The sequence below is a fragment of the Urocitellus parryii genome, chromosome 4 (assembly GCF_045843805.1).
Source record: "Urocitellus parryii isolate mUroPar1 chromosome 4, mUroPar1.hap1, whole genome shotgun sequence".
Lineage (NCBI taxonomy): Eukaryota > Metazoa > Chordata > Mammalia > Rodentia > Sciuridae > Urocitellus > Urocitellus parryii.
The window spans coordinates 84,584,965-84,729,143 of NC_135534.1; the positions used below are offsets into that span (position 1 = coordinate 84,584,965).

The 144,179-nt window shown below is 36.8% G+C and overlaps 1 protein-coding gene across 1 annotated transcript; it reads right to left on the bottom strand.

Moving 5' to 3' along the window:
* Positions 1 to 31,456: 31,456 nt before the first annotated feature.
* On the bottom strand, positions 31,457 to 95,786 carry Sesn3 (sestrin 3). The gene is made up of 10 exons (XM_026396090.2): positions 95,465 to 95,786; positions 61,311 to 61,376; positions 58,375 to 58,572; positions 56,609 to 56,791; positions 52,674 to 52,910; positions 51,162 to 51,336; positions 44,930 to 45,048; positions 43,962 to 44,152; positions 41,214 to 41,358; positions 31,457 to 39,458 (listed from the first exon to the last, which is right to left on the bottom strand). The coding sequence occupies exons 1-10, from the start codon at positions 95,540 to 95,542 to the stop codon at positions 39,372 to 39,374; spliced, it is 1,479 nt and encodes a 492-aa protein (XP_026251875.1). The 5' UTR covers positions 95,543 to 95,786; the 3' UTR covers positions 31,457 to 39,371.
* Between the last annotated feature and the right edge of the window lie 48,393 nt (positions 95,787 to 144,179).

The window sequence follows — 144,179 nt, forward strand, 5'->3', positions numbered from 1 at the left end:
ATCCACTGGGTTAGTTCTATGATTTGTAGATCATTACAGTTGCCCTGGGCTGGGTGGTTTGGGAAAGCCTTCCTAGTTTGTAGATTAGAGCAGCAAGGAATGGCTCCACAACAACTTGTCTTAATGAAAAAGTGTGTAAAATGTTCAAATCCATCACTCTCATGTCCAGTGGCTAGGTCTGGCTGCCTGAAACCTGGGGCTACTTTTTGGCCTTTCATAAAACAGAAGCAACCTCCACCCTTGACAACTATTCATCTACTCCCGAAGTCCTGACGCCTTCTTCACTGTCATTTCAAAACTGCCTTTCATTCATGTTGATGATATTTACCTAAAGACATTAGTTGAAGGGCTCGCATATGTAGAAACAGTGTGACTTAATCCATTCAAGCGATGTCAGTATAACCTTGGGCATGATGAGAAGCTGACATCAGATGTTCAGGTTTCATAGCTAAGACAGCATACTGTCCATCCACAATCCTTGGAGTTAGAGGAGAAATACTCCCAGGCCCAGTTCTTCCTACAATGCCAGACAAAGCTGACCGATGTCACTGACCTGGGACCATGGTAGTCAGGAACTCCAATTGGAGGCTGCTCCTTTTTGCCAAAACTCTTTCTACTCAGCCCAGGGACATAAAAAGATTCTGTTCCAAGTTTCACCCTGCCTCTTACTACTTTGAAAAAGTCAATCTCTCTTTGCTTTCATTTCCTCAGCTATAAAATTGAGATACCAAGATTATCTCTACTTACTGCAGCAAGGTTATTGTGAGGATCAAATTAAAAAAAATGGATGTGATTATGATTTATAAATAGAAAGGCATTATTATTTACCTAGATTATGCCAATGTTTAGTAGAAAGGAAATGGAAAGGCATAGACTAGGTTGGTAGGAAACTGGATGAGCCTCATGGGTCTGCAGGCGCCTAAGGAGTCCCTTCATTGCACAGTCTCTAGAAAACTGGACTTGCCGGGGTAATAACAATCAGAATGATATTAATAATAACAACAACAATGGCTACAATGTATTAAGCACTTATGTTCTAGACATTGTACAGAAGTGAACATCTATTTTACTGAGTTTACAAAGTAAGGCATTGAGGCATCCCCTGGCATGAAACACCCCTTGTTGCAGTCAGGTGTTCAACTCCCGGCCTCTCTGAGTATTCCAGTCCCCATTTGAGTTGTTCAATCTCAGAAGACTGTGAAGAGTTGTTTCCAGGAAAGTGAAGATTGAATAATGCTCATCACAAGTGTTGTGCAGATCCTGAAAATACTGCATCTGGATGCCCTCTGAGAGAGGATTTGCCCAGGTAGCCTCAGGGGGGTTTATAGCCTTAGCAGTTTGACAGAAAAACAGTCTGGGAAAACTGTACGGTTTCTTGTTGAGACTGTTCCCAGGAGAAATCTAATCTTCCTGTGAGAATGACCAGAACTTTGGCTCAGGTGGCAGCCTGAACTGCTTCCTGAAGCTCCTCTTGCTCACTTCAGCCTTGAGGCAGTTCAACCAACTGCCCAGAACCTGTCAGCTGAGCATACCCATATGTTGTTCTGCAGAGAGAGAATTGAGTTGGATGAGGCAGCCGTCCTTGAGGAACCTGTGATCAGGTCCCTCTGGTGAGTCAGTTTGTTTATTGTCCCTGCCTTTTAGCTTGCTTACTCTCCCATTCCCAGAACAATGCAACCCCAGAGAATTGTGCATTTATGACTAGTTAGTTCATTATGTGGTGAGAAGTGAGAGGATATATGAAAAGTGCTTAGTTCATGACTGGATACATTAAAAGTGCTTCCTAAATAGCTGATGTCATGCCAGCAGTTATTGGTGACCATCACCCTCCTTCCTGACTCCACTGGCAGGCTGTCCATGCAGGATGTGAAGTCCAGCTGCAGATCTCTGATACTGTCATGAATGCTCACATCCCATAGCCCTTGGAGAAGAGTTGCACACTGCTCCAGCTCCAAGCTGTTGGGTTGGACAAAGAAGACAAGGAAGGTGATCTGATCACCAACACACATTTCTCTCTAGTGCATTTACAAAAGGATTGAATCTCAGAATTACTCATGCTGAGAAATTAGATATTGTAGGTATTGTCTCTAAATGATAATATTATGCAAGGACATGGCATTATTATTTTCACAAGGCAAAGGGAAAACAGTTTTCCATGTTAGCTGAGGTTGAGTCTTGTGAAAAGAGCACAGAAGTGATCAACCATTAAACAATGAGAAATATGTCCATCTTCACTGAGGGAGACAGCGTTTGCATACAATGAAAACGTAACTGATCAATGAAATGAAACTCAGGATCTATCTGGATTTTTCTAATTACTAAAAAAAGCAGACCTTATACCTGTAATCTATTTTATCCCTGACTTTCATCAGACAAATACTCTCTATCTCGAACCAGTAGCATAATCAATCACTTGGACAATGTCCAAACACCTAGGGTTAGTTGGATGTAGGAAAATACTGCAAACATGGCTAAACTTAATCCCACTAATTAAATGGCTTGAATAAAATTATAGAGATCTCCTAAGGGCCTAAGTAAATGATTTCCCAAAGCTGTGAGGTTCTGAGTGGACCTGCTGCTCTGACCTCAAAGCTTTGACCTGGGACCTGAGAAGCTGACTGGAGCTTTTGATGTGGTTTCTCCTCCCTGCCCATTAAAGCATAGAAGCCTGACATGCTGCTGTTCTGATGGCTACTCTGCTGCCCTCAGCAATGTTGCATCTGAAGTATCGCTTGTCACTAGTGCTAATGAGTACTTTGGATCCAGTAACACATATCCCTAAAAGCAGCAGAAGCTCAGCATGGGATGAAGGTTGTGGACCACCATGTGAGCTGATGTTGATGTGAACTGCCTCTAAGCTGGCAAAGGAGGAAGCAGAAGATGATGGGGACTTGCCTGTGGGTTATAAAATGGGTGGGACACAGATGGACTTTCAGATCAAGGCCAATAGAAGAAAGAATGGAGGCCTGTCCTTCCACAGGCATTCTCCCCAGGGCTCTGTGGATCCCTCTTTCTCTGGGAAGGCTGTCATGGTTTCCCAGGAGTGCTCAGCAAAGCACCTCAGAGCCATCTTCTTGCAAAAGGTGGATCACAATCCTCTAGACACATGTTAATCCCAATGGGCTCCTAACTGTTTAAAAGCAGTGCAAAGTATGGGAACACATCAGCTCTTTACAGATGCACCTCTCCCTCAGAAAGCTGATCATGGCTTCCCGGGTCCACTGGACCTTCTCAAACTCTCTAGATACATCTTGAATTAGAAGGACTCCTTAGACACCTCCTTATGACCCAAGAGAACCTGTCATGATTTCTCAGTTTAGCTTCCAACATCTAACACTTTTCTAGTGAGATACTAGAAAGAGCCTCCAGCAAGTCTTTAAAGCAATGGAAGGGCGCCCGATGCCCTCATTAGTCACTCCCAAAGGAAAGCAAAGATAATTTGGACTGTCTTTGCCAATGCAAAATGAGCAAGCAAAATCCCATTATGGAGATAAGACTACCTTCAGCATGACTTCAAAGGCTCTTCCCCAGCCTTAGGAAATTTCAGATAAGCTCTTCATCTAGGATTCATACTTTGGACTCTACTTACCACCAGAGAGCAGGTCTCTGACTCAGACCCATCTCTTTGAGGAAACTACTTAGGTCATGGAGCTCTGATTCTGAAAATAGAAGACCAACTCTTTTGATTCTAGTCTGATCCCTCTCTAAGTGGGTCAAGTTCCTGGAAATAAGGCTGATCTCAAGCCTTCTGGGGCCCAGACTTAATAGGTAGAGAGAACCTTGGAAGCTTAAGTGAGACAAAAGAAAAAAATGTCAAAACCATATTTTTAATATAAATCTAGTCATATAAGGAACTTGGAATACGATTTTTTGGAGCAAAAGAGAAAAGCAGAGAAGTAGAGAAGTCTGTCCAGTGGGGAAAGGAGCTGGACCAGAACCAGTCAGAACAACAGAGTGTAGCGATGCAGAAGCCACTGGCACCGGGCTGCTATGCTGTTGAACACCTGGATGGAATGCTCAGAGAACTAGTGAGGAGGAGAGAGGGAGATCATGTGATTGAATATGTTAAGAAGAATAAGCCTAAGGAGAAGAGGGATATGAAGGTAAGGCCTCCTTGCAGTGGCCTGGCACCTCCTTCCAACAGACTCAATATCTGGCTGACCTATCACCAGGATGGAGTAAAAAGATCCAGTGTATTTGAGCCAAAGCATTTTGTAGACTTGCAGGCAAGAAGAAATGGAAGAAAATGCTGGAGTGTTGACTTTGGGTATGGTCATAGAGGGTTAGGCATTCAGCTGCCACATCTGCCTTGTCTAATAATTGGGGTTCACCCAGACCAGCAGCATCTTGTTGGTCTTTGATGCTAGAAGAATTTGGAGCTGGAATTTCTACCTGAATTTCTCAGCTATTCCAATATAAAGGAAATACTGATTTTTCAGTAATCTTAGGACATCTAGAATTTGTTATGCTTACGATTTTTCTTTTACTTTTAAAAATAATCAAATATCCACATTTATCAGAAAAGCAAAAAGTCCCTGAACTTGTACTTCCAGCATTAAGAAGAGGGTAGATGTGAGACCACACTGGGAGAGAGGATTGTTTTCCTCCCTAGAGAGCAACCAGCAGCACAGACTGCATCTCTGGCAGTTGGCCGCAAAGACCATTGACATCAACAAGTTTTTATGGTTTATGAACAATAACTTGGGTTTCATACAAATGCAAGTTTATAAACACAATACCAAATTTGGCTCAGATAGAAGCCAAAATAACTGCAGCCCAGCTAGTACTGAACAAGGTCAAGGTGGAGAAGGAGAAGTGAATGAAAATCAGCTCTTTTAGGCTATAAAATAACCAAGCAGAGAAATTTAGAGACAAAGTGCAGAGCTTACTTTTCTTCCAGATAGGTCATTTAGAGATTTCTATGGGTACCAGGTACTGCCATTGCTTTGTATATGCATAGAAAAAGAGAATTGAACCCCTGAATTGGTGCTAAGAGTACCCACTAATGGCCACAGAGTCCTACAAGATCATCATCTTGAAGGTGTGGATCAGAGAGGCTGATGAGGAGTTTTGGTCATGCTGGAACAGTTTTCCTCCAGTTCCATTTAAGAGGTAGGAGCTACTGCCGGATTTCCTGGTGTGAAGCAGCTCCACTCCTACTCATAAATAGTTTCCCCCCTTGGCCAGCACTGCCCTGAATTTTACCTTCATCTTGGCAGGTGGTCCTGTACTCTCAGGCCCCTGGCCAATTCTGTTGCTTTTTCAGTTCTCGAGGTCTATTTCTGACACCAGGAATTTACCACCAAGTTCTGAGGTCTACTTTTTTTTGGGGGGGGTGGGGGGTACCAGGCATTGGACCCCTGAGCCACATCCCCACCCATATTTTGTATTTTATTTAGAGACAGGGTCTCACTGAGTTGTTTAGTGCTTAGCTTTTGCTGAGGCTGACTTTGAACCTGCGATCCTCCTGTCTCGGCCTTACAAGCTGCTGGGATTACTTGAGGTCTACTCTTCGCTCCTGGGGTTCACCCTCCATCGGCTGGTGTTCACATCCTGGTCCAGGAGTCCATCCACCAACCACTGCAGTGCTCCTTAGACCACACAGGTCCTTAGCTTCTGGAATTCACTGCAACCTCTTAGATTTCCACCTACCCAAGAGTGCATACCAATTCTCATCTCCCCAGTGAGGAGTTCTGGAACTTCAGAGGCCCCCACTTAACCTCTACAGCAGTTCCTGGAAACATTCCTCCCTCTTCCAAACAAAAAGCTCTGTCCTTTCCCCGCCAAGTTTCTTTGTTTGTTTTCTAATTTTCCATACTTTCTTCCATAGAAAAGCTTTGTTGATTTTCTACAGGGGACTTCTTTATCTCTAGAAGTGAACAAATAAATTCTCCCTCCTCCTTCATGGTACGACTATATGGTAACAATGAAAATGATAACAAATTGCTTAATGAAAAAGCCCTGTACTGTTTCATATAAACTATCATCACAGGCACCCGGAGAAACATGAACAGAAAAAAACAAGAGAGAAAATTTTCAAATAAGAAGGGCATTAAAAAGGAAAAGAGATCTGACTTGTAGTTAAAGGAAAACTATAGAACAATGAAACAAACTTCTGTTGATTGGTGTGAACTTAGACTGCTGGCAGCACCTTGTGAGTGATGGCTGGAACTCCTTAGTGGTCAGTTAGGCTGAGAATAAAGGGTCCATTCAGATGGCTCCTCCCTCTGCTCTGGGGTAACATCCTCTGTTTCTCAAAAGAAGCAAAGAACTTTCTCAAATGTAACACAGAGTTTAGGATTATCACTGAAAGTTAAAATTCTAACCCCTATTTTTGTGTGAAACTCATGGTCTGTGAATCAATTTTAAAGATAATTTTAAGAAACTATAAAACAAGGCTCTGTGTGGGAAACAGTGATAGCCCATAAATTGTAGCAGCTGTTAACTCTTGGCTGTAATGAACTCAAAGTGAACTCTTCAGGGTTTTTTAAAAAGCTGGTTTCACCTGCCTTTTAAAAACCCCAGCCTATTAAAAACTTAAGTAGAGTCAGCTGGGAAACTCGAGAAACAAGCTTCTGCTGTTAATTTTCCTTGATGTCATTGTTTGAAATAAAGTTGAATTAAAGGAATCTCTAGCATTTTTCTGAACCCATATATATCAGAGTGCATTTTTGTGTTTGTGTGTGTGTGTGTGTGTGTGTGATAGTCTTTCTTTTTCTTGTCCTTTTCCTTCTTCTTGTTTTGTTTGAGTTGTTCTAGGTGCTGAGGGGCTTGGTGAATGAATTAACAATGATGAATTAACAAGACCTGGGAAGAGCTCTGAGGACACCAGAAACTGGTTGGCACTTGAGCAGAGATGAATAAATAGGTGACTTCAGGATATGGAGCAAGTAGCCCCAGAACTGTCACTCAAAATTCAGGTTAATACACAGGAAATATATCAGTAGTCTTCAGAGCACAGATAAGTTGAATAATCACAGCTGGCCCAAAGTAAAATGACTCACTCCATTCCATGCTAGGGAAGTGTCTCTCTTCTCCGCATTCCTCTCTTGTTGCACATATAACTCTGTGCAGTAGCTGGCCATATGTTTGCCTTGGCACTTGCCTGTATCTTACTCATTTTTGTATTCCACTTCTTGGCATTGCCATCTGCCATACTTCCTGGCACAGAACAGATATTGGTAAATAGTTGTGGGATTAAAGAAATAGTCAAGGAGGAATGTCATCACTGGGTGCAAGATTAAACTAGAAGAGCTCCAAAATTTTTTCCTACCTGGAGATTCTATAATTATAATAAAGATCTGACATGAGGCAGGTGTCCATTAAATATTGACTAGAAGATGCTTCATTTGAGGGATTTTATACCTGTATTTTATTTTCTCCTCATAAAAATAGTTTACTTTTTTCAACAAGGGTAGTAATCATTTACAGAGTACTTTATTAATTAATTTGCATTTATTATCTCATTTAATTTTCACAACAACCCTAGGAGATGGCAGGGTTTTTTCTTTTCTTTTTCTTTCTTTCTTTTTTTTTTTTTTTTTTTTTTGTACTGGGAATTGAACTCAGGAGCACTTTATCCCCAAGCCACATACCCAGCCCTATTTTGTATTTTATTTAGAGACAGGGTCTCACTGAGTTGCTTAGCACCTCAGTTTTTTTTTTCCTGAGGCTGGCTCTGAACTGGCAATCCTCCTGCCTCAGCCATCTGAGCTGCTAGGATTGCAGGTGTGCACCACCGTGACCAGTGGAGATGGTGTTTTGGTTTGTATAACAAACCACCCTATAACTTAATGGCTCAAAAACAGTTTGTTGTCTGTCTTGGTTTGAGCCCATGTGCTCATCTGGATCATTTATTTGGGGTCTTGTGGTATTACAGTTAGATGTTGGCTGAGGTCATAGTCATCTGAAGGCAATAGGGGTTTGATGTTCAAGAGGGCTCACTTGCTTGGCTGGCAATTGATGCTGGCTGTCGATCAGCACGATTAACCACAGCACTTACACATGGTGTCACTGAGTGCTTAGAATTCTCAGAGCATGGTAGCTAGGTTACAGGAAGTAATGTCCTAAAAGACCCAGACAAGGTCACTTACTTTGCCTTGGAAGACCCAGAACATTATTTCTGCCACATACCAATGGTCAAGCAAGTCACTGGGGCTAGCCCAGACACAAGGGGGGCAGAACTGGACTCCATCTATTGGTGGAGAAATAGCAAGTTTATTTCTGAAGAGCAGCTGAGATGGGAAAAATTCTAAAGGCATTTATGGAAAATGCCATCTGCCACAAGTATCAATATCTCTACAGGTGAGAAAAATTCAAAATGACTTAGCTATGTTATATGGTTAATTTGCTTACTTTATGTAGGAGGATTGTATTCTAAAACTTTGATAGCAAAGGAATCACCCTTTCCAAAGGTGCAACATTTTCAAGAATGTAAAAACCATAAATTATGGTAAAAATTGTGAAGTAGATATATAAATTTTAGTAGCACTGATCATGTTCAAGAAATATTACTGAAGGAGGAACCAGCACTGCTTCAGTGGACCAGGTACTTATATACTACATGTAAACTTGTTTAATCCTCACAAAAATCTTTTACCCCAGATGAAAATTGGTACTTAGAAGAATTAAGTAACTTGCATCAAATCACATAGCCACTAAGCAACAGAGCTTGGATTTGAACCAAGCCTGTCTCAGTCCAGTCTGTGCACTTTACACCTAGTTCTTTGTTGCTGGTGGGGATTCCTGGGAATCACTCTGAAATGAGATTAACATTAGGAGAAGTTAGTAGAAGTTTACAGAGTGCTTAGGGGTAAGTAACATCTGTGGGCAGGAAAAAGACACCAGTATGTTGTAGGAGCCTCCTGGCTATTAAGACAGTGAACTGTGATGCAGTCAAACAAAGTACTCAGGAGACTTTTGAAAGCTCTGAAGCTGGGGCAGCCCTTCAGAGTTGTCCCATGGCAAGTGCCACAGCAAATGCTTGCTGAATAAACAAGTGCATCAAGTGGCTGCTGGAAGTTGATTATAAAGGGATACGGCATTACAGAAAAGAGGCACCATGACATGAAAAGCAGCCAGTCATAGCCCTGGCCAAGGACGGTCTTTCCTGCTGGAGACTAAAATAGTCAGAGCCCTAACTCCCAGACAATCTTCAAAAGGTGAAGTCAGGTCTCTCAGTCCTAATAACTAAGATAAGTGCTACAACTGCCTCCTTGCAACAGGCCCAAGGAGTCCTCTGCACAGGCTGGTTCATTTTTAATGTGTTGAATTCCAACATGGGCACCAAGTTGAATCAACTTACAGTATCGAATTTGTTTACTCTCAGATTCCAAATGGTGACCAGACACCCAATGACTTCCAAAAAGTAAATAATTCAGGAGCTATTCACTCATAGAGGTAGGTGGTAGGAGCCTGCTGGCTATTAAGACAGTACCAACCAATCACTGAAGTTATCTTCAAAAGGTCGAGTCCCAAGTAAGTGGAATAAAAGAAAGGAGACAAACCTTTCCCAGACCCCATTCTTCACATCTGTGCCTGATCCCCCTTACCTTCAGCCTCTGGAGAATAGGAGGAAGCATAGCAGATTTAGAAATCAACAGGGAAGCAGGAAAAATGAAAAAAACGAATGGAAATGGAACTAATTTGTTGAATATGTGGTGGCTCACTTAATCCTTATTACAACTCTATGAATTGCTGTGATTGCAAGTTTTCCAGGAAACTGAGATTCAAAAGGACTTATGGAAATCCCATGGGTATGGGAAGAAACAGGGAAGGGAAGAAAAATGGTTGAAAGGCGATGAGTTGGGGGCACATTGGTCAAGAAAGTGGACAATTTTTAAGATATTGCTATAACACCATGCCCCAGAATGTGGGAAACCCAGAGGGAAATGAGCACCTGGACACTCAGCCCTCATTCTACCCTCCTATTCTCCTCTAAATATTTCCAGATCCTGCATGAGGTGTCTAAAGACCTTTGACAGGCAATCTTTCCAGGGGTTTCTAGATAACATGATCACAAAAGTCATTCCTGCCTTCATTTCTAATAGAATTTCAGCACTGAGATGAACATTTACTGAGCACTTCTTATACATCATGAACTTACATATTTCTGTTTTTGTGGAAGATGAATCTGAAGGTCAGAGAGGAAAAGTATATGGTCCTAAATCACGCAGTATCAGAACCACTGATTTAAACCAGGTTGTAGCCTACATACTTCTCACTTGCTCCTCAGGCCTCAAGGCTACTGAGGTCTATGAGCCCCATAGACACTGCTCTGGCCTTGCTTTTGGTTGACCTGAACATTCAAAGCCAAACAGGAATTACAAATTCTGCTCAATTGCTGAGTTAGCCGGTACTGGGAATTTAGTTTCTATTTACTTGTGTGTGTATGTGGTTGTTAGTACCCATATGTCATGCAGGCCTCCTTCACATTAACTTCCCTGTATTGAGCCATTTCACAAGCAGTAGAAGCCCACAGGCATAACAAATAGGAGCAGCGCAGGAAAAGAGAGAAGAGAGAGAAGAATTTTGTTACATGAAGCTGTGAGTCCAAGTATCCCAAATTACCAACACCCTCATGCTGATATTCCTTCAAGAAGTAATTCAGTCACTTCTTGGTTATTTCAGAACCAGCATCTACTGCCCTGAGCCCTAAGCAGTCATGCTTGCACTGGGACCACCTCTTGCCTATATGGATATTTATAGATGTTAATAGTTCCTCAAAGTTGGTACCATTATTCGTAGCACCCCTAAATTTCTGCAGGACAGATGGGAATGCCTGGACCTTCTCAAGTCCTGGCAGTAGGGCAGAAAGATTTGCCAGAGCATTGACAGAAGGCAGGTAAGCCAGACCCTGAAAGAAAGGGACCATTCTACAAGCACATCCCTTCCAATCTGAGCATGGAGGAAAAGGGTATATGGGATCTGGCCCCAAAACACTCCAACTGTGATCCCAAGTGCTACCAAGCAACCAAGTTGGTGGGTGACACATTGGCTGGGAAGATGCTATTTACCGTGGCACATGGTAGAACTGGAGCCAAGAAATGCCAGCTACAGCTTTTGGAGGGGTAGTGGTGTTGGGAGGGTGGATTGGGGACAATGATGGGTTGGAGACAATGTCTAAATGTGTCAACTTTGAATGGTGGAAAATGTCTGTCTATCTATCTATCTGTCTATCTATCTATCATCTTCTCCAATTCAGACAGTGCTGGGTTTGTAACCCCCTCTGTCAATCACTGATTGCAGGACCTTGCACAAGATACATAATGTAACATAATGTAAATGAGGGCCTGTCCCTTCTGGGAGGGCTATCAGGAAGGATTTGAGTGCTGGCACAAAATCAAAGTGCAGAAGTTCATCTCTTCTCTTCCCCTCCCTCAGGGGGTTAGAAAGAGAGACCTCAAAGAAGAGCGCAGCTTGTGGCTATCTTTGGAATCCTCTAGTGGGAAGGAGTCCCAGCACTGGAGGGGCGGGACCAGCCACTGCAGAATTGAGGACAAAAGAACATTGTTTCTGGGGGCCATGCTGCCGGATTGGGCGTGGGCGTTTGAGAGAAGTCCTTCATCTTGGCCCCCATGACCAATCCCAAACAATAGTTTTATCAAAATTCAAGAAAGCAGGAAAGTGTCAGCAACTGTACCACCCCCCTCCGCCCCCTGCCCTGGGTAGTGGGGAGAAAGCAGCTCTTTTTCCTGGTCTGGATGGAGTCAGCCGCACCTGTGGTGTGGATTGTTGTGTGGAGTTGGGAGGACTTCAGGAAGGCTGCCAGGTGGCAGCACCGCCCATTCCTCTTTAACTACACCTCCGAGCCTCTCTTAATTTGCTTCCTCTGTGCCAAATGCAGATTCTGATACTTAGGATGCAGAGGTCAGAAATGAAAGGAGGATGAAAGAAATACCATAAGAGACCTGGCACAGAGCAGGCCCGCCTCAAATGCAAGCTCTCCTCCTCGTTTTTCCCTGAATCCCACGCCCAGCACGGGGAGTGAGTGGATGCTCAGTTCCAAAAGTTAAGCTAGCAATCCTGTTATTGCAACAGCGTGGGGTGGGGATGAATATATATCGTGTCCATCTACAAAGAAACCTGGTAACTCCTTTGACAAACTACTCTGGGGTTCCCCGATGGGGGCGGTGCAAGACAGATTCTCAGCTTGGATACTAGCCACTGCCTCTTGGGTCCTCAGCGGGTGCCTGGGCCTCTCTTTTAGGGCTCAGGCCCCAGAGCTCAGGGAAGGGGATGTTGAAACCTGGTGAGAGAATCAAGGTTTTCCACTAGGTTTCGTGGGGGTCGGGGCTTCCAGCAGCTGGCCCTGGGCTGGCAAGGGCTGCTTATCAAACGGAAGTGACCCTCACCTCTGTTCTGACACCTACGCCGCCCCCACGCCCCCCCCCCCCACATCTCTGGTGACTCTTGCTGCAGTGAAGACAGACTAAAAAGTAGACAGAGGTCCCTTCCTGCTGGGTGGGTCTTTGTTCATCCTCCAGATGGGAGGCTTAGAGAATAGAGGGAAACCTTGAATCTGTCCAGAAAAAGAGATCTTTATCTAACTCGTCTCTCTCATTATCCTGTGGGGCTCTGGACCTGCTGAAGACTCTAGTGGGTCAGATCCTATCTGGAGGCCTCTGGGTTGGTTCACTCTCTCCTGTCCCTACTGGGGCAAGCGTTTGGGTAGGTCCAGGTAGAGCCAGGTAGCAGCAGATCTCAGAGGCCTCGCTCTGTGATTCTGCCTGCAGAAATGGTCCCCTCTCTAGAGGCAGTGGGAGGAGAGGGGACCCAGAGCAGAAGAAGTTGCGGGAAGACAGCCCACTCAGAGTAGAGCTAGTCAGATGTAGAGCTAGTCAGATGAATTCAAGGTGCTCTAACAGCCTGTTGCCGTATCTCAAGGTAGCCAGCTCTGAGCTCCACAGGGCCCTCCTTGCCTAGAGGCATGCCCCCTTTGTTGACGCATTATAATCAATGTTATAAATTTATTTTTGATGACAAATCATCATCTGTTAATAAATGTAATCAGGTTACAGTTTAGGCTACTGTCTTGGCACACAGGTCTTTCTCTGCACTCTTCCTCTTGGAGCTCATTTCCTAGCTTCACCTGCAGAGGGCAACCTTATTCCAAGTTCTTGAGCATCTCTTCTCTCCCTACCTAACTGGTGCAGTGGCACTCAAGGATCTTCCAGATGTCAGGCATTTCCTTCTCAGGGTTTCTCTCTCTTCCGGGTCTTAGGCATTGGATATACTTCAGTAAACCTAGTAGGTTGGGCTTCTCCTACACCCACATGAAGGTTTAGGGGAGAAAGTACTGCACTTTCTGTCTCTGCAGAGCCAGTGTGAATGGAACTGGCTCTGTGGAGGTGATGTTCTTTCTTTTATCCCTTCTCCTGAAAACTGTTGTTTTAAGAAGCTGAAGAGTATGCATCATAAAGAAGTGAGCCATGAGGGCTGGGATTATGGCTCAGTGGCAGAGTGCTTGCCTCATACATGTGAGGCACTGGGTTTCATGCTCAGCACCACATAAAAATAAACAAAGATATTGTGTCCATATATAACTAAAATAATACATATTTTTAAAAGAAGTGAGTTATGAAAAAACAGTGTGTGTGTGTGTGTGTGTATGTGTGTGTGTGTTGTGTGTGCATATGGAGCACCTCTGAGCCTAGCACACTTTTGTAGTTTTCTTAATGGAACTCTGGGTTTGCAGCTGTAAGAACTAGTTGGAATTCTAGCTCTTCCATATGAATTTTCCCTTTAGTTTCCTCTTATAGTAGTACATCCTTTTCATAGCAATTGAATGCTTATATAATCATTTTATCATTTAATATATATTTATGGAGTACCTACTATGTGCCATTAAGTTAACCTTTAATTGTCTAAGCAGACACAAGTCTGGAGAGGGCTGGACAGGAAATAGAAAAGTGAGGTTGACAGGGTACAAACAGACTAAAAACCATGGGACTGGAGCAACTATTTAGAGAATGAGCAGAGACAGAAGAGTCTAAGCCTGGAGCCCTGGGACCTCTTCTGCTGGACCACAATTCACATGATCCTCTCTCATTCACAGCTACATCTCAGTACCTGCTCAGAGAACATTAAATGAACAAATCCAACTTCTCTAACTTGTACTTTTGTTACATGAAAAATGAATATCAACATGATCCCTTATAAGGTTGCTGTCAGAAGTTAAATGAGGTAATGAAACTGAAAATGCCTTATAAATAGTAGGCACTTGGTATGTTTCTAAAATATTGATTGCATTATCTCATTCTCTGCTCCCTTTTTTATACCTCAAACTTATTTGAACTATATGGTTTATGTTACTTGATTATATCTCCATGGTTTCTGATGCGTGCATGGAAAACACTGTTATTCTCGTATTATAGGTGAGAAAAGTAGGCTCAGTGAGGTAAAAATAACTTCTTGAAGGTGCATATCTAATGGTATACCAGTGACTAGCCTACATGAGCATATCTGTCAGGCATCATGTTAACGATTGATTTTGCTTGTGTTATCTTGTGACAACACTCTTTGGTGGTGGGCATTATTATCAGCACTTGCAAATGAAGCAATCAAAGCTTAGGGAGGTTGGTTTACTCAGCCAAGGTTCTACAGTGGGTGGGTGGCAGAGCCTGGCTCATGAAGCATACATAGCTCCTCATCCCGACCTCATAGCTTCTCTTCTTCATTCTCCTGCTGGACTCCTGCCAGGACTGGGCCTCATTTTTTGTCTTGAAGCTGGCATTTTTTTTTCTCTCCTCACACTTCCTTTCTATCAAGCCTACTGCAGGGTCTAAAAATTCAGTCACCTCTTGAGAACTTTCTGGAGCAAACTAGGTCAAAACATTTTGGATTGATGTTCCTTCCCTCTGGCATGCTCTTTCCTTTCTTCTCTGCTTGGCTAGCTCCTGTGTATTTTACTACATCCTGGTAAACTTCTATGTGTCTTTCCAAATCCAATTCATATGTCAATTCATATGTGAAGCCTCCCCTGACAGCTTAGTTCACATGACACTTTGTACCTCTACAACAAGAAAAGGACCATTTTCTATGGATTTGACAGATGCCCCTGTACAACTGTGATATCTCCTAGGAAAGGTTTTTTTTTTTTACTGTTTTCATGTCTTTGTATCAACTATGGTATTAAGTGACTTGCTCAAAGTCACTCAACTGATTAAATACTGAAGTCTGAGCTTCACAGAGGTAAGGAGATTGTATCTTATGAAATTTCCTGATAATTGGTGAAGCCCAGAGACTTCAAGCTCCAATTTCCTCCTTTTTCCTCTGCCAACCAGGGCCCTGGAACCCTCCCTAAAATGATCCAGCAGGTGGCAATAGAGGCCAAGGAAGATGAAGAATTCTGTGGGGACCTCCAGGATGGGGTATGAGAGGATGAGCTCCATAAGGGCAGGGTCAAGGTGACTTAAAAAATTCAGGAAAGAGTGGAGTATTTTATGCATCTATCGTTTGTAACTGAAAAGAAACTGTTTAGATGTTTTAGTGTGAGCACTGGTCTTTAAGTCAACATGAGGAAAAGAAAAGGCAGTCAACAGAAAAGGAGAGCAAGTAGTGAAATGCCTCATCTGTGGATAGAAAAGCTACTGAATGTCCTAAATCACTGACTTAGAAAGTAGTAGGAGTCTATCTTAGGTCCCACTGTATCTCTTGTCTGCAGAGCACAGAGGAAATAAGGTTAAGATATTGGTGCATTAGGTTGAACCTGGTGGGGTTTATTCTTGGGCTGATGGCTGCTTGGAGGGTTAGAACTTCTAGCTTACTGTGGGGCTTTATCCCCAACTCTGTCCTAATAGATAGTTTTTTTAGTGAAGCTCACTAAAAAAAAAATAGTGGAAAGGTCAGTGCATCTGCCAAGGACAGGAAGCTCTGAGTACTTGCAGTTGCCCATGCAGAAGTACATGGAATTGTACAAGGTCAAGCCCTGTGAGTCTGTGGGGAAATGGAAAAAGGTAGCATATGTTCAAAATAATTGGATAAGGCTAGCAAATAAGAGGCATGACTTAGGAGTGTGAGAAAAAGAATGGGGTTGGGCTTTTATTACAAGCACTAACCTCTGTAAGGCATTTTTTATCAACTCTTTATTCCTCACAACATACCAGTGGTGGTCATGGGGAAACCGTTCCCTAATTTGTGAATTGCACCTCTGTAATTCCGGAGTTACTTCTCTGTTTTTGCTAATAACTTGCATGTTCTGCTCATTCTTTTCCTTCAGAACATCTCTCCCATACAAAAGCTATCCCCGCATTAGAGGAGTGCACCCCTCTTGTTCTGTAGCTACTGCACATTCTCTTCATTTGATCTTACCCTAACTTTCCTCCCATTCAGTTATTTTATGTCACATGAATTGAGTTGCCAGATTTAGCAAAAAACAAAAACAGCATGCTCAGTTAAATTCAAATTTAGGAAAACAACAAGTTTTATAGTATGAGACATATTTATGTTGAAAATTATCTGTTGCTTTTACAAAATTTAAATTTTACTGGGTATCCTGTATTTTACATGGTAGCCCTGTATATCAGTAACTGTTCTGAGATATTTCCATCATGCTAAAAATATCCAGTAGTTTCTTGTCACTTATAGGGCTAGGGCCACATAATCAAATTCTTACAAGTAGGTAACATAAGTGTGTGGATTGGGTGATCAATAGGAAAAGTGGGCCAAAAGGTAAATTGGAAATTGAAGAGCAGATGTTTCCCCAGCCAGAAATCCAAATTTAGATTTCAAAAATAAATAATTAATGTAATGAAAGCAAACACACATTTGCACTTGCACACATGCTGTGGCTTCTAGTCTGAAGCCTGGGCTAAGCCAAACAACATGGTCTGGAATAAGAGGCCCCAGGTTGGACTTTCTGCTCTTGACACTTGCTGTGTCCCAACATGTGCCCTGTCCTCCCCTGCTCTCATTCTTCCTCCACTGTCTAATCATGGCCCAGTTCACTATGGACATCTTCCCACCAGGCCAATCTCACTGCTCCTCAGATCCACAGTGGTATTTCCCTTCCTGTAGTCTATCTCTAGATGCCACATCATTTTTCTTTCCAATGGTCCTAAGAGAAGACAAGAAATGACATTGAGAGGCTCCTACCATGTGTTAAATGGGATTGTATGTGAGTTATACTATACTGTGCCAAGTCCTCTGTGCAGATCTTTGCTTATTTTTGTCCCTTCTCTTCTTAGTGATTTGGCGAATTACTCATATACCTTTAAATGCCATAGTGAGTGTTGCTATAAAACACATGCTCAATGTGTACTTAACCAGCAGGTCCAAGAACGTACAGATGCATGAACTCAGTAACTGCAGACTGAAAGCAAATCACAGGCCCGTGCTTCCCCCACCCCCACACTTCCTCACCACACCTCTGTCACCTCCCAGATAGATCTTCCTTCCAAGCATTTTTCAAGGCTGAGGATTTAGCCCAAGTTTAAGCTTTGCCTTAAATAATCTATTTTTTACAGAAGTGAGTGGAACCTGAATTTGGAAGATGGTTCTTTTTTTTTGACCTGTCTTGCTGGGTAGATTTGCTTTATTAGAAAATTAGAAATAGCACCTACAAAGCCCTCCTCTGGTGCATGTAGAACTAAGCTAGATGTTGAGCTTTAAAAAGAATGTCTTTTAATCTTGGCAAATCCCACCTTTTATTTCTAAGGAAGAAAATGCCCAAGGAACACAGATGACTTGGGGATCATTTGTACCTAGGCCTGATTCACTGTTGATGGGGAGTCAGAATCCTATAAATACAGAGATTACACACTAGCTGGGACGGAAGAAACAAGTACTGACCAGGCAACCTTCAGTTTTGATAACTCCAAAGATTTTTAAAATATCATACCCCTCTTCTGATTCCTTGACCTGCCCAGCTATACTCTGGCTGAGATGTGGTGGGTGGGGCTGGGATGCTGGCTCTGGGTCTGGTTTGTAGCCAGCTGTGCCTTCAAAGAATCCTTCTTCAAGACTCCAACTTCAGATTCTACAGCTGCTTCAATGAGCTATGAGTCCAGGGACAGACCTTCTAAAAGTCCTGTTGCTTTTGAACTCTGTTATTCATAAGGTCTCTTTCTTGGGAAAAGGTGTCATAACAAATGCATGTCTCTATTTTACCATTGGTCTCCAAACTTATCCAAGGGAAAAATGTGTGTGTGTGTGTGTGTGTGTGTGTGTGTAGTTTAATTGAATAAACTAGAAGTTCTTTATTATTCCTTAACTTCAAAGATACTACACTAGGCTCCTTGGACAGGACTACAGAGCAGTATTTCCCAATCGGAAATTATGACCAGAAACATGCATAGACCATTTGAGGGACTTTTACTGAATTAGTGGTTTTCCTTAATTATCTAGTTAGTGTTTGGGAGGAGAGGAGGTTGAGTGTGCTTGTGTGCCAGGTGCTGGCAGTGCTGCAAGCTGGAGATGTAGAAATGGGTAAAATATAATCCCTGGCTCTCCCCACCTGGTGGGGGAGATAGAGTCAGCATCCTGTGGACAGGAGTAAGCAGTTTGGTACAGGGATTAGGAGCTCTTGTCTGGAGTCAGAGGGCGTGGTTTGTGCACTGGCTGTGCCACTTATGGGCTGTGTGGCATTGAACGGATTACTTAACTTCTCTTTGCCTTCTGTTTTGCATCCTAAAATGGTGTTAATTTTAAAACCCACGTTACAAGGTTCTTGTGATGATTTAGTGAGTTAACGTATTAAGCACAGAATTTGGCACTTGCAAGTGTTTATCACTATCATTAAGGAGGTGTGGAGGAAGTGTGTGGGGGCACAGAGTAGGTGCAACTGGCTGCTTGGATGAGGCAAAGGAGGCTTCAAAGAGGAAGTGACCTTTGATTTGTACTCTGAAAGATGAGTAGGAGTAGACATGGGTGATATGAGGGAATCCAGGCACTGGGTGTGCATTCAAAGGCAGAGGGGAGGGATGGCTATCAGGAGTGACAGAGAGGCCCATATGGCTGTAGCCAGGGACATGGACTTGGCTGCAGAAGGGGAGTGAAAGCTTAAACTTGGAATCTGGCAGGGTGATTTCAGGTAGATTGGGAATGACTTTGTGCCTTCTCACAATATTTAAGGCTGCTGCCTTAAAACAGTGCTTCCCATTTGCTAAGTATATAAGAATTATACTGTTTACTCTTTAAGAAATAAAATAAAGGAACCTAATAAAGCAGCCTGACATGGACTACATACCATAGAATAAATACCAAACCTTAGGCTGGGGTATATTTCAGGAAATCTGGGTAGAAAACTCTCTGGCTGTATCCCCAAGGTTCAGGCCCCCCCAAAAAATCGCCATGGCAACCCCAGCTAGTATTTCTCTGGAGTCTACTTGGCTATGTGAGTGTTACCCAACAGTTTCTAGGTCACTTTGCTTTAACTAAGGCATCATTCCCTTAGGGGCCAGTCACAGACCAGGTTGAGCAGCTCTTCAGGCCTCAGAGAAGTGTCCAAACACCCTCCAACTGGACCAGGGTCTGTGATACCTCCTCTCCAACCCCCTCATGGGCTGAGCTTTTTTTTTTGCCTGAGTGGATTCTGCAGCAACTCTCCCCTTGCTTCAAGAGACATTCACTGGTCAAAGCATTTAGTCCACATATCTCCTGAACCTCCTGGAAGGTTTTGGGAAGGGAAGATCAAGGCCCCAGTAGGAAAGCAAACACAGGCGGTTCCTCCTGGAATTCCCCTTTCATAAACACTTCCCAGTTATTGTGTATTGGTGTCTTCAAGCCAGAGTTTAAGAAATCACATGGGCCCCCTGGGGCAGCTGTCCCTAATTAACATCCCAGTGCAGATTGGCTGATCTGCAGAGAGCTCTTTCCTGACTCACAATTTATTCTTATTCCTTGACTTTCCCTTTGCTCCAATTTATAGTTATTATAATTTTGTGGTTTTCTTACTTACTGTCTACTGACTTCACACCTTTCCCTGACCGTAAGCTCTATGCAGGCAGGGGCCACATGTATTTTATTTCCTGCTGTAGACAGCTCTGAAGGCAGGCTGGCATGTGTCTTTTCTCTGCATCATTTAGCAATTTCATTTTAGTCTTTTCACTGGTTCAGGGCATCCTCCGCCTCCTGACCTTTAAGTAGAGTCCCTCAAGACTGGCTCTTAGGTTACTTTCATCTCTCACTCTTTAGCCATTTCACCCATGTATAGAGCTTTAATTAGTCTACTTGACAAATCTGTATTTCTTAAATGCATCTCAGATTCGCAGCTACTAAGGCAACACACATTATCTTCTCACTAGAACTTGGAGTCTTTCCAGTGGGTTCTCTGAGTAAACAGTTTCACCAGACAGCAAAATGGGCAAGCCAAAAACTTAGGAGTCATCCTGATACCTCTGCAGTGTTTATCCTCCCCCAAGTCAATTACTCAGACACAGATCTTTTTTTACCTCTTATACATCTCTCAAACCCAACTACTTCTCCCTATCTCTGTACTAACCACCCCTTTACCTGATTGGCTTACAACATAACTTCTTGCTTTATTCTGGTCCCCCCACCCCATGGTCCAGTCAGAGTGTCCTTGAAATGCAAATCTGATCATGTCACTATCATTACAGGGCATCTCCTCACCCCACCCCTGGGTGCACTCATGATTTAAAAGTCTTCTACAGCTTCCATTGCTCTTATGATAAAATCCAACATCTTTGCATGGACATTAAAGCCCTGAATAGTCTAAACCATACTGAATTGGAAGACATATGCTTTGGTGAATCTCCTGTGATTCCCCCAGCCTTTGGCCTTTGTGTGCCTATGTGTTGGGGGCCAGTGTCCCTTCAACATGGCTCCACCTGATTACCTTCCAGGCCAAGGGTAGCCTCTCTTGGCCAACAGAAGGCTCAAACATCCTTGCTATGCCAAATGTTGGAGGGACAGTGGTTCTTGCTGCAGTGCTATTTTGAACAGGACCTGCCACTATGGGCAGCTTGTGCCACAGTTTGGCCTGTGTGCTTTCTTTTAGATTGAAGTTTTCCCCAATCCCTTGACCTTGACCCACTCTTTTTGACCTCTTACCCTCTCATTCATACCCTGTACATATTGGGGACATTAGCTCAGCTTCAGTCTACAGAGGTTTCTTCTGTAAGGGAAGACTCTGAAAGGCACCCCCAACCCTGGATGGAAGCAGGGGAGACCTCAGTGCTGCCGCACTCTGGCCAGGTGGGGCAGCCATGTTTCTCAATCCCTTTGCTGCCATTAAGTAGTGAGAGTACTTACTTTCGTGCTCAGAAGCCCCTTGGCTGTCTTGGCCTTGCCCTTCACTAAGTCTTGGTTTAGCAGGAGAGTATTCCTGCCTCATCTCATCAAAGCCAGCAATGAATGGATTAATGAAGAAGATGCAGTTTATCACAGTGTTGTGACTTCAGAGGGGCAGCCTATGCACCTTGAAAGGGGTATAGATTGATACAGTCTTTCTGGAAAGTGATACAGAAGTATGTATCAAGAGCATTAAATGTGTTTTTGCCTTTTTGTTGAGAAATTCCATTTTAGGTATCTTCATTACAGAAGCAGTGTCTAGTAGAGTCTTGTAATGGAGTTTATTTTCACCATGGGGAATGCATCTTTGATGTTGCTTCTTTTGGTTTCTATTTGATTTGCTGTTTTAATGACATTTAAAACTTCTTCACTTTCACAGTTATATATGGAGCATAGAGGGGAGGTGCAGGCAGTCAAGGTGAATTTAAAGCCATGTAACTCTGGATCATCTCATCTGAGAGATGATTCCCAAAAGACATAGGGTTCCCAAAAGGTGACTAGCATGGTGCTCAGTGTGTAATACTTGTGGGGGAGCTAGTAGAAAGGAAACTGTGTGAGTCCTGCACCTCCCATTCTGATTCAGTGAGTCACAGTGGTTTTCAGGAATTTCTGCTTTTAACAAGCTTTCCTCATTTTGATTCTCAGATAGAAGGTCTGATAGTCACTATCTACCATAGTCCATTTAGGTTTTAAGGAATTCCCCTAGATCCTACTTCATTGAATATTGTGTGTCACCTGGGATCTATGCATTCACAAACTGTCTGCAATATCAGAGAAGGATTCTAGCATTCTTACCACAAAGTTAAGGGAGAAGTGTAATTATAAATTGTCAACAACAACAAAAATAATATAACCCATATACCAGACTCATCAGTGCACACAATGCATATAGATATAGAGAAATCTAGAACAACAGCAGTATGCACAAGTATTCTGCTCACTAGCAAGCAGGGGCACTTGATTTTTTTCTTCTAAGGGTCCTAGGAAATGGGTTTATTTCTCTTTCACCTTCCCAGCATTCCTGAGACTTCACCATAAGGAAATGGATGGTCTTAGAAAGAGCTGAAAATATTTTTGTATCTGTCTAAATCCAACTGTCTGTTCTCCATTTTGCCTGCAGGTTAGTTTGATAAGCTAGAGCTGCAAGTCTTTCTACTGTTAGGAATATGTTTATTTGATGGGATGAATAACATAATTTTTCCCAGTGGTTTTTAAAAAATTTTAAAAATGTGCTGTTCGTTAGAATCACCAGGAGAGCTTCTAAAAACCACATGTCCTAGATATACCTCAGAGGAAGTACATCAGAATCTCAAGGTGGGTGTAAGTTCTCAGTGTCAGTATTTTTAAAGTCCTCAGCTAGTTCTAGATGCAGCAAGTTTGGCAGCTATTAATTTGGCCTGAAGTCCATTTGAGGTAGCAATAAAAGTACAGCAGATCCTTTGCTGAAAAGTCAGGATAAAAAGATCACTTTTCTTTGTGTCCTATACCCATTTATGATTTCATGATGACTTGGGTGTCTTGATGTGCCTGCTTGTCTTCTGTGCTTTTTTCTGGTTCGCTTTTTTTCCTCTTCACACCCTTCCATTATCACTGTGTGTACCTGTATTGAAGTTTTATTATATTTAGGACTGGAAAACTCTCTCTATGATCTACCATTTTCCCTCAAAGCCTGATCATGTATCCCCCAGTTACCCAGGATGCTTTTTAAAAGCAGAGGATCCTATACTCACCAAATCAGAATTTCTGCAGGTACTTCTGTATATCTGGATTTTTTGATAAGTTCCTTAGTGTTTTAGTCAGTGTTGTTCAGAGAGGAAGAACTGATAGTGTGTGTAGAGAGATATGAAGGATCTGTTAGAATAATTATCTCACTTGAATATAGAAGTTCAGAAGTTCTATGATTGGCCATCTGTGGAGGGGTCTGCTGGTGGTACTCCCAGTGTCCAAGTCCAGAGAACTTGGAGTTGTGATGTTCCAGGATAGAAGAAAAAGGGTAGCCCATCTCCAGAAGATAGAGCAAGAATTCTTCCTTCTTTTACATTTTTGTCTTATGAGGACTCTCAGCTGATTGGATGGTACCCACCATAATGAAAGTGGATCTTCTTCATTTAAATGCTAATCAACTTAAATGCTAATCAATCTCAAGAAACACCCTCAGAGACACACATGGGGTAGCCCAATCATTCTAATCAAATAACAAACCACCTGGATTTACCTTTCAGCAGAAGAGACTAGGGCTTAGTGCCCACTGAAGCATTGTGAATAATTCATGCTTTACCAGCTATCTGGGCAACATTTAATCCTACCACATTGACACCCCAAAGCACCATCATACTATTGATACTTACATTCTAATGTTTCAGTATTTATACTCTAAACTCAACAGTATGAAAACACTGATATGTAGAGACAAAAACATTGAGGATGAAGATCTATGAAGAAGCTTAATAGGGCTGTGATATATTTTAACCATGCAAAGATGGACATTCTGAGGACATGGGAAAACAAGGGCCTGATCATTAGGTTACTAACTATATTGTCTCTGATTTAAGACTATTCAAGGCTGCTCCTCTTGCTAGACTGTGATATAAGGAAGAAATTTCCCAATCTAGATTCTTTAGATGAAGTGTCGGCCACCTCCATCATTTACATTAAATCAGTTATCTATTGCTACAGCAATACAATATGGTCTACAACCAGAAACCCCCAGTAGAGCGTGAGTTTTGCTCATGTAGTGAGTTTGTGGGTCGGCTGGGTGTTTTAGCTGATTAGCACAGGGCACCTTCATGAGTCTTGCAGTCAGTTGTATGTAGGCTGGTTGACTTTACTGGTCTTGAATGGGCTTTCTCATATGTCTGAGATCTTGGACAGAACATCTAGGATAACTCAGTTACTCAAGGTGGCAAATTCTCTAGTGGATTTACTTAGATATGTCAGAGGTGTGTGTGTGTGTGTGTGTGTGTGTGTGTGTGTGTGAGAGAGAGAGAGAGAGAGAGAGAGAGAACGTGCAAACAAGCTATTTTAGAACCTAGATCTGAAACTTGTAAAATGCTACTTCTTCTGTATTTTATTGGCCAACTCAAGTCATAGGATGAGCCCAGATTCCAGGGAGTGAGAAAGAGAATACCTCTTGGCAAGAGAAGTTGTAAAGTCATATTCCATGGGTGTGGATGCAGGAAGGACAATGATTAAAGCTATTTATGCAAACAATCATTGGGGTTATTTATTAAAACCATCAACTGCATCTATTAAAATTTATCTATTTTCTGAAGGCTGCCATATTGGTCCTGAGCGTCAAAAGAGTTTATATGCATATGCACGAGAAGGTAAAGTTGTATGTCAACTTAGAGTAAGAATCTTAAACTTTCCCAATAATAGGCTTGTGTATATCACCAAGTGGGATGTTAAAAAGTAATCCGGAAAATTTTCAAGATATTCAGGAAATTCCCCTGTGCCTAAAGAAGGAATTGTGGCTACCTTGCAGATCTTGTTTGATTGCTGTCCTGAAATTCTTATCAGACTCTAATTATCAAGGAAATGCTATTCTTTCAAAATGGGACACATAATTGTATGAAAGACTCATTTAAATGACTTTCATAAATCTGTCTCAATCTGGATTTTACCTCCTTTTTAAAAAAGAATTAAAAAAGTTTAACCCATAATCTTTTAGACCCTACAATCTGTCCAAATCACACTTTCTAAATTTATCTTCTGATGTAAAATCCCACACATATCCTCTCAATATCAAACGGTGGGTTTCTGTTCCTTCTGCCCCTTCTACCTACAATGTAATAGTCCAGAGTCTCTTCACATCTAAATCTTAGTAATCCTGTAAGTACTTGTTTAAATATTACTTGTTTTGAAAGCCTTCACTAAAAACAACAAAGATGCACCATTTTCCTCTTTATGTGGAATAAAGGAAAAAGTATAGCAATGAAAGTCAGACAGACCTGAGAACAGTTCTGCCATTCACTTATTGCTTGACCTTAAACAAAGTGCTTAATTTTGCTAAGCTTATTTTTCTTAACTTTCCAAAGTGGGAATAATACTCACTTCCATAGTGATTATAATAAAATACTCTATTTAAACTTTCTAACGTTTAGCAGGTTCTTGATAAGTGAGGGCTGTTTTATTTTTTTTTTTAATCCTGTGTACAAACCATTATCTTATTATTTTCTGTGGTATATGATACTTATCTCTCCTACCTGTACTTCCTCATTCTTAAGGACGAGGGTTATGTATGTCCTCTTTCTTATTACTGTCCTCTGCATTTTATAGATGAGGCAACTGAGGAGCCACAAGATTAAGTAACTTGTTCAAGGCCAGATAGTTAGCAAATGTAGACTTGAGATTTGAATTTATTCTAGGCTCTGTTTTTTAACCCCCTACCCTTTACTGCTTTGTGTTAGTCTGAGGTCCCTGGCAAATGAAACCCAAGATCCAGGTTTATTTGGAGCCAAAGGGACAAGAGTGGAGGACAAGGGAGTGAAACTGGAATATGAAAGGAATGAAAATCTTAAGAATTGGACTGCTTTTCCATCCCACCAGGCCCTCTGAGTTCAAACTGTAGTTTAGGGGATGAAAGAAAATAGTACTGTCATGGGATAATAAGTGTTAACTGCCTGTACTTTCAGTTGTGCATGCTTGGTGGAAAGACAGTACCCTCTGACATCCTACCACATGCAGGAAAGCCCAAGGCAGGAACCAGAAGTAAGCAATTCAGGGACATAAGAACTGTACCTGTGACAATATGACCTAAGCTGATGGGAGCTGGTTGCCACAGTACTGGTACAGGAGGTAGAAATGGGCCATGGTGACTGGTAAGTGGCACACAGAAGGTATGTGCTACATGCATCTTAGCTAGTAAAGAAGAGAGTCAATGTGTGTAGAAAAGTACTGTAGCCACTTTTCTTGAATTTCAACATTGATGTGAAAATGACAGAACTGTTTAATTTTATGTTAGGAGTAGTCTAGTGAAAGAGGGAGCATTAAGAATTCTTGCCTCAAAAATTCAGAGTTTCATGGAAAATTTGATATTGATCTATAGTTTTCGTCATTTATTGTGCTCTTGTCAGGTTTTGGTAACAGTAACTCTGGCTCCATGCAATGAGTTTGGAAGGGTTCCCTTCCTTCTGATTCTATGGAACAGTGTGAAAAGCATTGGTACTAATTCCTCTAAAGAAGTTTGGTAAAATTTAGCAGTGAAGCCATGTGACTCTGGGCTTTTTTTTTTTCCTTAGGTAGATTTTTTATTGCTGATTCAATATCATTACTTGTTATTGATGTACTCAGGTTTTTTTGCATCATCTTGGTGGTTCAGTTTTGGTAGATCAAATATATTTAGAAATTTTTCCACTTTTTCTACATTTTCTAACTGGTTAGCAAATAGTTTTCCAAGGTAATCCTTTGTGATCCTTTGAATTTCTTTGTTATCAGTGGTAATATCTCACTTCTCACCTGTAATTTTATTTTATTTTTTTTTGTTTTGTTTTTGGTTGATCTAGTTAAAGGTTTATCCATTTTTTGACCTTTTCAAAGAAACAATTCTGTTTCATTGATCTGTTATATTATTTTTTAGATGATTTCATTTCTTCATGCTTTCATCTTTATTATTTCTTTTCTTCTATTTTAAGGTATAGTTCTTTTCTAAGACTTTGATATGCATCATTACATTGTTTATTTGAGGTCTATTTTTTTTTATGTAGGCACTAGTTGCTATAAACTTATTTTATTATTGCTTTTTCTGTATCCCAAGGGTTTGTTGTCTTTCCATTTCCATTCGTTTTGAGGAATTTTTAAATTTCTCTCTTCCTTAATAACCTACTGTTCACTCAAAAGTGTGTTGTTTAGTATCCATCTGTTTATATAATTTCTAAAGTTGTTTTTGCTTTTGGTTTCTAGTTTCATTCTATTGTGCTCAGAAATTATACAAGATATGATTTTATCTCTTTAAAAATTTCTTTGAGACATTTTGTGGCCTAATAAATGATCTACAATAGAGAAAGTTCCATGCACTGATTTATGTGTATTCTGTAGTTGATGGGTGGAATGTTCTGTAAATGTTAAGTCCATTTGATCTATTGTGTAGTTTAACTGTGAGTTTCTTTGTTGATTTTTGTCTGGATGATCTACCCATTGGTGGGAGTGGAATACCAAAATCTCCCTCTATTATTGTGTTGAAACTTGTCTTTCCTTTTAGGTCTAGGAGTGCTTGTTTTATAAAACTGGATGCTCTGACATTAGGTAAATACAAATTTATAATTATTGGAGCTTCTTGATAGATTGATCCCCTGATTATTATATAGTGACCTTCTTTTCTGTTCTGTTTTTGTCTTAAAGTCCATTTTGTCAGATATAACTATAGCCATATCTTCTTGTTTTCAGATTCCATTCTCTTGGAATATCATTTTCCATCCTTTCCCTGTCAGCCTATATATGTCCTTACTGATTATGTGAATTTCTTTTAGGCAGGATATTTTTTAATAAATCCATTCAGCTGGCTTATGTCTTTAAATTTTATCATTAATGAAAAGTATGAAAATGCCTATTATGCTGATTATCTTCTAGTTGTTTTGAATATTTTTTATTCCTCTTTTATTCATTTTTTGTGGTTTGATGATTTATGGCATTGATAATATTTATTTTCTATTTGTCATTTGTGTATCTATTCTTTTAGGGTGATATATACTTTTATATGCTAGCATGATGATAGCTATCTTTCCTCAAATTCTGGATGCATAACTCCCTTAAGTATCTTTTGTGACACTGGCCAGGTGGTTATGAATACACGTAGTTTTTGCTTATCTTTGAAGGTGTTTATTTCTTCTTCAATTCTGAATAGCTTTGTTGGATATAATAATATGAATGTTGGTTGATAGTATTTTCTTTTAGGACTTGAACTACATCATTCCATGCCCTCACAGTATATAGGATTTCTTCTGAGAAATCTTCTATTAGTGCAATGGAATTGCCCTTAGTGAGTAGGCAATTTTGCAGATTTTAAAATTCTTTGTCCTGTACTTTGGAAAGTTTGACTATAATATATCATGAGGAGGATCTTTTCTGAACATGTCTATTTGGGGTTCTATAAGCCTTGTGTACTTGAATGTTCATGTCTTTCCCAAGATTAGAGAAGTTTTCTGTTATTTCATTGAATATATTTTCTATACCCTCAATCTTTATTTCCTCTCCTTCAGGTATAGCCAATGATGCAGACATTTGATCTTTTAATGGTGTCCCAAAGAGCTTATATTTTCTCTATTTTTATATTCTATCTGAATGTGATATTTTGAAAGACCTTGAGTTCCATTCTTTCTTCTGTGTCATCTATTATGTTCTTGAGGCTTTTAATTGAATTTTTATCTGACTTAAGTTTTCCATTATTAAGATTTCTGAAAAAAATTTAATCTCTATTCTCTTTGATGAATTTCTCATCTATGTGCTGCATTGTCTTCCTAATTTCATTTAAGTGATCTGTATTAACTTGGATGTCATTGAGCTTTTTAAAAATCATTCTTTTGAATTCATTTTTTATACATTTTGATATCTTTAGAATATGTTACTACAGAGTTATGATCTTTAAAAGGTGTTATATTGTCATATTTTTTCATATTTCTGTGTTTCTATGTTGAGATTTGTGCATCTAATGGAATGAATGGTTCTATCACTTATGAAATATACTTCCTAATGACTTTCTCCTAAAGATGTGTCTTGGGTATCAGTTTGTTGTGTAATGTTGAGTTTATTTACAGCTGTATTCCATAGTGTATTCTCCCAGTACCTTCTTTGGCTGTGATTAGTGAGTTTGACACAGTGTACACCATATTGGAGTCAGAGAGATCCACTATCTCTATGGGTCAGCCAGTTGTTTGGACACTGTAGCTGTGAAGGCAGAGAGGCTGTAGACAACAGTGTGTGGAATGCACAATGGGAGTTGTCAATAGACAATTGAGTGACGAGAGTTTCCTCAGGCACTGTTGATGTTGGCTCTGTTGCTTGGGAAGGTCTCTGGTACTGGGTTAAGCACTTATCCTGATTTGACACTAGTGTAGATCCAGGTGTTTCCTGGGAAGAGGTGGCTGATGGTATCACAATGTTCCCTCTGTGGCATTTACACTCATTCTTCTCTATGGTGCATGATCAGACAAGGGGTGAATGATGCAGGGGATCCATCATACAACAGCAAAATTGTATTATTATTCTCTGTTGCTACTGTGAACTTGCTTCCCCAGGATCAGGACTTCAGGACTCCTCCTTCCATTATGTGCATACTTGGGGATGGGGCTTTTCTTTCCCATATTATCCAAACCATAGTGTCCACCAAGGATCAAGTAGTTCTATCACTTATGATAGTGTGGGTCAGGGAAAATAGAACCCAGTGAAATTCCTCTCAGCCGAGGCACTTACAGGAGTGGACAGGAGCAGAACACAGCTGGTGCCCATCAAATTTTCTTTCTGGACCTTCTTAGGCTGCATGCCAAGGTACAGATTAATGGCCTGTGGCTTTTCTCCCCATGATTTTTTTCAGTTGTAGTACCCATTAGGGTTAGTGCAAGAATGGATCACATCTAAAACTGAGCAAAATTCCCCTTGGCAGAGGTACTAGGGGAGTGAGTGGGAAAAGAACATGGCCAGCACCAGGCAAATTATCTCTAGACACTCTCAGGCTTTGTGCCCTGGGAGTGTGGCAATGGTTGCCACCTCCCACCCCCCTTTGATTTTCTTAGTAGTAGTACCTGGCACGGATCAAGTGGGAGTGGGTCATGTCTGGAGCCAGGCAAAATTCCTCTCAGTTGAGTGAGAGTGGAATGTGGCCAAACAGGGCAAGGTATCTCTCCAGTCTTCCTAGACTGTTCCCTGGGGCAGGCTATAGCTGGAACTGTAGTGGTGTTGCTCCATCACACCTCTCTGTATGGGCAGAACAAACAGTAGAACCTTAGTTCTTTCTCTGCCTTTTTAGTGACAGGCACCCATGCATAACTCTGGGAGAGAAGTGGCAGGAACCGTGGGGCAACTGCCCACTGTCCTGGCACTGTATGAAACCATAGGCAACTGGTCATACCCCTGGTCTTAGAGGCAGGTTTCTGATCCCCCAGTTCTTGAGGGCAGCACCTACTACTCCCATGTGTCACAACTCCCAAGTAGCACTCCACTGAGCCAGCTATCAGTTGAGTCACTGCTGTAGAAGGTCTGAGGGATCCCAGAGGTGGGAATATGAAGTAGCTGATGCCTGGAGCAGTCCAAATTCAGACAATAGGTTCTTTCTTAAGATGCCTCCTGGTTCCAGCCCTCTGGAAGTTCTATGGGAGTTGAAAGTGAATTCCTATTTTAGTCAGATGACTGTGAAGATTTCAGGCATTCTGTGTATTTAGGCTGTAAGTCTGTAAAGACCATGAAACTTCCTAATAGCTAAGATTGCCACTATCTCTGCTGTTAGAGGTTGCTAGGACTCTTTTTATCTTTGCCCCTCCTGAGGGGAGACTTCCCTTCCCTTCTGCTGTAGAAATAGGTAGTAGGTGATGGAATATTTTGTTTTTCTAGGCTCCTGTCCCAGGTTTCTGGATTTTACAAGATTTCCATTCTTCTACTGTTGAATTCCAGTGTTCTCTCAAGGTCATGGACCTCCCCAGGTCATCCACCTGTTTGGTTTTTCTTTGTTAAGAAGCAGGGGTGCTGGGTGCATCTATTCAAACCACCTTCTGACTCTACATAATTAATATATAAAGGAAACAATAATTAGTTTTTGAACTATAATAGTTCACTAATGCAATATCTAGTGATTTTTTAAAATGTCATAAGAAACCGGGCGTAGTGGTGCACACCTGTAATTCCAGCCACTGGGGAGGCTGAGACAGGAGAATATTGAGTTCAAAGCCAGACTCAGCAACTGCAAGGTGCTAAGCAACTCAGTGAGACTCTATCTCTGAGTAAAACACAAAATAGGGCTGAGATGTGGCTCAGTGGTTGAGTGCCCCCAAATTCAATCCCTTGAACCCCCCCCCAAAAAAAAAGAAAGAAAGAAAAAAAGAAAGAAATGTCATAAGAAAAGTGTGGGTCAAGGAAAATAATGAGTCCTACAATTCTGATGTCTTTCAGAAGGCATGTTTCAATGATCAAGGAGAAACAAACCTAGGTGAAAATGCTACTTTAATAATATAAATAAAGAAAGAAAATAATTGGGTTCAGTTTTGCCAATTTTATTGAACCAATAAAATTCCTACTAATAACAATGAAATAAATTTCTGCAAGTATAAATGTGATACAGTTTAACAAAACCCATTGTTCTGTACCTATAAATAGATTTTCAAAATGTCATAAAAAGTGCAGTTATGAATTGTTAACATGTTAATACACAATTCCTTTATTTCAAATGTGTTTGTCTTGACTCACTAACAGTTCCTTCCACATCTGTTCAAATAATATTACCCATCCCTCCAAAAACACAAAATAAAAAAACAAAAAGAGGCATTAAAGCACTAGAATATTATAAACTGACCCATTCAGGTCAGCTTTAGTCAGAATTGTAAAATCAGCAACATAAAAAAAATAAAACCTAGTTATACATACAAAAAGCTTTCATGGGTTCTAAAATCTCCTTAACTGCTGACTCATGTGGCATTTAAGAGTTGAAAAGGCTTATATGGTTAACTACCTTAGACTATATCTACAGCAGGGTCTGGTTTGTCAGAACAAGTTTAAAGTGGCTGTTTTATTAAATTTTCTATTTTCAGAATTGAAACTATAAATATAAGACTGCCATTTGACACTGAAACTTGCGTGAATCCTAAACTGCATCAATGATCTATTTGATAAAAGCTTATTCTAATTTAAATCCTTATAGAGTAAGAGACTGATATATATATGTGTATATATATATATATATTAGCAGTCTTAAAGATCATATCATCCGCCTTAACATTAGTCCAAAGTCACGTGCTTCGTAGAAAAAAAAAATTACAGTGACAAAGCACAGGACTACAAAGGCAAAACATCACAGCTTTTGATTACACTGAATAAAAAGTACCAAGGAACGCAAAGGATAATTCTGTATTAATACTGATGAATTAAAGAACTATAATAGACGTTTCACAGCATGCTACATATATCGCTCACAACTTAAGGATAAAATGATGCCTATAATTGAAAAGTCAAGAAGTTGGCAATCTGATTTCATGTGCAATTCAGCTACAAAGTCTTAATATATACATTCATTATGTAGCTGCCTTGCAAAATCAGGATTAATAAAAAGAGTTTTCAAGTTCAAATTCTATTTCATAAGTTAAAGGATACATCCAGTTCTTCCATGACCAGGAAAGTTGTTTTCAGGTTTGAAGGAACTAATTCAAGTGGCAAGGCCACGTTCCAAGGTGACCTGACAGGGTTCTTGTTTACCTTGCTCAGACTGTGTGTGGATGTGTATATTCTATAAGCACTGAGAAGATGCCAAACTGGCTTATGATTTGCTTTCACTGTCTATCTTATTTTGGGTTAAAAGAGTTAATGTGAAGAGAAAGAGGGAGGGAAAAATTGTACTTTCTCTCCAGAGAAGACATATGAATGCAAAGGAAATATTTGCACTAGAAATAGAGTTTGGATCACTTTCCTTGGCGAACAAGGGTACCGTTTAACTCAGTTTTTATTTTAGAGAACCAGTAAAATTCATAAAGGAGAAAATAGTTTCTCAACTTTACAAAGGAAAATCCTTGGCCACCTAACTGATATATTTCCTTTATCCTATCTTTTGATTCTTATCAGAGTTGGGAGATCCAGTTGAAAATGGTGAAGACTGATTAAGAAAGAAATGTGTAATTAGTTTTATTCTATATCATAATGTATACACTTAATGATTTGGGATCCATGAAGAATATTTGAACATTAAAGACTGGAGATCCTCTCTCCTTCTTTAATAGTCTTTCTGTAGAAATTATACATTCATTTTTTTAAGAGGCTAACTTGAGGGGTGCAAGAAAATAGACTGTTTTTAGCAAAATTTTACATACCAAAATTATATTTTATCATATTTAAGACTTACTAATGCTTGATGATGTCCCACGACTATAACATGGAGTCTTTGTTCTAAAGGCTATTTTATGTTATGCACTGCATTATTTCAGAGTGTTCCACAAACACTCAAAAGAACTAGGTACTCTATTTTTCCCCCCTATATATTTTTTTATTTTTCAGTTCTGTACTTCATGGTGGTACAGTCATAGTTAGGTTAAAGCTAGAATGAACATTTTATGACACATGATTTAACAACTCTATCAGTCTCCGAGTTGTACTAGGTCACCAGTTCACTCCTGGGTCCTTAGGGCATTTATTGGACACTGCTTCCAGGTTGGGCTATTTATGATTGAGATGGAAAACATCAAATACCACAAGAGAACATAATAATCTACACTTTCAAATAGGGTTCATCTTCAGATGAGATAAGCATCTGTAAATACACATTCCCCATGTTAGAAACTTGTTTCCTATATGTTAGAAACACATATTTTATAGTGTGAGCCATACTGAATGTACATCAAGTAGAGGAGAATTTTCAGTTTCCTCCTCTCTGCATTTCTTCTTTTTTAAATTATATTATGAGAATTTGTATTTTCCCTCTCTCTGCATTTCCTCTTTTTTAAATGACAGGAATGGGGGATAGGATTAACATAACCCAGCAAGTCCTGGTCAAACCCTCATGTGTCCAGTCTTGTGGGATTTTATCTACATTAAATCAAATGGTCTTCTGTGTTCCACTCAGACTGTATAAATACCTCTTTTCATCTGTCCTTTTATGACAAATGTGTCAAGGCCCAAACACCACCAATAAAACAAATGTCTGAAAAACCACCCTATTTGTATGCCAGAAATTTCCTGTTCCACTAAAGGGTTACAGGTCAGTCTGGATTGCTAGATAATTTTAACTTTACATTCAAATAACTTGGTCTAACATCAGTATTCATTATCTAATATAGATCCAAGTTTAGGATGGCAATTCAATCACTTTAAAATCCTGCTAAATGCTAAATTCTGCATGGTAGAAATAGTTCAATTTCTGTATCATGTATAAATATAAAGATTCCTACTCTGATAGAAGGCAAAAGTCTTTTATGATTTATTTAAAATATGGAAGTAGTATTACTGAACAACAGAGAGTGAACCCATGAAAAGGTTGGATACTCTAAATTTATAGGCTCTTTGGGGATGAGGTAGAGGAGAGCAAGATATTTTGGCAGCTGGGAAAAGGGTAGAAACAGTACGGGGTGGACAGGATTACACTTGATGCTGCATAACATCTGGTAGGGCATCTAGGGCAAAAGTTGGCCCAAGTATATATAGATGGATGGATGAGGGATTTAGAGGGAACTGAGACACAGCCATTTTCTTAATGAATGAAGAAAAGTAACTCAGAAAAGTAAATGCTGGTGACTATCAGCAGGTGGCTGGTGATGTTTGGTTTGGATTGTGAAAGGCATTCAGACCAAGAAAGGCTGAGGAAAGGGGAGCAGAGTGCATGTACAGAGGTTGAGGCACTTGGAGGATGAGAAAGCAGGCAGGAAAGGGTGGGCTTAGCAGGTAGGAGCTCCATGTGGGAAATGTTTCCTTTGTATTAGGTACACAACACTGAGGACAGCCACAGTGTCAGCTTTATATTCCATGTGATCTTTGAAAGCGATTCATTCCTCACAGGGTTCTGCCTCGACATATACCTCTACCTCATAATCTACTTTGCCCCGGCTATTTTTGTTCTAGGTATCACCTGAGCAGATACTGCTGACTATGCCAAATTAGCACTGAAGTAAGCTCCACATACAGTGGGCATTTAAATTCTGTTGACTGAGATAAATACATTCAGGTTACAGTACTGCTTTGAGGAAAGACTTCTTAATTTGATTCTCAGTCTCCACACGGGTATATTAGGGAAACACAGTTTAGGATGATGGCCACCTAGAATGGGTTCTGATTATACAAATTACATAATTTCAAACTCAATCGGGGGTGTGTGGCTCAGCAACAGAGTGCTTGCCTAGCCATATATGAGGTCCTGGGTTCAATCCCCAGCATCACAAAAACAAAAAAACAAAAATCCAAGATCAAAACCTTTAATCTAGGGCTAGGGAAGTAGCTTCATGATAGGATACTTGTCTAGCATGTGCAAGTCAATGGTTCAATCCCCAGTAATAAAAAAAATGTTTAAAAAAGCAGAAAACTTGATTTGAACAGGGAGCAGAGTAATCACATGTCTTTCAGTTTGGTGTTAAACTATGCTATTTGTACAGCATTACTATTGTGTGCTTTTTACTCCATGTAAGACCATTTCTTTGCATTTAAGATGAACAAGACCTATGAGATAAAAAGAATAATTTAAACTCTTGCTTTTTAGAAAAATTATATAGAATTCTTTTTAAAGCAATATAACACAAAACAAAAAGCCTCGTATGCACTGAAATTTGTGATTTTCCCTGATGAATTGTCTTTAGTGTTTAAAAAGAATCTCACCATATTTGCATGCACTCTCCACTAAAAATGGTGAACTATTTTAAGTTCAGATCTTTGTTTGCTGATAAATTTATTTTGCTGCGGCACAGAAATCTAAGATTTTCATTAAAAAACTTCATAATGTGGGAAAGGAAAAAGATGCCCTACTAATATTAATTAGATTTTAGATGTATTTAAAGTCTTTAGGAGACATTAAAGCACAAATAAAATAGGGGCTCTGGTTCAAATTTTATATGATATTTTAAATAAACTTTACATTTGAGTTTTCTGTTCTAAAAACAGCCCTGTGTTGCTCTGCCATTATTTGGGTTTAAAACCATAATTAAAAGCCAAGGAATTGTCCCAGATTCCATGTTTGCCAACTTTGATTTAAAGAGTAGCCCATATGGGACAAATTCTTCCTGAGATTGAGACAATATACTTAGTTCATAAAGGTGAAGCAGTCCCATCTCTAAAACACATTTCCCTTTTATTGTCACAAGCCCACCTGAGGAAACCTAACCTGAAGGTTCTGAGGCACATGCCTGGACCTTTCCATAGTCAAGGGGTTAAAGAACAGGTTTAATTTCACATGGGTGGACGAGGGGGGCATTTTAATATTTCCTAAGGTGATCTGAAAAATTAAGAGTTACCATCAAAGCTGGAAAACTTGGAATTCCAAAGTAGATATATACTCAAGCACAAATGAGTGGATTATTAGACTGATTTTAACATAATAAGCATGTAATTAAAGAATTCACATTCATATGTGCTTTTTTTCACATATATTTGCACATTTAAGTTTGGCACAATGTGAGCCCAAGGTGTAGATTAGCATAGCAGATAATCACTTCGTTATACCAATTGAACCAGATATCTCTTTTTAAAAATATCACATTTTTAATATAAAAACTACACTATAAATTACTACATAGTAAATTCAATACTTTGAAAAAATACCACCCTGCAAAACCGCATCAGAATTTCAAGTTTGCACTGGATAAAGAGAGTGGACAGCAAACTCCTGGTCAGATGGGAGCCAAGCCTGGAATGCTGTGCATGCTGCATCCTAACAGGTGCTTTGGCACCTTCACTAGTCAGTTCCTCTAGGCTGGTTCATTGAGGTTTATTAATATATTATCTTATTTATGTTTATAGTTCCAAGTCAACTTATTTTCCTGATTATTAATAAGACAGATCGATGTTGAGCTAAAAAGAAACTTTGCTAGGAAAAAGATCTATTAAAGGCACTAATATTTCTATAACCCAACCTCTAACTACTTATATTTCTGGGGAAAAAGTAAAAAGGAAAAATTAAGTGGCCATTTTAGTTATTTAAACTTTGTTTCCCCTTTTGGTCTAAAGCTCATCTGGTGTCCTGTGAGAATTTCTCTTTCTATTCAATACATAAAAATCATTTTTCTTCCTGTAATACAATTCACCTGCACAAAAATATAGGGCTATTATTTGAAAAGATTCTAAAAAGAAAACAAACACAAGAATAAAAGATATCCTCAACTTGAAAATCCTAAGGTAAGGGAAATCTAATGAACATTTATGCTGCCATCTGTGTTTTGCCATTCTCCTAAATACTTTCCTTGCAGCTAATATGTATCTATATAATTTGATATTGAAGAAAATCAACATATGGTATATGCAATAAACAAAACACAAGAGATCTGGTGTGAGTTCTTTGAATAGTCTCTTGAAATAAACCACCCTGTCTTCAAAAATATTAGTAACTTTTTTCCTCACATGGAAGATTTCAAATAAGATCTTGGAATCCAAAAATGCAAACTATCTTATATGTTAACAGGTGTATAGTCATCTTTGTTTTCTTATCTGGAACAAAAGCTAAAGCAAAGCAACTTAATGTACTGTACCAGAGAAGGATGGCAAATGGAATGGGAAAGTGATTTAACAAAACACTACCCCATGATCCTTTCGTGAGAGAAAAAAGTAGGTCCTATCTAATAAGTAAGTATATATAAACTGAAATCTTTGTGGGAAATATAACGGAAAATTTTAGCTATATTATTTACTATTAAAAATGAACATGTTTTTTTAAAAACTAATATGTATGTGTAAAATTCAAGTCACCCTTAATTAACCAAAAAGTGTTTAAGCAGTGCAGTTGTGTCCTACTGGATAGTTGTAAGCATCTCTTTAGGCACTTCACTGGTTCATTAACATAATACAAATTAAAGCTATAAACACATAATGTTGTGCTCTCTGAAGATAGTCTAATAAGCAACATAAACCAATGCAAAAATGTGACTTTTTGGCTGCTTATTCCTCCCCTATGACTTGACATCTTTTTTTAACCAGTTGTCCAAAGAGATTTTTTCTGGGGAAGAGAAATGCTTTGGCATTATGAAAAGAACATTTTGAACCCCAGTAAGGTAAAATTGAAAAAAGCCTAGTTCAATAAAGAAATTTACACAAAATTTCTTTATGGCCCTGTTTAAAAGGACACTTCTGCAGTGACTTAATAGGGGGAAGTTGAGTATTTCTTAGAACATATTGCACTCATTTTTTGTTGTTGTTTAATCACATTAATGCATAGAAACACAATTTTTAACCTTTGAATAATAATATGTTTAATCTATTATAGGAAGAAAATCATGGAAACAATTTCTAAAAGCCTAATTGGAAAAATATAGGCATGTAACCTTCTTTTGCATACCATAATATAGAAAAAACTATAAGAAAGGAAAATGTGCAAAGAAAATTTTTGGTCAGTCTTGTGTGGGTACAGTTTTATATGTGCCAACTGAAAGAACTGTGAGCAGCACTGTGAGCACTGATTATTTAAGGTGACTGAGAAGTACTGTCAGTGATAGGAAGGATTGTGCATAATTCTGCTTTTCATATATACATCTGATATGGAAAACTGAAAATTCCGGTTTAGAAGAGAAAGAAAATTGCTAAATTTGGCATTTCAGTAGCATGCGATAGAATTCATCATGATTAACTTCACATTAAATTATGGACAATGGCTGTATCACATTTCACGTTATCGCCAATAGCAGGAAAAAAAAAAACCAAACCCCAAAACAAACAAACAAATAAACAAAAACACAGTGCCTGACAAATAATTTCCTGGGGACACAAATTTGTGTCCATTGAGCAGCTTGGTTCAACAGCGCATGCTTTTCCTCCACCAGACTTAGGACACAACATGAAAATTTTAGAATGGCCAGAGGAGGTCATTCTTTGCTGAATTCCAATATCTGAAAAAAATTAGCTTGACCAGATTGTAAGCGCTTTTCCTTATTTAAAAAAATGAGGGGCAAAGAAAAATGTATACGTACACACAAACCCCTAAGCATTGAAGTTAAGCATTAACAAACCAGGTTCATGATTTATGATCAGTATCCAAAAATCCAATTATAAACAATGCAAAGTAGTGCTCCTCAGTATTATTTTTGCAATTGTTAGTAATGTTAAGCATCAAGAAAAATAAAACACATCATTGCACATTACAGCCGGAAAAAGAAAAACAACATCAACAACAACAACAAAAAAACCCAACGACTAATCTTTGACACTAGAGAATTGGATAATTTTTGATGCTATATCACAAATAGTTTCTGATGTAAATCATATGTGAAAAGGTCTTTACACACATGCCATTCTCCCTGGTCAATGGTTCAGGTCAAATGCCGAGTTATAGCCCGAAGGGCATAAAGCAGTTCAGCTTGCATCCTTGCTTCCATTAAAAGTAGATTTACGTGAACCTGGAAAGGAAAATGTTATCAGGTTAGTGAACATAATACCCAAAGGGAAAATCTTTAAGGTTTTTCCCACATATCACATTTACAAACATTCTTTATGTGTATAGAGATTATATACAAACATACATGCTTGGGTATATCTATACATATACAAATGTAACATTCAAATGTGTATTTATAAAGATAGTTCTGCAAGTAGTAAAAACAACCCATAATGTCTATAAAATTCTATAATCTTGTTAAGACTATACATTATGTAAAGCCAATTAACCTTTTCAATTACAAAACTAATTTTTATAAATTATAATTTTCCTACAAATTATACTTCCAAGTCATAAAATTTGACATGACTAAAAATTAACCCTACATTTTTCACATCATTTATATATATATATATAATGTGTATACATATTATATATGCATATATATATATGTTTATACACACACACACACACACACACGAACACACACACACCATGAAAAGCTCTTTCAAAATTTTACTAGTATTTACTTTTAAAGTGAAACTCTGATGCTGGACACTTTTTCTATGTAGTGTCTGTTATTTATTAGCTATGCATAGTTTCCTTAGAGTCTTTCAGGTAAAATTGTGAAAAGCACTTCTTTTAGGAATACTTCTCAGCTGACAGTTAAAATGAATACATGCAAGTTTTCAAAATGTACTATAAGGAAATATAATGTTTTGATATCTTTCTACCAGTTGAATATATTGTTGGATATAGTTTCCTGATTAGTAAAGAAAATTTCTAGATAGAATCTAGAAAAGGAGAAAAAGCTATTGCAAACATATAAACAGGGCATAAAGATCCATCAAGAGATGCTGAAGATAAAATGGGCAATTACCTGAGTATGACTGGCTTTAAGACTTCAAAAAAATCTGTCAGATACTGAGGTTATAACATTTCTTTGCCAAGGTCATAACAGCTAATTAGTGTCTGTTGGAACCCTAGAAATATTTCTTATTCTCAAGTGTAGATATAAATGAGACTCTTGGATTTAAGGATTAAAAGGCCTAATACTTAAAGCTAGCTTTTTATATTTTAATGTTGGTTAAAAATCCTTAACATTTATTAGGTTTTAATTTAAATATGATTCCTATATATTTCCTGCAAAAAATATTCTTATATAATAATATATTTGTCTAAAAGGTCCTATATTATATTATCAAAATACCAGATTATATGGGCTGGGATGTAGCTCAGTGGTAGAGTGCTTGCCTAGCATGTGTGAGGCACTGGGTTCGATTCTCAGCACTGCATATAAATAAATAAAAAATAAATAAGGGTCTATCTATAACTTAAATACCAGTTATTAAATTGAGATGATAAACTATTGTTCTAATAATTCTTGTGGCTAGCTAAAGAATCTTTAAATGGATATGCTTCTGAGTCAAGATACAATTATACCACTAAAACTTATTAGTAGGTTTGGTTTTTATTGAAAGTTAGAATGGTAGATAGTTTCTCATATTTTAAAGACATTAAAGACACTATCTGAAAGATACACTCTATCACAGACTGATGCTAAAATTTACTTTAGACACTATGATAGACAAAGCATACAACTAAAATTTAGTTAATAGTCAATAACTCTGAATTTAAAAACATAAAATGCTAGATAATTCCACTTTAATTTCAAAAGCACAAATTTATTAGTACAGCACTTGCGTCATTTTTCATAATCATTACTTATTATACTGAATATCTGTCTATGGTATAATGCTTTGTCATGAAACTTTACCTTTTCTGAGTGTTTGAACTGCCGCCAGTAACTATCATACATGCGCTTTGTAGTTCTCTCAGGATAGCAGGTTACTGTCTTAATGTAAACCTTCAGGCTTCGTTCAAGTAATTGGTTAACTTCCCCATAGTCATAATCATCATACCTATGAGCAACAGGACAACACTTTATTATGATACAATTAAAATTTTTAATTTCTAATGTTGTAGAAAGATTGTCTAATAACTATATACCACTAAGCTCATTAATTAATTAATTTAACAAATATTTGCCGAGTGACTTCTATATGCCCTGCACCTTTCTAGGTACTGGGGATTCGCTGATGAACATAGAAAAAAATCAATCCCTGATCTCATTGACTTTAAATTCTATATGGAGAAAAAAATTTAAAAGATAAAGCATGTAGTATACAGATGGTGATAACTGCTAGGCAGAGAAAATGAAATCTGTGGTCTAGGAGGAAAGAAGTTATGATTTTAAATAGGGTGGGCAGGATGGCTTCTCTGAGAGATTGACATTTGAACAAATACCATAAGGTGGAGAAGGAACAAGCATAAAGGCCCTAAGGCTGGAGTCAAGTGTTTCAAGGATGACAGAGTCATCATGTATCTAATATGCTGCTGAACAATCAGATAAATAATAATTGCAGACTGACCACGGGAAGTAGCTAGCAGAAGTTATTGGTAACCTCAATAAGCACAGTTTTGTAGGCATGGTAGGAGAAAAAGCCTAACTGTGTAAGTTCAAGAGAGAATGGGATATGAGAAAATGGTGACAGTAAATGCAATTTTTTTTCAAAGAAATCTGCTATGCATAGGAGTAGAAAAATGAGGTAGCAGCCAGAAGGAAAAGGAGGATGAAAGAATTTTCTTTAGTGATGGGAGAAATAATAGCATGTTCCATACTGCTGGAAAAAATACCGGAAAGTAAAGCTGACTATGTGGGAGAGAGGAGGGAGAAGTGAGGCAGAGATCTTCAGAAGTGAGAGGATGTGGGAGTTTGCGTCTAAGTGCACAGCAGCATAGACAGGTCATCCACAGAAACAGAAGAGAGAGAGCAGAAAGAATAGGCACAGGCACAGATAGGAGGGGGTCTGTGGTCCTGGAAGCTTTTGCAATTTATCTCCTATATTTTTAACTCCAAAGTATTGCTTTAAATAAATGATATCTTGATGATTTCATAAAAACTTTATTCAGTAGCATCCAATGGATTAAATATGATTACAACATTTGTTACTTATTGCCTTGTATACTATCAATATTTATTGGACTTAAATTTTATTAGTGTTTATTTTTCTTAACTGTGTAACTATAATGTGTGTGTGTGTATGTATGTTTTATATAACATCAATAATCACTGGAGATAGAATTAAGACTAAATTTGAGAATCCTTCCTGGAAAATGGATTAGTTAAAAAAAAGTATATTGTGCCCCTTTATATATTACATATGGTTTATATACACATATTATGTGTGTATATGTATACATTATACACACTATATGTATATATATACACTATACTCTTCCACATAATAGTGTACATTATATATACACTATAGTATACTTTTATATGTGTGTGTGTGTATAGATATATGATATATGTTTAAACATAGATAATTCTTTGATAATTTATTGTTCAGATAGTCAATGGACAAATAGCATAATTATTATATACCATCATAATGCAGGATGAGAATCCCTGCTCCAAAATGACTGGGATCAGAAATGTTCCAGAGTTCTAAGTTTTTTAGATGTTGGTATACTTGCATAGACTTTATCAAACATTCCTAATCAGAAAATCTGAAATCTCAATTTCTCTAAAACCCCCCAAATTTTAATAAGATAAAAAGTTTAGGATTTTAAAGTATTTTGATGTCAAATTTTCAGATTTAGGATGCTCAACCCGTAGTGGTTTTCTTTTGTTTGTTTGTTTACATAGACTGTTTCATTATTAGTTGATTAATAGGAAAATTTTGTGATCCTTTAGCTAAAATTACAGAAAATACTCTGCCTAACAAATTGAATTCTAATTTCATTCCATAAAGGCTTTCACATAATATATAAGATACACTATACAGTCAAGTTAAATGTATTCATAACTGCAAATTTTTTTCTGCAAATCTATTCCATAAAAAGCCTTCCAAACTCAGCCCCAAAAAGCACTTCTCCAAAAAAGAGCTTTCTTGATTAGCCCATTCAATCTCCTTCCCTCATTTACTCACTATCATCTCAATGTTAATTTCCTAAACTTAGAAGCCTTAATTTATATTGACTGATATGTTTCATTTCAGTATTCTTATGTAAGCTTACATAAGCTTTATGAGGACAAAATCTATTCTAGTTTTGCTTATGCCCCAATTACCATTCCTTCAAAAATAAATTTAAAAAAACAGAATTTACTACAGTGATCTAAAGAGACACAATACACATTTTTTAAAAAAACTAATCTATTTTCCAGGAAGGATTCTCAACTTTAGTCTGATTCTATCCTATCCCAGTGATTACTGATGCTGTTTCTCCTTTCCTCAGTAAATTCTTCCTGCTGCCTTATATGTACATCATTGTTAAGATTTGCAACACTTAAATGAAGAAAAATGCTCTCTATAAAACAGAATTTTTTTTAAAGTCAGAAGTTCACATATATTATTCTCTCCCCAGAATCCTATAATTACAAAGAGGGATATAAATAAGACTCATGTCAGAATTTTCACTTAAAAATAGTATAAAACTGTATGCACATAGAACATACCTGATTCCAAACATACAGTGAACGTAGTTAAATAAAGCTCTGCGCAGTGTGGTTGTGTCAACATCCTCATGGGTGGCCATAGTGTTATAGGTGAGATTGTAGACCATTCTAAACTTCTCATCAAGAAGATGTCCAATGTCTGAATAAAGTCTGTTCACCAGGGAGAACCCATGATTTTCCCAGGTGTAGTCCTAAGTGCACAAAATGTATCCAATATGTTTTTATTGAATTAAACTACTGAAGCTAGTAAGTGAGCATACTTCTAATTCAGTTCTAGGTTTGCAGCTTCACTATGGCTTTAACAAGAATCCTTCACAATGGTTTGCAGATTGGAGTGCCAGAATGTTTGCCCAGTGTTTGTCATGTTTAGTAATGAACTCTGGCCACCTCTGATGATCAGGTACCATGCACACTATACCTGAATCTGAAAGGAACCTCGAAGATCTTGGAATATCCCTGTCACCAAACTGTTACATGGACTGTTAGCATAGAAATCATCTAAAATAGGCATAAAAGAATCTGTGTAATTCAAATCTACACTCTCTTTAGGACTCACCTAACTATAGTTGGCTACATTTTCAGAAGTGGAAGGGTGCCCTTAAGCCCATGCCTGCTGGTATATGATCTTATTACAAAATACCTTTTTACATATAAACATGACCATACCATTTGGTTTCCTCCCTGCTTCCTTTGGAAAAACACATGAACAATGTACAACTACCATGTAATAATGAAAGTAACTAAATAAAGCAGATAGTTTCCTTTTGCCTTCTTAGGGGGAAATGCTAAAATAACTATTCACTTATTGGGATACCAAATTAGATGAGACTGAAAAGGAGGATAAATGCCAAGATTTATAGATACTATCAAATGACCAATTTATTTTGAAGTCAATTTATTTATATTTTAACAGTTAATAGTTAAAATGGCAGTTAAAGTGGCTACTCTGAATTAAAGACATCTTATACCTGAGCTCGGAATGTTGGCAAATGTTCTTCTCCTCGTCTCGCAAAGTCTTCATACCCAAAACCAGGGTCTTCAATGTATCGCGAGACATCAGATGTTACAATCATGTCATCTTCAAAATCTAGAGAAAATAATGAACAATCCAGTTCATAAGGATATTGTACCTGGATAAGATAATAAAACCGAACCCCATTTTCCACTACTTTTTAGCTTTATCATTAATTTATTAACAATAATTAATTAACATTAATCAATGTTGATTAATTAACACTAATTAATTAATTAACAATATTGACTATGTGGCTTAAATTAATATTCAAAACTTCAGCAGCAGATATTTTTTATAATTTCATTTCTAAATTCTGGGAATTAAATTTAACTCTAGTTATCCAGGCAAAAAATTGACTAAATTTAAAAAGTCTAAACAATAGTAGCAAAAGACTAATACACTAATTTTACTAATTTAGAAATGGAAGATAGGATGGGCCTGTGAATATAAAGTTTAAACATCCTTTTGTTCTCTCCAGGTGATAAAGGGGATGTGACGAAGGAGAGGAGATGAAGGTACAAGACCATTTTAGATTTAAGATAAACTGTGCTTAAATTACATATTGTTTCATCTTGACCTATTCACAGTAAAAATCAGTTCAATAAAGTTTGTTTTTAGCTTACAATGTGGTATGTTATAAGGAAAAGGGTCAGGAAAGCAGCTCCAGGGAGGGGAGAGTGGACTTTTGAATGACACTATCACTCTTTTTATTCAACTGGGTGCTAAACAGGAGGGTTCAGTTTGTGAACATTCATTGAGCTTTACACGCAATGTGTGTTCATTTTTCTGAGCACATGAAAATAGAAACATACATGTGAAGTAAACAACTTGCTAATAAGACTGTGAGTAGACTAGTACCAAACTGGCAGTCAGGAAGATAGAAAGACAATAATAACATTTTAAGACAGGTGACAACTACATAGTTGATGATATTAAAAATTTACCACTGGAAAAATTTAAATGTTCAATGCATATTAATTTAGCTTGAAGATAATCATCTTCTAATTCACTGTTTTTTTAATATTTATTTTTCAGTTTTCGGTGGACACAACATCTTTATTTTATGTGGTCTGAGGATGGAACCCATCGCCCCACGCATGCCAGGCGAGCATGTTACCACTTGAGCCACATCCCCAGTTCCTAATTCACTGTTTTTTTTTTTTTACTTTAGTCTGTATTTTTAATTACTTTTTCCTGATTTCAACCATTAAAATGGAATGCATGAGCTTCATTTTCTTCTTTTTGCTCTAGAAAATAAATATATATTTCCCAAAATTAAAGAAAAAATTAGCTCCTATGTAAGCATATTTTCTTAACTAGTATTTTAATTAATATTAAATATTTTTCGTATTTAATAAGTAATAAATTTTAAATACAGTTAATAAAAAGTTTTGAAGCATAGTAAAAACAAAGTTTTGAAGCATAGTAAAAACTATAATTCTTATCTAGTCAAAATTTGGGGAAGTTTAAAAAATAAGTGCAATTATAGTAATTCTTCTGAAACATTGTTAGACTAATGAATAGGACACTTCATTATGTTTAATATTTGCTATTTCACAACAATCCCAACAATAAGTATTCTTTCTTTCTAAGTTTTTACCTTTCTTTAGGTTGCTGTCATAGAATTATTGGAGTTCTTTTTTTTTTTTTCCTCTAAGGAATGAACCCAGGAGCTCTTTACCCCTCTGGACTATATCCCCAGTCCTCTTTACTCTTTATTTTGAGATAAGGATTCACAAAGTTGCTGAGGCTTGGCCTTGACCTTACAATTTTCCTGTCTCAGCCTCCCAAATTTCTGGGATTACAGGTGTGCACCACCACCATGCCCAGCCAGTGTGCTTCATAATAGTAGGAAAGGCTATTCAACTTAACAAGATATATCTTGTTAAAAAGGACTTATAATCAGCACACTATGGTGACATGACCCCATCCATGTTTATAGCTAAGCTATGAAACCAACTTAGGTGTCTGCATTTCAACAGATAAATGGATTAAAACTTTTTTTGGCATATATACACAATGGAGTACTGCTCAGTCATAAAGAAGAAGGACATTATGGCATTTGCTGGTGAATGGATGGAACTGGAGACTATCATGCTAAGTGAAATAAGCCAATCCCAAAAAACCAAAGGTCGAATGTTTCTCTGACATGTGGATACTAACACATGGGGGGCAGGGGGGGAATAGAAGATTACTGGATTAAACAAAAGGGAATGAAGAAAGGGGAATGATGAAAGGGAGGGGCCTGTGAATAGAAAAGACAGTAGAATGACTTGGACATAACTTTCCTATGTTCACATATGAATACACAACCAGTATCAAACTCCACAATCATGTACAACTACAAGAATGAGAAGTTATACTCCATGTATGTATAATATGTCAAAATACAGTCTATGTCTGTAAATCTCAAAAGGACAAATAAAAAATTTAATCCCCAAAAATTCTCATTAAAATAAGAATTTTAAAACTTCTTTATTACACATAAAGAGAATAAACTTTGTTGAGTAATAACTAGAATGCCAGTTATTATGCTATACTCTTAATATCTATTTTTGCTTCATTAATACAAAAACAAATGTCAACTAAAGAAATGAATAAATTTATTCATAATAAACTTACTATAAGTTATTAATACTCCTGTCAATACTAAATGTCAGTGAGAAATTCAATGTGAATTAGTATATGATGATGTGGAAAAGTAGTTTAATGTCTAAACATTAAACTACTTAAATTGACCTGAAGTTTTTAAGTGGCTTTCAGTTCTCTAAAAAGAAATTTTAGGCTTATTCCTACCCCAAACCCATAACCACTTTGTATTCTCCTTGTGCTTCAGCACTCTATTAAAATGAATAGAAACACTACCAATAGCATTTTCAATGCATTATCTCTTAATGTAAAAGTCTCTTATTTTTCCAAGTAAATTTCATAATTGCATTTTTTTTTATTTCTATAAGGAATGACATTGGGATTTTAATTGGAATCACATTGAATCTGTATAGTGCTTTGGGTAGTATGGCCATTTTGACAGTATTAATTTTGGCTATCCAAAAGCATGGAGATCTTTTCATCTTCTAAGGCCTTCTTCAATTTCTTTAGTGTTCTGTAGCCTTCATTGTAGAGATCTTTCACCTATTTTGTTGATTCCCAAGTATTTTTTAAGGCCATTTTAAATGGGATTAGTTTTCCTAATTTCTCTTTAGCAGATTCATCACTGATGTATAGAAATGTATTTGATTTATGGGTACTGATTTTATATCCTGCTACTTTGCTGAATTAATTCTAGAAGTTTTCTGGTGGAGTTTTTTGGATCCTCTAAGTATAGAATCATGTCATTAGCAAATAATGATAGTTTCAGTTCTTTTTTTCCTATGTGTATCCCTTTAATTTCTTTCATCTGTCTAATTGCTCTGGCTAAAGTTTCAAGGACTATGTTGAATAGAAGTGGTGAAAGAGGGCATCCCTGTTTTGTTAGCTATTCTTCTCACAAATCATACATGCATCCCTGTTTTGTTAGAGGGAATGCTTCCAATTTTTTGCCATTTAGAATGATGTTGGCCTTGGGTAAGCTCTAGTTATCTTAAAGAAGTTCTTAAAAACTAATGTCTGAAAGCAAACAGATATTACTAATCTTAATAAGAATGTTTACATTTTAAAATACTGGCTTATTAGAAGGTTCATCCCAACTTCATTATTTTCCTTTGTCTCTGCTTGTTCTCCCTGGATTTCTATAATCAACTTTGATTTTAGCCCTGAGTTACATGCTGATAATTTCCAAAAATTCTCATGAAGGTTGTAACCCTCTCCTCATCTCCTGTGCTATTTCAAGTGCAGTTTACAGACTGGTAGCACTGACATCACTCCCGGGCTTCGTGGAAATGTGGTCTCTTGGGCCACCCAGACTGACTGAAAACATCTGCATCCCAAAGATACCTAGTGACTCTTGAGCACACTGCAGTTGAAGAAACACTGCTGGATGCCTCTAGAGTGGATGTTTTACAAACATGTCAGGTCAAAATGTCCAAACATGAAAGCTTACATGCTCAAGATTAGAAAGGCCATTATGATAAGGCTGATATCTACCTAACCAACTTCCTCTTCTTACTGCCTACCTCATGATTTATGTCCTAAAAATATAAAAGTACTGTTCCCATATGCTGCATCCTGTTTCCTTATCATCATGCCTTTCCTCAGGTCTGGATGTTTTTGACCTCAGGAGTCCTCTTGTGCCCCTGCCACACTCAGCCACTGCTTGGCTTCCTCACATTCAACTCCCTAAGACATCTAAGAGTCAAAAGAACTACTACTCTTTCTCCTCTAGGTTCCCATCAGTCCATACCCTTTCCCTACCATGTTTGGGTTCATCGCTCTCTTCTATGCCCAGATTTTTCACATTCTACTGTGTATTATAATTATTTCTCCTTTTCTCACTAGCATAAAAGTTCCCTGAGGCAGGAATCATGTCTTATTTAGTCTTAAAACCTTAGTTCCTACCATAGCACTGAGACTATGTTGGGTACTCAACAAATAAATATTAAACCAAAACAATAGGTTTCTTTTTTTTTGGATTTCCTGTTAAATAAATGTCTGATTTACAGTTATAGTGGCCTTCAATGGAGTAAATGAATTAAAATGGCTATCCAATAGGGTAGATAAAAATCTTTCATGAAAAAAGATCATTAGTGTTTTGGGTTTTTTTTCAACACTAGGGAACGAATCCAGGAATACTCTACTCGTGAACATTTTTTTTAGGGGTAATCATGAAAAGGGTTCTTGTTCTTTCTGTAAACTTTTCAAAGTTATAGATCAATGCTATTTTTGGCAGTAAAAAGTTAAAGCCAGAACAATTCTCCAAAATTAAGATTGACAAGCCTAGCCTTAACACAGTAATTTCTATTTTAAAAAGAAATGTTATGAAGAATGATGACTTCTAAGAGTTTCAGCTTTGGGTTGAGAGTTTATGGTATTTTAATAAAATTTACTATGTGGTGTTCAATATCCTTTGGAGTTAAAATTGAAAAGTTTCCTTTCTATTTCAAAGTCTCATAGAGTATTAGAAAAAGTGCATTTTTAAGACAGGAATTCTAGCTTTCAATACAAAATGAATATTTTTTCAATACAAAGTGCATTTTTAAGACAGGAATTCTAGCTTTCAATACAAAACGAATATTTTTTCAATACAAAGTGCATTTTTAAGACAGGAATTCTAGCTTTCAATACAAAATGAATTCTTCCAAATTCAATATAAGACAATGACCTAAAAAATACATTTTTTAAAAATTCCAAAGAATGCAAGTATAATGTAATTTTAGAACTAATCCGGAAAAGTAACTGAGAGAATGATCCTCCCCCACATATGCCACCCACAAAAATGGCAATGAATTGTTAAAACTTTACCTATTAAAACAGAATTTCACTTACTTTTTAAGTCACAAAAGTACAATGAATTAAATATTCCTATCTAACTTTATAAATGATTGTTTTGCTTTAAATAATAGTTTATCCAAGATAGAATGCAGACAACAAGCCTAGAAGTTTGTCCCACTGAAATCTGAAATATAGTCCCAATACTTCATGGTAAGATTTTTGTTAAGGATGTATTTACAAAGGTGACACTATAAGATTATAATGGAGCTGATTGCCTTTTGATGTAGTTATGGCAATATTGGAGTGCACTTCTGACGTTTGTGGTGATGCTGATGTAAACAAATCCAGTGTACTGCCAGTCATATAAAAGTATAGCAAATACACAATTATGTATGGGTTATGTTTTTTGTTACTTTTAAGTATACTCCTACTTGTAAAAAGAACTTACTACAAAACAGTATGCCATGTTATGCTGGTAGTAACCTCATACATCTCATGTTTACTGTTATGTCTTGTTTGCATTAAGAGGCCATCTCAAGGGACTGACCTACACCACCTAGGTTTACGTAGGTATACTCTACAATGTTCCCTCAATGCATTTATCAGAACATATTGTCATTCTAAAGTGATACATAACTATACATTCAAAGATGCACCGCCTAAAAGGGCAAATAATAGGCAAAGTAGAAGAGCAAAACTAAATTAAAGGAAGATGGTAACAGTTATTTTTACATACTCATATGAAAAATACTAAAGATCATTCAGTAAGGTTCTACAAACAACTAAAAATCAAAGACAGTGGTGGTGGGGAGAAGCACCTGAATGAGGAAATGAATGAAAAGTATCTCCAGAGACCACAAAAAGACTTTCTTTCTTCTCCTTCTCAAATCGCGTGGTCATTTCTTCCTGAGATGCCTCTTCATCTTCCCTTTCTTCTTGAAGCCTTTTCATCCTTTCCATTAAGGCTTCTAGCTCACTTAGAGAATCCACAATCTAGAACCACATAAGATAATGTCAGATGCTATTAATATGAAAAATTGTTCTGGTAAACATCTTCATCTTCCAGTCACTCTATTATGTGTAGTGGGTCAGGCACACTTATTAAGATTGTAGGAGAGATGTTTGTCAAATTATAAGTAATTACAATTAGATACATTTTTAAAAATGTGTCTAGAATTGGAAAATATGTAGTGACAGAATATAGATAAGTAGTTGCCAGGGGCCCAGAATTAGGGAAGGATGGGGCAGAGGAGAGAAATGGGATATGACTACTAATGATTATGGAATTGCTTTTTTGTTTTTTTGTTTGTTCTAATTAGTTACACATGACAGCAGAATGCATTTTGATTTACTGTACATAAATGGAGCACAACTTTTCATTTCTCTGGCTGTACATGATGTAGAATCGCACCATATGAGTAGCCATACATTTTCCTAGGGTAATGATGTTCATCTCATTCTACCTGCCCCCATGACCCCTCCCCTTCCTTCCCTCCCCTGGAATTTCTTTTTTATGTTATAGTAATATTCTAAAATTTATTATGGTGATGGATGTACAACTCTGATCACACTAAGCACTACTGGATTACTTTAAATAGGTGAAATGGATGATATATGAATTATTTTTTTATTAAAATTATTTTTAAAAAGTCATAAGTGAGTTTTTCACTAACTACAAAGAGAATCACATGACGGATTCAGTTAAAAAGTTTACAAGTACATATATACATGTGCATATAGATATATATTTTTAAATGTAGAATTATAGCATTTGGTGTATATGAAATTATATAATTTATTGAAAAATGAGGCATCCTTAAATTTTCTACTTTCTGCTCTCATATATTTTCTGTTAACTGTTCCAGCATCTTATAGAAAAAGATACATTGTTTTGAAATTGGGCATGTAAAGGATCTAAATTAAAAGCCTATGATTAGGGGCTGGGGTTGTGGCTCAGTGGTGGAGTGCTTGCCTAACATGTGTGAGGTACTGGGTTCAATCCTCAGCACCACATACAAACAAATAAATACATAAATAAAATAAAGGTGATGTGTCCATCTATAACTAAAGATATTTTTTTAAAAAGCCTATAATCTCTAAAATCCATCAGTGTTTAGTTTTTATGATTTTTAATCTTATCTATTTGCTTTAAAAAAGCCTCTTGAAGACAAATCAGAACTTTAGGTATTAAAGTTTTATAGTAATAAAAATTATGCAAAAATATTTCAAGTATATGATATTCTATTTAGTCAGAAAATATCTCTAGACATTTTTAACATTAAAAAATTTAAAGCAAAAAATGGTAAAGAAACATAATTAAGAAAACTAACCCCAAAGTTGTTGCCTGTAAGGGATGCGTTTTCTATGTTGTTGTCATTAGCAAGATCACAAACACAGAAATTGTTGACTGATATTAGCCTGAATCCATTGGAGATTTCTGGATCTCTTTCTGGATTGATGCCACTACCAAAAACAAAGCTTGCCAAAGCATGATAATGTGCCAATAGGACCACAGCATGTACCAGCTCAGGCAGAGACCAATTATTTTCTCCAGTTTTGACAAGTTTCTGAAATGAGAAAGCAAATCAGAGTAAATATGAAAATTATAGAATGCTACAAAGCAATTTTAAAAAGCACAGACAATCTAACAGGTTTCATATACCTATTTATAGTAATATATTTAAAACTCAATTTAAAATTTTTCACAGGCTCTAGATTCAGCTTTGGTCAAACAATGTTACATTATTAACTATCATACATAATAATATAATTATGTTGTAGCTTCTTCTAAATGCCTTATTACATGATGCATCTACTGCTTCCAAAGCCTTTTATACCTTATGTTATTTTAATGAGATATTTCAGGGAATCAAAGAACATTACAGTTAGAAGAAACTTTAAAGATCTTATAGCAAAACCATTCACTTTTTGAGGTTTTGGAAACTATATCCCACAAAATCACCTGAAAAATCTAACTTAGCAAGTCAGCTTTTAGATATCCTTTGGATACCCTCCAATAAAGATCCTATAGCCAATGATAGACTGTAGAATACTCCCTTACATTTGAATAAGAGCATATGCTTTTTTACTCAATGTTCCACCTGAATGATAAATTAAAGCCATTAAAAATAGTAATTCCCCCCCCCCCCATATTTTCTCTAGGAGTGAATTCCATCAGTAAATCCACCAGGGATTCTTTCCCATCAGTTCACACATTCACTCACATGTATGCCTCCTCCCACCCCGTGTGTGTGTTTGTGTGTGGGAGGTGTGTGGGTTTCCTTTTCCTTCCTTTCACTTTCATTTGGCTCATTTCACTGCTAAATCAAAAAAAAAAAAAACTGCTTTCTTTTGCTTTGCTCTCTATTGTTCAACAAAATACACTCTTAAACACACACATACACACACAATTTAATATATTATTAAAAGCTCAGGAGAAAGAAATGGAAAAGATCAGTTAAATTCTTAAAATTCTACCACACTAATAGAACTTTTACTTTTTTATAGTCATGATTACAAGTTAAAACTATAAACATCTATTTCTATGCTTTTCAAATCTGATATTTTGACATGTTGATTTTTCATGGAGCTACAATGTCATATGAGTTTTTAAGTCTATGCCTACATGATACATGAAAACATATACATGACTATTTCTCCATTCCTGTACTATTAGTTAAATTGCTTCAATTTTTTGCTATAATAAATAGTTTTCTCATGCTACACTTTTGTTCATGTTTTGGAAACATTTCTTGATAGGATTTTTAGGATAAAGAGTATTAATATGTTTATGATATTTTTATAATACTGCCAAGAACTTTTGAAAATCACTGGTAGAATTTACAGTGCTTTGGCCAATTTTTGCAGGATTATCATTAAACCTGAAAATATAGCCAACATTCATCATCTGTAATTTCTCACTTCCTCACATTCATTTCTACATTATAAATTCACTATAATCTGATTTTTTTTCCAACAAACTTATAAAATTACATTTACTAAAGTCATACATGATGACCTTTCAAATGGCCCAATCTGACTATTTCATTTTAGTCTGTGTCCTGTTTGGTCTTTGCAGAGTTTACTTTGTTCACTTCCTCCCTTCCTGAAATTCATCTCCTGACTACAATAATTATACCTTTTCTACCCTGAGATGGATCTTTCTCTCACTCACAGCCAGCCCTCATTGTTATTACTTGCCTTCAAAATGTTGGCTTGCCCTGGTCCATCCACAATCTTCTTTCCTTGTACAGTATCTTAAGACCTGAATGGACAGTTCATAACTATTGGATTTTACTTCTAATCCACCCTTTTTTATCTTGAACTATAGACCTGTATTTCCTTCACTAACTGGACATAACCTTGTGGGTGTTAATAATCTTCTCAGTCCTATAAATGCTCATTTCATGAACCTCAGAGTCATTTTCCTCCCCTACCCCTTTCCTCCATCTTCATATTCTGCCAGTTACCGGGTCTTGCTTATTTTCATGTAGAATAATTACTACAGTCTTGTTCCTTCTCTTTATCTTAACATGACTTTTTTTTTTTAAAGTGAGCTTTTAAGTATAGTACTGAGTAGTCAGCTTCTAGTCTGTTACCACTTGTAATTTACCTTCTACATCACTAAATAAGTTTATATTATAACTTGGAACAAATACCTTTAATGATCTCAATTGTCTAATACAGTGATCTCTTTTGATCAATACATTTCTGACAGTGACAATTAAAGGGTCCAACCTCTAATTTTATAATAAATATATACTTATAAATTATATTTTATTTAGAACAGATACATATATGCACTGTAATAATAGTACAAAATACACCGAGAAATCTTTTAAAGATAACAATATATGAACACACATATTTTCTAATATTTTGAAGGACTGTCTCCCTACCCCATGAGGTGCTGTAACATAACTTTGAAGACCATAACTTTCTGAGGATAAAAACATAAATTCTATAATAATATAGAATTTACTGGGTCATACAATATTATCCCAATTCTTCCATTTCCCATCCCTTACCTTACATATATATCCCTACACTTCAATAACCTGAATGTATTAGCTATTCTTCTCACAAATCATACATGCATACTCTACTTGAAAACCTCCACTTTTTTGAGACCTAGCTCAAATGTCACCTATTTTAAGAAACATTCTGATCCTATTCTCTTTATCCATATATTTGAACATGATTTTGGTAAGATTATTGTCATTACCCTCTGACTCTTCTCCCCTGGACTCCAAGCACATCCAGGGGCAAAGTCTTTATCTTCTTAGACCTCCAAAGTATTTCACAAAGTAAGATATAACATAAGAACAATGGTTAATTAATTTCCTAACGTGCTATCAAATCAGAACATAAGCCTTAGGATAGCATTGTGTTCACAGATTCCCAGAAAGATCCTCAGAATCTATAAGAGTATACAGATTGACATACACTACATTTGGTTAAATAACTGGGCAAATAACCAATAAAAATATGGTTCAATAGGATGACAAAAAAAGAACATTTTAATGCATTAGAAATAGGCATTTAAATAACTAATGTTTCTACTGATAATAATTTAAATGACAGCTCCTATTTATTGAATAATTACCATGTACCAAGCAAAGTGCTAAATATACTGTATAATGACCTCACCCTGTTGGCCTTTGATGGAAGCTCCTTTTGAAATTCAAGTGCTCTTATTCAATCACAACAACTCTATTTCTCATCTAGGCTCTAGTTTCTGTAAACTATTCACACACCAGCTGGCAAATCATTTTTTATTTGCAAAATTATTTTTGTGAATCTTAAAATGATGAAATGTTACTACTACTAGAAAGAATTTAGAATTATTTAATCTAGACCCCTCACATTACCTAAGGGGAGAACTGAGGTCTATAGAAATTGCTAAAGGGTATAAACTTGTGAATAACAAAGACCCTAGAACCCAGGCATCCTGTCATGATTCTATAGTTTCTTTGTTCTATCTACTGCTTGAAAATACAGCCAACTTTTCTCCTACTGCTCACCAAAGTTCTAGTACAATCTAATTAGTCACTACTTAAGGAGGGTAAGTATTCATTTGTACTTAAAGTAAACCCACTGACTTCCTAAATTTACCACTGCTTCACAGATTAATTTATTGGGTTTTTTTCTTTTCAAGTTCCTAATATGCAAGTGTTAAAATTAAGTCTTAAGGAAAAACTCAACCAAAAAATTAACTCTGAATCATTAGTAAACTTCCTTTTTATTTCAAAGAAATGCTCAGTACCTGAATGTGCTCTTTTGTGATCAGCCAGGGTCGGTGTGCTAGCAGCTTATTTATCTCATTAAGATTTTTCAGTCTTTGTGGTACATATTCCAAACCATTCAACCATTCAGCAATACCTCCAGTCTTTAAAAATTCATCCACATGCATGTTTATTAAGTAAGAACACTGATGTCTGGCTGCAGCCTAAAGCACAAAGAAAAGAATTTGATGTTAAAAAAAATCAAAATAGAGTCTCATTCAACTATTTATGAACAACTCAGATGGAGTTAATGGTTTTTATAGCTAACAACTCTTTCATTACAGAATCTTCTTTCAGAATGATTATCATACTGCTGCAATAGATTCTTGAATCAATACATGAAGCTGATATGTACTTGTAAAAGCAAATAATTATCACATGAAGCCAATTACTTCTTCATCCAGAAGTTTATATAGATTAACCCAGAGCCCACTTTCTAGCTATTTTAAGGAAATACATACCCATTTCAGTATAAACATATACTGTATTCTTATTTAAAACACCATAACATTTTATTAACTTATATTCTAACAATTCAGAATTCATAATAATTGAGTACTTCTCTTATTCACTTTATGATAACTGTGAGCTAAGCGCAGTGGTGCATGCTTATAGTCCCAGCTATTTGGGAGTCTAAGGCAGGAGGACTGGTTGAACCAAGGAGTTTTGAAACTAGCCTAAATAAGACAGTGCTCAAGTCAGAAAACACACACACACACACACACACACACACACACACAGCTATAATATCAGTCACATCTATCTACACTGTCCTACTCAGATGACACTGAACTTGCTGATTGTTTCCTTTCTATGTAGTCAAAATCAGTCTCAGTGGCCAACAACTTAGTATAATTCGTGTAAATCAGACTTTTGACTTCTCTTTGTCTTAGGGCTACTTCTCAGTAAAATAGTATTTTTTTTTTTAGTATTGTTTTTTTCTTTCCATTTTCTATGTCTGGGTTCTCTCTTAGTTTGTGAGTATTCTAAGTCTGCTTTTTCAGCCTTAATGTCACCAAAGCTGAAAAATTAAAATTATCATCTTAGTCAAGTTCTTTATTCAATAAAACACAGAATGCTTTTTGTTATTGTTCAAAACTTCAGTGAGAATATAAAAAAAGATAATCAAATCAAACTTGGTAAACACTAATCTACTAAATCCTGGCTAGCTCTGCTATTTCTGTCAGCCCAGCTGTTCCCCTAACCTCTCCAAACATATAAAACTTGCATCATGTTCTCCTTTTTCTCCATTAGCAGTCCAACTATAGCATTATTCTTTCTACTTTTCCCATTCTTACTGCTTGTCATCCAAATTTATAATTCTCCTCCATGACACCCATCACCTGCCAATAACATTAGCTAGTTAACTAGTGTATAACAAGAACAATAGAAGTGTCATCATTCATTTAAAAACAAAACTTATGAGATATTATTTTAGACCCTAGGAACATCTTGAACAATAAGAGATTAAATATGTAAAATGATTTTACTGAAAATTAAATGAAAAACATTCAATATATTAAGTGGCTTAAAGTACCCCAAATGTATCCAAAGGACTTGGTGTTCAGAAAGCAATAGGCATCTTCAATTTTTATGTCCATAAAGTTATACTTAGTTTTCTGCAGATATATGAAGTGTGTGCACTCATGCACATGTACACACAAACACAGATATGCTTTTAGAAGGTAGGAAGAAAAAGGGAAGATGTCACATGAAAATAGGAAAAACTAGGAAAATGGGCACTTACCATTATGGCGATGTAGTGCCTGTATGGTAGAGGAAGGGGACCATCCATGCGCAACATGTAAAACTGGCTCCGCAAGAAAGACTCCAGGTACTGAGTGTGTAAACTCATGACCTGAGTAATGTTGTCCAAACGACCAGATGTAGAATATTCTTCCACAAGAAAGTTTGTTCGTTCATCCACTGTGTTTGCTTGGACAACCTATAACAAAGAAAACCACAAAAGAGCTATTGTGATGTAAACATATCCTTGGTTTACATAAATTTTGCTACTATTGAAGCAAATGAATATTCATTTACTATTTGCAGACAGAGAAATTATGCAGTTGCTCATCATAGCATTTTTTAAAAAGTTCCATTCATTTTTGGCTCTGGTGCCACAATTTATTAAACAACAAATGTTAAATCATCAAACATTAAATATACAGCTATAAAATTGAAGAAAAAAAGCTTCCATCTGCTTTGCTAGGCGTATATTAGGCAGATTTTCAGAGCCCACTTGCCTGGTCATTGTCACACCAATTTGTGGTGAGGCAAAGGGAGCAGCATTTGACTACATAAATTTATAATTTAATCTCATCAGCTTGTGAAGACAATCACATTATTTTTTGTGTGTGTGTTTGGGGTGGGTAACCAGGGATTAAACTCAGAGTTACTCAACCACTGAGACACATCCCCAGCTCTATTTTGCATTTATTTAGAGATAGGGTCTCACTGAATTGTTTAGTGCCTTGCTGTTGCTCAGGCTGGCTTTGTACTAGCAATCCTCCTGTCTCCACCCTCCGAGCAGCTGGGACCCTGCTTACTTTTAAACAAATAATTTTAAATCATTCTTTGCTTGTTTTTGTTATTTAACATTTAAAAAGTTTTCTGAAGTCTTTTACGGGGCATAGAAACATATGATAGTTTCTAGGAAAGTGTTAATAAAAAGTTAGTAAGGTCATAAGAATTCTCTTGTTGGTAGTTTGAGCCTAAAATATTAATTACTAAAAACAAGTTAAGTTAGTAAAATGGACATGCTTTATCTTAATGAATCCAAAGAGCTTTCTGAAAAGTAGATTACTTATATAGTTTTATATAATAACAGTTTGGGCATTACACCAAGAACTGGCTCTGAAGGCATGAATAGCTTATTAATACCTTGTGGAAAGATGGCTCATTCTCAGAACTGATGAACATATAATGCATAATTCTAGTATTGGTTAATTGTTTATATGTATTTAGAATTACAGTTCTAGACTTTTTCTAGACTTCAGATGAATATGTTTCTTATTTTAGATATAAGGAAACAGAGTCTAGATGAAATTCAAGTTCATGCACCTAGTTAATGGCAAAATCTGGTTTGGAATCTAGATCTCCTAGAGATCAAAGTAATAGTCTTTTCAAAGATTCACACTGTTATCAAGAAACTCTGCTTACTCTTCAGTGCTAGCTTCACATAATTTTTTCTGAAAAATAAGAACAAATTATACAGAGGTACTAATGACTGAGGGAAATTAAAAATCAAAGGACTATGTTTGAAAAGTACTAATTTACTATGTTAAAAAAAAAAGGCAGTTTCACTGAAGCTCAGTTAACCTTCAACTGCCCACTTTTTCCTACTCTGTCAACTATAGGAATCAAGATGATAGTTAAAAACATAAAAAGATCTAGATGAACCATACATAGTTAGGGATAGAATATTTGTTGTTTTTTAATTTACTTTCTCTAGCAGACATTTCTTAAGTCTAACTGGATGCCTAAGATACATTAATAAATTGATGTGATGCAATAGATCCAGAAAAACCAGAATAGCTTCAAATATATACTGTGAAAATGTGCTTTGGAAGCATTTTATATGTATTAAGCAATCTCTGGACATGAGGAAAACAGGAATACACACGGCAGCCTAGCCAATCTAGGTGGTAGCCAACCTATAGACAAGGCTGGCCACCACCTAGATTGGCTATTGTCACCAAGCTCTGGAAAGTTTACTGTTACTTTAAATTTTCATTCAATGAGAAGGTCACTAAAAAAGTGAGATGAAGATAAAGAACTGCTGACTCTGGCAATGATCTGGTTTTATTTTAATTCTATTAGTCTCTTTAAAACAATGTATGGCATATAATAGGTACTCGTTATTTGTTGACTAATTTCAGAACAATAAAGGAATAATCCTATTGCTTTAAGATAAAATATGTCTATGCAAATAGTAAACAGTGAACCTGAATATATGATAATTATATTTGGTATGCATGAATAACTCCTTAAAGCAGAGAAAAACTCCTTTATCAATGATTTTAAACTGTTCTTAGCCTAAGTATATCTAAGAGTGATCTAGGAATCTAGAGAGTCCTGCAGATGGTTGTTATTTTTAAGAGATCAATACCAACAAAATAGGCACCGACTTTGTATTGATTGTAATCTCCTTTATATCATTTTAACCCTCTTCCTTGCATTTACCATCTTGACTCCCCACCCTCACTAAAGGTACAAAATTGTTTGGAGATCCTGTGACATGTTGTCCAATCAAAGAACAAAATGTATCTTATTTTAGACTTTTAGTTAGGAAACTCATTTTTTCATTTCAAAATATCTTTTCTAAACATTGTTTCACAGTGAGTATAGTTTACATCAAACAATAAACTTTTTAAAACCAAAACCCTTCAATTTAGTATTAAATTTTATTATTCTTAGCTACTTTTCTCAGAAAACCTATATATCAAATAAAATATTGTTAATTGTTTTTGTCTTTTTAATTTTTCAGTACTCCCTAACTTTAATAAGTCACACTTAGATTTCTAAGTGAAGTTGAAAAGAACATCACTGTGATTTTCTGACATAGGAATAAAAAGCTCAAGAGTGAAACACATTTTTATCTCCATATTGAGAAGAGATATTCTTTAATAAAATGAAGTTATTTTAAATGACATTTCATGAATTTTAAACAGATAAACTTACTTCTTTCTCTGGAATAAAGGCACTTGGTCCTCTTGACAAGGGTTGAGATACTCTTATTCTTTTATCCTATAAGAAAAGTTTAATGTATTAATATTGACTTTTTCTAAGAAATGTTAAGTTGATACATATTTATTCTTAAGGTATTAAAATAAATAAATAAACAATAGAATAATGTGGAATCAGAATAAGTTTTTGGTCCCGATTAAGAAAATCCAGAGAGACATTATGTGGATAAGGTAATAGGACCACAGTGCTGGGTGCATGGTAAGGCTCAGCAAAATATCATTTACCCCAGTCATATTCTACATCCATATATTTTTAGCCCATATTTTACATCACTGAAAATTCATTAACCTCCATAATAAAATCGTATCTGAAAGTATCCTAGTACAAGAGTATTCTGTTAGATATTAATCTGAAAGCTGAAGAACATGTTTAAACTCAGAGGATTGCTAGCAAATTGCCAAAGCAATCATCTGACTTATGGGTTTTTTTCTGAATAAGATATCAAGGAACATATCAATATAAATTTATTGAACTTTAAGAAGAAATGTAAAACTTGGGTGAAGCAGAGATTAACTGGATTTAAGAAATGAAGAATACTATAATTCTTACTGTTCTACTTGCTTTGTCAACTGTCAAATGTCTAAGTGGTAGATTTTTTTAAGTTTTAAATTTTTTTCTAAAGTTTAAATTTGAAAATGTTTTGGTGTCCTCATTTAAATTATATACAAAATATGTAATTATATACAAGCCATGAAAATTCCAATCAAAGAATTGCTTCCTTTTCCACAGGCATGTTTTTAAAAAGGGATAGTCTGAGGAAGCCTATGATATTTTTAATTCCTTCTTAGCCAGGTGAAGAAAGAGGGGTAAATGACTATTTAATTATTTAAAAAAACCTCATCAAATTGTATATTTATTTTTATGTGATGCTGAAAATGAAACCCAGTGCCTCACACATGCCAGGCAAGCACTGTACCACTGAGCCACAACCCCCAACCCAACCACTTAATTTTTTTTTTTTTTTAGTTGTGGATGGACATGATACCTTTATTTTATTTATTTTTATGTGGTGCTGAGGATCAAACCCAGTGCCTTATACGTGCTGGGCAAGCACTCTATCACTGAGCCACAGCCACAGTCCCCTAACCACTTAATTTTTTAACAATAAAATATCCTAAGGTTTTGAAAAAGAAGTCCTACAAAGCTAAGAACTATGCCACGGTTTATAAAGATAATAAAGACTGAGTGGGTTTGTATTTGGGGTAAAAACGGGAGTTCATAACCCAAGTGAATCAAATGTATGAAAGATGATATGTCATGAGCTTTGTAATGTTTTGAACAACCAATTAAAAAAAAAAGACTGAGTGGGAAAAACTGAGGAATAACGGAACACATATCTATTAGAAAATAGTGTATAAAGCTTCAGATATCACCAAATCCTCCCAAGGAAACTTCTAAGCTGAAAATAACTCAGATATTTCCTTATCTGAAAATGCAATATCTCTTTCACTTGAACTGGTCTCCCAGCCACATCTGACCAGAGCAAGATCCCTACCAGTCAAAATAGAAGCTGATCTGCAGCCCATGGAAAAGTTCTGCCTAGAGTTGACAGTACTTAGCAGAATAATTCTCCTCTTAGGACTATGTACTAGAGTTATGTGAAAGCAATGTCATCTTACAGAAGAGAAACAAAATAGTACTCAGAATCAGAGGCAGACAGGAATAAATGAAAAATACCAGGCAGGTATCAAGAGATACCTGCTTCTAAGGAGGGAAAAGCACCAGTTTCTATGGGTTCCTAGAAAAAGTAAAACTTAGTCATGTTCATTTACATTCATGCTTCCTTTTCTACTGGTAGGTAACTTAAGTCTTTTTTGTTCCTTACAAATCAAAGAGACTACCAAAGACAGAGTAGTTATTTAAACACTGAAAATCCCTTACAGCAATTACAAAACAAACTAATAAAGTAAGACATTCAATAATTTTTTTGAGAGTGATAGACTTTGAGGATATTTGGTAAGGAGGAAATATATGTTCCCATTCCTCATGAGTTTAGCACATACTCTTCATATATTTTCAGGGTTCAACTGAAATAAATAAATAGATTACACAATGACAACCTTAAATGGCTTATGTTTTAGAAAAAAATATGGCATCTAGATTATAAAGTGATGATAATAAGTCTCAATTTACTGGTCAAGCATGCTAGAGGTCTATATGTAAAATGGATTCAGAATTTCCAGTATTGGCACTTCTTGTCTAAGTAATCATAATATAGATTGATTGAGAAAAAGAACTTATAAGAGGATAATAGATTTCTTTTCTTTGCTTCCCTATAGAAAATAAAATTTCAGACATTATCTACTACTATGTGAAAAGCAATTTCCTGGGCATATTTTATGGTGTTTAAAATTGTTTCTTTAGAAAGATTCCCAGAAGCAGATTTAACTAGGATTTAAGTTGTAAGTATCTTTAACCTTCTTGTTGTTTATTGCCAATATACTAACAAAAATGTTTTAACAATTTTGTTTTCATCAGTTCTCTTCACCCACTAATTTCAAAAGTGTGATTGAGAACTTTTATTACATGTTGATTTGTAGTAAAAAATTCTTAAGCAGAGATGTGATTTAGATTTGTGTTTTTAGTATTACAATTCTAGGGGTGAGGTAGTACATGGGCCACAGACCAAAAAAACAGCTGGGAAGCTATGGTAACAGTCCAGGAGGAAAACCATGCAGACTGACCTAAGAGAACTGTTTACTCATTGACTAGAAAATTAATTTTAAAGTTTTTCATCATGTATGGTTCCTTAATTGTATTTTTCAATGGCATCAATTTTTAAATAATCAGCCTGGTTTTTACATCTGTACATGATGGATGACTATTTTGTATATTCATAATGATGAAAAACATTTTTAAATATGATCAAAGCAATTCATAAATTCTACTCTCAACTCATTGTACTTTGAAAAGAAATTTTGCCAACCTCTATTTGTGTATGTTTTTAACATTCATTAGGTTCAAACACAAAAGAAATATAATATCGCAAAATCCAAAAGATTCATTTTAAACCATAAACTGGAGATCCAGTCATACCCTTTCCTTAACTTTTAATTCAAATCCCATGCCAAGGACTGCATTCCTACTTTATTCACACTCTGATGAACTTTCTTGAAGTCTCTAGACCCGTGTTGCTCAATGAGAGCCATGAGCCACATATGATAAAATTTAAATTAAAATTAAATAAAGTTTCTCAGTTTCATTAGTCATACTTCAGGTTTTCAACAACCACCTGTGGTGACAGCTCCCACAGGATGGTGCTGACATCTCTATCTGCCTCTGCAAAGTGCTCTCTACTGGACAGTGCTGCTCCGGAATCTTCCTTTGGTTTTTCTTTTTTCTTAAATCACATCTTCAGGCATGTTTATGCCTTTTGAAATGATAAACTATAGCTCCACAGAGTTATGGTCATTCCTATTCAATCTCAGGATCAAGAACTTTAGCATAATTGTAGAAATGTTCTGGACCAAATCAAGAGTAAACCTAGATAGTGCCAAATTGGGAAAAGAAAAGAAAAAAAAAAATCCACCAGTTCCCAGGATCTTTGTTTTAATTCCTGTTCATACTACAGTCTCCAGGAAAGTATCAAGGACTCTTTCTTTATCTTTCTATAAAAAAACACATGAGATCTACCCTTTAACAAGTGAGCATACAATACAGTGATGTTAACTGTAAGTACTTTATTGTATAGCAGATCTCTAGGGCTTTTTCATCCTGCATAACTGAAACTTTACACTATTTAACAGCAACTCCCTATCTCCCCTCACCTCCACCTATGGGAACCACCATTCTATTTCTGCTTTTTATGTAAGCACATTCTTCAGATTATAGCTGAGTTTCTCACAGGCTTCTATTCTTGAACAATTCAGATCACCACCTTCTGTGCAATGCTCCCTGTGTTCAGCTTCCACATGAACCATCCAACCAACTAACCTGTTTGAGAGCTTACCATTATAATTTTTCTTTGTCACATTTCTTCCCCCTATGTTTACTCTTTCAAGTGAGCTTCTCTTTCATGGCTTGCATCATTATACAAACAAAATTCTACTGAAATTTGTTACAGTTATAGTACTGGGAAGATGGTGGAGCAGATGAGGGGAAAATAAGGGCTTGAAATATGAAAATGAACATGCCATGTGACTTCTGAAATTTCCTATATTTGCCCAACAAGCTAGCCTTTTTCTGCCCATAAGTCTTGTCTTTGGGGCATTTTGTGACATCATCTGGATGAAACATTAGCAGCTTAAAATCAGGCTTAAACCAATCTTTTCCCTTAAACTAGTTGTTCTTCACTTTCCTTTACAGGTTATAAAGTCACCATATTCAGCAGTAACCCTGGCTCAGACTCACAGGATTATCTTTGGATCTTTATCTAAGAAGCTTGATATAGCAGACAAACCTTGTAATCACCTTTTTCCAACTGAATTTCCCCTGCTCCCCATGCCCCAGGACAGGAGATTGAACCTGGGGGGTGCTTTACCATTGAGCTGCATCTTCAGCCCTTTTTTAAAAAATTTTGAAACAGGGTCTTGCTAAATTTCCTAGGCTGACTTCAGACTTCTGACCCTCCCAATTCAATGTCCCAAGTTGCTGGGATTACAGGCGTGCACCACTGCACCCGGCTCCCAACTAAATCTTTTAAGTCATCCTTTTATAGCCCCTTCTCAATGTAAGAATTTCTCTCATGCTGAGAAGTATTTTCTCCTCACAATGTCAATTCTGGGCCTCAGCTTTCCCCATTTAGAAGATTTGAGAAAACCTAAAAAATGCAAAAACTGCAAAGCACAATACAAAATAAAGTATGTTTTATTTTTCCTTCTGCCCATTTCCCCCAATGTCGCAGGTGCGCGCACACACACACACACACACACACACGAAAAAAATCCCACCATTTCAATCAAGATACACTAGTTATAAAATACTTTCTATGTGTCATTTCTATGTTCTAAAAGATTGTTTTCCCAGACTTGTGATCTTAATAATGCTAACAAAGAAGTTTTTTTTCAGATACAGCTGAAATAATCAGTTGAGATTGTGTATTCAGTAATTATCTGCTGGGGAAACAAAAAACACTGAAAAGGATAGAGTTGAATTATATTTAGAAAATTACTTATTTTGACAATAGCTGAATAGTTTACTAGACCACTTTATATAAATTAATCCCAATAGAAATGAAGATACTTAGAAGTTAGGAACTCTTAAAATTATGAGTCTTTAGGAATAATCAGCAAATTACTTGCCCCTAAAGGGTGACTGCCAATTAGAATTAGTTGCTGCATTTTTAAACTACATAATGCTTTAAAATAAATTATTAAATGTAATATTTACTTTACTTTTCTTCAGTTTATTCCACTAGGAACTGGAAAAGCAAAAAGTGTGCATTTGTATACATTAAAATGTAAAAGCTGCTTATGTATTTATCTCCATAGGAGAAAAGAATACTAATAGTAAAATGTGTAATTAATTTTCCATAGAGACATTTAAAGAAGAGACTTAAAAAAATTCTGGCAAAGTGTAATCTGACTAGTCTGAACATATTAACCTCACAATTTTTAAAGACATCCTTAAGAGACAGTTTAATAACCTCAACATTTGAATATACCATAATGACAAAATATCTTAAACATGAAACATATGGACCAAACAAAAATTTTGGTTGTAAATGTAAAGAAAGCCAGTTGTAATTGTAAATTTACAAATACAAATACAAATAGTATATTTTAGTTGTTAACTCTACTTTGTTGTTTGTAGATGTTCCATTTTGTCAGAAATATTGAAAAAGGAACAGAGATATTGGCTCAATGCTATGAAATAATGCAGGTGCCATGTATTTATTCCTTGGCAAATAATTTCAAGTAATAGAACTTTTTGTAGAAATTAATGATATTGCATATTTCAAGGGAAAGAGCAAATGGAAAAGAACACAAAAAAATTGCTTTAAAAACTCTCTAACCCTAAAGGAGAAAAGAACAGTTTTTAAATTAGATTAATTGTAATGGAGTGTAATTTTATAAGAAATTCAACTTTAAATGTCAGTCATGATCTGGAACATACAACTGTTCCTCCCATCCCTAAAGTATTATTTTTAAAAATTGTGACATCCCATGCTGGATTAAAACATGTATTGTAATTTGCAGTATTATTAAAAACTAAGATCCAAGGTCATTTGGCAAGAAAAGATCTTGAAACATAAAATGGCAATGGCACTGAGGCTGAGTATCTTCCAAATCACACCAATATCTTTCTTCTTATTTGGAGATAGAGTGGTTCAAGGAACCACTGAGTATCAGGAGCTCAGAGTTAGTGAACTTCCACTCTTACCTCAAAGAGCACTCAAAATTTCCCTTCATACTGGGAATCCCATCTCATTCTTAGAGCTTGAGACTCAGGAATAGACTGCTTTTAATTGAGTTATTAAAACCAAGGCTATCAAGTCCTTCCTTCTGGGTAGAGTAACTTGAGTATCACAAAAATTCTGTTAACTTACATTGTAAAATTTAGTCTTCTTCAACAATACATATGGATTGTCAAAAATCTCAAACATTTCCACTCAAAAGCATTTTCTTTATTAGAACTGTAGCCAGCAATTTCTTTATCTTCTCTCTCCCCTATTAAGCCAATTCCTAACAGACTGGAATAGTCCTTTGTTCATCTTTGTGTGCTTCAACTTTAGTATGGCAGATAGTGGAAATTAGCAGTGTTTCTTGTAGAAGCAGTAAAATATTCAAAGATGAATGGGACTCATCTCAGAACTAAAAGGATTAAATTGTACGAAGAATTAAAAATGTATATCCATATAGCAAAAGGTAGCTAAAGAATTAAGTATGCACCAAAGTATAGCTAAGTTTCTAAACAAGCTTTCCCTTGGCTAGTAACAAAATCCCTTAAATATTACGCAGTAGAAAACTGAACCTGTTCAAAGTGCAGTCAAGTTTTCATATTTAGTGGATGCTCCACATTTTACAATGGTTCAACTTATAATTTCTTTTTTAATTTATGTTGGTACAAAAAGCAATAAGCATTCAGTAGAAATCATACTTTAATGTTAACCATACATTAATGGTGAATATCTATACAACTATTCTAATTTTTGCTTCATTATAGTACTCAATAAATCACGAGATATTCAACATTTGACCTTAATATATCAATTTCTAACACAGTATCTGTAGCGTCATAGCACAACAAAGTAAAAATAATAGAATCTCAAATATATTGAATTGGATTAAAAAGTCTGGCTATAGCCCCTTGCATCCCTTTTTCTCTTCTTTAAACAGAATAAGAGCATTTTTTTGAAATTAAGGAAGTTCTCTTATTATTAGAAACATGAATAAATTAAACTAATAAGTTAAACATAGTACTGGACATCAATCTACTTTTCATGGATTCTTTCTTTAGTTTCTTACATTGTTAAAACAAATAGTACCTGAAGTTTCCCATATTTGTACAATTTTCTTAGGAATCAGTAATAAAATTGCAACCTGTGACACTAATCTTGGGCAACAAAGGCTCCTCTACAAGCTTTTAAATATTTGGCACTTTGGAGATGTAGAGCTATAAAACATAATTGTTGAATATGCTATTAAAATTTTGAACTAAAGCCCCCCAAAATGAGAAGAGAACTACAAGTCTTACACCTGAGATAATGTAAGCTCATAATAACCACCTACCTCCATGCTTCCCTATTAACACATAAACAATATACTTTAATACTACTAATTATAAGATCAAATCCCATAGAAATATTAAAAAGAGTTTGCTTTTACACAGTTTCTTAAAGTTTCTGTACCGTGTAATAAAACTTCACCCTGAGTTTTAGAAAGCATTACCTACTAAAATTGTATCCAAATTAGATTAAGAATTAAATTAAAATTGAGAGTTTTAGAAAGTAAAATTCTTATTAGAGGCAATTTCAGTTACATAACATTCTAATATTGCTCCATAGATGCCTGATAGCTACTAGTCTTTTTTGAGAAACAAACAAACAAAAATATGCTGTGAATGTAGTTATTTTGGTATGAGGGAAAAGCAGAGTTTTAAATTAAGCCTTCATATACAGCATCTACTAGCTTGACTATAAAAACAATTAAAGGGCTTAGATTATTCCAATGGAAAACAGAATGACAGAATAGTTTTAAGGTCTTTTTAAACACAATGATGACAAAATACAAGTCATAAAGGAGAAAAGCAAGTACTGTAATTCATATATCAGGTTGGTTTGAATCCAAGTTAGGCAGTGTACTTATTCAGAGTTTAAGGGAACGTGTAGTTTCAAAATGGTTATAAATGGTTATAAGAATGCAAAACTAAACACCCCTATGGAGAGAAATTTGAAAGTTTAGTAAAATCGCATATGCATTTTTCCTTTGTAATCCCAGGTAACAGGAATCCATTCCATCAATTTAAAATACCATTAAAAAGATGAGGAAAATATCTATATTCCAAAAAACAAACAAACAAAAAACCTTGAACATGAATCTAATCAGACCTTTAATATTAACTTTGAACGAAAAGGAAATACTGGGTTTAGAAGAGTAAATTGAATGTCAACACAAAGCAGAATTTAAAAAGTATGAAATTTAATACTATGACTCTTATAAGAGGAACTATTGATTCACAGATTTTTTAATGCTATTATGGACAAAATATTTGTTTGCGCCCCCTCCCCCAATTTATAAATTAAAACTCTAACTCCCAGCATGATGATATTAGGAGTGGAGCCTTTGAGAGATGATTAGGTCATAAAGCTGGAGCCCTAGGAATGGGAATAGTGCCCTTACAAAAGAGAACACAGGGATCTCCAGACACAGTAAGACAGTTCTTCACAATGAACCAAAAAGTGGGCCCTCATCAGACACCAAACCTGTTGGCACCGGGACTTCTTAGCCACCAGAATTGTAGAAATAAAAATGTTGTTTCACTCACCCAATCTTTGATTTTTGTCATAGCATCCTTAATGGAATAGGCTTATTACCTGTAAGATCTTGAGCTAAGTACTAGAAGTTCAAAGATAAATAAAGCATATGTGCTAACCTCAAGGAAACATTAAGTAAAATTCCTTGACACTAATCTTGGGCAACAAAGGCTCCTACACAAACTTTTAAATATTTGGCACTTTCTTTGGAGATGTAGAGCTACAAAACATAATTGTTCAATATGCTATTAAAATTTTGGACTAAAGCCCAAGAAAATGAGAAGAGAATAAATATGAATGCACAATTATAATACATATTAGGAACTATAACAGCTGTGGCCAAAATAGGAATGCCTAACTTCGCCTGAAGGACTTCAGATCAAAAAAACCTTCCAGATAAGATAGAATTTTAAGAAGGAAAGCATCAGGCTACTAGAAAAGTATAGATAGGTCTAAGTATGCACAACATGTCAGGCAAAAGGAAAAGCAAATACAAAGGTATGACACACTTTGGGAACTATATGTTATATATGACCCCTGAAAATTTGTCACAGAATAAGACTAGAGACATAGGCAAGAGTTATATCATAAATGCCATACTAAAGAGGTTTCAGGTCATACATAAACAATGGGTAATACTAAAATGACTGTCTTTTAGGAAAATATTTCTGACATCTGTTAAAAAATGGACTGGGTTGTGGTACTCAGAAGGAAACAGATCTATTAGGTAGACTACTACAGTTCTCTAGGAAAGAGAAGATTTGGGTTACCTACGCAGTATAGATTTAGGAAAGAAACTGTTGAAAACCACTTGGGAAACAAAAAAACACAATTGAGTGACTGACTGGATGTGAAGGTACTAAAGCAATGAGAGAAGTTTAGAGTGCTTTACAGAATCCTGCATTGGATGACTGTGTGGGTGAATAATGGAGTCACCGACATAAAATAAGTCATCACAATGAGGTAGTATTGAAGTTGATTCTAATAATCCTGTGATATATGTTTGTAAAGCAGGAATATAGGTAGATATGAGTTTCAAGGAGATGGAAGTGCTGGCAAGAGTCAAATATTTAATTAATTTGTATTTAAAGACCTAAACATTTAACACTCTATAATGACAACTTCACATTTAGGTTATCTTGCAACTTGCTCACATTTTTTTTTTCAATGACTCAGTATGCTTTCTAACCACCACTACTCCCCATTATTCTATCATTTTATCCTCAGAAATGGGGGTTAGAGTTGGATAGGACAGGGGTTATAAAAAAGGTAAAATTTCAACATTTTGTCACCTAACCTAGCTTTCCAACTTTTGTTTCTCAAGTGTTCCTCATATGAGCACTTCACTTCAGCTACTGAGATCTGTTGACTCCCTAACATTCCTTTACATTCCTGTGTCTTAGTTCCTTTTTTCTTGAATTCCTCTGTGGAATGGCAAATCTCTTCATATTTATTGCAATATTACCAACTTATCAACATGAGGCTCAACTCAGTTCTTGCATGCTCTATAATGAGTCGTGCAAACCAATAGTGAGTTTTCCCCTCTTGTAGTTTCTCATTTATATGAAACCTAGTATTGTTTTATAATCAAATTAGTGTTCTAAATGAGTATTATCAGTTCAGTTGCTCAATAAATGTTGACTGATAGCATGCTATTTCTATTTATTACTGAGCCTATTATACATTTAATGACATGAAAAACTATTTTTGGACAAAAACCACCTTAAAATTATTTTGGCACACAGGACTCTTGCCATTCCTAAAACACACACACACACACACACACACACACACACACACACACATTAAATAAAATTATTACAAAATTCTCAGAATATAGTTTTTGATTGCGTGAGCTATTATGCTACAATTAAGATCTGTGAAAGTAATTATCTTCTAATAATCTAATAATTATAAGGACTTTAATTTGTCATTTTCCTTACATCTTCTCCCATTTTCCAGACTGGGTTGCGCACAGGTGTGATTTAGGTACTTCATTCTATTTTAACCAACTTATTTTAATTAAGGATAACAGGCTTTGCTCTATTTAGCCTATACTTAAGCCTTGAATGTTAGCATACTAAATCCTTAGTTTTTTAGTTAACGTACAACAAATAAGATCATTGATATGATCTAAGCATTACTAAGATTTAAGCAATAAAAGGACATCTAATGGGGACCAGAGCCTTGCACTAGGCATTCTAATTTAAAAACATACTTTCATATCAACGAAAGTAACTAACCAGTATACACAAACTGAATTTTTCATTGTTAAGCAGTTTATATAGAGACTGGTATTAAGAAAGACCATGCAAAGTATAAAGGGACATACAAACTAGTTGGTATAGATACCCAAACAATAATAGTCAGAATGTCATATGACTCAATGCTAAGTGACATAATGAAAAGAGTACTAATAATCAGAGTTCTTTTCCCTTATTGAACATTGAAAGACCTTGATTAGTTTCCAGGGCATCATTTTTTCTCATCTGAAAAGTGAAAAAGACAATCCCCGAGAGTCTTTTTGCATTAACATTGTATGGTTATAGAGAATGCTATGAGAAATTCTAAATGCTACAGAAAGTTTTCAGAAACAAAATACATAATATTTTAAAAATAACTTCCCCACTATTTTTACTAGTTTAAAATAAATATTTTATTATTTTCAAAAAAAAACATTTTATTTAATCTACTAATAAACTGATAAGCCTTAAAGTTCTGGAATTTGATAAAATGAAGATTAAGAAAAAACCTTATATTACAGATACAAAGCAATTTTGAAAATTATATATTTACTTATTTTAATAAAAGAATCACTTTAATTTTAAATACATCTAAGATTCTTTTCAATGTTCTATACTCTGTTCTCTATAAATGATCCAATCAATAAAAAATGATCCAATCAAGAAAATAAACCACTCTTAAAAAATTAAAAATAAAAATATATTGTCAGGATTTATGATGCTTAGTGATTTTCTTCCTTTTTTAGTTTTTTTTCCCAAATAAATCCAATGATTATAATAAGAAATCTTATATGTGATGAAGGTTGTTTTTAAAATAATCTTTATAAGATGAATAATCTTTGTTACTTTACAATCTTTATAATATACAACATATTACAAATAATTCTTGAAAGTCTTTTACAAAATAATAAATGGATTTGTCATTCTCAGATATTTCCATTAAAAAATTATGGAATTTTAACTTTAGCATTCAAGATTAAGATGGCCTGATATATCGAGTTTTAACTTTTCAAGCTTTTGTTAGGGAGTTCATATAATGCTACCAGGCCTTTAAATACAGCTGCTCTTTCCCTAGAATAAAATTTCCAAAAATACATTTTTCTCTTCTAAAAGAAGAACTAGATGATCATCAGTGTGCCAAGCATGTTCACAGCTATTGAGGCATATGGGTTGGCCAGTAGGTTGAAATGCTTCGTTCCAATGGCTGGCAGCCGGTACTGGCTGCTGGTGGGAGTGCCTTGCTTCTCCTTCACAAGGACTGCTATTGCTTTCTCAGAACTTGGGAGTGTGGGTCCAAACAGAAGCACCCAAAAGGGCAAAGGCTGAAGCTGCAAATGTTCCTTCTGAGTTTTTACCATTAGCCCTTCAAAAGCTAATTTTATTTTGTAATGCAAAGAATGTTAGTTTCCCTGGTTGTACCCCAAATTATCAATTCCTCTAAGATGAGTGTATCACACTGGGAACAACTATGACATTTTTCAGCACAGTTACATGAGTGGTAACAAATCCTAAGAATTAAGTTTCATTGACAAAGTTCATTTCCAAGCCAATAAAACTAGTCGAATGATAGTTTTTAGAAGCCTCAGACTAATCATATGACGATTTGACTTTATAATCAATAGCAGTGAATTTACCAAAGTCACTCTTACCTTTAATGTGAATAAAATTATTTTAAAAATGGTTTGCATAGGCATACACGACGATTTAATCTTCTAAATTTATAGGCATATGTTTTAAATACACACCAAGATGTCTGTATTTCATATAGCACATATAAATACAAAATACTTTTGTATTTTGTTAATGTTAATTGATTTCTTAGAGAAATGCATGAAAATATATAACAGGTTGATTTCATTAATAAGTAAAATTTATTTCTGTATTGGCAAAACATGAAATATAGTTACATAAGTCTTGAGTGGCAATATTCCATTAAGTTAAAAAGCAATCCTTTGCCACAAAAGGTAACAACCTTTTTTCCCTAGAAAATATGTGCTTCTTCTAACTTAAGAGAATAAGATGGCTGTTTTCTCCTTATTACAAATAAAAAAACAAGTGAAATGCTCCCCAAATACACATTTTCCCAAAGAAAAAGAAAAGTATTATGGTATGATTATATTAGTGCAACATCCAACCTGTAGGTAAATATTTAATCTCTTTAAATGTTAATGTATTCTTTCATGCAGTAGGGATGATATCTCAACTTCACAAGATTGTTATGTGAATTAAATAAAACAAAATATAAAGAAAAGAATCTAGTGCTCTGTCAAGAATTTAGTAACCACAAAATGAAATATAGCTGTATGTTCAAATTTTAGATAGAATTATACCTGGCAAGATTTATTAATTTCCCCTCAATACAGATTGTATTTTTCCAAGAGCTTCATTAAGAAATAAATTAAAATATTGTATCGCCCCAACATCTATTTGTGTACACTATCTCTCTCTGTAGTTTTTCTTTTTCTTTTTTTTTCTTGACTATAAAACTTTGTCCAGGTGGTATAAATAAACAAATAAAAATCCTTTATAATATCAACATACAAAAATAACCACTGTTGGGCTGGGGATAATAGCTCAGTTTGTAGAGTGTTTGCCTTACTTGCACAAGGTCCTGGGTTCAATACCCAGCACCACAAAACAACAACAACAACTGTTAACATGGTTTATTTTATCTTTCCAAGGTGTGTAGGTACACACACACACACACACACACACACACACACATATATTTAATAAAAAATGCTAGAGATCATAATGTGAAATTTTTATGCTTTTTCTCCATAATATCCCCCTGAAGCAAAATTTTAATAATTTCACAATAATCAACAGTGCTTTTATTATACATTGGTGAAGTTCCATATTGTGCCCTCACAGGTGTTAAAGGTTGAGGACATCTGTGTTCTAAAGTGATTCAATTAAAAGAAAAAAAAGAAACCACTGAATTCCTATACCTAATTTTTACATTTATAATTAGTACAGATTATCCTGAATTAATCATATTATTATAATGAAATTAACTAAAATCCAAAGATAAATTTTAAAATGAAGATAACATTTTTAATTATAATCATTCTGCTGTAACACAACATGTTGGGCCTAAAAACAAACAAAAATCCCTGCAAAAAATAATGCAATAAAAAACAGTACTTACAGGGAAAATGAAGTTGAGGGCATGATAGGAGCGCACGCGCGCACGCACACACACACACACACACACACACACAAAATATCACTTATAGATTTTTTTAAAGGAATGTACTAAAAATGGCACCAGGGTTTTATGTAGGTTAAGTGGTTTAAAAAACCTGACAGAAATATATGTCACTTTATATTGAAAAAGGCCTGAGGTTACTTAAAAAAGTGTGTGTTGGAAGGGCTACAGCTTGTAAGTTACTCAGCTGAGAAGGGAGGATATCTGAAATTGAATGGACTGTTGTGGTAGCAGATGTAGATGGACAGAGCTAATAATAGACTTGCAGAATAATATAAAAATTCACTGTTTTGCTAAAACTATTTCCTAATCTATATAATGAAACAAACCGCATAAATGTTAAAGCAGAACTGACATGATGCTTTCTACCACTACATCACCTAAGCATATTCTTACTAAAACAAAAAGGAGGCAAAAGAAACTTATTATCCCAATATACTAGATTCATGAATCTTTACTAAATAAAGGTCTAAATTGTTCTTATTTTCAAAAATTTAATTTGACAAAGTTCACAGGCAAGGTGAAAGAAATGAAGAAAACTCAAATGTACAAAATGTGCTTTATGACATACAGTTAATTATAAATAATATTTTATAAATAAATACTTGCCTTCCTTGTATTAAGGCTTTGGCCATGCTTTAAAAAAATTAAAATCAAAAGCAGAATTAGTTGAAGCATCTTATTATTACATTTTCATTATTTGAAAACCAAATTCACACACATAAAATATCCAATTTTATGAAGAGAAGGATGAGCTGCTCTGACATAATTAGAGTGAAAGGAAGTCCATCCCAAATTATCATCAACTACTTCCTGGCGTATAGAAAAGTATATTTTTAAAACAATAATGACAAATCAACTCAGACGGACATTCTCAATATCTAAAAAGGAAAGCATATGAAAATTCAAAGTTTTACCTCCATTTCTATCTTATTAATAGAAGTTAATTATCTTACTATTTATTATTAATTGCCAAGGCGTTTTCATCCAAGAGCCTGATGATTCTATCTCCTTTCCATTCATAATTCTGTGTATCTGATATCCTCATCTATAAAATGGAGGACAATAATAATACATACCTTATAGGGTAGTGTGGTATAAAGCCTAAAATTAGAGCTCAATATTATGTGCTGCCTTGACATCTGGTAATATCATAAGGACCTGAAACACCTAACTGCAAGATCTCTTCCCCACTCTACTCATGTAGTTAAGGTCCCCTGGTCAAACATCCTCCTAATCAAGTGAACTAGGCATAATTCCTACTTATTCCTCAGTAACAGGCTTCAGTTCGCTGCCAGCCCATGGAATTATTCAAACAAGCCAATCACAGCTTCCTGCAGAAACCAGGGAGCTCTTCATCCTTTTGATTCTACAAAGCTTGCTTCCCACTGCTCCTGGCTGCTCACTCTGTATCCAAGTGCACTTTCCATGTGGCCTTGCATGGATGAAATGTCCTCCTCCCCTGGGCTGTGAGTATATATGACTAATAAATTGCTGTTGATCTCATCTGTCCAGTGATGGGTGTTGCATGGTCAGTCACCCTCATGATTCAAGGTTGGGAATCCTTCCCTCACCAGTGGAATGAATAGGAAGGCTAACCAAACAGACAGTGGAAATAGTATGTGAATAAATACCTGTAAAGCTCTTAAAATAGTGTGATTTTATCTACTGCATAAACATTTGCTAACAGAAATATGCCATATTGAGTGCATAAAGTACAATATAACTAAATTGAAATGTTTAAAGATCATCTAACAAATGATTTATAAAATGGACTCGGTTTAGAAAAATTATTTGGCTCACAGGAATCCCTTGATTCACTATCTTGCTCAACAAATGATTCAAAGTGTTAAAAATGGAAAAGAAAGACACTTAAGAAACACTCATTTATAAAATAACAGATTAAAGCAAATCTATAATATTACCTATAACATTAATTTTTCCATTTTCAAGAATTAAAATTTAGATTTTAAAAAGTTATTAAGAATAAAGAATGTCATCAAAAGCACATCTTTCTCCCTTGAAAACTAGAACAAGTATTTAACTACCCTTCTTTACCACATTGTAACATCCTTGGATGATTGAATTTTTCCCGTGCCTTCACAATCGTTGATGATAAATAATAATCTATGAATATCTATAAAAAGTCAAAAGGGGGTTGCTGGAGTTGTGGCTCAGTGGTGGAGCACTTGCCTAGTATATGTGAGGCATTGTATTTGATTCTTAGCATCACATAAAAATAAATATAAATAAAGGTTCATCCACAACTAAATATATGTCAAAAGAGTATATTTTTCCATTTTTACCTCTCTTTATAGTTATTTATAGAAACATCTTTCTCTCCAACCATACAATAAGCTCTCTAAAATCCAAGGTCAGATTCTAGATACATTTTATTCTTTTAAAAAACCTTAGAACATACATAACATTGAACAACTCTCTAAATTTTTATAAAATAACTATATTTTTCTATCTTCAGGTCTAGATAACATCTCTACATCCAATTACATATTTGATGTTTCTAAAATTTGTGCTTAAAAGAGAATAAAATTATGGCATTTGCAGGTAAATGGATGGAGTTAGAGAATATCACGCTAAGCTAAGTAAGGCAATGCCAAAACACCAAAGGCTTAATGTTCTCACTGATAAGTGGACGCTGATCCGTAATGGGGTGGGGGGGGGAAGCTGAGGAAAATGGAGGAAGTTTGATGGGGCAAAGGGGAGGGAGGTGGGAGTGGGTACTGGGGCAGGAAAGATGGTAGATGAGATGAACATTATTACCCTAGGTATACGTATGACTACACATATGGTGCCACGTTACATCATGTACAATCAGAGAAATGAAAAGTTGTGCTGAAACTGTGTACAATGAATCAAAATGCATTCTGCTGTCATGTACACCTAATTAAAATAAATTAATTCTAAAAAATAAAATTTGTGCAATGTCTTGTTAACTACCACATGCTATAAAAATAGAACAATATGACTTCAGCTATCTTTTAAATTGGAAATTAAGGAGAAATACTGATTTTCTGATGAAATATTAGTAAATATTTCAGGTTCCTGAAGAAAAATCCTAGCACAAATGATATGACAGCATAAAGGAATATGCTATATAGACAGCCACAATAACTTCATTCAGTTCATTATATATATCAAAGTTTACATGTGAGTTCTTATTAGTCACATATACATATACTATTATTCCCTTGGTGATTTACTCAAAGCTTCTATGAACTTTTGTTTTCATCCAAATATAAATGCATCTTAAATTTAAATTTATCATCTCATTTGAATTTCCTCTCTTCACTATCCTTCACTTATGTTATTTGTTCTTCTCCATTATTTAAAAATAGTAATAACCTTTAAATTTTTTTTTAAAAAAAATACATGTTTAACGTTAAAAACAAAACAAAAAGATAATGAAGAGAAGTAGATGGTAAAAATAATCTCCTACAATCCTTTTCACTAAGAAATCAATACTGTTAATTTTTTACTCCATCCTTCTGTACTCTTTTTTAAAAAATGAAAATAAAAAACTTCATATACTTTCAAAACCAGCCTTTTCCACTCAATAACCTACTAGACATTTGTCTACTTCTACACATAGATCTACAACCTGAAAGTTGCCCAGTATTGCACTGTATTTATGACACGTAATTTGTTCAACCAATTCCCTCCTTAAGAGCAACCTTAGAGGGTTGGTTTATGGCTCAGTGGTAGAGTGCTCCTAGCATGCATGAGGCACTGGGTTTGATACTCAGCACCACATAAATATAAAATAAAGATATTGTGTCTATCTAAAACTAAAAAATAAATTTTAAAAAAAGTAACCTCAGAGTGTTCAGTATTTATAAGTGATCCTTTAAAGATGAAAACTGATTCAACTAGAAACATTATAATCCTATACTGAGATAAGGCTTAGTCAAAGAGGAATCAACTATAAAAATGGAAAAAACAAAGATTATAAATGATAATATGGTCCTACTTTCTAGCCTCTAGTCTAGAGGACCCTCACCGATCTTTACTGGAGGGAAGATGACCCAACTACTAGAATCAAAGAGCTCTGCTTCTTCAGTGGGTGTGGATACAAAAAGAAAACAAGGGAGGCAGATTGCCAGTGGAAGAGGATAAGTGATCTGTATACCCCAAACTGTAGGAACTGTTTAAATACAATATATATAATTCTGTTTAAATATAATCTAGAATGACCATAATTTATTCAGTATTTACTCTTTAGAAAAATAAAATTCTTTAGAAGGATAAAATTACAACCGGTGCAAAGCAACCTTTCTTTCTCAGGCATGGGCCCCAATCCTAAGCTTATTTCTGAGCTTCTTTAGTTTCTTATCAGTCTCAAGACAACGTTTATCATTCATTAATTAAGAGAAGGAATGGTACAGCATTTCAAAATGCTCAGATGAAGTGCTATGTTAAAAAAGAAAAGCGATGTTCTGCTAGCTTAATCAGTCATGCAATAACTGACAGGAAATATTCTCATACCTTACTTTTTACCATACTGCTATTTTAGACCATGAAAATGCTTTTATAAATTTCCTTTTTTATGAAACTCAAAGTCAAAAGCTGACTGCCCATTGCCATGGAAACAGTTCTATTTAAGGTACTGTATTAGTCCTTTCCTCACAGAAGATAGAAAAATGGTCAATAGAAAAGCATCACTCTTCACAGTTTAGAATTAAGTAACTGCATACACTTCTGATGCAGCTACTACACAAGAGAACTTGGAAGTATGGTGGGGGCAATTTAATTGAACCCATTATTTTTCCTAAATAAGATCAATACAGGCTAAATTTTAGTACTAAATTAGAGACAATATGAGGAAAACAGCCATTACCTCAAAATTAGATGCAAGCAAACAATAAAATATAATTATAGTCACTGTCCTAGATAGAACTGAAAATAAGTGAAACAATTTTTTCCTTTTCAAAGAACAACCTTCTATTTGTCTAGGGTCCATGTATAATTATATATATATATATATATATATATATATATATATCTCCTAGATATGTTGTCTTTTAATTTAATTTGTAGACTTCCTGATGTGACTTTCTGATATACCATTTGTAATTAAAAAGCAAACTACTGTAATTGAAAAAGAATAACCATAATATATAAAGAATAACCATAATATTCATATGTAGATACATGTGTATGTATACACACACACACACACACACACACATATATATATATATATATATGTGTGTGTGTGTGTGTATGTGTATGTGTGTACCTGTGCTCTTGTCTAAAGATTCAAAAGAATTTTAAAAAATGAATAAGTCCTAAATATGTCTTTAGGGCAAATGTTATAATTTCTTTTTTGATTTAAGAAAAAAATTCCTTTTCTTCACAAAAGCTTAGATTGATAAATCTCCTTTGAAATAAAAATAATCTTAGATAGAAAGACCCACCAGAGTCTACCAATGTTAGTATTGAAGCACTAATTTTTATGTAAGCAAGAAATGTCAATAGATATTTTCACTTGATTTTAGTCATAAATAAGTTTTAAAACCCAATTCTTTTTCTTCTTAAGCCAAAGTTCAGAGTCTAGTAACAATAGGGTATTTTTCATAAGATAAAAGCAGATTATACCTGAAAGTTTTAAATCGGTGACCTTTTTTTAAAATAAGCAAAACAACTGTTAATCCGCGTTAAAGATGAAATGAATGCAAATAATTTCCATTTGTAGAAGCATTTGATTTAGTAATCCTAGATGAGTGGTTCTCAGTTCTCAGAGTGCATCAGAATCACGATAGAATTATTAAATACAGATGGTTGGTTCTCACCCCCAAAATTTCTGATAGAGCAGATTCAGGGGTGGTGTCCTAGGAACCTAACAAATTCCCAAGTGATGCTCATGTTGCTGGTTCCAGAAACACACTTCAGAACCTTGTCCTAGACAAGCTTATTAGCCAATGGAATTGTTCATCTCTGTTAACAAATAGTTTAATCACCCCAATCACCCACCCAATGGAAGTTTTAGTTGGAGTGGGAAAGCATAATGACAATCATAGGAACTTAGAAAGGATATCTAATTCAGTCAAGAAGCTGAGACTGTAGCTCAGTGAGGAGTATATGCTTAGCATACATGAGGCCCAGAGCTCAACCACCAGCACCAAAAGAAGGAAAAAGGTAAAAACACCTTAACTTAGTCAAGACCTACTTAATTCCTCAAATTGCTGTCCAATGTTTTGCAAACTGCTGTGAGTTATGACATTAAGAATAAAACCCTGCTGAGTAGTAAATATCTCTGTCACCTATGAGTTCAATTGACCTTGAAAAACAAACATCTACTATAAAATGGTGAAGAGGAACTTAGTATTTGTATGTAAATTTTTCTTAGATATAATTGTAAACCAGCTATGTTTTACATATGTTCCAGAAAAGATATATATCGGGTTTCTATGAGTCCAATCTAGCTTTTCCACTTACATCTTCATTTTTAAAATCCTTTATCTTGGATTATCTATAATAAACAGCACCTTACATTTTAGTTTTCAAGTACTCCATAGTTTCTGCCAAACAGTTCATTGTTTGTGAAGATTAAAATGACGAAGATATAGGTATAATAAAAGGGAATGAGCTTTATGTAAAAATGTAGCCCTCTCCTCTTTTTTAAAAATGTTTTTATTAGTGCACTATAGTTACATGTAATAGTGAGGTTCATTTTGACATATGAATACAGGCATGGAATATAATTTGCTCCTTTGCAACACCTAGTACTTCTATTTTACCTCCCCTCTTCCTTCCCCCTGCTCTCCTTCCTCTTTTCTACTGGTCTTCCTTCTATTCATTTGTTTTTTTAAAATTGGTGCTTTATAAAGTTGGAATTCACTGTGATGTATTTATATATTTACGTAGCAGAATTTGGTCAATTTCATTCCACAGTTCTTCCCTGTCCCCATCCCTCCTCCTTCCCTCTCAATCCCATTCTTCTACTCAACTGATCTTTTATTTTCTTGGGATCCCCCATTTTTTATGTTTTCTTATTTCTCTCTAGCTTCTGCATGAGACCTTTGACCTTCTGAGTCTGGCTTATTTCACTTAGCATGGTATTCTTCAGCTCCAGCCATTTACAAGAAAATACCATAACTTCAATCTTCTCTATGACTGGTAAAACTTCATTGCATATATATACCACTTTCTTCATCCATTCTTCTGTTGGTTGGTACCAGAGTTGTTCCATAACTTGGTTGTTGTGAATTGTGCTATCAACATTGATATGCCTGTATCACTGGGGCATGCTGATTTTAATTTTTTTGGATAAATACTAAGGAGTAGGATAACAGGATCCTATGGTGGTTCCATTTCTAGTTCTTTGCTTATTGTTTATTTTTTTTAAACCAGGGATGAAACTGAGGGGCACTTAACCACTGACCCACATCCCCAGCACATTTTATTTTTATTTTGAGATAGGGTCTCACTATGTTGCTCAGAGCTTCTCTTGAGTTTCTGAGGCTGATTTTGAACTTCTAATCCTCTTGCCTCAGCCTTCCAAGCCCATTCCTAGTCTTCTGAGTAATCTATGTTTTAATCCGTTTTGTTGTTGTTGTTGCTATGACCAAAAGAACATTGTAGAGGAGGAAAAGTTTATTTTGCCTCATGGTTTCAGAGGTCTCAGTCCATAGATAACTGACTCCATAGGTCTGGGCCCAAGGTAAAGCAGAACATCATGGAAGAAGTACATGGTAGAGCAGCTCAGGACATGTCAACAAGTAAGTATAGTACCATTCACCAAAGACAAAATATAAACTCCAGTCATGACACCAGTGACCTATTTTCTCTAGTCACCTTACTTGCCTAGAATTACCACCCAACTAATCCATCAGTGGCTTAATCCACTGATCAGGTCACACAGCTCATAAACTTATTTCATCTCTGAACCTTCTTCTTTGTTTCACACATGAGCTTTGGGGGAAAACCTCATATCTAAACCATAATACTCCATACTGCTTTCCAAAGTGGTTGTACTCGTTTGGATTTCCAACATCATATGAGTGTAACTTTTCCCTCACTTCCTCACCAGCATTTATTATTTGTATTCCTGATGTTTGCCATTCCAACTGGGGCATGATGAAATGTCAAGGTAGTTTTGATTTGCATTACCCTTATTGCTAAGGATGTTGAACATTTTTCCATATATTTTTTGGCCATTTGTATTTTCTTCTTTTGAGAAATGTCCATTTAGTTTTTTGCCCATTTACTGATGAGTTATTCAAGGTTTCTTTTTTTGTGTGGTGTTTTTATTCTTTATACATTCTGGATATTAATCCCCTGTTGGAAGAGTAGCTGACAAAGATTCCCTCTCATTCTGTAGGTTCTCTATTCATTTTTTTTTTGTTTGTTTCCTTTCCTGTGCAGAAAAGCTTTTTAATTTGAAACTATCTACTTATTTATTCTTGTTTTCATTTCTTGAGCTTTCGGGGTCTTGTTAAGGAAGTTGGTGTCTGTGTAAGTACATTGAAGAATCAATTTTCTATGAGCCAAATCTAGCTTTTCCACTGACTTACATCTTCATTTTAGAAATTCTTTTATCTTGAATTGATTGACCTACAATAAACAGTGCCTTACATTTTAGTTTTCTAGTGGTGTACAGCTTCTGCCAAACAGTTAATGAACTGTTAATGAAGCAGGAATATTAAAATGATGTTGAAGATAAAGGTAGAATAAAAGGAAATGGGCTTTATATAACAATACATTCCTCTATTTTTTTTTTCCTAGAATGGGGATTGAACCCAGGAGTTCACATATACTAGGTAAGTGCTCCACCCCTGAGCAACACAACCAATTCTTTTTTATTTAGAGACATGATCTTGCTAAGGCATCCATCCATGCTGGCCTCAACTTTCAATCCTCCTGCCTCAGCCTCCCAAGTAGCTGGGATTACAGGTGTGTGCTTCCATGCCTGGCTTCTCTCCCTCTTTTCTCATTATGTAATGAATACCTGCCACTGAAAAAAAAAAGGTTGGACAAGTTAGGAGTTAGAATACAGATCACATTTCATTTTTATGACATCAGAGTATTTTTATGAACAGAACAGTGGTTTTTTAAAGGCATGCTGCTACAGTTCATTTGAATTTTAGTAGCAATCTAAAATGGAAGTGGGAATACCCTGTAGCACATTCATAGCAATATGCAAGTTAGTTACTTGGTATTTTAAAAATCTAGTTGTTGGATTTGTACCACACACAAAAAAAATTGAATTGTTTCTATTAGTATCTGAAGTTAAATAAGTTATCAAGGTAAATATTAATTATAAATGTCTTCCATTTTCCACTGTGATAAATATGTTCGCTGTAATACCTCTAATAAAGATTTAGTCATCAGTATACATCAGTATAATTTTTTTCATGCTCATATATAATGGGATTTTTTTTAAACCAGAAGCATCAGATTAGTGATTACTTCTTAAGATAAAAGAGAACAGAAAGATAACCACATGAGCATATGGTCTCCCATAGATAATCATAACAAGAACTAGTCAAAGAACTTCCCACTAGATTTAACTGGAGATCAGACCCAGAATGCTTTACAGGAGCTATATCCCCCATCCTTTGAGGTAGTTTTACATTGAGTTGCCCAGGCTGTTCTAAAACTTGCAATGCTCCTGCCTTAGTCTCCCAAGTAGCTGGAATTATTGGTGTTTGCCACTGTGCCTAGCTATTTTCCATCATTTTTAAGAGCACCAAATATTAAATAGCCTCCTATAAAATAAAAAGAATATCCACTATTTCATGATATTTCTAGGTGTTCAACAATACACTTTGCCTAAGGAATGTGTGAATCTACAACTTATGTTTAACAGCTATACATGTATTTCATGAGATTATTAATGGTGTATTTCAAAATCTACTAAAACAATAAAACTATAATGCAAATAGATATTCCAAACCCCGAGAATTTAATCTTAAGATTCAAAAATTTATGGTAAGAGAATTGGAATTTTTATACCCAAATTATTACCCTATTAATGTGGAATGAACAAGGTAGAAAAGACAGCTTCAAGTGAAGCAGTTATTTAGATTTTGGGATGTATTTTCCTTTGAAAACAATCTTACAGCAGCTAGGTTTCCAGGCTAATCAGTAAATGTTAGATATGTTAAATTTATTATAATCAGTAAATGCTGGATATATCTCCAATATTACTCTGGAACTTAACTTCATATCTTACTGTGCTTCCATGGAAAACTCAAGAGTTGTAATCCATAAATAACAGCCCTACATCTGCCATAATTTCCTCTCTCCAAAACAAATCTTTTGTAAGACTGGAAACTCTTCTGTAGAGGTAGTATTTTTTTGTAAGGAATGTGAATAGGAAAGAAAAAAAAAAGGAGGGAAAGGATGCCTATTGTAGGGTTTTTGCTTTGTTTTGCTCCCATAACTAACATTTTTGCCTTATACAGAAAGCCAAAGTGAATGGTGGAAATGAGCACTAATGTTATTTTTTATTTTCATAAATAACCATGAAAAATTTACCACAAAAAAATGTAACAAAAAGAAAATATTTCTTAGAAGTCCTATTGAAGAAACACAATACTCAAATTCAAAATGTTTATAGGGGATAGGGTTGTAGATCAGTGGTAGAGCACTTGCCTAGCACATGTGGGGCACAGGGTTGGATCCTCAGCACCACGTACAAAATAAATAAAATAAAGGTATTGTGCCCATCTACATCTAAAAATATATTTTTTAAAATGTTTCTAGACACTGTTGTCAAAAGTACTACAGCAGTACTGAATGATTCAGTGCCACTGAAATGATGAATGACTAGTTGGTAGGAAGTGATGTGCAAAATATGCTAGGAAGTTAGGGGAAAAATTATGAAAGAATGCTCACATAATAGTGGATTTATGGAGATAAAAGAGAAAAGTCCAAGAGATTAAAACTCTTCAATAAGATTGTTTCATTTTTAGTGAGAAAATAATAGAATACATCTCAATGAGGAACTTTAGTCCTTTTACACAATTTTATACTTGATAAATCATCTGCATAAAGAAAAACATAAGACAACACAGTGCTTATATCTGAATAATATGTTAATCTTCAGAGTTCAAACTGGTTTCAATCCTGAGTCTATCATTTACTGATACTCTAACCTTTAGTAAGTTACTAAAGCCCTCTGAGCCAGGTTCTTCATCCATAAAGTGTGAGTAATAGTTCCTCATCATTTATTATGATACTTAAATATGGTAGAATATGTAGAACTTAAAAATAGCACAGACCAAGGGCGGTGTGTGGTGTGCACACGGGTAATCCCAGAAGCTTGGGAAGTGTTAAACAACTCAGTAAGACCCTGTCGCTAAATAAAATACAAAATAAGGCTGGGTATGTGGTTCAGTGATTGAGTGACCAAATTCAATCCCCAGTACCACCACTGCAAAAAAATAGTACAGACTATGGTGTACAGGCAGTATTCAATAGAAGCTACTGTTATTGATGTTACAAAATATATCCTGAAACTAAGAATCAGTCTCAGATAATTATAATGATCTCCCACAAAATCCACCTTTAGTTACTCATGAGGTATATTTAATCTTTCTAAATATTCAGTATGTATCTATAATTGGAAAGATAAATTTCTTCAACTGACCATCTTTACGGTAGAATAAGATGTGAAAATAAAATAGACATCTAGAAATAAGATGGTATTCTTCATTATAAGTAGTATTAATTAGCAGAGAAAAAAAGTGAAAGTATGTCTTACTAGCCATATTTTATATCTACTCATTCTTCTTTATGACATTTTCAATATTGTCTTTAAGACACGTAATGTAAAAACGCCAGTCATACCTTATCATAAGTTTTGAGCAGGAAAATGAAAGGTTTTTCTGCCCAACATAAGGGTAAAATATGTCATAATATTTATATCCATAATATTCATAATATCCCCTCAGGGGCAGCCAATATCCTGGCCCACAGACCAATGAATGACTCACTTCTGGGTGGATCTAAAAAATAAAGGCTAGTTATAGGGTAGTCCAAGCCTAAGAACAATTCTGTTTCATAGTTACCAAGGGAGTGCCTGCTGGCCAAGGGGATTGCAGCTGGCTTGGGAGATTTCCAAGGTAAAGGGCTGGGGGTATGTGGGGGAGGAAAAAGTTTAATCAGAATTCTATAGTCAACCTGGAACTTTAGGAGGTAGCTTACAGAGAATCTTGGAAGTTTGAAGATATGCCCTTAAACTCTAAACTAGCCAATTCCCAACAGAACTCAAGCAGATTCCAAGAGGTAGAACATGTGTCCACATGAAAACAATGGCCCCTTTACATTTCTGAAAAAGACCAGCAGTTATGGCTAGTGTCCTGATGCCTCTTTTGGTGGGCAAATATTCTTACACCCTGTCAAAACTCCCTTCAAAAAGTAGTATGATAGTTAACTGAAACATTCTTACAATCACAAAGACAATGAAACAAAAACAAAAAACCCAGGCACCAGTGCACTTTTTTTTCTCAAATAATCCTTACTATTGCACTTCTGAAAGTGTTCCTTAAAATGACAACAAAATAGGACTGTAAAGAGCAAACACTTTCGGGCTGGAGTTGTAGCTCAGCGGTAGAGTCCTAGCCTAGCATGTGTGATGCACTGGGTTCGATCCTCAGCACCATATAAAAAAAGTAAATAGACAAAATAAAGGTGTCCTGTCCATTTATAACTAAAAAATTTAGGGATTTCATATCCTAAAAAAATATCTAACTTATTGTAGAAAATGAGAAATTTTCATTGTATTATCTCAACTATATTGTACCCAATACAAAAATACCACCAGTATTTGTCTTTAAATCAAAGTCCCACTTTGCTAAAAAATATTCTCCATTAACCAGATCTCAAATAAGACAATTTATGTTACGGAAAAAAAAGTGTTAACTTGTTAGTTATAATTCAATATGACAATTCATCATTAATGCTAGTTACAACTAAATTATTATTGTTATATACCAATAAATACAGTATAATTGGATGGCATTGCAATCTAGAGGATAAGCAGAAGGGGGAAGAAAGTTGGAAGATTAGGAAAGGCTTTGGGGAGATGTCACAAGTGTTTTGAAAAAAATAACTGAAGAACAAATAAAAATTCCATACATGAACTGTGGATATATTTTTTAAAATAGTTTATAGCCAACCTACTGATGGGTTTAAGGAAACTGTCATGGGAAACATAACTAAATGTCTGATAACATATTTTAGTGTATATAGCAAATTTCACTTCCTTCCCCATCCTCATTTCCATTGCAGTGATGTCTAAGGGATAGGTTAGATATTGGTAGTCATAAGGTCTCAACCAAATCTAAACGGATAGAATAAATGAACCTTTATCCTCATCTTCAAGACCACACTGCAGGCAGCTGTAGGCTGCCATAGCTTTTGTGTAGAGTGTACAAACCTGACACACACACTTCACACTGGAAAGTTCCCTATAGGTTTGAGAAAGATGATTAGGGACTATCATATTCAGAGCTATCCTATCTTTTGTCTATACTGAGGATTTTGTTTTTGTGATAACAATGCTTGTTTTTTTACAAATCTCTTTAATGTGTGTTTATTACAAGACAACTGGATTTTCTCCATTCATCTATTATGATATGTTTTGATTGAAGTATGTGAGGGAAATCTAGCCTGACACAGACATGTAGTTGAAAAAAGTAGATAATGATGATTACTCTTTGATACAACAGAACTTGATAACTATACCTTCTGCAAGGCTAATTGCAATATGGAATGTGAAACCACATCTGTGAACTTAACATTCTATATTACATTAATATCATTTAGTTCATCTTGCATTTTGAATGGCTCTTTTACTCATGTATGATTTTGGTAAACATCTAAAAAATGAGTAACGTGATCCTGAAAATTCAAGGACAACAAATGACAATATGCACTGCCAGGGATAAAAAGAATGGCTAGATTTAAGATTCTGTGTCCATTATGCTTTAACTGGTTGTTTCCTGGTGAAAAAAAGGAAAGGCCCTGAGTATCAATGACTTTATACAGGGGTCATTTAGAAAATACTGATTCAATGAGTTGTACAGATCTTCCAAATGTTGACACATTTTATTACACAATATCAAAAAATCACATTTATTAATAACATCCTTGATCTCAAGGGGAGCACCTTTAAGAACGGGGAAGGTTTCTAGCTTAATGAAGGCAGATATATGTTCTCCAAACTTAGTTTTTCCTTGCATGCTGAGCTTTATCACTAGCAACAAATATTGTCAATTATTTTCCTTGAACTTTCATTTCAAATTACTCATCTTTAAGATAAAAAGTTTATTAAATACCCAAGTCTGAGTAACCAGTTTGTCTGTAAAAATGGGATTCCATGAAAAAGTGGCTAGTTCAGCTTGTAACTAAAATAACTGCCCAAGTTTGCCCAGGAGACAACCAGTTTGATATGCAATAGAAGCACTTTATGAACTTCCCATTTCATCAACAGGTAAAAAGATGTGAGTACTCAATCGTCAGGATTTAAACAAAATTTAAGTTTTCACTGTCCTCCAAGGACATTCTTCAGAGAAAGTGACAATTTTTTCCCCCAGTGTTGTGTGGTGAAGGAAACAGTGATCACTATTTTGGGCCACTATCTTGATTTACATTAAGGGGCCAGCATAGTTATACCCCCATTGCTTTGTACACAGAAAAATGACAAAAAAAAATTATGAACATAAGTTTGATCTCCTAGGATCACTGAAAGAGTCTTGGATACCCACAGGGGTCTAAGGACCATATTTTGAGAACTATTACACTGTCTTATTAAAAAAAATTAACCAAACAACTGCTAGACATATAATAAAAGTAGCCAGCTTACTCTACTCTCCTTCTCCTCCAATTGATCTGCAATAGTATGTTAAAAAGTGGCTAATTTTCAATTCCCAATCATTATTATCTGGAGAATTTTAGGTACCTACGGGTACTCCACAGATGCTACGATATTCCATGGAAACCTTAATACTGCAGGAGACAATTTGAATAGTTTTTTACAGAGACAGCATTAGATTTAAGTGGACTTCCTGGTTGTATGTCAGAGATAATGTAAAAGTACTCTTTTAAAGTTGTGAAGATCATTACAAACCTAAATTTTTAGAATCCAATCTTTCCAAGGGAGAAAATGAAAAGAACAGAAATGGGAAGAAAAGATTAAGACTTTTAGTTTTATAACTCTTCTCCTGAACTAATTAAAAAATCTGTATTTTATGCTAAGTTTACCCCCATCCTTTATTAAGCACAAACATCCTTAACTCTTAATCTTTTTGCACTAAAAAGCAATTTCCCTTAACTGCTGAAGTATCAGAGGTAATTTAATTATTTGAAAATCCAAAAACAATGCACTGCATTACCATTTAACTAAGGGGTATGTGGAGTGAGAGAATTGAAATATGGAAATAAAAATATGAAAAATGATCATTTTAACTAAAAGCATAATCTTTAACTCTCATGCAGGCAACAAATTGAAGAGAAAAGTGAACATTAACCAAATTACTCAGCATGTACTGAACAACACAAAAAGAACTTAGATGTTCTGGAAAAGGTATAAATATATAGTCTTTTCCTTTCCTTTTTGTGTTTATAGTTGTACTTCGTGATTTACAAAGTACTTGAGACACATTATCTTCCTTGAGCTATGAAGCAACCTGTGGAGCAGGTAGACATTATCCACATTTTCCAAAGAAAACTAGGTTTTAAGGACATTGGCTATTTTGCTCAAAATTAAAAGACCTGTTATAAGATTCAATTGTAAACACATCTTTATGGCTTCCAGTATCACTACATTAGCAGGTAGGCCTTTTTTAATTTTGGTGGTAGGGAGCTGGGGGAAGTAGCAGAATTGCTTTTATAAATTAAATCTCATATTGAACTTGAATTATGAAGCATATAAATATACAAAAAATTGATACATATTTTAGTTATAAAGTAACAATTACTGATAACAGTGTTTGTGTTCTCACAGAAATTTAACATGAGCAGATATGTACAGGATTTTTTTTTAAGGCCAATGCCTTCATAATTAATGAAAATCTTTTCTGTAGATAACAGCAACAAAAAAGTTTAAATATATGTACAAAGATAACAGAACAAGTTTAATTCAAAGGCCTGCATAAGAATAATCTTGTAACAAAAGATAACTGTGGTATGCTCCAATGTGGTGGATTATGTATACATGTTATAAGCAGCTATATTCTTAAATTTTTAAAATAATTTAAAAGATACTTAAAATTTCAATCCAATTTAAATATTTTAAAACCCTGAAGCATCTTATAAAGTAGTTTGAAAACCACTGCATAAAACTTCACTGTCATAAATTCATTGTTTGATTTCCTCTTAGGTTATTTAAGATAAAAATCAAGTAAAAAACTGCTTTTGACAATCAAAACTGTATAACACAAGAAACCTGATTAACCAAAGCAGAATAAATTACTAGTTCATAGTATAAGTAAACCCATTCTATTGGTTGAAATACATAAAAGTATTAATATTTAATAAGCTTCCTAATCTAAATTTTTCAAATTTGACAGTATCTATGCTTACAAAACATTAAAGTGTTGTCAAAATTTGTGATTTTATAAAGAAAATTAAAAAGCATAATAATCACACAAAGATATATCACTAGAACTCCTACACATACCAACAAATTTTAAATGTTAGAATAATAATAAGAGTTCAATACTCAAAATACATTGTAATATACCAACTTTTCTTTACTGGAAGATGACTGGACTGACAATTACCTACCTTCCTTAGTTTCACATTCCACTTTTCAAATTAAAGGATCAGATTCATGTCAGTGTCACTGGAATTTCTTCAAGTAAAATATGTCACATTTCAAAACTTGTTAACCTTACAAAGTAAATAGAAGAATTTCCTGTTTCATTAAAAACTTTATTAAACTATGTGACAATGGAGTAAGTTAGACTTAATAGGAGTTTTGAATATGATGATAGTTTGTTCATTTGTTCCTAGAGATAAGTTAGTACCTAAGTTATAAATTTGGTACATTTAATATTTAAGAAGATACTGAATCAAATTTGTAAAGACACTTCTATGAATAAATATGATTCTCATCCAATATAAAATTGAATATTCAAGTACTGGATTAAAACAAATAGGTTTACTTGACTGTGAATTCAGTTCTTTTTAAAGTTTCTCCCAAATTAAACATATTGCCACAAATTTTTGTCATATAAAAAGGTGACCTTTCCCTCATCATTAATGAGGGTTTATAACAGCAAAGTATAATTTATACTAGATACACATGATTTTCATTCTTCCATTATAAGCTACACTGAACTAAAATTCAAAGTGCTATGATCCATTTGTTTATTAGTGTATACTACATTAATGGAAAACACAAGATAAACTCACAGAATCACATTTTTTTAAAGTGATAGATGAATTTTACTAACATTCTATCAAAAAGAAAAATATGTCCTTATTAGAAATAAACCCTTACATGCTATTCTTAGAATGATGAAAAATTTAAATTGCTAGACACTGATTTAAGAGCACTTAAGAAAGGCAATCTTAAAAAGCTACAAATGTTGCCAAGTCATGTCATAACTGGCACAAACAATTCTATTTCCATCTAAATTCATTTCATGCTACTACATGAATCAACATTAAATACCTTGTAGTTACTAAAAACTGGAGTACTGGCAGAGATGTGCACAGCAATTATAAAATATAAAAATGTTCACATCCATTTTCCATATTTTCTCAATAATGTCTAAAAATGAAGATGTTCTTTCTAGGTAAACAAATACTAGTTTTTAACAAACTAGTAAATAAACTAGAAATAAATAAAGATGTTTTAACTAGTAAAATGTCATGGATCCATAGCCACAGTTTTCTCAAAAGAAAAATAAAATAGTTTGAAGACCTATATCACCTTCAAAGCTTTTGTTAGCCTAACAAATTGCCAGAGGCATTAAAAAATCTTTTTTCAGTCAATAACAGCACATCTTTTTCTTATTTGATTAAAAAAAAACTTGCTGTCATTTTAACTAAGCTTAAGTTTAATCAAAATATGTCTTAAAGACATATTTTTTATGTCAAAGACAACCTTTCACTTTTAAAGTAAGGGAATAATATTTTTTAAGAACTAAATTCAGATGACAACTGGCCCTGCAGTGAAAGAGTTAACATTCAACTAACCTGATCTGCACTTCTGATCCATTACATTTCTCACAAGCTGCCCTACAATGAGCTGAGCAAGTATCAACTGTAATTTGATCCCGAAGTTTATGGAAAAAAATAACTGCACATACTCAACATGCACATTTAATAAAAATCTGTTTCAAGAGAAACATATCCAATAAACACAATTTAAGGCATATTTAATTCTTTGATTAACTTCAAATCTGCAATCTCTTTGCTTTCCTCAAGCTCTCAAATAAAATAGAAGGAAAAAAAAAAAGCAGCAGCCCTACTGCAGGGAAAAGAGGCTTGAAAAACAACTTTGATTGGCACTTGGCCTGACCCACAGAGGAAGAAAAACAGTTTTTGGACAAAGAGCGCAAATATTTGAGCTTGCTTACTTATGTGCTTTCTTGCTTTCTTTCTTTCATATATAAAGAACAATCCCAAAGTGACTGTATATAGAGAAATTGTGTGTGTGTGTGTGTGTGTGTGTGTGTCTCTCGGGGGTGGGGGGGGGAAGGGTACCATATTCATTTTAGCTCTCAGACCCGGTGCATTTGCACAGCTCAGCAATTTTAATTCATTTGTACTGGACAAACAGAAATACCTCATCTAAGATTTACACTTAATGCAATGCAAAAAATAAGAGTTTGGAGAAGAATAAACTGATTATAATATTACTCGTGGAGGCAGTTAAAATCTAATTTTAAAACTCTTCTCAGTCTAAAGGGACAGTTTTTCATCTCCTTCTTCCATCCTATCCTCCCCATCCCCCACGGAGTGATTAAGCCAAGTAATCTAAACAATACTGGAGTAAACTTTCTATCAGTCCCTATGGGAAGCATTAAGCTGATGGTGCGTCTGATTTTTCTGGATCAACACGGGGTGGGGGTGCTAAGGAGGGAGACAACCCATGTCCATCTCAGTCTCCTCCCGTAACCCCACCAGAGGAACTGTAAGATCGAACAGCATTTCCCATGGGCATAAAGTTCAAGATGCCTTAATAGTTCCTTCGTGACTGAACTATAGACACAGGACTACCATCAAAAGAATGTGAAAAGGGGGAGTCCGGCACGGCGCGCAAAGCAAAGGCAACAGAATAAACAAAAACAGCACCCATCAGAGTTAGCCACAGCAGAGAGGGAGCCAGGGTTCCTCAAGACCAGACCAGGCTGCTCTGATTTCATCCCAACCTCCATCTACGGCTAAACTGCACAGGGAGGAGGCTCCAACCAGTCCCTCCCTCAGTCTGACCGAGGAGCAGACCGGGGATAGCCAGGTACCGAGGCGAGCTGAAAACAGACCACAGGCATTCCCCCACCCCCAAATCCCAACCCCTCGGGACTAGCTTCTGTCCCGGCGGAGATAAAAAGCAGCAAACGCCCGAACCCTCCACCCTCAACTCACACCCCCTGTTTCTGTTTCCGTGCATGAACCAAGCCAGGGATCTTTTTGAGCCTCGCAGGGACGATGCCAGGGATCCCTTCGAGCCTCGCCCCGAGCAGCCCGACCCCGGCCGGCAGGCGCCCATCTCCGGCCGGACCTCAGGCTAAGCCCGTACCTTCCGCAGCACTTTCCGGCAGTTGGTACAGAGCAGGTAGTTGGCGGCGGCCGACGGACTGCTGCCGCCTCGGTTCATGGTGGCTGCGGGCGCCGAGGGTGAAGGCTAGGGCGGGCGGCGGGTCGGGCCAGGCTGTCACTGCCGCCAGTCGCGCAGATGCAGGGCCGGACCGTCCCCCGGTCGAGCTTCAGCCTCAGCTTCCTCCGGGCGGGATGTGGAGATGGAAGGCAGCGGCCCGAAAGCAAGCCGGGGTGCGCGAGGCGACCACCGGCGACGGCTGTCGGAGCGATGGCAGAGACGGCGGCGGCTGCTCCTCACCGGCCCGTTGTTCCTCCCGCCCCCATCCTCAGACCCCCGCCCCCGCCAGCCTAGGACAAGCAGCCGCCACCACAGCCGCCGCCGCCGCCGCAGCGCCTCAGTGCGGGCCCCGCCCCCGCCGTCCCACCACCTTCACCACCTCCACACTCCGGTACCGCCCCCTCCCGCTAATCGGACAGCTCTAGCCACGCCCCCGGAGCGCTTGGCCGCAGCCAATGAGCTTCTAGGGCTCGGCTGAGAGCCTCACCGGCCAATCGCAGAGGCCGAAAATGCCTTGAATCTCCGGGCAAGTTAAGTTTATCTCCGAGGCTCAGAACTGAAGGGAGATGGCGGGTTAGGTAGTGATGTGGGAGGGAATACAATGTGCACGGCTCCGCCAATAAGAAAAAGAGGGTGTGTTATATGCAAATAACACTGGCAGATCAGCTCCACCCCCAAATCAAGCCACGCCCCTCTCCTAGGTCTCTACTGAAATGGTGAGGAAAGTGAGATAAATAGCTGGAAGCTAGAGCTCGCTAGAGGGTCTACGATTGAGCTAAACATTTTCTGATTTCTGGAGAAAGGGGTGGTGTGGGGGTGAGAGAAGGGTAGAGATTAAGACGTTCCTTCCTTCGGGGCAGTGGTGGGCTTTCCCTCAGCCAAAAATCTAAGGTTAGCTCTAAAGGAGGCTGCAGTCTTGATGCACTTTGCATCCAGAGATCTCAAAGAACTTTATGCGTCATTTATTGTGAGACTTGTGTAAAAGACTAGTTCGTTACCTGAGGCTTGAGAATGGGATGGGGGTAGATGTCTGAGGCATATTTATACAATAATCCAGTTGGTGGGGGAGGGGGGAGACATATCGGGTTTAGCAGTTTCCGCTTCTTTTCTGAAGCACCTTCTCACAGTACTCTTAGCGTGAAAACACGAAATGACCAAAGAGAGGTTTTTCTTCTTACTCCAAAATCCATTCTTAAGCAGCCGGTCAGATACATGCAGAGCACAGAGCCCTGCCTGGGAAGGTAGCTTCGGAGAACAAATTGCCACCTAAAACGATTGGGCAGGACCAGCTTCTCCCAAAGCTAAAAATGGTGAGTCAGGGGTTTTACGTCCACTCTGAGGCAAGAAGGCAGATGTAACAGCTGAAAGCTCTGGCTGACAAGGTGCGGAGGGACAAACAAATGCGGGTGCCAGGTATACCGAGGGGGCCAGCAACGCGCGTGCGGGCAGAATGCGTATTGCGGATGATAGAAGCCCGAAACCTGCTCCCCAGTGAGAACAAAGGCAGGAGCTGAGCAAGAACCTGATTGGTGCCGGGTGCTCACCGGTGACCGCCGGGCCCCGGAGATAACTCGGATTGCCGGCTGGCGCAGAGCTCGGTGCTCTTTGGAGCTGCAGCTCCCCACGCGGCCTTGGCGGTGATCACACAGGAGTGTGCGTTATGACATCACCTGTTTTCGCTTTTTAGAACCTGATCAGTATTCTTGGCTTCTCCTCTTTTAAAGGTCTCTAGTGTACCAGGATTTGTGCGGGCCTGCAGTTCGTAGAATGAATCTGTTGGAGATGATTTAAAAGAACCGTTCCACTGGTTTGCATTTCTTTTTATTTTTAATTTTAAAAATCTATCGTGGCTTCCTTTGGGATTCAGTGTGTTGTGATGCAAAATCAGGAAGGTACACTTGGAGGAGCTAGCAAGTTTAGCATATCAAAGCTATTAGACCAAATTGCGTGTTTATAACTGCCAATCTCTCCTCATTTCTCAACAGCTGTCTCCACTTTCCCTTTTAGAGACTAACACGTTAAACCAAGTCTACACAAGGAACAAAGGAAATGAAAATCTGCTGGTGTCAGGTTTATATAGATTAAATTAGACTGGAAAATCCCCAAACGGTCTAAGTTTTGTGGTTGGGTAAATGTCTCGATCCATTTAGTTAGTGATTGCTGAAGGTTGCTTGATGATTGTGTAGATCTACATAACCTAGAATAGCAATGGTGTGGGAAAGGTGCTTAACATTCAGTTAGAAGAAGAAACTGTAAAAGCAAGAAAATTTATCCGAGGGAGAAATTACCACATGCCCTTCAGTGCAGAGAACCAAGAAATCCAGGCAAAAAGTCAGCAAGGCACAGTTTTTCCAAGAACTAAAACACATATGTGTCCTCATTTAGTGGTAAATTTCTTGGGCTATATTCCTGGCTTGTTCTGTCTTTTAAAGCATATTTTATATGAGTACATTTTAGAAGGAAGGAGAGTTGATGGATGAAGTGAATTTTTGTACACAGTTTGAATTTTCTCAAATAGTGTTTTAACTTCAAATTATTTTCTAATATGTTCTTTTTATAAGTTTTTTCTCGCCTAACAGCTCAAACCCTTTTGCAAAGAGGTCTTTTAAGTTCTACAATAACTAAATTCCCAATAAATGATAGGCAAGAGGGCCAGTCCTGCACAATTATGCCCTCTAACAAAGATGACCAAAAGGAAAGTTTTAGGGCCTGAATATCTTCAGTGATACCTGGTCAGATACCTGAGGGGCTCTGTCCACTACAACGCTCCTCCAAACTTTAATAACATCTTTTTAGTGCTCTTCATTTGGCTATTAATCAGGTAGTGCATCAGGACAGTTCTTAATTTCCATCCTTTCAATTCTCAATGCTGGTAACTCATTCTCAGTACATAGCAGCTACCCTTTCTGGTCTTCACACCCTCAATTCTCACTCCCATCTTATTTGTTCCCTCTCCTGGGAGAATCCAGCATCTGGACACTTCCTCACCTGGTCTTCTTTTAGGTCCTGGCCAGCATGGATACAATCATGAGAATGTGACTTAGTAAATGATTTGCCCCAAGTCAGGATCACTGATAAGAGGAAAAGAATTGAAAGTAAATTCCTTTGATTTCACACAAAACAAACAGAAACTCCTCCCATTTCATTTTCTGGTATGTCTAAAATAAGGAAGAACTTTAGAAAAATAGGATACGGGTGAAAATTATAAACAAGGTTGAGAGCTTTTTGTTTTTATTACAATTAGGATGACACTTCATGAAACATTTTACATCATTTTGAAATGTATTTCATATTCATTTTTGCTTGTTTTGAATTATTATTTCAAACTGACTTTTTTTTAATGAGGAATACATGAAATCGCTTGATGATTGTGTAGACCTATGGCTTGGACGTACCGTAAGTTTGTTTAACCATTACTCATTGATGAACATGGGGATTGTTTCTGACTATAATAATGCTGTGATACACTTCCTCATATATAAATTTCTGGCAGCATCTCTGATTCCTAGACCTGCAATTTCTGAGTAAAAAGGTATGAATATATTTTAAGGCTCTTGAGTGACTTGCTAAAAATATTTTGTGAAATGGTTTGAAAAAGAACATAGGAAAAAGCAATCATTTGAAAGCACAAATTTTATCTGTCATTCTCCTGCATAAGGTCATTAATATTCCACCTACCTCTGCCTCTAATGCCTTTCCCCTCCTTCTGCTTGGTAATTGATTTTCTTTTGCTGTTCAATGATTTCCTGATAGAGTCAAGCATCAGTCCAAGTTCCATGGAGAGCCAAGCTTCTTCTTTTTTTTTTTTTTTTTATTGTTGGTCGTTCAAAACATTACATAGTTCCTCATACATCATATTTCACAGTTTGATTCAAATGAGTTATGAACTCCCAATTTTATCCCGTATACAGATTGCTGTATCACATCAGTTACCCTTCCATTGATTGACATATTGCCTTTCTAGTGTCTGATGTATTCTGCTGTCTGTCTTCTTTACCAACAAACTCACTACCGAAATGATTGGTGTAAACTGTTTTCTCTTTAGGCTTTGAACCCCTGGAGGGCAGGGAAGGAGTTACATTTAGTTTTTATGCTTGGCTTCTAGCTCAGCCTGCAGCTAAGTCCTTAAAACTGGATAAAATCTTGAATTAGCGCTCTTACTTTTCTAAATAAACCATACATTCTTTCAGGGTCTCTCTAATAACAGATATTGGATCTTATAAAATGATTCTGATAAACATTTATGAATAGAATTGTTTATAAAAACTACTTCTGTTGAGCAGAAAGATTGAGTTAATGTCTTTGTCACTGATGCTCTTTGTTACATTAAACATTGGTGATTATGGCTTGCGGCTTACTATCTCTTTTTTAGAATGAAGTTCTTGGCACAAATTAGGGATATAGGGAGGACTGAGGGAAAATTTTTATGTTCAGCTCTTTTGAAAGAAGATACCCAGTCAATCATATACTGTGACTAAGGATTTGAATTGTTTACTTTCTAGACACTCTCATTCTATTGACCTAAAAACTGGGACCCTCTATATTTCCTAAGAATTTAATGGAGAAAATCAATTACTAAAGATACTTTTAAAATTTCATTTCTTGGGACAAAAGGTTATTTTCCTAGCATTTTGCTTTTTCAAATTTGTTTTTATTTTTCTGGAGAAACCCAATACATTCAGGAAAAAGTGCTATATTGTTTACAAATTTGCAAATACTGTAATTTATTTCTTGCCCAAAGGAATTTGCACTTCACACAATTGTAAATTGATTGCTACCTTAGAGCTGTTAATTAGGTTCTTGCTATTTTTCCTTATGGTCCAAGACCAATACTACTCCAAAGGGGGAAAGAAGAGGATCAGCTCCAAAAAGGCCACTGGTTTATTTAGTTCCCATTCCCATTCCATCCCTCAATCATCCACCTCCACCACATAAATTATTCTAACCAAAGTACATTTTTCAAAAAACAAATATTCCACTAATTCTTTTCAGCCTTTTTAACCTGCCATCTCAGACTTTTCTAACTTCACCCATTATAAGACAGGCTACAAATAAAAGTCCTACAGATGTGAAGTTTGTTTGTTTGTTTGGCCTGCAGTGTCAGCTGGTTTAGTGCTTTTTAAAAATGAACTGCTTTAATATGGAGATTCCTTGGAAATCTGGGAATGGAACCACCATTTGACCCGAGCTATCCCTCTCTTCAGTCTATACCCAACGGACTTAAAACCAGCATACTACAGGGACACAACCACATCAATGTTTATAGCAGCACAATTCACAATAGCTAAACTGGAGCCAACCTAGATGCCCTTCAGTGGATGAATGAATAAAAAAAAAAAATGTGGCATATATACACAATGGAATTTTACTCAGCAATAAAAGAGAATAAAATTATGGCATTTGCAGGTAAATGGATGGCATTGGAGAAGATAGTGCTAAGTGAAGTCAGCCAATTCCAAAAAAACAAATGCTGAATGTTTCCTCTGATATAAGGAGGCTGACTCATAGTAGGGTAGGGAGGGGGAGCATGGGAGGAATAGATGAATTCTAGGTAGGGCAGAGAGGTGGGAGGGAAAGGGAGGGGGCAGGGGGTTAACAAGGATGGTGGAATGTGATGAACATCATTATTCAAAGTACATGTATGAAGATATGAATTGGTGTCAACATACTTTAAATACAACCAGAGATATGAAAAATTGTGCTGTATATGTGTAATAAGAATTGTAATGCATTCTGCTGTCATTTATTTTTTTAAAAAATCAATTTAAAAAGCAAAAAAAAAATAAAATAAAATAAAAATGAACTGCTTTAAATATTTACAATTTAGGAGACATGCTTATACCAAAAATCTAGATTTTTTTTTTTTAATTGTCAGATCTAGTCACCCTGGGTTCATATTCCCACCTGGCAACCCTTTGTTGCTCTCAGTATCTGCTATTCGGTTTGGATGTGCACTTTCTACTCTACTATTATCCCTGACACACCCTGGCATTACATTCTTGCTATTTTATTTGTATTATTTTCCCTAACCTTAGTATGGATTTGAGTTTGCTACTTCTATAAACTTTCCCCAGTATCTAAATTACATATCTGTTCATAGTTATTCATAATTTTATCATAGAACATAAATTAAAAATGAATTTGTCATCTCTTGACCATTGCAAAAGTTGAAGAAAGGGGTCAAGTGAAAGGAACATCATGGTGTATGATGGTAGCAGGTGCCCTGATTTTAGGTATACACAGTATGTATATCAGAATTGCCAGGATGGGGCCTACTATTCTTTATGCTGCTATCCCCATTCCTGATCCTAACCCTGTCCACATGCCCATTCCAATTGTTGCTTTAAAAGATGGATGTGGCAATAGTGGAAGGTCAAGGAAACCATGGCAGGCGCATTGAGGATTTTTTTTTTTTTTTTTTTTGATGGGCAGTATCACATTGAAGCTAAGAGCCCAGACTTTGGAGTCAGAGATGAATCAAGTACTTACTTTGCCCCTTACTTACTTAAAATGACTAAATGTCTCTATACTTAAATTTCTTCAACTGCAAGATAAGAGTCATGCTACATATCTCAAAGGGTGATTGTAAAGATAGAATACTATAATGAATTGTAATGCTTGGCAAAGTGACTGTAACACTGTAAGCACTCAATAAATGTTTGCTGCAAGCTGCCACAAAACAAAAAATGTCATGCTTTCCCCACACTGTGTGAACTCGGTCTGTATGCTTCACCATTTAAAAAAATATATTTTTTAGTTGGAGGTGGACACAATACCTTTATTTATTTTTAAGTGGTTCTGAGGATCAAAGGACTCAGTGCCTCACATGTACTAGACAAGCGCTCTATCACTAAGCCACAACTCTAGCCTTGCTTCACCTTTTTGTTTCAACTTTCATTATCTGAAAAATGAGGATAATATGATTAGCTTAGTCATGAAATTGTTTTGAAGATTGAGTTCTATGTAAGCACTTTAAAACAACCACTAGCATATAAGAAATACTATATAAGTCCTATTATTATAAACTGTCATCAGGAGATTTCTTTACTTGCCTTTTTTTTTTTCATTGAAGGTGTTTGACTTTCATGATACTTATACTCAAAAGTAAAACAATCTAGGGTAATAACAGCAATGGAGATGAAGTCAGAAGGTCTGGAGTTTGTACAGTGCTGCTATGAACTATATGATATTGGCCTTCAGTTATCTTGAAATGTGAAGAGAAATCTTCTAAAGATGAAGGGATAATTAAGTTGGATCAGGGACAAATCCAGGTTCTGTGGGGACTTGAAACTTACATACTATGGGATCTTCTTTGAGAAAAGAATTTAATATTGTAGATGCAAAATTAGTTATGAAGGTAAATATTTATTTTAAATCAGTAACAAAATCATAGTTAAAAAGCTGAAAATACCAAACAAATCACAAAATTGGATTAATAAGAAAATGTTATTAACTGCCTGGCACAACCCTAAATTAATTACTTTACTACATCTTTGGAGCTGAATAGTCTGATTTCCTTTTCATATGATAATAATTTTTTGCAATATCATCTTTTTTAGAGAGAATGGAAAGATATCCAGTCTTTCCACTAGCAAATACTCTCAGTGCTGTGTGTTCTGGGACACATGTTTATCACGAAATGTGAATAACCCTGCACTTGTGACATGATGCTTGACCTAGTGCATAGTGGAAATATTACTTGAACCCATTCTTCCATAGGGACTAACTAGAAATGACTTCTCATACTCTGAAATGACTGCGATCCACATAAATATAGCTCACTCTAACAAGATAACTTATGCCCATCTCAACCTCCCCTTCACCAGATCAACAAATATAACCACAGCTTCTCCAGTGCCACCAGCATGAGGAAAAAGATGAAAATCAGAATACAAAGAAGCCGTGGTCTTTGCCAACAATGGTAAAAGAGTTTACTTTTTAAAATTTGTCCTTGTGAATACATTGCTTGGACCTCTCCCAGGGCCATGAGAGGAGTTGATGGTAGTGATGAACCCTAACGTTGAAACTTCACTGAATTCATGATTAAACCAGATCTGAGTTAAGATTTTTAAAGAACTCCTTGGACTTTTCAAAATATAATTTTGAACTATAATTCTGTGAATTTGTTTTGTCTTAGTATTTCTAAGAGAAGCTAGTGTAAACAGAAGAAATGGGAGAATTTCTTCAAGTAGGCAGAGAGAAAGGAAAAAGGAGTCTATTCTCCAGACTCTCTACAAGTGTGTTGGTTTTCCTTTGTTTGCTGAGGGATTTTTCCTCTTTACCTCCTTGATGTTCTACATTTACTGTCCCAAGTTTTCAATGTCTTTTTGAGACAGAAATATTTTGTATGTCTCACAGAAAGATAACCATGAAATACACAGTCTAGGTTTTAGAAAAGGAGAACTATAGAATAAAACAGAAAAATCCACATGAGAATAAGGTAGCTTGGAGTAAAGGCTAGTTAATGAGACTATGGAGGGGTTATAATTTGTTGAATTAGAAGTCTTATTCTGTTGTAAGGTATTTGCAGGGAACCAACACATAGGACTGAAGAGGGATTGGAGGGAACCCCTAGAAGGGAATATTCTGAATGTCACCTTTCAGATCCTACAAATGTGGCTATGGCACATCCAGACTTTGAGTATCTTCAGCAGTGAGTCTTATTCATCTGAGTTTTTCTACTACTTGGAATCTGAGAGGTGTTCAAAAGGCTCATTGGATGAAATGATTGAACGTACCAGAGTTTGTTAACTAGAAATCAATTGAACACATCATTTTTACCTACAAAAAGTTCTCAAATTATCTTTAAATTATAAACATACTTTCATGCAAAAGTAAAACTGAACTTGTTAGCAAGAAGAAAATCTCTGTAACACCAAATGATAACAACAAAGATAGCACTTCAAAGATAAAAATTTGGCTTCAGTTGATGCATTCCTGTATCACCTGAAAGCTTGGAATCAACAGCAATGTGAGATTCTAGAAGGCTGCCAGGTTGGAAGAGTATACCTTGAGATATATGCTGTCAAGATACTCCTTAATTCACTCATTATAAGACAAGCTTCTAATCTCATAGTGAGTCTTTGCATTGGTATAAAGGATAAATAGAATATAGAGAATAGAGAAAGAAAGAGATTATTAGCAAAGAACTCAGAAAGATCTTTTGAACATGTTTGTCTGTAACTGGATGCCTTCCAGTGGTAGTGTTGGCGATATGGGGCCGAATTCTTGCTGTGTTTCAGTACAGTTTACAGTGTCAACAGGAAGATAGGATTAGCCCCTATAAACACTAGAAAACAATACAGAACAGCATATGATGCAATCACCTATTAATTCCATGTTAATTACTCAACTCATTCTTGCATTAATGCATTTGTTCATTCAGCATATGTTTATGTAGTGCTTACCATGTGCCAGACACTTGGCTAATCAGAGCGGTAAGCATGAGTGTCAGAATCTAAAACTGCCAAGAAAATGGGCTCTAAACAAGTAATGCCCCTATGTAATGATTGTTATAGTAGAGAAAACACAGGCAGGCAATACCCAGCAAGGAACTCTAACCAGGTCTAGGCTTCCCAGACAAAGTGAAATGTATACCCATCTAGTGTGCATACCCTCCCTAGTTTTCAACAGTAACTCTCAGGTATTGCATCTAAGAGGACTCCTCTCCTCTTGCAACTCTCACCTTAATGCTTCAATTTCCCCTTTTATTATAGTTCATGCTCCATTTACAAAACTCCTATAAATCTTGGCTATAGTATGAGATCCCTCATTGTTTTTCCTAAGAGCACTACACCTATTAAAACTTCACTAGAATTTTAACTTCCTTTTTCTGATTAAAGAATATTAGTTAGCTTTATTGTCTCACATTTAGTATTTTACACTTAACCTACCATTCTTCTGAGTTCCTTTTGTGTGTTGCAAGTTATATGTATGCACTCAAAACTGTAAAGTTCTTGAAAATAGAACCCTTATATCTCTAATCTGTGTTTTCTAATCCCTGTAATACCCATGGTGTTGATAATCATCATATATAGAGTAATAGAAGCAGCTACTTCCATTTACTGAGTATTTACTACATGTCAATCATGCAATAGCCTACATACATTATCTTGCCTACTATTTATAAAACCTTTATCAAGTAGTTATATAATCTGCATTTTTCATGATTCAAAGGGATGAAAGTTTGATCAAAGTCACACAGTTTTTCAAAGCAGAGCTGTGATTTGAACCCAGATTTTCTTCATATAACCTGCATTTACAGTGTTATATGATTCCACCTTGGCATTATTCAGTCATTATTATAATATTATTTGAATAAATTCTCTGTGTTAGGTTGCTGAACTGTCAGGTTAATTGACTTAGAGCTCCCATATATTCACCCAATATAGTTTGGTCACCTCTGTGAATTGGATTTCTATTGAAATGAATTCTATGGGATCAAGCAAAGAAGTATTCATTATCCCTATTTTAATATGTTATTTCCCACTAGTATGTTACTCTAACATAAAGCAAATAGGTGATCTTTACATAAGGAAAAGCATGTTCATTGGCACTCTAAGTTAAAATTCCAAATGGTTGAGATAAAAGTCTGAAGACTTTTAGGCACTTGACTACTCATGGAGATAAAGTTGATAAAGTTGTGGGAAAGGTGCTTTTGTTATTTTCACATGCTGTATCAAGGCAAATCCAGGTCTATTGCAACTAACTCAATTTTGCTAATAAACTTGTTCCTGAAAAGCACCCCGTTTATGAAAGACCCCCGTTTCCCTGTCCAAGGAGAATCACACGAAACACTGGCTGCAAAAGCATGAGGGGGTTTATTGGGACACAGGCACCTGCGGGTGTCCAGCAGAACCTCAGCCGGAGCTTTGGTGAACTGGCACCCCGGGCTTGGGGATACAGAGATTTTTATAGGGTTTGGGACAGGTTTCGCGCGCGCGGGAAGCAACAGGTTTCTTATTGGTTTGTTTAAATCTAGCATATAGGCCATCTAGGGGGTACAGGTCTGCATTCCAAAAACCACAGGTCTGCATTCTATTCTTTCTGTTCCTGCTTATCTGTTCCGGTTTATTCATTCATGCCTCAGGATGCAGGTGCTCTGTTCTTCAACCGGTTGTCCGGAAAGCATGCCTGGCGCCTGAACCTGTTTATGGCCTGCCTGATATCTTGGTTACATATCTTGGCCTTAGGTAACTGGGCTAACTGGGCTAGGGTCTTTCATTCCCCCCTTTTTCTTTATCATGGATAGAATCTTATATCCATTGTCCTGTGTTTTCCCTGAGTCATTCCCAGCATGGCCTCCATTTTAGATTTCACTCGATATTAGACCCGATTTACCTAACTACACTGACTACCTAACTTTAAATCTGGCTTCATTCCCCCCTCTAATTTGGGGAGCTCCTTACTGCTGTAAGGAATGGGGGCGAAGACCGTTCTGGCTTCTTCAGGCTGACAAAAGGGGCGATGTTGGGGCAAGCAGTTTGGAGTCCCCTTTTAAAAATCGGGTCTATCGAGTGGTCCATGATAGAAGTCCGATTGAGAAGTAATAGGCTGGAGGGCCATTTGGGCGATGGGCGGTCTATAAGAGAAACAAGAATTCATTAATATTGGAACCAAATTGATGCAGCAATAAATACCACAGCACAGGAATATGCCAATAAGTATGATACCAAAGACAGAGACTAACAATGTTTTCCACCAGGAAGTACCAGAGAACCAGGAGCTAAGATATTGTTCCCATGACAAAGTTGGTGAGGACATGGCTTTTATCTGAGTTTGTAAATCCTTAAGGATATTTGTCACATTGCCAGAATTGTCAGGGATGTAAACACAACACTCAGTTTTAATAACAGCACAAGTACCACCTTGGGCTGCAGTGAGGACATCTAAAGCCATTCAATTTTGTAAGATGGCCTTCCTCATAAGTGTTATTTCAGTATTAAGGAGAGAGATACTTTCCTCAACATCATGGAGGGCAGTTTGAGTATAATTGTTTAAAGTCTCCACATGCCACATTACATCTTCTAAACCAATTTGTGGGATAAACAAAGAAGCTAGATGATCATACCAACGAAATACAGATCGTCCCCATCTGTGTTTGAGATTGGGGAGGTTTGCTGGCTGAGTTATATTTGGGGTCCATCTCCCCTGCATCCAGGGGTACCCAATAGTACATCTTCCTATCCAGCCTGGGGGAAGCCAGGGCCATAGGTTAGTTCCACATATCCATTGAGTCCCATTGGGTGCTGGCCAAATAGTTTTAGGTCTAGAAATCCAATTTGTTCCAAACCAATCATTGGCTTGTAAAACTATAATTTTTTGACATTGTGACTCTGGGGTCCATCCTAATTCTCGAGTAGCATTAGGCCACGTGTCATAGGTATGGTTTCGCTGTTCCCAACAGAGTGGGGCCTTTTGGTTTAAATGCCCAATAGTGGGAGTGAGCCATAAATCTCCGTCCCAAATCTGATAATAACCATCTTTATACCTGTGACATATTGATGGTGCAGGTAGTGGAGGGAGAGAATTAGATGGGCCTATATGGGATTTAACAGTAGTGGACGTCTGAAGGTTGGTCTGGTTTAAAGTGAAAATCTTTCCATGACCAGGTTGTGATAGAGTTTCATTTATAGGCCATAAATTAACATCTGCACGAGAGGTATTTTGTAAATAGGGTCTTTCTTTCTTTTGTTGTAACATTAAGGATTGTAAATTTATCCAGTCCTTTCCTTGTAATGGGGATACCCACCAAGGTAGTCCAGAAGTGCTGGAAAGGGGTAATAGTCCACATATCCAGCAATTATCTTTCTGTAACCTAATGGCATACTGTTGAGCCCACATTAGAAAAGAGTTGGCTTCAGTTTGTCTGTTTATGGTAACAAGGAGAAAGAGAAGGAAAAGTTTACATATCACCATTTTCTCTGCGGAAGAGATATTTTAGGTCCTCTACTGGAGTGCAGGAGTATCGCTCCTCAGTTTCTTGGGAAGAAGAAGTCTCTTTAGGTATCAGTTCAGGATGGCAGGCCTTAATCCGAGAGTGGTGGATCCAATTCTCCTGTCCCAGCACCTTTACTCGGTGTAGAATATCTCGGTGGGACCTCCAATGAAAAGCACCCCGTTTATGAAAGACCCCCGTTTCCCTGTCCAAGGAGAATCACACGAAACACTGGCTGCAAAAGCATGAGGGGGTTTATTGGGACACAGGCGCCTGCGGGTGTCCAGCAGAACCTCAGCCGGAGCTTTGGTGAACTGGCACCCCGGGCTTGGGGATACAGAGATTTTTATAGGGTTTGGGACAGGTTTCGCGCGCGCGGGAAGCAACAGGTTTCTTATTGGTTTGTTTAAATCTAGCATATAGGCCATCTAGGGGGTACAGGTCTGCATTCCAAAAACCACAGGTCTGCATTCTATTCTTTCTGTTCCTGCTTATCTGTTCCGGTTTATTCATTCATGCCTCAGGATGCAGGTGCTCTGTTCTTCAACCGGTTGTCCGGAAAGCATGCCTGGCACCTGAACCTGTTTATGGCCTGCCTGATATCTTGGTTTCATATCTTGGCCTTAGGTAACTGGGCTAACTGGGCTAGGGTCTTTCAGTTCCCACATAATCTGCCAACACATTTGAAATGTTTATGTCAACTTCACACCAATTCTATCCTTCTCTAAGGAAGTCTTTGAGCTGGTGGCCTCATTCTGCACAGTCATACTCAATATCATCCTCTATTAAATGTGGTTGTACCTTGTCTAAGATGAGCAAACCAAGGGGTAGATATTTGACCTGCAGAACCATTCTTTGGCCTGGCCATTCTTTGTATGGAATAGTTTAAAATGATAGTCTGAACCAATCAGATCCCTTTCTTGGAAAATCAACACTGATAAACTAAATACTAAGCCAGTTGACAGCAAAGTCAGATTGTCAGAGAATGTTATAACCATACGTGAACTAAAACTATGCAGAAACAGATCAGAGAGTAAAGAGCTGGCAGGGGAAGAAGGGTGAGGCAAGGCATAGAAATATGCAAAAGACATGAAGACTCCAGTACTTAGAATTGCCTTACATTTTGATGTGTTCCACTTCTAGTCCCTGTGTATCCTTGTAATAATTCCCTTCACACAACCTAATCTCCTCCCACTGCTAATTTTTGAAGTAACTAAATGTACCTGGGATCCTTTCAACCAAAAGAAACTGAGCAAAACAGTCTTCCTTCTTTTTCATTATTGGGCACTTATAAATATGAAATATTACTCTTAGTTCTCATTAGTAAATGGATGTGAAAGTAAGACCTTCTGAAAGTAAGAACTAGAACTCACTAGGCCAGAAAGCCCCATGTAAGTTTTTGCACATAAAATATTCTTACAGCCTATGTTTCATGAAGAAAATCTGCTCTGCTGAAACCTCAAATTATAGAACCTCTTTTTGTTATTCATTAGAGAAGAGTGATCTGTAATCTTTTACTTAAATTGCTTCTCCTCTTCAGAGTTAATACAAAAGTAATTCTAATATGTGTATGCTATCAATTGCCTCAAAAGAAAACTTGGAAAGGTAAAAGTGTTCTCCCGTTCCACTCATTATCCTTCATTCAGACTTAATACCTGCAGGCCCAGTTTAATAATTTTCTAGAGTTTATGAACCAAAAAGATTTTTTAAAAAGTAAAAGCAAAATTTTCCAAGAATTAAGTAGTCAAGAAAAAAGATAAAGTGAATGAGGACAGTTTTTTGTCAGGAGATAGGTTAAAGATCACTGTGATGTCTCTGTGGGGTACAAAGGGGATCTATCAGGTATATACTAGGAAGTCATTTTGTTTTGGAAATACAAACATGTATAAACATTTTCCTTTGACCCAATTTTCCAGATGAGGAATATGCCTTAACAGCTAACTGATATGTTTCTATAGAACTAATCACTAGCTTTAGAGGAGCAAGTCTTAGCCAATCTTAGTAGATCTGGAATTTTCTTGGTTTCCATTCCTGTATACCATATTCCTGGTCTCTGCTGGAGCCACACTCTTAATCACTCTGTCTCTCTCTTGTTTATACTAGGCTCACTTTCATAGTTAACTCTTGCAACCCTTGAACCCATTTGCTATCTCCTAGGTGAAATTGTTCTTAGGATTTGCTAAGCCCGTGGAAGATAAAGGAGGTACTTGTCTTGCCCCATGAGCTCATCTTTGCAGGAATGGTGAAGAAAAGCAAAAGGCCTCCCTGGGCAATACTAGAAGGGCTGTGATTGTGCTGGCCTTGATGTTGAGAAAATGGGCTGCTCTTTCTGTATATACAAGACTTGTCACTTTGTACTTTGTTTCTTTGTGAAGACATGAACATCTAGAGATTAAGGTCTATGGGGAACTAGAATGTCTAGGAATGGAAGCAGATGGAAACATTTTCATATTATACACATAAATTTAACTGTGACCTGAGATGGATTGTCCAGTACTTCTATAAAGGCAAAACTGAATTTTTTGTGGCTGTTTTCTGCCGTCATATTGTATAATCTAGTCACTATTCAAAAACTCTTCAAACTTCAGTTTTTAGTACTTATTTCATAGAATTTTGTGAGGATTAAATGCAAAGAACAAGTAAAGGGCTTAGAACAGTGTCTCTCCTATTATGAGTGTTAGCTACATTTATTATTTTAAAAATTCTTATAACAATAATGTATCTTCTTCAGTAGTGATTGAAACTTCCTTAAATTTTAATGTCCCTGATTTTAGGTTCCCTGATACTTTTACCAAGGTAGGCTGTTTTGATTTAAAAGTCTTCAAGTGCTTGATAACATGCAGGGTTTATCATTAAGCATTTTTATTGCATGTGTATTTGCAAAATACATTTTGGTCTTCTATGAGTCTACCCAATCACCTTCTAAGAGAAAACTTAGTGTCAGAATACTGTTGAATAATGATGAGGCTAAGGACGTGGAAAATTAAATGACAAGAATGCATCTTTCATTCAAACCTCTCAAGGAAGATGTCTAGAGTTTGGGTTTGCATGTGTCTACAGATAAGTGTATGTGGGCATCCAGTGTGAGTATATAACATTTATGAGTCCTGTTATCAACATTTTTTTTCCTAAGTTAAAATAGGAATCATTCTTTAAGTTTTTGGATAAAGAATTTCAGTTTACCAGGTAATGGAAAGGAAATGTTATTACCATGTAAGGGCTGGAACTCTGAGGTAGAGTGCTTTGGAATAATTCAAGATTGCTTACTAGTCACAGCTAATGATTACAGTTTTACTCTGCAGGAGGCAACTACCATTTGCAATGTGAACAACATCAAAAGGGTAGTATGGGGGCTGGGGCTGGGGCTTAGTGAGGCACTGAGGCATGTGTGAGACAGTGCACTGGGTTCAATCCTCAGCACCACATAAAAATAAAATAAAGGTATTGTGTCCACCTACAACTAATATATCCCTTATTACTCTGGAAAGAGCCTAACCATATTATAAATAGGCCTGGCTTTTTTAAAGATAGGGCTGGACTGAGAGGGTTCTCTGGTTGGTATAAGCAGTAGGTATGGAAAGCCTACACCGTCTGCCATGGGTTCTGCCTTCTTCTGTTTATAGAAGTTTATTTGTGAGTCTGTATTGGTCATCAGGCAAATGCCTTATTTGCTTCCTGATTGTTTATAAAACCAAGAAGCCAGGCAACAGGATATTTATACTGTTGTTTATCAAAGCATTCACTGTGAGTAGAGACAAGCAATTCATCTGCCAAAAATATTGTGGTCTTTGAATTATGAGGGCACATGTGTAGGGTCACTGCATTACTAGGTCATAAGTAAATGATTTTGCTCTCTTAAGCTAATGATGCACCTCATTTAGGTTGACTTCTCTGTCCTCAGACTTATAAGCAAAATTTCTGCCTTTCACTTACAGCTTTTTAGCCCATCAAGCAGTTGCTTCTCCACATCCTTATTCAGAACTTCAGCATCATTTGCCCCCCTTCTAGAGTGAGATCAGGTGAATTCCAGAGCTAATCAGACTGTGTCATCCCTGCTTCTGGGTTTCCATGAGCAGTTTCAACAATGTTTCGTGATTACAAGACCTTTTAATGTCTCCTCCCTTTCACCCTATCTCTTATCTGATCTACTTCTAATTTTTCATGTTCCAGGCTTATATTTTATTAATCTGCTTCTTTCTTCATCATCTGCCCTACCTCTGCCACTTTGTACCTATAGCAAACTACTAAACTCCAGAACTTGGGCTCTGTTGTTCAAATTCTCAAAAGTCATCCAAATTATTCTGGTAGCAAAGTAGAAGAGCTTAAAAATATTTTTAAGCTTAGAAAGACTCACCTAAACATGGCCTGCTTGCTACCTGTGGTCACACTCCTGTCTCGGGGGAAGTTGTGGGTGGGATTTTACCTGAACATTCTTTGGACATTCTGTGTTTGGTGCTGCCCACATTGAATCAGCTATTTTTAAAACAAGTGTCCTTGAGGGGTAGTAATGGAAATACTTGGAGTTTACCTCTGGCTTTGTCCAGGAACAAAATCTCAACCCCAGCCATATTCTTTAGAAAGAAAAGACCATTTTCACTGTTAGACTGTAAGCTCCCTGGGGGGACATATCTCTAGGATCTGTTCATTCGTGTATACCCAATGCCATGGAATGGAGCCTTTTCCATTGTATGTATTCAGTACCTCTTTGTTCATTTGAATTTCTATAATTTCTATCTGATGAAGGTATTAGTCTAGTATTGCATTGCAATAAGGCTCTTTTCCATTAAATTGAGGACTATATTCTCTCTTTTTCCTAGTGTCAAATAGGTATGACTGAGTAAACTTTAATATAGCAATTAAAATACACAGGAGGAAAAAGATCATTTTATCCATCAAAGTGCTTTGCATATACATAGATTTCTGAGGATTATAAACATATCTCAGAGACCAGGATTAGTGGCAATGTAGAAATATGCTAAAATTTAAGAGATATCTCAAACATGAAGAATAGAGGATAAAGAGAAAATTTGTTTTAAAAAAGTTATAGAAATACAAAATTGATGAGTTCCCTGTATATCTGCACATCAAGTATTTTCCAAGGATCTTATTACGTTACTCCTAAACAATTTTTTAAATGAAATAAAGGATTTAGTTTGGTATCTTACTAGATCCTTCACAAATTTAAAAATTATGGTATTATGATTATAGATGATTGAAAATTATAGAACATAAAACTGAAGACTTCATTCTCTTTTTGGAATGGGATTACTGTGGAACAGAGTCTTGACCTAAAGTTGATGGTTGTACTACCTTGTATATTTGAGTTTCCTAAATCTGTATATAAACATTTTGTATATGTGCATTTTTTTCCATGAGGAACAAGGATCCATAGTTTTAATCAAATTCCCAAAGTAGTTAGAGACCCCAAAACTTTATAAAACTATGGGGTTATAGTATTTTGTCTTTCTACAAGATGTAGCAGAACTCTTGTGTGTCAGTTTTATGCTAAACATTTATATGCATTAACTATTTCACCCTAACTTCATAATATCATAAGTAAGGAAGATTTCCAAAGTTGTACAGTTGATAAGAGGTAGACTGGAATACCAGCCCAGGCAGAACCAAAGGGCCCTGCTTTTATTCATTACATAGGACTACCTTTTGGGTAGAGAGAGCATATGTCAAAAACCAGAGCCTTCTCAGTCTAAGTCATCATTTCCCCTTAAATCATCCTTTATATAGTAACTGCTTCCTAAGCTTCCTAAAGCTTTAGCACACTCAAGCAGCCCTCCTCAAAGTAACTAGCCTTCTAAGGCACAGAAGCCACTCTCTCTAGACTGCTCACCTCAGTTTTTTTCCATTGTACAGCTAGGCTGCTGTAAGCAACATTTTATCTTAACTGTCTATTCGAGACTCAAGTCTGCCCACATGGCACAAATGAACAACCCATACATTTGGAGAGTCTCCAAAAAATCCATCCCAAGCACTGAATGATCCTGGCTCAGTTCCAAAATTTTACTAACCTTCCACAAATTGTGATTCCAGACACGTTTATACCTTGGCCCCCAGGATAATGGAAGCCACAAAAGAGGCAGAAATTAAAATGTCCGTCCAGCTGAGCCCACAATGTGGGCCAGCAATTACAATGGAACCCATTGCCTCTTAGGTCACCTGAGGGTAGCACATCTGTGCTTTCTGCAAAAGGAGTAACAAAGTTATCCACAGCAATTTTCTAGATTTAAAAAAAAAAACTCTGTAAATACAGTGCACTACTTATCAACAACAACCAAGACTTTAAAAAGCAATAGGAACACATTTAAAAAAAAAAATCAGGTGAAAAGCAGAAATCAGAATTGTGGTAAGCCAGGTTTCCACCAATATTTAGGAGCAAAATAAACTGAATATATGACCAAGTCTGGAGAGGGAAGTAAGAGAAAGCATTTATGTTCTAAGAAAAGAATGATAATCACCTTCTCATTTAGCTCAGATTCTGGGAGAAGGAGTAGCGTGTCCTGTCACTGCAGACCAAAAAAAAGAAAAGAAAAAGAAAAACATATGCATATATATCTGCAGCAAAGATAATACCTGAGAGATCATAACTTTGTGGGAATGTGAAAAAAAAATTGAAGCAGCAACCCAAGAAAAATAAGTGAATACAGAGGACCCAAGTCAGAACCATGAGTAACAGAAGGGATGGAATCGCATGGGAATCATGATACTGCTAATCTCCTCACTTTCTCCCCTTTTTTGGCAGGGGATACTGGGGATTAAATTCAGGGGCACTCAACCACTGAGCCACATTCCCAGCCCTATTTTGTATTTTATTTAGAGACAGGGACTCATTGAGTTGCTGTTGCTGAGGCTGGCTTTGAACTAACAAACCTCCCATGCCAATGGGATTACAGGCCTGCACCACTACACCCTGCTCCCTTTCTCCTATTTTATTTCTTATAGCTCCAGACATTGATGAGTATCACTCATTTGACCTGAAGTCATTGGTTGTGTTTTCTGTGCCTCTAGAAGGTGCTGATTTCAGTGTGAGTGTTGTAATGTCATATTTATCTCTTTGTTAGGTTTGAAATTGAGACTCCAAGCAAGCAGATTCTTTTCTTCTGGTATGTATGCCAGTGGGGGAAATGGATGGTACTCCAGCAAAAATAACCTTCCTCCCAATCTGCTTTATAACTCGAAGAGACACCTAGTCAAGTAAATGAAGAAAACTGATATTTAATCATAAAGGAGCTTAATTAAACTGTTTCATTTTATCCTTTTATATCTCTATACAATAAAATGGATATGGTTTTCTTCATTATAGTATTTGTCACCTGCTTTGTGATTGTTTTTTTTTTTTTAACTTGGCTTCCTTCTGCATAAGATTATGGGCTTTGCAAGGAGAGTTTTCTTCTTCATTCTATCCTTAATTGAATAATTTTTTTAAGAATAAATTAATAAATAAAGTCAGCATCAAAAAGTCTTCTAGTCTGTGTGATAGGAATAGTGAATTATTTTCAGGTTAGTAAAATGTGGGTTGTGTTTCTTGGGAGTATATAATAAACAGTAGTTGTAAACTGAATTTACATTATATGTAAATGCAATGTTGAATCTTAGTTGTAAGTTTTAGAATAAGAACAATTGTTTAGGTCTGTGGTGAATAACTATTATTTTTGTCATCCAGCTATCATTTTTCATTTGGATAACTCTTGGCAATTGAGGTCTGGGAAACTGCTCTCTCTCAACCAGGCCCTTGTCTTCTTGCAGTAAGAGCCTCCTTCCCAGGTAAGGTGGTTCCAACGTTGGTATGTGATACTCTGTGAGATCCCTCCATGGCAGCCACACAGATGGGAACTGGGGATAGAAAGGGAAAGGGGAGGGTTCTTTTGATACCTTTAGGAGCCAATAAGTCACCAACATCTTAGTTTTTTTCTCTCATTTGCCACAAAATTTTTACTAACTAGTTCCTAGATGGCATGGTTAGTTTTTATATTCTTAAAAGAAAAGGATCATTTTAGAAGGCTCTAAGAGAAAGTAAAATTTGGTAAGTTCTTGGTCTTGTTAGGAAATTCATCATTTTATTGGACTGAAATCTTCTACCTTAGATATAATATTCTAGTTTCTGAAACTACAGATAATTCACATGCATGTAATCTCTCTTCAACCTGACAGCTCCATATGGAGAGAGCAATTATGACTCATTTGTTCATTCTTTCATTCAATAAATATTTATTGAGTACTTACTATGTGCATGCACATCTTTCATTCAGGTTATATATTTAGACTGTCTTTGAACTGTTTCTCGTATCACAGGGATTCTAGGCCAATATTGCTGTTTGTTCTTTAGAACTTCCCTGTGTCAAGTCATCTAATATTGCTATTCCTTCTTTAGATTCCACTGTGTCAAATCATCCCCTTGAAAATATGGTATCTGGAGCAGAATATGATGGCCTTGTCTCATTTATGTTGCATATATTTTAAGTGCCAACCAAGTGCTAGGCCCACAGGAAACAATAATGAAGTAGACACAGCGTTGTGCTCAGAGGACTCCCTGACCAGAGGGAAGCTGCTGTGTGAATAAACTAGGACAGCACAGGGGGCTATAGCAGAATGCAGAGGAGGGAACTGACAGTTCTGTCTATAGAGCAGAATTCCTAAAGTGCTTTTGATGCTGAGAAGGTGAGCTAGGAGAGGAGGGTAGACCTTTAACAGGTGGCTGGGGTTGGGAGAGGTTATTCTAGGGAGAGTTGGAGGCCTGAGCAAAGCAAAATGGAATAAAGATGGAATAGAACAGCTTAGTGAGTGCAAGGTCCTACAAACGCTTTGACAGGAGAGGGGGATGTGGGAGGGAGATATAAAAGAGGTGAGACTTGAAAAGTCATCAGGGATATAAGCTCATGATTGAGCCTTGAATGCCTCACTAAGGAGATGTTGTTTTTTTTTGTTTTTTTTTTTTTTTTTCCCATGAAGTGGCATGGAGTCTCTGAAGGTTTTGAAGAAAGGAGATGACATGATTACATTTCCATTTTAGAAAGACATTTTGAAGATATATGATCTGGGGGATGGACCTCTAGAAAACCAAGTCAGGAAAACAAGCTGGGGGACTAGATTGCGTGGGAGGTGAGGAAGAAGATGGGTTAAAGCCAGTGAGGATATGCAGGCAGGCTGTGCTGCAGACCTTTGCTGCTCAAAGTGGGTGAGAGGACAGGGGGCATCCGCAGTCCCTGTAAGCTTGTAAAAAAAAAAAAAAAAAAAAAAAAACCATGCAGGATTTAAGGCCTCACACTAGGCCTACCCAATCAGAATCTGCAGGTTAACAAGATCCCTAGGTCTTTCACAAGCACATTAAAGTTGGAGGGACACTGACATAGCTCCTCAGCATACAGTGATGAAGACAGCTTAGGTCCCTGCCCTTGTGGGGTCACACCTCAGCAGGGAGGTAGATTTAAAACAATAATTCCACAGCTGACATTGAATGATGGCTGTGATTAGTGCCAGAAAGGTGAAACATAGGGAACTGGGCAAGCATCCAATTGAGGGACCCACCCTGGGTCTGTGGGTTCAGGGAAGGTTTCCCTGAGGTAAGTTTAAACTGACAAGCAGCAGTGAACCAGATAAAGCAAGTATTGAGTGTGGGATGTGGGATGTGGGATGTGTGTGTGTGTGTGTGTGTGTGTGTGTGTGTAAGTGTAAGAATCTTCCATGCAAATACCAGTGTCTTAGAGTTAACAGAAAGAGCCAGAAGAAGCAGTATGTGAGCCTGAGCCGTGTGTGTGTGTGTGTGTGTGTGTGTGTGTGTGTGTGTGTAAGTAAGTGTAAGAATCTTCCATGCATATACCAGTGTCTTAGAGTTAACAGAAAGAGCCAGAAGAAGCAGTATGTGAGGAGTGTACTGAGTGGGGCCTGAGGTCAGGCAGGGGATCAGGTCCAGCCTTCCTATCATGCAAAAGAGATTTGATTTTATCTTCAGAAGGAAATGGGAGGAGAAAGCCCAGAGCAGTATCCGGAAGCCCACACAGAAGAGAACTGACATAGCCTTCTCTGAGGGTTCTGAGCACAGCCCCTTCATTATGGAGACTATTGCTTTAGGTGTTTTAGTTTTGACTTTTAGTTTTCACACAGTTTAAGAATGACTTGTTGAACATGGTCTCTGTACTAGGCCTTCTGTGAACAAGGGGGAGATATTAAAATATGTGAGATGCAATCCCCACCTTTAAAGATATTCCAGTTTAGTAAAGATATTCTGCTCCATTAAAGAAACTCATACATAATAAAACCAGGAAGAACTTCCAACTAGTTAATCATCGACTATGTCTACTCACCCAGACTGCTTCAGAGACAGTTTTCCCACCTCCTGTTCTGATATACAGTGTGTGATTTTTTAATTTTTTTTAAGTTGTCAATGGACCTTTATTTTATTTATTGATACATGGTGCTGAGAATCAAACCCAGTGCCTCACACATGCTAGGCAAGCACTCTAACACTGAGCCACAGACCCAGTCCTTGATTTTTTTTAGTACAAAATTTTACATTTTTCTTGGTTTCAGCTATCCTCCCAAACTGCCCTATCTTTTTAAATCTTGCTTCAATCATCAATTTATTAGCTCTCTTTTTCAACTCTCACCTATATGTAGATCTGATGAACATGACTTCTTTTTGTTAGTTTAAGGCCCTACTTTAAAAAAATTGTTGACAGATCTCAGGGGCCCCTTAATCCCCTTAGCTTGGCAGTAGTAGAAACTCCCTTTCAGGGAATGATTAGTCAATATTGGTTAGTGCCATATGGCATTTTTTTTTTTCTGAAACATGGTTCCCTATCTTGTTGATAGAGATAAATGCCCTATTTATGGGTACCCACAACACCTGTGAATACCTACTTTACAGTACTTGTGACATTACATTTTAATTTTGCTATATTGCTATTGGTAAGGGAGTACTCTTTTACTTATTCATGTATTGTCAATACTGAGCACAGTACATTTCATATGATGGGCATTCATTAAGTATTTGTTCAGTAACTTAACCTGCATAACTTTTATAGACTTGAAGAAATTGTGTAAAACAGACAAACAATTAGATATATTTTGAGGACTGAAATATAAAATTTATCTCTGCACATGGTTCCCAGGTCTGTGGACAGTTCAGGTCTATGTAAGTGAGTAACTGGGGCTCAAGTTGATTTCTCAGATTGGCTCCACAGTATTATATACTTTGCTTTCTGGAGTATTTCCTGACATTCTGTAGAAATTTTAGCCTCTTTGGTTTATCCTAGAGGTTCTACAAGTAATGCAGTGAAATCAAGAGTAAAGAGATGTGTAACTGCTCATATACATGACTGATCCCCAATTTCATGGACAGTAAGTGTCAAAGAGCCTGGATTTTGCTAGTAGAACTCTGGTTAACAGGTATACAGAACATAATAATATGGGAAAACTGTCAAAATAATAAATATCCTCATTTTTTATGTTAATCATCTTAAGATGTTTGTAGATTTTCATTTTGTCCTGGCAAGTCTCACTGTTCTCTTGATTAATTAAATTACAGATATCACAGACACTTATTTTTAAAATTTACTTTTATTAATTCCTCATTGCCTTGATTCTATTTTACCCTCTTACTATATCTGGTTTGGCAAAAAAAAAATACTTAATAATATCAGTTGGGACTTTTCTGCATTCTACATTCAATTCCTGTATTATGGATTTCATAGGCATGGGCCAATTCAATCCTCATCAATGAGAGACAGGAATACTATTCTTCTTAGTTTATGAAAAATGAAATGGACAGGGGGGCAGTTAAATCAGTCATATAATTGTTTCCATCCCTCTTGCCAGTATGGTGGCATGTTGCAGAGCTGAGGTTTGAATGATACCTGATTCTAGAGCCTGAACTCAGCATACACAAGTCTGCAGAGGGCCAGAGACATAGGATGCCACCTTGAAAGTACCTTTAGAGATTATCTAGCTCAGAACATGAGGCATGCTTGTGGATTTGATTGGCTCTGTCACTTTCTGAGCAAAATGAAACCCCCATTGGAGACCAAAAGGCATGTAGAAGAGAGGGGTTAGAAGAAGGCTGTGGGTGGTGTAGGTTAAATCTAATCCCAGACTCCCAGGAAAAGATTTGCATTTCTGGAGTTTTGGAATTGTATGGATATTCTGCAAAATTTCTTTCTTTTCTTTTTTTTTTCTTTTTCACCTTTTAAAAATAAACTTTTATTCTACAAATTTTTAAACCTACATTGATTGATATGTTTTCTCATCAATAAAATACTGAATAAGTAAGATTGCCATCTCATTTTAGCTTTAACTGCCACCAGTTAGCTATGTGACCATAAGGTTTTTTGTTTTGTTTAACATTTACTGAGTGCTTCTGTGCCTTTTTTAGAGAAATACATTTCAGGCAAGAAAGGCAACAAGAGCACACATGTGCTGTTCCACTGAGCAGAGGGGACAGTGGGATATGGGGACTACCCAGGTTCACTCTGGAGAGTCAATGAGACAAAGATTCTGTGTTTTGATATGGAAAAACTGCTTGTTACTTTAACACAGAAAGAAAAACAAAAAGCTGTAAATTTCTATTTTCATAGGCATTGAAAATGTGAAGATCTGAGCCCTATGAAATGAAGCCAGTTTTCAGTGAGTGCATTTTGCTGAAACGAAGAGTGACCTGTGTGTGTCCATGACTTCTAGAAGTTGATAACTGAGTAGTCCTTTGTCACACAAAGGCAGCAAAAGACCTGAGGATCAGGGGGACACATGACTCACAACACCCTCCAAGGCAAAAAAGGACAAGCATTAGGAAGGTGAGAGAAGCATGCAAGGTGTATGCATCGGCTATGCCCATGGTGAAGCTCAAGCCAGAGTGCTATGAATTGAGGCCACTAGCACAAAGGTCAAGGTAGAAAATAAAAACCTCCACCTCCATTTCTAAGTAATGTGTATCCCTCGCTCTCTCATTCCTTTCCTCCAACATTTTAGCTTCATAAGCCTTTGTTGAAGGATTTTCTGTCTCATTTAAAAATAAAGGTGGGTGAGAGAGTGTTGTTTTCAGATGAGCAGGCCAGATGCGACAGCCTCCGTGGAGTAAATACATATTCTCATTTTTTTTGTTTGTTTGTTTGTTCTGCTTATATAAAAATAACTTATGGAAGCTGAAATATTGCAAGTGTGTATTAAAAGCTGAAGAGACAAGGGTTTGGAGCAATGAATGAGATGAAAGAGAAAGCTGCTTCAGGCAAGATGAAAGCCAAGCAAAGGGCGGTTAATCATCCCAGCTGGAGATAAACAAGAGAAAAATAGTGTCTCCTCAGAGGCGAGGAGGAGCCCCACTATCCACCGTGGAAATGTCTCTGACATGGAAGTTACTGAGCTGGTTACTAAGCTTTCTATTTCTGCTCTGTCAAAGTCATCCCATTAAAACTTAAAATAAGCCTGCAACTGGATAATCTTACCCTTATAGAAGCCTTATGTAATATATGCAAATGTGCATTTGAATTATTAGGCTTTTATTTTTCTTTTCCTCAAAGCTGCACTTAAGTAAAAGTGTGTTAAAGCCTAGAGATTTCTAAAATAAATGTGTATTTAGGTGCATCTCTAAAGAAAACCTGAAGAACAAGGTTATCTTGAGAAAAACTAAGAGGTTTAGAAGAAAAGGCCCTGTATGGAGGACTAGAATTGCTGGGTCCTGGTGCTGGTTTTTCTGCTTTAGATTGGCTCTTGCAAATCATTTAGCTCCCAGGACTGAAAGATGCTTTTCAAGTAGGAAGAGTTCAGAAACTAGGGACAAGAAGCCTGAGTTTGAGTCCCATTTATGACCTAGGTAGCTAGCAAAGAATTTAATATTTGGGGTCGTGTGTGTGTGTGTGTGTGTGTGTGTGTGTGTGTGTGTGTGGTGCTGGGGATTGAACTCATGGCCTTGTACATTTGAGGCAAGCACTCTGAGCTAAATCCAACTGAGCTAAATTCCCAAACCTGGAGTCTTGTTTTCTTATCTATAAAATGGAAGAGGTAATAGTACCTAATAATACCTAATTGTTAGGACTGTTCTAACATATGAGAGTACATATGAGAAAATATATATATATATATATATATATATATATATATATATATATATGGAGTGCTTTGCAAACTGTAAATAGGCAACTTGACAAAATAGATTAGTTGGCCTTTGCCATCATTTTCCTAGTTGATCTATGCCTCACAGAATGATGGGAGAATAAATGAGAGCTAAAATGCCATTTATTACAGAAAAGTCATAAATACTACTCCACAATTAATTTTAGCAAGTGAGAACATACTTTAATTCGATTGGTAAAGGCAGACATAAACCAATCAGAAAGCCAGCCCCATCTGGGTGATGTGTAAAACACCTTCCATCTACAGTAAAAGAAATACATTAAGGTTCTTTCCTTAGTGTCTTGAATTCTAGAGGGCATTGGGGGTTGGGTGGCTTAGGGTGGCTTAAAGAAGACAGTGCAACACAAAAGCATTTGCTAGGTTATGGGGAGGGGTGTGGGGGGACGCTATGCTTTAAGAGCCATAAGATGACTGGAGTGATCACACAAAAAGGAGATTTTCTAATTCCATTCGAGCTATAATCTGATTTCGCTGTTGAGTACAATGTCCCTTTCACAAGAATCTGAAGTCAGTATCAAGGGCTGCGCTGCAGAAGTTTTCCACCCAGCAACAGGATGATGTCAGCGGCCAGGAAGAACAACCAATCAGCAAGCAGAATGAATCAGAGTGTACTGGGATTTTGCTCAACTGTCTCCTAGCAAAGCTAGCTCAGCTCTAAAGTGCAGGGGCTATTTGCACTTCCTCTGTACTTGAAGCTGAGACTGAATGGCTTCTTAGCTGAACGGGTACCTATGGGTGTGCAAGCAGTTATAATTATTTTTGTTGAAACAGTCCTATGGGTAATAAGATTCATAACGTTGCTTTTCTGCAAGTGTTTTTTTTTTTGGGGGGGGGGCAATGAAAAAGTCAACATTAATAAATATTTTAAAGGTTCGATTTATAGATTGTGCCTTATAATTGTTTGGAACTTGTTTCATGCATTAAGTGCTGCTGAGCAGCTAATGAGCTAATCACACATGAGCCGAATGTAAAGTTCAGTATATACTCCATAAACCTTATAGTGTTTGAATTTGCCTGTGATGTTTCAAGTCCTCCCTTTAATGACAAGCACTCTGGAAATCAACAGCTGTTTCATATCTGGGTCAAAACCTCTACTTCTTTGATTCCAGTAAAATGTATTTGTGTATGCCTTAAAGATAAGTCTAAATGAAAAGGTTACAATGTGGCTTGTAGGCATTGCCTCATAGGTAAGGGGAGACTTTGTAGTGTTTCTGAATACATGAAGTTATCTCAAATATTTTGTCAGTTCTCTTTGATACACAGTGATCCCAGTATTAGAAGAGGGAACAATTGAAGGGTTAAACTTACCCAACCAGCATCACAGTATATCACACCTTCCAGATATCCACCTCTTCTGAGCTAGCTAAGGTTGGAAGGCAGTCTCTTCCTAAGTGGTGAAAACACATCTTTCCGAAAAAAAGGCTATATAACAGAGAGGGAGTGATTTTTCCATCTTGTCTTTTTTCAGAGTCTTTGTAGGACTCAGGAAACATCAGACTAGGATTTATTAGCCCAGACCTGCCCCAATCCCTTTCTTTTTATATAGTTTGCTTCTTGGCTGAATGCCTCCTTTCCTTCATTACTGAAATGAAAACAGGATTTATAAAAATGAGCTAATTTGAGCTAATTAGGGACACATCACAACCTGGAATATTGAGACGGGATTCGAAGATATTCTTTGGAGAGAAGCAGACTTAATAAGGTCAGAGGTCCAAACCAGGCAGGAGGGGAACACACAGGTTGGTTTTCCTGGGTTTGCATCTCAGCTCCATCACTTACCAGCTCTGTAACTCAGGCCAAATCCCCATTCCACAAGAGCAAACTAGGGCAGTGGAATGGAGATTGCAAGGATGGTTGTGAAGATAAATAATCTTTCACTGAGCAGGGGCAGAACACATAGTAGCTACTCAATAATTCATAGACCCTCCACCTCCTTTAAACTGGAAATAAACAACTTGTTGGCAAATAGAAATCCCAGAGAGACCCACTTTCACAAATACTGTGGGACTTATAATTAGCATGTAAAAGGATTGCTTCCAAGCCCTGAAAGCACTCTGTCCTTTAAAGGCTCTTAGGCAAGCTCCGGAAGCCTTGTTTACATTTTGGCATTAATTTGCTTAGCAAATCCACACTGGTAGAGCAAAATTAAATTTCAGTTTAGACTCTGTTTGATTGACCCCAAACTCCGAATGATGGTGGCCTTACTGTGATCTCAGTTTCACTTTTCTGAGAGCCATCAGATTAATTGCAACCGGCCTTCTAACATTCTATAACATCAGTGGTCTTTACTAGAAAGATACAAAACATGAAATATCTGAACCAATGTTGTCATGACCATTTTCCCTTCTCCATCTGAATCCCTCAAAGGGACATACTTCCAATGCTAAGGAAATTTAGAAAAGCTGTCTGCAGAACAGGTTAGACCAGAAGTTTGTGCTAGGCAAAAGCCCCAGGGCAGGTTAGAGGTCACAGCAGCTGTGGTGCCCAGAGAAGAAGGCAGAAGGAAGTCGGGTGGGGGATGCACTTCCTGGGTGAGGCAGAATCAGCTATTTTGGACTCTGGTTCCTCATTAGTCAATAACCAAGAAGACTACAGAAATGGTCCTCTGGGCCCTTCTCCTGAACAATGCATTTGCTGACTAAGATGAAATGTTGTATTTGTTGTTCATTCAAGGCGCTGATCTCTGTACCATGGAGAAGCCCCATTTTTTCCCACTGTACAGAACCATAAACGAGACTGATAGATCACTTGGGGGTTTCTGAAGGTTCATATTAGGACAGCAGGGTGCAGAAGCTGAATGGGAAAACCATCAAACAGGAAGTCTGGATCTCCTGACTGCACCTCACTGTTCCAATCACTTTGAGTCCAAATGGAGGAGTTAGAAAAGGGTATAAACTGCCACTGCAGCTGTAACCAAGAGTCAAGACCTGCCTATTTTTTAAATGAATGAGTCACTATATACAGTGCCACATCTTTACCTGTACTTAGGCAAGGGGAAGCCAATTTATTCCAAATAGTGTCTGCTTACAGATCTGTATCTACAAAGATTCCCCACCACTTTACAGGTTGGAGTATAGAGCAGTTTTGCCATTCTCCAGGCAAGAAGTAACTGCTCTATACTCCAACCTGTAAAGTGTGTGGGGAATCTTTGTAGATACAGATCTGTAAGTAGGATTCCCTTACACATACCTCTATAGCCTGGTTTTGCCTAGAGAATATGTCAGAAATCTAGTTTGGCATCAGCCTCTTCACATATGGACCAAATATCCCCCTTCAGGCTTGTTTCCTACCAACCCTCTCCAAGTTCAAGTTCCTTCCCCTATCCCCACATTTCATGTATCTTAACCACACTAAAATAGTATTTCCCAAACAAGCCATGATGGTCCCTTTTCTAAAATCCTGTACCTACCTCCTCCCTGGAGGCTTCCCACCTCCCTTTTTCCACAAAACAATAAGCAGTTTGAGGACAGGACCTCTCTCATTCACTGTTTCTTCTCTATCACTCAGTACTTTCCTTAGCATATAGGAGAAGCTTGACAACTATGAATTAAATTGAAGAAGGGAAACTTCAAGACCCATTCCAAAGGTTTTACCCCCATTTGAATACCTGAATTAGGAGTTCCTTCCCAGATGTCATTGCCTTCTTTCATGACTTTCTTATATCAGTTCTATCCCCTCCATGAATCTCACCAGATCCATGCATGGTGCTTTGCAAATAAGTATAGACAGTCCCTGACTCATGATGGTTCAACTTAAGGTCTTTTTGCCTTTGTGATGGTACACAAGCATTTAGAAGAAAACAAACTTGGAATTTTTCTTTTTGAGAATTTTTTAATATTTATTTTTTAGTTTTCGGCGGACACAACATCTTTGTTTGTATGTGGTGCTGAGGATCAAACCCGGGCCGCACGCATGCCAGGCGAGCGCGCTACCGCTTGAGCCACATCCCCAGCCCCAAACTTGGAATTTTGAATTTTGATCTTTTCCTGGTGGTATGATACTCTTTTGTAATGGGCCATGAGAGAAAACCATAGCTCCCAGCCAGCAGCACTATCAGATGATCATCACATATAAAATAGACTTTGTGTTAGATGATTTTACCCAACTATACAGTCATGTCAGTGTTCTTAGCATGTTTAAGATAAAGTAGGCTAAGCTATGACGTTTCATATTCAATGTATTTTCAACTTAGAATGTGTTCAATTTATGATGGGCATGTTTGGATGTAACTCCATCAGAAATGGAGTTTATATTTATACTAAATAAATGCTAAAATTTATGCTAAATAAATGCTTAAATAATAAATCTTGACTATTGTGTTTATGTGTGGTGTTTGTTTAGTGTGAAAATCTTTAACTCATCTGAAGTTAGTGGAAAAATTTAACCTCGACTCCATCAACTTGCTTAATCAGACTGTGGCAGTACTTGTTTAGTTCAGAGAACTGGTTTTCTGTAGAGACCTGCCCTTCTTTGGAGTCAGTTGCAGTTAGCTCCCTAAACCCAAGTGATACTGGGAAACTGTAGGGCAGGACCTCTTCCTCCATTTCAAGGGCAGAGTGAAAATGTACAGAGGGGTCAGCACTCACCACAATGGTCAGCAGCTCAGCCTAAGGACAGTGGCTAAGAGCTGGATAGTTACTAAAAATGAGCTCTACTCAATGTGGGTATCTTCTCTATTGTGCCCTCATTTTCACCTTATGCATGGCTCAGTTTGTCCAAACAAGGTGGGAGAAAGTGAAGTGTCCTGGAAAGTGATAGTCTTCTTAGTAAATGGTCCCAGTGGTGGGCATCAGCTGCTGGGTCTGATCTTACACATAGGCAGTCAGGAGAATCATTTACTGAATTATAATTATAATTATTTCCAATATGTGTATTGGAAACTTACTACGTGCCAAGTTTTTCTCTCTCTCACTTTCTCTGATTTCAGTAAATTCAACTTAAGTCTTCATTATGAGAATTGAGGCTGAAAATCGTCAATTGATGTGTCCAAGGTCATGCAGCTAGCAAGGTGCAAACCCAGGAACTTATTCAACCAAACTTGTTCTTTACCACTGAACATCTGCTTTCCAGGCCATTGCATTGTGTCCAATTAATTAATTAATTAAGCACACATTATTTATTTAATACCTACTATCCAGTTGTAGTTGAGGTTCTAGAGTTAATGTGGTAAAGTCCCTGCTCTCACAGAGCTTATGTTCTGGAGAAGGGAGATAGACAATAAAAATAAAAGCAAATAATTTTAGGTACTCATAAAATCGACGAAAATAAAATATGTCAGAAAGTCTGATTGGAGCCTCTGCAATGGTCACAAATAATCTCTGCCTGTAGTGTTGATGCCCTTTTATAATTACTTGAACATCAACTGAATTGTGATTTACCTCTGATGAACAGAACAAGGCAAAGATGCAGGGATGGTATTTCTGAAAATCTGGTTCCAAAGAGAATTTTGTATTTTTGAAATACTTTAGGCATGTAGGATTAAGTAAGATGCACATAGTACAATAAGTAACATTGCTATTAATTTACATTTGTTATATTAAATAAATATTTGCTTTTGAGACAAACCTAGAACTTTCAACTATTTTGTAGAAGGAACTCCTCTAACTGATGATACCATGTGTTTCACTTTCTTGAACCAGAAGACCAACAGATTTTGATACCCTCTGCTCAACTTTCTTTCATGTCTCTTGCCAGGTCATTCCAGCTCTCAAGGCAGACAGGGAGCCCATTATGATTTTCTACAATTACCCAGGTTTCTGAGAGCTGGAAATATTAAAGTCTGACCTTGACTTTATGGGTACTGAAAGGCAACATTAAGGGTTTCAGGGAATATTTTTGATATTCATTTTCTCAAGCTATGAAGAAATATGGAATGAGAATTTTTTTCAATTAGACAAGGTCTCGAACAAGAGTTTAAAAATTAAACATTTATGAATAATAAATATGTGAAAAGGTATAACCTCACCAGAAATTAAAGAAATATAAAGGCAATGATGAGATGTGATTTTTTACCTTTCAAATCAGGAACTATAATTCTTCATGCACATAGGGATTCAGTGAGATGCAAAGTCTTAGACAGCTCCTGAGGAAGAATTACGGGGCAAGCCTTTCAAGTGCAGCAGATGGTCATATGTCGAGATCCTTAACCGTATTTATCTCTTTTGACCCAGTGACACCAATGGTATCCTGAACCCCTCAACTGCAGCTGGAACCTAGTAGATTTTTAGTATTTAAGGAATTAACTAGTTAATTAAATCTGATGTCAACCTAACAAAGCTTAAAAAATATATCAGTTATAAAAATGTACAAAGATGTTAATTGAAGCATTTATTTTAATAAGGGAAGTGAAAATGATATGAATACTTAAAGTAGAGGCTTGTTTAAATAAATTATAGAATGTCCATTTGGTGGAACATTTTTCTGCTCTTAAAATGAGGTTTTAGAAAGATTTTTAATAAAAAGAGATATGGGCAAATGCCAAGATATTAACTGGATATCATGATCTCCAAAATGCATATTGAAGAGGAAAATAGTAATTTATACAGAGAAAAAAGTAATTTACAAGGAAATACTCTAAAATAATGATTATCTCATAAATGATTTTTCCTGTGAGTTTTTTTTTTTTTTTTGTAGTACTGGTGATTAAACTCAGACAAGTGCTCCAACACTGAACTATTTCCCCAGCCTTTTTCCAATTTTATTTTGAGAAACTGTCTTGCTAAGTTGCCCAGACTGGCCTTGAATTTGTGATCTTCTTGCCTCAGCTTCCCAAATAGCTAGATTTATAGATGTGCACCACTCACTCAGCTCCTGTCTTCTTTATACTATATGTATTTAAATTGTTTTCTACAATGATATTGATTTAGATTTATGGTTAGGAAAATAGCAGAGCATGTACTTTCACAATAATTTTTCAAAGCTAATCCTACAGAATTGAAGCCACTAAACCTATGCATATATATTGAACCAAAAATTTACAGTTAAAAGAAAAAAAACTTATTGGTTTTTCCTAATTATTGGGGTCATGCTAGTTTTTCTTCTTTTATTGCTTTTAAACCAACCAAATCAATTTGGGTAAACACAAAAGAAGGCCATATGGAAAAGTGGTTAAGAGCCTATTCTCTGGATCCACACTTTCTTCATTTAACCTGGGCTCTGATACTTACCAGCTGAGTGACCTTTGGCAAATTATTTACCTCAGCTTCTCTGTAAAATGGCAATATTAATAGTATCTATCTCATAGGATGATTGCATATATTACATGAGAATGATGTATGTGAAGCACTTAGAAGCATCCCTGGCACCTGGTGAATGCTACTTGTGTTTGCTTTTGCCACAGTGATGATTTCTAACCAAGTATAGCTCTGTTTAGTGTTAACGTTTGAAACCCAAATCTTCTACCTGCTCTCTTTTAACCAAGAGAATCTAAATGAGCCTTTGAAATTATTTTGATATTCATATGTGCCTGATTTATAGAAGAAATGACAAAGATGATAAATTGAAAGGATGTAGATGAAGTGAACCTTAAATGTCATAGCTTTTTAAAGCAAGCACTTTGGAATGTACTTTTATGGGCACTTGGAGTTCTCTTGCCATTAAAATGTCCAAAATAATACCAAGCTCTACATCCACAGAGGGTTCTCTCAAACTAAATAGACAAACAGAAAAAGCACAGGCATTTTGTTGCCTGTGAAATTAAAGTGTTTTTGAACCCTGAATGAACATCTGAGGTCTATCACATTCTTCCTTCTCCAGGAAGTCTGCTCAACCTGCTCAGCAAGACCAAATTCCTCTCTCTTCTGAAGTCCCTGAGCCCCTTTTCTAGAGCTCTTTGATGACTGTTCCTATTCCTATCTCATTTTATTTTTTAATGTGTCAATGTAGACCTTAAGTTTCACAGTATATTCTTGCTGATAATGCCCAACTGTACCTAGCATAATTGAACCTGAATAATTCAATTAAAAGAATTAATTATTAGGACTAATTATAGAACTCCAAATTTTTAATGAAATAAATAAATAACGTAGACATTTAGAGCTGGGAGAGGATCTTAAAGATGGCATTTTAGAGCTGAAGGTCTGGAGGCGTGGTAAAAACTAATTTGCAAGGAGATCCAGGGGCTTAATCACACATAGGCTGTGTGATTTTGGAAAACTTCCTAACCTTTCTGATAATCACCGTCCTTATCTGTAACAGCAGAGAACAGCAATACCTATCTCACACATAAGAGGATGGAAAGATAATTAACACACAAGTTGTCATCCCTCAGTAACACAAGTGAAAAATTTTGCTCATGGCCACATAGCTTGGTCGCTACTTAAGCTGCTGTCACTCTTTCTTCTTTCTCTTTCTTTGATCAACTTTGAAGTTCTGCTTAAATTCCATTAACTGTTGTGAGAATCTAAGAGGAGAAGAAGTAACATTTATTGATATTCTGCTATGTATTGGAAAACTGTGCAGGAGATTTGCCTATAACTTCTGAAGCTGCCTTTGGGGGCAAAGTCTATGGATGAAAAATCCAATGAGCAGACCTGATCATCTCACTTCAAGTATTCTTCCTTATCTTCTTGGGAATTTGCTCACTTGATTCCCTTCCTGTTGTGGTTGGATGAGAGGTGTCCCCCAAAAGTTCATGTGTGAGACAATGCAAAAAGGTACAGAGAAGAAATGATTGGGTTACAAGAGCCTTAACCCAATCAGTCAATTAATCCCCCTGATGGAATTAATTGAATGGTAACTGAAGGCAGGTAGGGTGTAGCTGGAGGAGATCGGCATTGGGGGCATGGCTTTGGGGTACATATTTTATATCTGGTTAGTAAAGTCTCTCTGCCTGCTTCCTGAGCATCATGTGATTTTGGAAAACTGCTTCTCTCTGTGCCATACTCTTTCACCATGATGAAGCTGCTGGATATGGACTGAACCCTCTGAAACTGTGAGCCCTTAAATAAATTTTTCTCCCCTACAATTATTCAGGTTGGGTCCTGAAGTCACAGGAGTGGATAAACTGACTAAAATACTTCCTTCAGAACTCAACAACCAAGGTTCCTAGAGATAGCAGATTGAATCGTGGGACTGAAAACTGAGAAATAGAGCAACATTTACTTATTTGAGATAACTGGAATTTCTGGTCCTTGAAACTCCCTCCATTATAAATGTCTCAGAGCTAAGGGGGCTAAATGGATTTACAGGCTTTCCCTGAGTCCTGCAGGGAATATTTCAAGCAGTGAATAACCTGGCCAGTGTCATAGGGAGTACCATAGCCAATGTTCTGCATTGATTGTTCTCAGTTATTTTTTAAAAAATAATGCATTTGTCTATTCATTTTACTTAACAAACATTGAATGAGTATGTTTCAGACATAAAATAGGGAAAATATAGAGTTCAAAGGAATTTTTCCCCCCAGGAAGCTCCCTCTGCAGGACCCTTATTTTAAGGCCCTTGGGACTCTGCCACTAAGGTCAGCTGATTGTGTTTGTATCTAGTTGCCCAAAGAATGATTTTGAATAAAATCACATGAAATCCTAGGATAGCCATCTTTGCTGAAATTGCAAGTTTTTAGAAGGTAATTTACAAGCTAATCATTGACTCAGTGTGGGGAATATGGGAACATTGTGAGCAGCTGGTCCTATTAGGTGTGTGGGGCATGGCCATCCTGCCAAGAGTTTAGGCTGTGACTGCATGTAACACAATTGACTCCAAATGAATGATGACTGTACTCCTAACAGGTACTCTGAACAAGGGAACTGTTGGTAACACATTTTTCTGAATGTAGTAATTGAAATTGTTGAAGTTTATGGAGCAAAAGTTTTCAGTTGACAATGTATGTCAAAAGGAGTGTTGAAATGAAGGCTGGTTTCAGGGAATCTGTTCAATGAAAAAAAAAAAAAAACAACCATACTGTGGGTCACGTGGCTTTCTCTGTTGACATTAGAATCTTGTCCCAAAGCTTATGGTGGTATAATACAGTGGTTGATAGATGTCTTTGAAGTTAAGAAGAACTGGGTTCAAATCTCAGCCTTCTGTTTCACTTACCCTCTAGTACTTGGATACACTAAATCCTCTTATAGTTAGCTTTCATGAGGCATCATCCTCAAATGTAATACACTTTCCTACTTCTTAGCATTGTTGTGCGGATCAAATGAAATTATTTCTGTTATGATACATACATAGCACAGTTCCCAATAAATGGTAACACTATTAGGAGCTCACAAAGTATGAGCTCCTCAGTGGTGCACTGTGGTGGACATTTATAATCCTGGTAACTGGGGAGGCTGAGACAAGAAGATTGCAAGTTCCAGCCTCAGCAATTTAGCCTTTGTCTCAAAATAAAGGGACTGAGGACGTAGCTCAGTAGTAAAACACTCCTTGGTTCAATCCCCAGCACCACAAAACAACAACAACAACAACAACAACAAAAGGAGCTTCTCAACAACAAGGATTTTGTCTATTTAATCACCCGTGTATCCCTCACATCTGGAACAGTGCCTGGCCCACACTGGGAAGTTAGTAAATATTTGTTGAATAAATGAATTCTCTAGATCAGTCATTCAACCTTTAGTATCTATTGTGAAGTTCTGTCGATGTTATGGAAGGCACAGAAATGAATAACATGGGTTTCTTTTCCTAGAATTAGAAGAGTGAAATGTGTAAATGGAAAATGACAATCCAAAGTGATACTTTGAATAAGTTAAGAACTTCAAGCTAGGACTTAGAGAAGAAGGAAGAGGGATATGGGAAAGCAAGCAAAAACTTCAAGTTGAAATGGGAAACTTAAATAGATAATAGAATATTGACAAATATAAATAATAGAGGAAGCTTGTGGGAGGGCAGGCAGGGAATGGAGATGGCATTCCTGGAAACAAGCATCATGAGAAAAGGTCTAAAAGCTGGAAAGAACCAGGTATGTTTGGAAATAAGGAGAAAGCCAATTTCACTAACAAATAGAAGGCTTGGAGAGAACTTAAGGACAGGGACTGTGTTTCTGGAACACTTTGTACAGAGCTCAGAATCCCATCTAAGGTTCAGTGAATGAGCTATGAGTCATTGCAATGGAGGGCTGTTGAAATGAACATCCGGAAGGCCGTGAGAAGATTGCTTAGCCACAAGAAAGGAGAGGACTTGGGCGCAGGGATGGCTATAGACCAGTGATGAAGCATGGGATTGATTATTGTGTTGTTTCCAAACCCACCCAACTGCAGTGTCTGGGAGGATTTCACCAAATTCTAGGAAATTAGAACTTTGAAAACCTGGGTTGATTGGCTTGGGAATAGCCTGTCTTTTCATTTTTCACTCTAAATAAAAAAAATTGGTATTTTAATCACATGCATTCATTCATTTGGAAGAGGACACAGTTCTGAAGAACAACTGTGTAACACAGCTGTGTCTACCAAGTGGCATGGAGCCCCATCCATACTACTTCATCTTGGTGGTTAGAGCCAATGGGAAAAAAATACTATCAAAATTCTGCACCACCAAAGAGTATACAGAACTGAGTGCAGTGGATAAACTCTGATCTTCTTCAAGGGTCTACAGTTGTTATGTAGCAAGATCAAGCACCCTCACCCTGCCTGCAACTTTTCCTCCTGCCTGGATTAGTAGAGGACAGTAACAGCTAAACTTTTCTAAGTGTAGTTCTATGTGCCAGACACTGTGCACTATCCCATTTCATTTAACTTCAACCCAATGAAGTGGCTTCTACTAATCTCACTATTACATAGTTGAGAAAATAAAGTTTTGTGAGGTTAAATTGCTTAAGCAATAAAACACAAAGCTTAGACTCAAAGCCAGGTTTACTTGATGAGTTAATTGCATTTCATTGCAATCATAGAAAAAACATTTCAAAAAGTTAAAGAAGATTTTATCTTATAGATATAAAGAACTACAAAACTTCCTGGAATCAGGGCTGAACTAAATGGGGAGGAAATGGGAGTCTCAGAATGCACAAGAGGCAGAAGTCAAAGGTCAGCAAATGGAGAGGAGATAATTACAAATCTAACAACCCCTGCTTTTTCTACTAAGGTGTCAATAGCTCCCCTCCCTAATAGTGAGGTGGAGGTGGCTGCTCCAAACTGGTTTCATGGTTTCCCTGGCAAGTGCCAGATATTTTTAATAAAGCCATATTGTGCATCAGGTCTATGTTACCACAAGGGTAAGGCTGCCAGGCCTCCCTGAGACACGGCCATTCTGAGTCCTGGGTACCCACCCCACAGAGCCCTCTGGGATCATTCTAATTAATTATTAAGCCTGCAGATTTGTACTTAGGAGACACAAGCCAAGTTCCAGACCCATGACATAGGAGCTTACATTTCTCACGCCTCACCCAGCCTGGTGTACTTCCTGGAGTGAGCTCCACCTACCATCCCAGATCAGCAGCCACCTCTGGAGCCCAGGGAAGAGGAAGGAGCTGGTCATGTGGGTTTGGAGGCTTGTAAGCGACCGGAAATGGAGTAGGAAACTGAAAAGGCAAGCTGCGGTTGGTTGGTTGGCTGTGCCAAGATTTCCAGTTTGGAATTAAGTCAGCAGAGTGGAGTGGAGGCAAAACCCACCACTTTTAACAAAGGGAAATGTCTCCAAACTGTTTTTATGTTTTGAATTGAAATTTAAGGTCCTATTTAAAACTGAGTGCTCAGTCACATGTGCTCTGTAAACCCCAGGCTCTTAGTGTAAGTTTTTCCCAAAGATTCCTGTTACCATTCAGCCTAAAGTTTGAGTGGATAAAAGCACAAAAGGTCCCAGATAATTAAACTGAATTGTGAGGGTGGAAGGGAAGAGGCTCAAGATGCAGACCCTGCTTAGAGTATTTGCATTTTGGGCAAGAGAAAACAAAGCAAAATGGAAACCAGATCTTTGACTAATCTGTCAGCCTGGAGATGCCTCTGCAGGATGAACAATTGGCTAAGTATTCAGACTCTGGGTATATCCAGGAATGGCAATCAGTTTATCATTCCCCTATCTAAAATGGCTTTCCTTTGCTCTTAGGAGAGGGATGAATATCTTTAATGCATTTATGAGGTCCTGCACAATCTGGGCTCTGTCCTTTCTGTTACAGGGCTGTAGTCATATTGACCTCCTCTCTGTTACTGAACAGCCCAGCACCATGTTCCAGTCATACCCAGCCTTAAGCTTGCAAATGCTTTACTTCCAGTGTGTTTCTTTCCTCCCTCTCTCCTCACCACACCAAACAAAACAAAACAAAACAAAATCATCTCTTTTCCTCCCTGAAAGAGAGGATTAACAACTTGGGAACAAGGACCATGTTGTTCTTGTTCCCATTCTAATCCTACACCTAGAATAATTCCTGGCTTGTAATCAGTGCTCAATAAATATCTATTAAATGAATGAATGCAACCAGGTTGTTTCCAACAGTCACAGTTTCGCGGCATAGTATTGATCTGTTAGACAAACATTATGAACATAAAGGCTGGTTACATTTCATTCTTCTGCAGTATGCCTAAAACTAGATGTCGATCAATGAGCAACTCGCATCTATAGGGCACCAAATTCTATGCTTAGAGCTATCAACCTTACAATTGAACAATATGATGGGCTCCAAGGCTCCAGAGGAAAACCTTAAGGAGGTGGTGGTGGGGAGGAGAATCCAGGGAGAATGCTTGTATCTTTCCTGCCCCAAATAGAGAGAAATATAAATGAGCAGTGTGACAATTTTAGTATAGATAGGGAACTAGCTCATAGGGATAGAGTATCTTTGATTCAGCATTCATTCAATAATTAAAATATTGAGAATTTACTTGATTCTCTGGTGAAGGAATACCAAACAAAACTGACAAGCCTAGGGGAACTGAGGTTCTGATCTACAGGAACTTCCAAACTGGTGCTATAATACATACCTGGTTTCTGCCTGATGCAGCCTGATGGCCTTGTCTTTGTATTGCTTAGCATCCTCTTCCATTCTCTTCAGTGAAACCATTCTCATTATATCCTCTACCCTCACTTCTATTCATAGTCAGTACCTGATCTCAACTCCCACTTCTAGAAATAAGAGTTCTTGAGATCTGAACTTCCTTGATTTCCTTTAACTGAATATTTATCCTCAACTTTATCCAACTTTTTTTCTTCCATTCAGTTGTAGGGTATGAAGAGTCTTTTCTTCATTCCACTGTTCTAATTAGTGGGACATGAATCAACCTAGTGGGTTGTGACTAGTATTTTTTTTTTGAATGAAAGAAAAAAAAAGAACAGATAAGAAAATGTCAGGGTATAAAATATGTAGTGAGGGTAAATATTATTTCACAAACTTATATTACACATGTGATCATGTATACTTCTTTGTGTATGTACTGGTCTTGAGTTAGATATTTCTTACAATGGAATATGGTTAGAAATTAACAGCTCTATCCTCTTCAAGGATACTCTCCCCACCTCTTCATGCTCCACAGAACTCTCACTCCTGTGACTGCCTTCTCTACATATTTAATTGCTTACTTTCTAGGGATTCTTCCCCTCAGTCTATAATGCTCTCTCATTGCTTTCAGCTTAAAATTATCCTCACCTGATCTAGGTTTCCTTCAACTCATTGCTTTTCTTAGTCAAAAAACACAATTTAAGCTCCAGCTATTCTTCCTTTTACCCCTGGCCTACATACTATTGAGCTTGCCTTTTTAAAGTGTGCAAGCTCTCATCATGGTACTAAATGGAATGGATATTACTTTGGGCCTCTATTAGCTGTACTTTTGTGTTTATTTGTTGTTGTGGGCTGTCTGCTTAACTTTCAGATTCTGTATTTCTGGTTCTTCTTCTCTGAATCAGGTCTCTGCTGCCTCTTCATAAATTCTTTATCTTTTCCCTGCCCCTTAAGCCTGGACATTCCACCTTGATATGTTTCCTGGCTTTTTCTTCTCTATATCAGTTGATGGCTGCCAAATCTGTATACCCAACCCCAACTCTTTCCTGGGCTTGGATTTGTTATATCAAGATTCGTGCTAGGGCGAGGCCCAGTGTCAAAGGCCTGTAATCCCAGAGGTTTGGGAGGTTGATACAGGAGGATCTCGAAGTTCAAAGCCAGCCTCAGCAAAAGCGAGATGCTAAGCAACTCAGTGAGACCCTGTCTCTAAATAAAATACAAAATAGGCTGGGGATATGGCTCAATGGTTGAGTGCCCCTAAATTCAATCCCTGAAATTGAAACAGGGTATCACTGAATAGCTGAGCACCTCCCAAAAAGATTCCTTCTAGGTTTCTTTCTTTCTCTCACAACAGGTTCCAAGCTGGGATCATCATTGCCCCTGAATCTGCAGCCCCTCTATTTCTGTGATCAGGCTGGTCCTTGTGCCTGCCTTGATTCACATGGCTGACTCTTATATGTCTTTAAAACTCAGTGTAAGTTTCATCTCTTCAAAGAAGCCAAGGTGTGCCAGAAGTTCCACATCACCTACCAAATTATATCGGCGTGGTTTGTGTGCCTGTCTTTCTCACTAGACTCTAAGCACCTTAAGGGCAGAGGATTTTGAGTAATTTTTCTGCTCCTAATGCATAACACAAGTGCTTGGCATGTTGTAAGTGTTAATAAATAAATATTTCTGGGAGCTGTTGTCCTAGTAAAGAAACAGAAACTCATATGAATTCATAATCCACAAATAGACCCTCAGATCATTTTAAATTAAGTGGTCTTCCCCAGGCAGATAGAGAGGCTGATGTGACCTATTGGTTAGCTTTCCCAGATTTACTGTTTAATTGTCCTGCTTTTTAATTGCTTTGTGTTGTGTAGACCTGGATAAAAATGCAAAGAGGAAATTTGATATAAAAAAATAAGACTCAATTAGCTGTTAACTAAAACTAATGACTTGGAGAATAGACATTACACATCTTATCTAAGTTATTGAATATCCCAAAGGAAAAGAATCAAGATATGGTTGAATTTGTTCAGAGCCTAATTAGAGAAACTCTTTAAAATTGCATCACATCCATTAGGGATTTAATCATGCTCCCCAATTGTTGCCAAGACAAGTTTATTCTATTTTTCATAGCAGGCCTGTGATAGAGTTACAGCATGTCTGTCTAGACTTATGACTGAAATGCTATTGTGTGCTTTCTGTGCCATGCAACTGAAAGGTCACTCCAAGACTTTGGTGGTCTCTCCCACTTCCTTCAGTACTTTGTATATTTGGTGCTCAGCTGTAATGTTAAAATCTAGGAAATTGTTAAAATCTAGGGAATTGAGAAATTGGTGTTGGGTGAGTTTGGAATGAGCTTCAGATGCATTTTTTAAAAATCAGCTTCTTAGAGGTAGGATTTGTTCAGGGTGGGGACAATGGCACTACACTTAGTCTATGTAATTATTACCATAAACTACTTAACAAACACTTGAATTAATAAGAGCATGCTCTGCTGATTTCATTAGTTCTAATGATGCTTGCAGTGAATAGTGATTTAATTTTCTCCCACATGAGTTGATTTGTAGGATCAGAGAGCCAGTGATATATTGGAAATGCCATTATGTCATGATTTAAATTTATACTGATTTAGATTTCTCATATTTCTTCCATTGCCTCATCAGATTATAAAATGTGGTCTCAAAAATAAATGAGGAGCCCCCTGTAGTTCAATAGAAAACATTAATAACTCTGCATATTGGACTAGCCCTGTGTGGATTGTCCAGAATTTTATACATATTACTTCACTAAATTCTCAAAGCAACTCTCATAAATATTTCTGATTTAAAATAACTTAGTTACAATTCAGAGAGGTTAGAGTGACTTGTCCAAAGTCATCATTAGAGGGCTGGGGATGTGGCTCAAGCGGTTGCGCGCTCACCTGGCATGCGTGAGGCCCAGGTTCGATCCTCAGCACCACATACAAACAAAGATGTTGTGTCTGCCAAAAAACTAAAAAATAAATATTAAAAATTCTCTCTGTCTGTCTGTCTCTCTCTCACCTCTCTCTTTAAAAAAAAATTAAAAAAAAAACAAAGTCATCATTAGTGCCAGAGCTCCAATATTATTTGAAAGTAAGAATTTTAAATTTTTATTTATATTTTTGGTGCTGAGAATTGAACTCAGGGGTGCATTACCATTGAGTTACATCCTAGCACCCCGGCTTTTGAGGGAGGCAGGGTCTTGTGTAGTTGCTGAGAGTCTCACTAAATTGTTGAGGCTGACATTGAACTTTCCATCCTTCTGCCTCAGCCCCCCAAATTACTGGGCGTACAGGGATGCACCAGTGCATCTGGCTCTGAAAGCAAGAATTTTTCAACAAAAAGCTTTTGAAATCTAGTTTAATTCAGTACTATATTTTGGGTAAAATATTTTAAAAACCCGAATTGACCAATAGCTCTTACCCAAGAATTATATGTTCTTTCTGATTTCTGGTTATCATAAAATATTTGTTGAGGTAGATTTCTTATGCTGCTTTTCATATTTCCTGACTTTTTCTGTAGTTAGTATTGGCATAGAAATGTCCTCAGTTTTACCTTCTGGGGGGGGGGGGTTAAAATGAGTGGGATTTATGTTCACCTCATCCCATCCACTAGTTCAATGATAAAATAAAACCCCTAATCATTTGTTGTCTCTAATCCCCTCACAAACTGTCAAAAGACCATTAGAGCTAGAAGATTCAAGAGACCATATTGTTCCACCTCTGGCACATCATTTCATTCATTTTTCTTTCTCCTTCCTGTACATTTTTACAGCATATGTTAAAATAAGATCATGAGACAGTTGAGCTTGGTGGGAGAAAAAGCCATAATGGATCAGCAATGCCAGCCACTTCTAAACTTTGGGCTCATTTTTATTCTTCTTTCTTTTGCTATTTAACTTCAGCCTGTCAGGAAGTATATCAGTTAAACTTCTAAACTATATCCCTGATTACTTTTCAACATTTCTATAATTAGTACCTACATCTGTTAGGATATGCTAGATTATTCTGTGGCTTCGTGACCACGGGGTATCAGTGAGGAGATCTGCTCCACTTCTTCCTCACTTGGGGCCCTTGAGTGAAAAGGGTCCTGATTTGGAATATCAGCAGTCGCAACGTATGTGGTAAGGGAACAGCGTCAGTGCTCCAGTCTGCGGTAATGCACATCATCTCTTCTCCAGTGTGCTGGCCAGAACTAGTCACATGGTACCACCCAACTGCAAAGGAAACAAAGAAATAAAATTCTTCCTGCCTGAAAGGAGAGTAAAATAGACATTGGGCTACAGTTCTAAGCAACTAGCATTTCTCACATGGATCCTAACTAGTCTCTTTGCTTTTGTTCTTGCCCCCACTGAAGTACATTCTTCATAGTGCAAAAAGAAAATTTACTGAATATATGAATTATAATATCTACCTCCAGAGAGCCAGCCAACTGACACATGGGAAGAACTTTTCTTTGGGAAAGGAACTTCTATTGTGTCCATAGCACCTTCTGTGTTGCCATATGTTTCTATAAACCTGTTGGTCTCTTAAATCTTCTCTTTTGAACAGGAATGAGTCAGCATATCTTCTCACCAAAACACAAGGAGGTGGGTAAAAGGGAGTCCTTATACAGAGCGGCCTTTTATGTTGTTTTCTTGTGGAAACCCAAGAGGAGTTGCTGTAGGGAGGTGAGGGCTGTGTCTACTGTTATGTGGGGTGCTCTAAGGTGAGGCTAGTGGCCCTAACTTCATCACCCATATCCTGCTCCCTGGTGCCAGCTATCCTGGTTCAACTTGGTGTGAGAGTTTGAAGGAAGTAGGCAGTGACTTGTTTTCCCTCTATACACAAGCAGGACAAAATGGTGTCCAAAAGACAAAGACCTAGTCCTTTCTCTTTTCATAGTTTGTTTCCTGCTTTCAATATCCCTAGATCATCTGAATCTTCCAAAGCTCTTTGATAGAAAGCAATGCTCCAAAATTTTTGCCAGTATCTTACTTGAGGAAGTATCTGATTTCACCAGTATTACTTTTCTCATTATTTTGACAATAATGAGCACCTATAGGCCTAGATACCCATATTAAGAGGGAAATAAATGCATAGAAAATAAAGAAGTTGTGTCATAAAGTATGATCTCTCCTTGATGTTTTCTGTTTTTCAGAGCTATTATTATCCATTCTCTGACCTCAGACACTGGACTTTGTCTCCACCACCTTACTGCTCTGGATGATTTGCTTGTGCCTGACTTCTTACCTATGGAGATTTATGTGGTATGGCAAACCTTTTTAGTCTTGAGTACTTCTCCAGAGTCACTCCCCAGATGTTTTCTCTTGTATAATTTCATTTTACTATGTCAATCAGTTTCCTTGGTCATGTATCTGGCCTCAATATCCAATAACTATACCAACGTATTTTGTTTGAGTAGGTCTCAACATGACGTATATCTTGGGGGAGAAGCTTACGTCTCATCATATCACCATATCCTAGACAGAAATGCTCTGAGAAATATAATTCATGTAATTTGGAAAAATTGTGGAATTTCTGAAATATTTCTCCAAAGTATTTAAAGTAATTTCATAAATGTGAATTCACATAAAAATATAGAGCTGGAAAAAACATAGAAATATAGAGATTGCCTAGTTCTATTCTAATGTATAATTTTGAGGAAATTGAAGCCAAGAAAGAACAAATAAATGTCCAATATCACAGAGTTAGCTCGTGTTGTGCTGCAATCCAGATTCCTGGATCCGGGGCACTTGGCCTCTCCTCTCTATGATGCTATCTTTGAGTTTTACATTAAAATCTTTAAAATGTTGATGTCCAAGTGTTCATTAGCAAACTGAATATATTTTAGGGGGAAGATTCATCTTTACAGCATAGAATTATATAAATAAGGAAAAAGATATACCCACTTGTAGGATGTAGTCATAAAAATTTTAAACAATATATTTTTGGTATGATATTGTCCAAATCATATTGTTATATTGTATGTATATAAATATATAACAAATTCCATCAATATGTACAACTATAATTTACCAATAAAAAATGTGGAAAAATATAATTTTCATAAAAGTAATGTAAAATAAAGGCAATAAAATAAGAAATTAAAAAAATGAAAGATACATATTGGGTTTCCACATTACAATTCTCCTTTTTTATATTAGAAAACTCTGGAATTTCTATCATCACCAAGTACAAATCAAATCTAGATAGGGCATAAGAATTCAAATTATTATTTGGTAGAACCAAAAAAAATCAGTGATAGAAAAAATATGGCAATTTGTTGTCTAACATATTTTCCTTCCTATTTTTTCTAATTGAAAAAAAAAATAGTTGCTCCTATGAGCCACAAATGTCAATACAATTTTCCCATTCTCTGAGAATTGTCGTGGTGTGACATCATTCTCGTCCACATTTGACTTGTAATACATCTACCTACTATTATACCCTGCTTACTCAGAAAAATTTCAAAGTGTTTAGAAGCTCAAAATCTCCTTTATGAAAATAAAACACATCTCCAAAAGGCATGAAGCATGGAAGCTAAGCAGTTCAAGCCTCCCAAATAGAAAACAGATGACCAAACTGTCAATTTCTCTGAATTTAAAATACTTTATAGGTTTCAATTCTACATATTAATTACCCCAAATTCCATTGTAGTCTGATCTAGGTGGCTGCAAATGCTGCCCTGGAAAGATGATCACTCTTTACCTACACATGTTTTCTCCCTATTCTTGACCAGTAGAATCAGATACAGCTAGTGAGAGACCAGAGTCAAAACAGGTTTCTATCAGTGACTTTCTCTCTCAGTCATGGTGAAAGCTGTGGCTTTGTACAAGATAACAATTCAAAAGTCTGAAGCACAGGTAAGGAATTTGAAAGGCTTGGGTCTAATGAAGCCGTGTTATGTGACCTTGGGGAATGTCACTCAATGTCTGGATGTTTTCATCAATCAACAGAGTAGGTCAACAGGTATCTGTTTCCCCATAGTGCTAAGAATTTGCTTTCAGTCCTGATGGCAGTGAAACATATGGAAAGACTCTTCAGTATGTGAACTTCTAAGTCAGACTCTGGTCAGAATGTGAAGAGACAGCCAATTTGGGAAAGGAGAGACTGTTTATCTCATATAAATTTGAGGGATTATATACTTGAGATTAATTGCATATTCTGAATAAATGAGCACAAGCCACTAAATCTCTTTTGTTTTATTTTTGTCATTAAAACTGTTTCCGAATAACTGAATGAACTCCTGCATGAATGTAGAATTCTGGAGTTAGAACTGTATTCAGATAATGTGGAATGGATTAAATATATAAGCATTCACCTATATCAACTTGAGTAAAACAGAGCTGATAATTACCTTGCAAATTGGTTGTGAATATAAGATTAAGTCAAATGGATATAAGATCTCAAAAACAAAGCATGGGTCAATAACCCCAAATATCTTAGGTTGAGTTACTGAGCGGCCGAGACAGGGATTTTTATGCTAGAGATTTTTTTAGAGAGTGTTCTTGCTCTCTGGTAGAACTTGTCAGGGAGTGAGTGAGAGAAGCAGGAAGAGGAAGAACCAGATGATAGTGGGCAATCAATCACCTTGATCCCCTGGGGAGATGGTGAATTATAGCACAAAGCGGGTGGGCTATGTTGGGATGCTTTTATAATCATCAGCTACTTGCCTCCTCTAGAGATATTGTGCAACCTCCCTGGCTTTTCTGGGAGA

Bases quoted from the DNA above. Each gene is read 5' to 3' on its own strand.
- Sesn3 (XM_026396090.2), bottom strand. From the start codon at position 95,542: ATGAACCGAGGCGGCAGCAGTCCGTCGGCCGCCGCCAACTACCTGCTC. The intron at 51,337-52,673 runs GTTAGTTTTCTT...ATGTGGTTCTAG, and splicing joins TTACAGGCAACAACTTTGGG to ATTGTGGATTCTCTAAGTGA. The intron at 45,049-51,161 runs GTGCTTCTCCCC...TATTTTCTCTAG, and splicing joins TCATTCATTTCCTCATTCAG to ATTTTGAAGATGACATGATT.